This window comes from Rhamphochromis longiceps, linkage group LG15, assembly GCF_057381845.1.
Source record: "Rhamphochromis longiceps isolate RC_006_pf linkage group LG15, R_longiceps_female_GT1.1, whole genome shotgun sequence".
Taxonomy (NCBI): domain Eukaryota; kingdom Metazoa; phylum Chordata; class Actinopteri; order Cichliformes; family Cichlidae; genus Rhamphochromis; species Rhamphochromis longiceps.
This window is the reverse complement of record NC_140571.1, coordinates 31,066,712-31,210,890: the sequence shown is the minus strand read 5'-3', so window position 1 is coordinate 31,210,890 and position 144,179 is coordinate 31,066,712. Positions and strand designations below refer to the sequence as shown.

The following is a 144,179-nucleotide window of genomic DNA, read 5'->3' as shown; positions in this document are numbered from 1 at the left end:
CTTTTACGTTTCACATGTGCCTTTCTTTCAAGTTGACCCCAAAATATGTTATTTTACTGCAGTACAAACTTCCTGAAGTACATTTAAAAAGAACAAAGAAAACAAAATGAATATATATAAAATACAATACTATACCTTTAAAAGTAAATACATTTATTTAATTTGCTATTAAACAGAATGAACAGGCTGTTGTGTTTATTTCTCAGACAGAGAGTTACTTTATTGATTCTATAGTACGATCTCAGACCTCAATACCTGTGTGCCACATTTACTTACTTCCTATAACATGCCAAAACAAATTCAACAACTGCAAAGAGGATACTAAAATTCCTGTATTGATGAACAGACCGAGGCCAAGAGTTTCCTGCTCTGGCTGATCAGGAACAAAAAGAGTGTGGTTTCTACTGACAGTTGTGGACACGATGCTGGTAATGGGAGGTTTCACAGAGAAAACTACTCATGGCCATCGTGCCTGCAATGACTACCATAATTGTCGGGCTATAAGCCGCTACTTTTTGCACAAGCTTTGAACCCTGCGGCTTTTGGTCAGGTGCGGCTAATGTATGTACAAAACAGGATTTTCCCCTGATTTTAGCTTGTGCGGCTAATATTCAGGTGCGCTTTGTAGTCCGGGAAATACGGTAATTAGCTTAATTTTTCCTCTGCAGTGTGTTTGATACTGGTGGACCATTTTATCATTACTATAACAGAGATGCACTGTAACCTTTTTAGCCGCTCATTTTAGTTGTCATATGGTCTAATTATCATTAGTGTTCTTTAAGCTGTGAGCTGTTTCCTAAGACAATAGGCACACACATTAAAAGCACATAGTAATGTGACTGCTTAAAGTGAACGACAAAGTATTGCTAGTGCTTTTGAAATGTTCAGCCGCAGCCACAGGAGACTGTGATCACTATTATTTTGATTTGGCTTCTATTTCTGGGATTGGAGGCACGCCTCTTGTATTCCATTTTTACACACATTCTGTCTTCTTTTATCTTTCTGCTGCTATTTTTACCTCCCCACATTTGAAGTGAGTACAGGCTGATGCAAACAGGAGGTTGAGAGCAATAGTGGCATGTAGCACTGTGTTCTTATTGTGGGCTGGATCATCTGCCTTAGCATTCATTATTTCCGCCTTTTGGAATTAGCCTTTGTAAAAGTGACAGCCCCAACCAAGAGGGCTGATAAATATATATTGCAGCAGTGCATGTGGTTAAAATCCAAAACTGGGAGCAGAAAAGATTCTTTCTGCACAGGGTTATGCATAGTGCTGTGTCACACTTAAACGTTTCAGATTATCAAACAAATTAGACAAATAAAAATGGAATAAATACAAGATTCATATTTTAAAAGATAATTTATTTATTAAGAGAAAAAAACCGACCCACCCAAGAGCTGAAATCAAGTATTTGCTATAACATCTTTGTGGAGGAGTTTTGGCCGACTCTTCTATGCAGAATTGTTTTAATTCAGCCACATTGGAGGATTTTCAAGCTTGAATGACCTGTTTAAGGTCCCTCAGCATCTCAATTGGATTTATAAACCCCCATTTTGCTTTGTTTTTTGTTTGGTTTTCTAATCATATTTTGAGGGTTTATAACTTTTATGGAATTTAGTTTTTTTCTGGAATTTTGGCTGAAATTTTCTCTCCGTTAAAATTGAATTACCATAAAAATTCAAGACTTTATTTCTTTGTAAGGAAAGTTACAAATTCAGTAGTGAATTCCGCAAATAATTATTTTTCTCATTATATGCAGAGTTACCAAAAAAATAAATCAAAGAAAGGAAAAAAATTCCCCTCAGAAAAGCCATTACTGCAGTTTTATTTTGTTTGGCAGAAAACTGTAATGGCTTTTCCGAGGGGATTTTTTTCCCTTTATGTGATGTTTATATATACATATGTGTGTTTTGGTTGAGGTGAAGTACACATAGTTTTAAGAAGTATTCTGGTAAAAGCTGAAGTAGGCTACTGATTCAACTTAGTAGAGCCTCTGAAACTGCATGGTAATTTAACTGTGGGTCATATTAATGTTGATAAAATAATATTGATAAAAGCAAATACAAACTTTATCTTAACTTGATTTCTGATTCTAATAATAATAATAATTTCTACTGTGATCTCCGTTCATCTGCTGAGCTGGGATGCTGCTCTTTTGTGAGAAGATGCTACATAAGCTACGACGACTGATTTCCAAACCCTACAATAGTATAAAGCTAGAAAAGGTGGAACCAAATGAAAAACTGTCAGCGAGCATTCCTCACCACTAAAACTAATCTCTCTTCGTCCTCTCCTATCTGTCTTAGATCTTTCTGCATCTCACATTGGAAAAAATAGCAACTGCACCAGAAACATTTTGTGTTTGCTGGGATTTGCTGAGCTGTTAAAAAAACACAAGTAATCTGTCTCAAAAGCATTATTCCAGATCATTCCAGATCGTGCTATACATGATCCATAAAATATCTGTTTTTTCCACTTTCATCTCTTCGTTTGCAATAGGAATGAAGAGACTACGGGTGAAAACAAGAGTCGTCTGTTATGTTTCATTTTTACCTTAATTTCAAATTCAAAGTTCAAGCTCCAAATCAGCTATATCCTATAGCTATAAATACAAAAGTAAAGCGCAGATATCTGACATTTTTATTTTAGTTTTATTGTGGAAGTATGGTATTTATACTAAATATTTATACTTTATACTTTATATTTCATTACTTCTCAGCAGTAATATTTTTTCATTTTTAATATTGTACAGTTATACTCAACTGTACAATATTAAAAATGAAAAAGTATATTAACATGGGGCTCTATGGGAATTTGGAGCCAGACTTTATTGGTCCCCTGAGAAACTGTTTTTAAAGTTTCCAGATCAAACAGAGATGCTGGGAATAAATAGTGGTTTTGCAGACAGTATACACCCTTGGCAATAGTCCTGCAGGTCTGTGAGTGGAGGTGCAGGTCGTAGCTTGGCTGGTGTCTGCAGCCTACAGTAGCTGTGTTTATCTGAGCATACAACAAGCCGTGCAGTTGGCAAAGTGGGAGGTAGAGCTTGTGAAACCTGCATGTTGAATAATTGATTGGGTACAGAAAGCATGGATGTGGAAGGAAACGTAGGGAAAGGACGAAGGGGAGATGTTTCTGGGGGAAGGAGGGACACTACTGGAAAAGGCCAATAAATACATTTACTTATTTTCCTGCCTACAATGAAGCCCCACTTCACTAGCCTGTTTTATCTGTTCTTTACATTTCGGACCTTTCTTTCCTCTAAGGAGCCCACACATTTAGAAATTAACTGAATGGTTCTCCTAATCTTTTTTTTTTTTTGATAACACTGTCAGTGGACATTAAATGTATTGACTTCAGTTAGAAAGACTGGCCCTACATCTGCCAGAGCCTTTCTGAGGCTGTGGAAATGTGACACAGTTTACAGAGGTGTTGTTACATTCACATAAATTATGAAAGATGTTTTATAAAATTGGCTTTTGGATGATATGAAGTGCAGGTGGATATGTTCGGAGAGTGTGAAGCCATTAATGGCGCTGCTAGAATGGCTTTCTCTCATTTGCTGCCTCAGGTAGAGTGAGGTTTGTGGATAATTATGAGATATTTGTGCAGGCAAATGTTTTACAAGGCTCACTCAGGGACTTCTGTAAATTGGTTTCAACGTGTTTTTGTGAAACAATGGTACATGTGCACATGAGTCTAAAATTCTAAAGCAAGGGGACCTTGATTGCTATACTTAAAGGACTGGGATACACATACAGGGAGTGCAGAATTATTAGGCAAGTTGTATTTTTGAGGAATAATTTTATTATTGAACAACAACCATGTTCTCAATGAACCCAAAAGACTCATTAATATCAAAGCTGAATGTTTTTGGAAGTAGTTTTTAGTTTGTTTTTAGTTTTAGCTATTTTAGGGGGATATCTGTGTGTGCACGTGACTATTACTGTGCATAATTATTAGGCAACTTAACAAAAAACAAATATATACCCATTTCAATTATTTATTTTTACCAGTGAAACCAATATAACATCTCCACATTCACAAATATACATTTCTGACATTCAAAAACAAATCAGCGACCATTATAGCCACCTTTCTTTGCAAGGACACTCAAAAGCCTGCCATCCATGGATTCTGTCAGTGTTTTGATCTGTTCACCATCAACATTGCGTGCAGCAGCAACCACAGCCTCCCAGACACTGTTCAGAGAGGTGTACTGTTTTCCCTCCTTGTAAATCTCACATTTGATGATGGACCACAGGTTCTCAATGGGGTTCAGATCAGGTGAACAAGGTGGCCATGTCATTAGTTTTTCTTCTTTTATACCCTTTCTTGCCAGCCACGCTGTGGAGTACTTGGACGCGTGTGATGGAGCATTGTCCTGTATGAAAATCGTGTTTTTCTTGAAGGATGCTGTTAGGTTTTGTATTGTTGATTGTCATTTATGCTTAGAAATATCTACTTATATATGCTTAGAGTTTTATAATTAGTTGTAGATTGGTAGAGTTTTGATCCTTAATAGTCTGCAAACTTTGTGTGCATTAGAGAGCACTCTGGGAGCACGAGAGAGGTCGTACCTTGTCTTATTGTTTTACAGTAGGATTAACGTAGCTACGTCTGTTCTAGTCTAAGTGCTTTTTGTTTAGATGAACTGCTGGACTTCCTCACCATGTTATCTAGGGTGAACCATCTAGGGTGAGGGGGAGACTACCCTCTTCCTGACCAAGGATGTTTGCTTTTGTGCTTTCATGTTATATGACCCTTTGATCAGCAGTACCCCACACACACACACACACACACACACACACACACACACACACACACACACACACACACACACACACACACACACAGAGTATTCTTTGTTCACATGTATACCTATGTAATATGCTATATGTTAATGACCCTATGCATATTCATGTAACCACAATAAAAGGAGTGCTATGGGGAACCTGGCTGAGAGTCTGATGGAGGTCAAGTGGTGGAACGACACTTGGCTCCAGGCAGGTCTCCCTCATGCATGAGTAACAAGAAGAACTTTGCCTACTTCGTGTCTTGCTTGCTGTGTAATTATATTGCCTTCAACGTTCCAGCGAATAGGTTCAAGCTACAAACCTATCAGATGCAGACTTCTTCCTGTACCACTGCTTGAAGAAGGTGTCTTCCAGAAACTGGCAGTAGGACTGGGAGTTGAGCTTGACTCCATCCTCAACCCGAAAAGGCCCCACAAGCTCATCTTTGATGATACCAGCCCAAACCAGTACTCCACCTCCACCTTGCTGGCGTTTGAGTCGGACTGGAGCTCTCTGCCCTTTACCAATCCAGCCATGGGCTCATCCATCTGGCCCATCAAGACTCACTCTTATTTCATCAGTCCATAAAACCTTAGAAAAATCAGTCTTGAGATATTTCTTGGCCCAGTCTTGACGTTTCAGCTTGTGTGTCTTGTTCAGTGGTGGTCGTCTTTCAGCCTTTCTTACCTTGGCCATGTCTCTGAGTATTGCACACCTTGTGCTTTTGGGCACTCCAGTGATGTTGCAGCTCTGAAATATGGCCAAACTGGTGGCAAGTGGCATCTTGGCAGCTGCACGCTTGACTTTTCTCAGTTCATGGGCAGTTATTTTGCGCCTTGGTTTTTCCACACGCTTCTTGCGACCCTGTTGACTATTTTGAATGAAACGTTTGATTGTTCGATGATCACGCTTCAGAAGCTTTGCAATTTTGAGACTACTGCATCCCTCTGCAAGGTATCTCACTATTTTTGACTTTTCTGAGCCTGTCAAGTCCTTCTTTTGACCCATTTTGCCAAAGGAAAGGACGTTACTTAATAATTATGCACACCTGATATAGGGTGTTGATGTCATTAGACCACACCCCTTCTCATTACAGAGATGCACATCACCTAATATGCTTAATTGGCTTTCGAGCCTATACAGCTTGGAGTAAGACAACATGCATGAAGAGGATGATGTGGACAAAATACTCATTTGCCTAATAATTCTGCACTCCCTGTATACCGTTCACGGTAATACCGGTACAATGTTAGGCAACGATAAGAAAATAAAATATCGCGATAGAATATGGGTAAAAGGCGCATGCGCAGTGCTTTTGTTTTCATACACATGGCTGAAAAAGCATGACGGAAACAGAGAATAAGAAGGGAGAAAGCGGATCGTTGAGTGAAACGGATGAATCAGAATTGGTTTGTAAAAATGGTGCAACTTCAGTGGTGTGGAACTGGTTTGGTGTTTGTCCGTCAAATACACACCTAAGCACTTTTTTTTTTGTAGAACATGCAAGCGGGCAGTCGTTATTGCCGTATTTGTCGGACTAAGGTGCTCGTAAATCTGGGAGTAATCTGGGTCCTAAACTCCGTCAAACGAACACTGCAGCATCACTGAGAGTTAAAAACTGTCTAAATTCTTTCATCTTTAATAAAACGATCAGCATTGCTGCTTTACCAGACGTAACTATGAAGTTTAACATCCAGGCATCCATGAAAACAGAATTTATTACATTTAACAGAGTTAGAAGTTAGCAGGAAGTTAGCAGAAGTTAGCTCGCTAGTTTTGCTAGTTACCTAAGCATGATATAGCATGTTCTGACTGAGAGATTTCTGAAAAAATTCAAACGTACAGCTCTGCTATCATTTCCAACATAAATGAAGACAGGAAACTAAACAGCAGTGACATTTGTAAGGTTACTGAAGTTGGGCTAGCTGGTATATAATGATGTGCTACGTGATCGCTAGCGACACAGCTATGTTAGCATAACATAAACAGTGAAGCTGGAGGATGAACGCTCACTTTTCCACTCGATAAAAGTTAACGTGAAGGTTCCTGATAGTTAGAGACAAATGCAATCGCATGGCAGGATGCTGTAAACGGACCAAACTTCAGTCAGGAAACAATGGTACAGAAGTGGAGGAAGCAAGAAGAAAGGATTTATTTTACCAAGTGGATCAATCATGGCCTTGCCATATTGGTCCATTTGATTGACCTTTATTATAATTATGAATTTATTTTATTTTCAGTTGCTACAAACGGGACAGACATGACTGGGGGATAGGACAGGGAGAAAGAATGAAAGAAAGAGAGGGAGAGAAAGAGAACCAAAGGGGAGAAGAGACGGTGAGAAGGGGGGGAAGAAAGAAAAAAAAACACCTGGGTCACCTGTATGGAGAAAAAAAAACAGAAGAGAAAGCAAACAACAAAGAGCAACATAATAAAAAAAAACGGCACCATCACAATAAACTAGCTAGCAGTAGATATCAATAGATACTAAATAATAAACGATATTGTGCAGCACGCAAGATAGACAGCGCACAATGTGCTTTGAGGCAGCAGCCAAGAAAGCTGTAGTCCGCGTCTGTGAATACCCGTGTGTACACCTGTGTGCATACCTGTGTGGATCAGCATGCTTGCATTCCAAAGGTTTCTCCATGTAACGATCTGCTAGGGAGTGTGGGGAGCCACAGCCCCGTCCTCCAGGGTATGAAGCAGGTATGGAGGAGATCAAACCTCCAGACATCCAGAGGCCCCCAGAACACAAGAGACCAAGGAAGACCAACAGAGGGGCAGCCGCGCCACTGTCCCAGTAAGAGCTGAGGAGAGTCCCAGATGAGGGCTCACTCAGCAGCCGCGGAGCAGAAGCCAGGGGGAGTTGCAGTGACGCGCCCGTGAGCTCCGCCGGCAGCCAGCTGTGCCTGAGTGACCGAGCCCCAGGCCGAGAGGCCGGGGGCACCCCACCTCCGAAGTGGCCCGAGCGAGCCCCAGGCTCCAGGCCCTGATAAGCGGCGGCCAAGGAGTGAGCCGGTGTGTACCCGGACGCCCATCCCCAGACACAAAGAACCACCAACGCACCGACACCTGAGGGAGTCCGCCACTGGCAGGGGAAGTGGTGGTGGGTGGAGATAGGCCTCCAAACCTTGGAGGGCCTGAGATGTCCCCAGAGAGGTGGTGTCTGATACCCAACCTGACATATAGACACGGACATACAGGCACACACAGACACAAACATCCATTCCAACCCTCATGCTCTCATATGCACTTACTCCACACTCAACCAACGTGGAGACAGACATAAAGAGACGCTGTACACACGATCACACTCCCCAAGCGTACTCTACGAACCGGGTCTAGGTACCCTTGCCCCTGGAGGGGGAAACTGCACCCAGACCCAGGTGGTGTTACCCTTTTCCCTGCGGTGGGGAGAGGCAGACCGCCCCGACTCCGCAGCAGCAGGGAGGCCCGACACTCCAGACCGCAGTCAGACAGCCAACTCCTCCTAGTCCCCCCGCTCCAGCAGGCCGCAGAGAACGGGGGTGAGAGAAGACTCCAAACCTCCCTCCACCCGCTCATTGTAGTGTTGATGCATGTGTGTTCTAAGGTGCAATTAAAACCCAGGAGGGCATGGAGCTACCTGCCAGAGAGCAGCAGGTAAGCGCATAGTCCCTCCTGCTAGCCCTCAATGTCTACGTGTATTCAAAATTGAGAGGTGGGCAACGACGCCAGGGGTGAGGTGTACACCCTGATGGTAATTTGGACTCCGTGTAGCGTGCCCACCCCCAAGATCCTATATGTATGTGTAATGAGAGTGTGAGTAATGTGAATGTCTAAGTTGTGGGATAAAATTGAGGCAGAGGCAGCCAGAAGGGGACAGAGGGGGGGGTAGCCTCCTCTGCACCCTGGTGACATACCCCTACTCCAAGGCCCTGCATGTGTGGGTGGTTGTGGTGGAGCGGGAAGAGGGAGGCAGCTGGAGATGGGGAGGGAAGGAAGGGAGGGGCAGGTGACCCCTCCCTGGGGCCAGCTCCCCCGCTGACCCCAGTAGGCACTCCCATACTCCGCGACCCGCCAGGGAAAGGGGGCCCAGGCCCAACTGCAAACTGCTGCAGACAGGCCATGCTGTTGTAACAGATGCAGCATGCAGTATGTCTTCAGAGGTAGAGTTGGGGTCATCATCGGTGATGACTCAGACCTCCTCTAGGTTATTGTTCAATTCATCCATCCATCCATCCATCCATCCATCCATCCATCTTCATCCGCTTTATCCGAGGCCGGGTCGCGGGGGCAGCAGCCTAAGCAAAGAGGCCCAGACCTCCCTCTCCCCAGCCACCTCCTCCAGCTTATCCGGGGGAATACCAAGCCGTTCCCAGGCCAGCCGAGAGATATAATCTCTCCAGCGTGTCCTGGGTCTGCCCCGGGGCCTCCTCCCGGTGGGACATGCCCAGAACACCTCACCCAGGAGGCGCCCAGGGGGCTCCTTTCGATGTGGAGCAGCAGCGGCTCTACTCTGAGCCCCTTCCGGATGGCCGAACTTCTCACCCTATCTCTAAGGGAGAGGCCAGCCACCCTTCGGAGGAAGCTCATTTCTGCTGCTTGTATCTGCGATCTCGTTCTTTCGGTCACTACCCACAGTTCGTGGCCATAGGTGAGGGTAGGGACGTAGATCGACCGGTAAATTGAGAGCTTCGCTTTTACACTCAGCTCCCTCTTCACCACGACGGACCAGTGCAGCGTCCGCATTACTGCAGCTGCAGCCCCAATCCGTCTCCCTTCTCCCATCACTCGCGAACAAGACCCCGAGATACTTGAACTCCTCCACTTGGGGCAGGAACTCATCCCCGACCCGGAGTGGGCACTCCACCCTTTTCTGGCTGAGAACCATGGCCTCAGATTTGGAGGTACTGATCCTCATTCCCGCTGCTTCACACTCGGCTGCGAACCGTTCCAGTGCGAGCTGGAGGCCCTCACCCGATGAAGCCAACAGAACCACATCATCCGCAAAAATCATATATTTTTCTTAATGTATATTTTTATATATTTTATTTATTGTTGACTCTATTTAATTTGTAAAATATGTGTACACACACACACACGTAGAAAAATATTTAGTATACACATCCAGAAATGCATATACTATTATATATTGTACATATATTTATTAGTTTCAGATGTAGCCATTCTTGTATTTTGCTTGTTTACATTATTGTATTTTGCACGACTCTGTTGCTTGTGAAGCTCGCACACAAGAATTTCACTCACATGTGCTGTACCAATGTACCTGCACATGTGATGTGACAATAAAAGTGATTTGATTTGATTTGAAAATCAGAGACGAGATTCTGAGGCCACCAAAGCGAAAGCCCTCCGCCACTTGGCTGCGCCTAGAAATCCTGTCCATAAAAATTATGAACAGAACCGGAGACAAAGGGCAGCCCTGGCGGAGCCCATCACCCACCGGGAACGAGTCCGACTTATTGCCGGCAATGCGAACCAAGCTCTTGCAACGGTTGTATAGGGATCGAATGGCCCGTAGCAATGGGGAAATGACCCGGAAATTGGCGGGTCATTCCCCTCATCCCCAGACTCTGCTTCCTCCTCGGAAGACGTGTCAGTGGGATTAAGGAGGTCCTCGAAGTATTCCTTCCACCGCCTGACAATTTTCTCAGTCGATGTCAGCAGCGCTCCGCCAGCACTACAGTGCAGGTAGAGCACCGCTTTCCCCTCCTGAGACCCCTGACGGTTTGCCAGAATCTCTTCGAGGCAGTCCGAGAGTCTTTTTCCATGGCCTCTCCGAACTCCTCCCACACCCGAGTTTTTGCTTCAGCCACTGCCCGAGCTGCATTCCGCTTGGCCTGTCGATACCTGTCGGCTGCCTCCGGAGTCCCACAGGCTAACCAAGCCCGATAGGACTCCTTCTTCAGCCTGGTGGCTCCCTTCACCTCTGGTGTCCACCATTTGGTTCGGGGATTACCACCACGGCAGGCACCAACCACCTTGCAGCCGCAGCTCAATGCAGCGGTTTCGGTAATGGAGACGCTGAGCATGGTCCATTCGGATTCAATGTCCCCAGTCTCCCTCGGAATGCTGTTGAAGCTCTGCCGGAGGTGTGCGTTGAAGATCTTGCGGACTGGGGCCTCTGCTAGACGTTCCCAGCACACCCTCACTACGCCTTTAGGTGCACCAGGTCTGTCCAGCGTCCTCCCCCGCCACCTGATCCAGCTCACCACCAGGTGGTGATCAGTTGACAGCTCAGCCCCTCTCTTTATCCGAGTGTCCAGAACATATGGTCGCAGGTCTGGTGATACGATTACAAAATCGATCATCGACCTACGGCCTAGAGCGTCCTGGTGCCACGTCCACTTATGGACACTCTTATGTTCGAACAAGGTGTTCGTTTGTTCAATTCAATTCAGTTTTATTTATATAGCACCAATTCACAACAACGGTTGCCTCAAGGTGCTTTATATTGTAAGCTAAAGATCCTACAATAATAGAAACCAATCACACAATCTCCTGTGAGCAAGCACCTGGCAACATCCATCCAGCCATCCATTTTCTTCCATGTATCCAATTTAGGAGCACAAGAAGCCTATCCCAGCTGCTATTGGCAGTCATAAGTACATCCTGGATGGGTCACCAGTCTATCACGGAGAAATAGGCAACCATTCACACTCACATTTGCATCCATGGGTAACCCATATGGAAAAGAAATAGTAAAAACTCATGAAAGTGGCCACTTTCATGAGTGGCCACTTTCATGAGTAAATCATATAAGGCTTACATGATTTACTCATGAAAGTGGCCACTTTCTCATTACTTTCATATATTGTTTTAGTAAGTATCCAAAACATACAAATTTCATTTAGCGTAATTGTCGGGCTATAAGCTTCTACTTTTGAACCCTGCGGCTTTTAGTCAGGTGCGGCTTTTCTATGGATTGTCCATGATTTTTGTCATATCGTAAGACTATTTGTTTTGTTTGTTCCGCTGTTGTACGGCACTACGTTGCCTGGCGGAAGGGCATATGATCAGACACACAGTATCGGGGTTCAAGAGTGGTGTGTTGGTCACATGTCCATTCACCAGGGAACATATTGCCGTACAAGTAGCGCGGAAAACAAACTTCAAAATAGCGCTACGCGTTCAGCGGGAAGGCGTGGATGACGAGCGCCGATAAACTTGTGAAAAGCAAGTTATGCTCAACTGCACCGGTGGAATCTGACAGCATGGAAAAGTGTGAAAACATCCACGATCACCAACGGATTTCGAAGGGCTGGACTGCTGCATGATGGAGAGGAGGACACCGCCACGGCCCTTCAGAGGGTGTTCGACTCTGACACTGACAACGAGGATTTGTTTGGTTTTGAAAGTGACAACTAAGGAAAGAAGCTGAGAGTGGATGATGAAGCCACCCTGAGCCTATTCGTTTCCGACACTGGAGAAGAGGACTTCGGTGGTTTTAGTTTGCAGGAAGAAGAGAAAGATGGTGGTGAATGACTGACTTTTCTTCTTGTTAAAGCCGTGTCACTGCACCTGAGCCTAAAAGGTAGTCCGAATCTATTTTTCTGGTGTGCTGTAGGTTATTGTTATGTACTACATTTGTTACTCATTTATGAAGCACAGTACATGTTTCGTACTTGTAATTACCGCTACTTGTACATATACCTAAAAAGTTATGCAAATATGTACCCATAACTTGTTTTTCAAAATATTAATAAAAGGGGTGTATCTCCAAACAGCCATCTCTTTCCTGACAATTCCCTTTGTGTCAGAGACATGCAGAGCGTGGAAGGACCCGTCTGAATCGGTGAATATATAATTACAAACTTTAATAACACAATTTGTTAAATATATTACGTAGATGTCTTAACAGTAGTAATAACAGTAATATTCCAACTTTTGCAGATGGATAAGAGAGCGCAGACTGTCATTAGCATCACAGTTGATTCCTTTGTCACACATTAGGTGACCATTCAAAAGGCTCTCCAACCATCCACAGCAGGTCAATGATTGCCAAACCCAGGCCCAAGTATCCTCTCTGTGATTTTGACACATGTAAACAGTATTCCAGGAATCACTGACAGAATGTATTTAAGGAACACAGTTATTTTTTACACTTTGTATTTTCCCCAACTTTATAACAAAGTTCAAATGAGGGATTTTTGAGTTTCTCATTTTGGTGCTTGTTGTTCAGCTGCCGCGCTTCATTTGCATATTGTCACCTCTTAATGATGTGAAATAAGAACCAAGATGGCGGCGCGCACAGACGCAGCGGCCCGGAGCTCCTACACTTTTGCACTTTTGGTGGTACTGTGTATTATTTCACACAGTCTGGGGTTACTTCAATACAACAGAGATGATCTACTACAACTAAGCCGTGGAGATCTTCAACTAACATCCGAGTATCTCATCCCCCCGGAGATCGTTAAGCAACCCCCGGGGCTACCCGCAACAGCAAGCCGCAGGAGGAGACATTGCGAGCGGAGGCAGAAGAGAGGCAAGCGGGGAGGCCTGTGGGCACGGCTAAAGACTAGTCCGTTTAAACCACCACTCCCGATCAAACTGGATGAAATACGACTGCAGATCGCCACTCGACGGACTTTTAATAACTGTTCGTGCATGATTTTCACTGAAACCTGGCTGGACAGCGCCATTCCCGATGCGGCTATCGATCTAGCAGGCCGCACCGCCTATCGAGCCGACAGGTCTGCGGACTCGGGTAAGAAGACTGGCGGGGGGCTGTGCATCTATATTAACAACCTTTGGTGCACGAACGTCACGGTAACGGAAAAACTGTGCAGTACAGAGGTAGAACTGTTGGTGTTAAAGTGCCGTCCATTCTATCTCCCTCGGGAATTTTCTGCCGTTTACATCTGCGCTGTTTACATTCCACCAGATGCTAATGCTAAGCTAGCGTTAGCACAATTGAGCAGCAGCATCAATAACAGCCTGGTAGCACACCCGGACAGTGTCTTTATTGCGGCTGGGGATTTTAACCACGCGGACCTGAAATCTGTACTTCACAATTTCCACCGTAATGTGAAGTGTGCTACCAGAGGAGATAGAACGTTGGACCAGGTGTACACCAACATGGCGAATGCGTACAGAGCCCAGGCTTATCCCCACCTGGGTCTGTCAGACCATCTCTCCCTTCTGCTACACCCAATATACACACAAAAGATCAAGAGCACTGGGATTACAACCAAAACCGTGAGAACATGGCCGCAGGATGCTATTCCGATGCTTCAGGACTGTTTCCACTGCACAGACTGGGATGTATTCAAGGTGCAGGACACTGACAATCGTGTCGCATTGGACAGTTACACCTCCACTGTCTTGGACTACATCTGTTTCTGTGTGGACAATGTAACAACTTGGAAACGATTCCGTGTGTTCCCTAATAATCCACCCTGGATGACACACGGAGTTCAACAACTTATTCGAACAAGGAACAACGCTTTCAAATCCGGGGACCAGGAGGCATACAGTGCTGCCAGGGCCAACCTGAGAAGAGGCATCAAGACTGCCAAGCAGCAGCACAGGAGGCGTATCGAGGCCAGGTTTGAGAACAACACAAACCCAAGGCAGGTCTGGGAGGGCATCAGGGCTATCACGGACTACAAAAGAAGAACACCATCACCCTCAGCCGACAGTTCTACTCTGGCTGAGGATCTAAATCTCTTTTATGCCCGTTTTGACAGGGAGAACACCGACCCTGTCCTGTCCCCTCTCCCCTCAACCGACCCTGCTCCGGTCCTGAGCACTCATGAGCTGAGGCGTGTGTTCCGGAGCATTAACACCAGGAAGGCGGCCGGGCCGGATGGAGTGCTGGGCCGGGTGCTAAAAGACTGTGCTGCGGACCTGGCGGACGTCTTCACCTCTATATATAACACCTCGTTGTCCTGTTCACTGGTACCATCCTGTTTCAAAGCAGCAACCATCGTTCCCATCCCAAAACAGTCAAATGTCACATGTCTGAACGATTTCAGACCTGTGGCACTCACCCCCATTCCCGCCAAATACCTGGAGAGACTGGTCATTAAACACATCAGAGCTGCTTTTCCACCATCCCTGGACTCGCACCAGTTTGCATACAGGGAGAACCGGTCAACCGAGGATGCGATCGCCACAGTGCTGCACACATTACTGAAGCACTTGGAACACAGGAACACCTATGCACGGCTCCTCTTTGTAGACTACAGCTCGGCTTTTAATACCATCCGGCCATACAAACTCCGTCCCAAACTCCACCAACTGGGACTTAACTCCTCTCTGTGCAACTGGATTGTGGACTTCCTCACTAACCGTAGACAGAGTGTCAGAGTGGGTAAGAACACCTCTTCCACCCTTGTGGTCAACACCGGTGCCCCTCAGGGGTGTGTTCTGAGCCCTCTGCTATACACTCTCTTCACCCATGACTGTATTTCCTCCTGCGCGTCCAATCTCATTGTTAAGTTTGCAGATGACACTACAGTGCTCGGACTTATATCCAACAATGATGAGACAAACTATAGGACAGAGGTGCAACAACTAGAGTCATGGTGCCACGACAATAACTTGGTCTTAAACACCAAAAAGACCAAGGAGATCATTGTAGATTTCCGGAAGAGGGGTCATAACAACCATCTGCCTCTCTTCATTGGCAGTGAGGCGGTGGAGAGGGTGAGCAGTTTTAAATTCTTGGGGGTAACTGTGACCGAGGACCTGTCCTGGGGCAACCATATCACCTCAGTTGTACGGAAGGCCCAACAGCGCCTCTACTACCTGAGGAGACTGCGGAGCGCACACATTCCCAGATCTCTGATATTGAACTTCTACAACTGTGCCATCAGCAGCGTTCTGACGTATGGATTTCTAGTGTGGTTCCCCAGCTGCACCAAGGCCGATCAGCAAGCACTCCAGCGGGTGGTGAAAGAAGCTGGCAGAATTATTGGAACAAGTCTGCCAGAGATCAGTAATATCTTCCCCACTCGCTGTCTGAGGAGGGTGCACAGTATCCTGCGGGACCAACATCACCCTGCGCGCCACCTTTTCCATCTGCTGCCCTCAGGGAGAAGGTACAGGTCTATACAGGCCAGAACATCCAGACTGGCCAACAGCCTGTATCCACAGGCTGTGAGGCTCCTGAACTCTCTGCCCCCCTCTCACGGACAATAACCATATCCAACTTCTTAATAGCAATGAACTGGTCTGCATTGGTGCATCATATCTTTATTCTCTTCCCCCTCCTGCCCCCCCCCCCCTCTTTCTTAAATAGATAACTATCATATCTGATATCATATCTCACAGTACAATAATATTGAATGGGTTGCATTGTTGTATTTTGTCATGTTTCTCAGGTCTTTGTCTGAATTTCTACGAACATTATTGCTAAGGATTGTCTTATTGCATTGGAGTCACACTGGGTTAAATATGTACACTTGGGTTTTAAGGGGTATTTATTATTTTCTTCTTTTTTTTGGGTTGTATGGAAGCCCCAAACGCAATTTCATTGTTCTTGACAATGACAATAAATAAATAAATACCTAAATACCTAAATACCTTCTACAGACAAGCAGCAACCGTCCATCTCTGCCTGTCTGTGAAACCTTCTTAGTGAATGCCATTAATGGTTTTTGTTCTTTAAAAAAATATTCACAAAGGATTTTTTTTAGATTTTTACATTACTGTTAGTATGCAGTCCAGAGTATGTTAATAAAACTGTTGTTAATACATCTGCAAACTTGTTAACATCATGTTGAATTTATAACAGAGAGTAACTTAAAATATGCTTAAGTAATTTCCACTTGATTTAATGACCGGGGCGATCGTGGCTCAAGAGTTGGGAGTTCGCCTTGTGATCGGAAGGTTGCCGGTTCGAGCCCCGGCTTGGACAGTCTCGGTCATTGTGTCCTTGGGCAAGACACTTCACCCGTTGCCTACTGGTGGTGGTCAGAGGGCCCAGTGGCGCCAGTGTCCGGCAGCCTCGCCTCTGTCAGTGCGCCCCAGGGTGGCTGTGGCTACAATGTAGCTTGCCATCACCAGTGTGTGAATGTGTGTGTGAATGGGTCGATGACTGGATATGTAAAGCGCTTTGGGGTCCTTAGGGACTAGTTTCTAGTGTCTAGTTTATGTCAAGAAACAGTTTTAAACACAAAGCTGCGTTCATGAAAACTCCGACATCAGATATCAGTCTTTTTTAAAAATTCTGGGATAACTGTGAGAGCTTTATGCTTGAAAAAGTTGAAGGTTTTAACAGAAACAACAAAAGCTGAATATCAAGTTGTTTCCTGTCTTATTGTGAAAGTCTTTGTCTTATGTTAGTGTGTACAGCTTAGCTCCCCCGTCTCGTTAGCCCTGATCTCCCCCAGCTGTGTCTCCCTTCTGTTACCCATTCCCTGATTACCACCCTGTGTTGTCCTCAACCCAGTGTTGTGTTGTACCCTCAGATCCTGACTGTGTGTTCCAGTTAGTGTTTTCATGTTTGATTTCTGTTTTGTTGGTGCCAGCAATAAAGCTGTGGTTTTCAGTTATATTTCCGTCTGAGAGTCCTGCACTTGGATCCACATCTCCACCTGCCCGCACACAGAGCCCTGACACATAGGAGTTTAAAGAAATAAATGAAAATATGAAGTTGCAACCTACTACACTTCTGCTATATTTTTTTTGTATTTAACAAAATAAAAATGCAGACATAAGTGTACACATTAGGTTTTTTTTTTCAAGTTTATTTATTTATATAGCACTTTTAAAAACAACAGCTGTTGACCAAGGTACTGTACAATAAAATAGTAAAATCAGAAGACATACCAGATAAAATAAAATATAGATTAAGAGAAAATAGAATCATGGAAAGAACAATAGTAAAAGACTCATATTGATTTAAAGGCCAGAGAATAAAAGTTGGCCTTTAGACAGGTTTTAAAAGTATCCAGTGTTGGGGAGGTCCTGATATGCAGGGGCAGCGTGTTCCATAATTTAGGTGCAGTCACAACAAATGCCCGGTCTCCTCTGTGTTGTAATCTGGACCTTGGGAAAACCAAAAACATTTGGTCCGCAGACCTCAAGGATCTTGGGGGAGAATACCAGGGCCCTATTTCAGGAAGCCGGTTTAGTGCAAACTCTGAGTAAGTATACCCTGAGTCAACGAAAACTCTGGGTTTTCAGTTTCACAAAGCGAGTTTAGATTAATTCTGAGTGAGTTACTATGACGACACACTCCGTGAAGCTAACCTGCCCCCTAGCAGGTTTACTTCAACTAACCCTAACTTTCTCCGCCTCTTTGTCGGAAACCTGACTGTAGGAAGTGTCAGACATGGCGTGCCCCTTCCTTGAAGAGCCAGTAGATGTTGAAGCCCAAATTCTCCGCAGAGCTCTCCGCTGGGAGAGAGTGATTAGAGCGCGTTTGGACATTTTATCATTTCCTGATGATTTTCTGTGTGAACGTTATCGTTTTTCAGCACAATCTATAATTTATTTGAATAACATCCTCAGGCCTAATATTGCTCATGTGACACATCGCGGACATTCTCTCAGTTCTGTACATATTATTTGTATTGCACTTCGGTTTTTTTGCAAACGGGAGCTTTCTGTATAATATTGGTGACGCTGAGCAAGTTTCCAAGGCTACCGTCTGTCGGGCAGTCAGGAATGTTACAGTTGCACTGAAACGTCTCCTGTACTTGTTTGTGGTGTTCCCCGGTCATAGACCCACAAGATTTATCAAAGAGGGATTCCACAAAATTGCAGGTATCAGGATGAACAAAACTTAATTCATGATGTGGTGATACTTGAACTACTACTTAAATTTTACATTTATTCTCACGGTTCCCAGGCGTGATTGGCTGTATAGATGGCACTCACATTCCAATCATTGCTCCTTCAGTAAATGAAGGAGACTATGTGAACAGGAAGTCTTTCCACAGCATTAATGTACAGGTACATATTTCCCTGTAGCATTTCAAACTAACAAATTATTTCATTATAGTAATGGATGCTAATTTGTGTTCTCTGCACTGTGAAGATCAACATTATCACAAATGTGGAAGCCAACTGCTCAGCCTCTGTGAGTGGTGGTGGTGGAGGACCTCCACCTGTTTTTCGGGCCTCTGCTTTTTTTCTAGTGGCTATAACGGGTCGCATTTGAGCATACAGAGTAAGCAAATATGTACTTGTAATGTGCTCAGATAATTTCAATAAGTGCTTACAGAGGGGAAATTAATGTAGCCTCTAACTGCAATTGATTTACATCGGACAAACAGACCAAGCACTATGGCTCATAATACAATTACACCTTACCTGTTTGGACTATATTTTTATATTTCATTTTTACTTGCTGCCAGGAACGTTTGGGGCCTGTTGGGTTGCACCTGCGCTCACATCACATCACAAAATAAAATGTATGAAATAAAAAATAAAATAAAAAATAATAAAATAACGTGTTAAATGGGTGGAAATCCCTAGATCAATGTTTAAATTAACACTCACACATTGACTCTGTCGGCTATGTTTTGCCATGCATGCTCCCTTTCTTTTGCAGCTGAGGCTGTGTTACTTTTTTTCCGCAAAATTTGCATGTTATCGCCCAGCCCCGTGACATCACGCTCCAAAGCCCTATACTGCCATCAGAATTTCGGCCTCAAGCGCTGTAAAATACTTTGACCGCGCCTTCTTTCCCTCCGTCTCCATGGTGACTCACTTAATCTGTGCTCCACTAATCAGGGCTTTATGTATCCTTGTGCGTGCGCTTAACTTGGGGTTAAAGCAACTCCACGTTGATTGAACTAATTGTTATCAGCCTTTCTGAAACCGAATATTCCGAGTTGGACAGTTCGGGGTTACTTAACCCCGTGTATCATTTTTAACTCTGAGTTTTCTAAACCGGCTTCCTGAAATAGGGCCCAGGTTAGGAGATCAGGGCCCTATTTCAGGAAGCCGGTTTAGTGCAAACTCTGAGTAAGTATACCCTGAGTTAACGGAAACTCTGGGTTTTCGGTTTCACAAAGCGAGTTTAGATTAATTCTGAGTGAGTTACTATGACGACACACTCCGTGAAGCTAACCTGCCCCCTAGCAGGTTTACTTCAACTAACCCTGACCTTCTCCGCCTCTTTGTCAGAAACCTGACTGTAGGAAGTGTCAGACATGGCGTGTCCCTTGCTTGAAGAGCCAGTAGATGTTGAAGCCCAAATTCTCCGCAGAGCTCTCCGCCGGGAGAGAGTGATTAGAGCGTGTTTGGACATTTTATCATTTCCTGATGATTTTTTGTGTGAATGTCATCGTTTTTCAGCACAATCTATAATTTATTTGAATAACATCCTCAGGCCTAATATTGCTCATGTGACACATCGCGGACATTCTCTCAGTTCTGTACATATTATTTGTATTGCACTTCGGTTTGTTGCAAACGGGAGCTTTCTGTATAATATTGGTGACGCTGAGCACGTTTCCAAGGCTACCGTCTGTCGGGCAGTCAGGAATGTTACAGTTACACTGAAACGTCTCCTGTACTCGTCTGTGGTGTTCCCTGGTCATAGACCCACAAGATTTATCAAAGAGGGATTCCACAAAATTGCAGGTATCAGGATGAACAAAACTTAATTCATGATGATACTTGAACTACTACTTGAACTACTACTTAAATTTTACATTTATTTTCACGGTTCCCAGGCGTGATTGGCTGTATAGATGGCACTCACATTCCAATCATTTCTCCTTCAGTAAAGGAAGGAGACTATGTGAACAGGAAGTCTTTCCACAGCATTAATGTACAGGTACATAGTTCCCTGTAGCATTTCAAACTAACAAATAATTCCATTATAGTAATGGATGCTAATTTGTGTTCTCTGCACTGTGAAGATCATATGTGATGCTGCCAACATTATCACAAATGTGGAAGCCAAGTGGCCAGGCTCTGTGAGTGGTGGTGGTGGAGGACCTCCACCTGTTTTTCGGGCCTCCGCTTTTTTTCTGTTGGCTATAACGGGTCACATTCGAGCATACAGAGTAAGCAAATATGTACTTGTAATGTGCTCAGATAATTTCAATAAGTGCTTACAGAGGGGAAATTAATGTAGCCTCTAACTGCAATTGATTTACATCGGACAAACAGACCAAGCACTATGGCCCATGATACAATTACACCTTACCTGTTTGGACTATATTTTTATATTTCATTTTTACTTGCTGCCAGGAACGTTTGGGGCCTGTTGGGTTGCACCTGCGCTCACGTCACATCACAAAATAAAATGTATAAAATATAAAATAAAATAAAATAACGTGTTAAATGGGTGGAAATCCCTAGATCAATGTTTAAATTAACACTCACGCATTGACTCTGTCGGCTATGTTTTGCCATGCATGCTCCCTTTCTTTTGCAGCTGAGGCTGTGTTACTTTTTGTCCGCAAAATTTGCATGTTATCGGCATATACTGCCATCAGAATTTCGGCCTCAAGTGCTGTAAAATACATTGACCGCGCCTTCTTTCCCTCCATCTCCATGGTGACTCGCTTAATCTGTGCTCCACTAATCAGGGCTTTATGTATCCTCGTGCGCGCGTTTAACTTGAACTAATTGTTATCAGCCTTTCTGAAACCGAATATTCCGAGTTGGACAGTTCGGGGTTACTCAACCCTGAGTATCGTTTTTCACTCTGAGTTTTCTAAACCGTCTTCCTGAAATAGGGCCCAGCAAGATATATAGGAGCTAGTCCATGTAACACCCGGACAACAAGTCCAGGTGTTTAACACTAAAGTTCCATTTAACACTAAAAACAAGTATTAAAATCTTAAAATCAATTCGAAAGCTGACTGGCAGCCAATGTAATTATGCAAGTATGGAAGACATGATATCCCACTTGCACGTGCCAGTTAGGAGCTGTGCTGCAGCAATTTGGACTAGCTGCAGTCGGCCAATTAATGTAGAAGTAATACCGCAATAAAGGCTATTACAGAACTTGAGGTTAAAAGTTAAAAGGTCATTAAAACCTTTAAAAAAATAAAAAATAAAAAAAAAGCAGTTTCAGTGCTGTGGTGCATTTTTAAACCAGACTGGAATACTTCGCCAATGTCATGTTGATTTAAAAAGGTCTGGAGCTGTAGAAGGACAATTTTCTCCAGAACTTTTGACAAAAAGGCAATTTAGAGATTGTCTGTAATTTGATACGACTGTTGCGTCCAGATTCTGCTTTTTTGGGATGAGTTCCACCACAGCATGTTTAAAATCAGAGGGGACGGACCCAGACTGAAGACTGCTATTAACAATGGAAAGCAAACATATACCAACAGAATCAAAAACTTCTTTCAGTAAGCTAGGTGGAATGATATCCATAGTACAATTTGAAGGCTTCAAGTTACTGACTACTTCATCAAGTAATGAAAGAGACACTGGCTCGAAGTAATCAAAAATGGCTGAAGTTGGAGTATAAACACATGGGTCATAAATGGGAGGGATAATGGGAGACCTAATGTCTACAATTTTGAAGAATTTCATTAGATTCTCGCATGTTATGTTCGCTGCTATATGAGAATCACTAGTGGGAAGATTAAGAAATGAATTTATAATACCAAATAAAATATGAGGTTTATGATAGTTGTTAGACACAACCTTAGAAAAACACTTTGTTTTTGCTGCTCTTACTGCTTTCTGGCAACTTGACAAGGATTCTCGAAGTGCCTCAAACAAAACTTTGAGTCGGTCCTTTTTCCACTTTCATTCCGCTTTTCTACATGCCTGTCTGTATTTTCTGGTATCATTATTCAACCACGTTGGGTTTTTGGTTTTAGGTACCATAGTATTTCCTAACAAGCTGAGTTAAATTGGGAAAGTAGGCTATCAGTGGTCAAGTAAGTGGGCCACTTAGCAGGTAATGCATGATTTAGATTTTTATAGAAGCAGGCGAAGTGATCTGCTGTATTTGAATTGATCATACGAGATCGGAGTTTGGGCATTGCTGATCTACTTGACTGACCTGAAGAGGAAACTCAAATAGTCAGTGTTGGGAAGGTTACTTTTAAAATGTATTCCACTACAGATTACAGAATACATGCCCCAAAATGTATTTTGTAACGTATTCCGTTACATTACTCAATGAGAGTAACGTATTCTGAATACTTTGGATTACTTAATATATTATCATGCTTTTTTACAACTACATGAATGTACTATTGCTGTGTGATTTATTACTTTTACTGAACATTATTCACCATACCAATAGCAACTAGATTTTTAAATCTTAATATAAAATGAGTAACAGTAGGGTGGACAATAGGTAAGGCTGCACTTTTTGCAGCGATCTTATATAGAAAACTATCCGCGGCTTCGAACCGTAAAGGCATAAAACCGTAAAGAGACCTCTGGCTAATACGTCGGGTTCTGTGTCGGCTTCCATCTCCGTTTCTGGTCAGTGACATCTCTTACTTTTCGACTCTTTTTCTCCCTCCCTGGTGCTCACAGACACATAACGGGTATGGCAGTCCATTCTCCCTGCAGCACGGACTACACTGCCCATGAGGCTACATTCTTTAGGGCTATGCCTGTAACACTCTGCCTATTGCCTTCATATTAAATCATTTTTGTGAATAATTTTTAAAAATATTTCTTCACGTCATTATGCGGGCTGCAAGTAGAAGTGACATGGACCGCGAGATTGAGACACAGACATGAGAGCCTCTTAATATGTGTTTTGTTTGGGTTTCCACCTACGTGGAGACCAAAAATATAGAGTTCATAGCCTCATGAAACAGGGAAATACCGCCGTGTAATCCATTCATTTCAACAAAGTAACTGTATTCTGAATACCACCTTTTAAAACGGTAACTGTAATGGAATACAGTTACTCATATTTTGTATTTTAAATACGTAACGACGGTACATGTATTCCCTTACTCCCCAACGCTGCAAATAGTACAGGCATATGGTCCGAAAAATTTATGTTACAAATTTCAAAAGTCAGAGAGTGACAGGCCGCAAGAAGGTACAAGTTTCAGGGTATGACCGCGTTTATGCAATGGGCCTGAACAAGATTAAAAGAGTCTAAGATTTAAAAAATCATCAGTCAGCAGAGCAGCGAAGCAAACATGAATATTAAAATCCCTTGTGATTAAAACACTGTCATACTTTGGTAAAATTCCTGCCAAGAATTCAAAAAATCTTGTATAAAGTTCTTATTATATTTATGAGGTTGATACACCAGTGCACATAGCACCAGTGTTCGCAGGTGCAATTCAAATAGCTGCAGTTCAAGCGTCAGCTGTTAAGTGTCGACAGTTAAAGCAGTTTTTATAAACAGTGGCTAATCCTCTGCCTCGACCGGTCATTCGGGGTGAGTTGAGGTAGTTGCAGTCTGGGGTGACAAGTTCAGAAAATGGACTCAACTCACACAAGTTCAGCCAAGTTTCAGTCACCAAGAGAAAATCCAAGTTACGAGAGATGAAAAAATGAAGGTTTTATTGGCTAGCGACCTAGGGTTAACCAGGGCCAGTTTAGCTAGCACATGATTCCCTGCCAGCTGAGATGATCGACATAGGTTTTGATAATCCACTCCACCCCTGCAAAACGTGGGGACCGATGCCGTAGGCACTGGATATTAAGATGTGGAATCACTGGTATGATCCAACGGGGAGTTGATTCCAGGGAACGCCAGGAAATAAACCGCTTGTTGTCCAGGGCAAGGTTCTTGAGCTGGGAATGTAGCCGTTCATGTCGCCACACAATTTTTGAGCTTGACCAGTATTCCAGACCATTTCCTTCGGTGGGGTGGTGAAGCACTTTAGGAGGCCGGCTGCGAAGCCAGCGGAGGCGACGAAGCACTTTCAGGAGGCCGGCCACAGAGCCAGCGGTGGTGACGAAGCACTTCAGGAGGCAAGCCGTGGAGCCAGCGGTGGCGATTGGGCAAGTCCTGGAAGGTGGCCGCCAACGCCAAACCAGAGGTAGACGAGGTTCAGCAGGCTCAAAAGACCCAGGATCGTGACAGGCGCCATCTTTCTTGAGTCAAAGCACAATGCTGAGTTTTTTTTTTTAATAAATAACTCTCTCACTGAACTAACACAGCCAATCCCTCAACATACTTGTACTCTCTGCTCATGTTGCCTTCATATTAAATTTTTTTTTGCTTTTTAAAGAACTTATTTTAACATTGCACTAAACAAAAGACAAAAAAGGGCCAAATTGCATTATATTTCTTCACGTCAAGTAGGGGTAACGTGGGCCACAAATGGCCCCGGGCCACAAGTTTGAGACCCCTGTTTTAAAGTAAAGAGCCGACAATAATACTGAAAAAATCATGTGTAGCTAACTATCCAAGTCCAATTTATTTGAAGAAACCGCCATCTCTTGGTGACACTCAATTAAGTAAAAGTGTTGTGTTTATAGTGGAAAGTAGCTACGCCCCAAAGAAAGGAGGGTGGTCTCCCAGCCGGCTGACCTCAGTTTTGAGTGGCTGTATCTGTAAGTGGACAAGGATGGATGGATGGATGTTGTCAAATTTTTTTGCAATCAAGGGACAAGTTATATTTGACATTATAAAAATACTGAAAACATGTTTCATTATTTCCAAGAAAGCACTTCCTGCTTTTCTCCAAAGGATTAGGGGCTAGTGTAGGGGTTTTCGGTGCTGATAACTTGAACCTGACAGAATTAAAAATCCATTATCATTATTATTATTATTATTATTATTTCAACTAACATCTAAAAACCACAATTTTTCTCATTGCATGTGGTGAAGTTATTCGTTGTGTAAGGACAAGTTTAGTCTTTACTCTTGATATATTTTAAACTGGCATGTTACAAAATTCATATGTGAGTAACATTAAATACCTGTAACCACTAACAGCAGTCAGGCAAACAGTACCCATGTTTAATTTCCCGGAGAGGCTGTGCTTGTGTCTGATAAAAAAAAAAAGAAAAGAAAAAAAAAACAGAGATGTCACATAAACTACACTCATCGATTACATATAAACATAAAAAAAAAACCATCCACATCACCCTCTATATAACCAAGCTGACACTAAGCAGAGAGCTTTTGGAACTAATGGAGTTCAGTGAGAGGTTTTTCCAAGATGTTTCCCCTGGGAGGAAGACAGCCGACAACAGTCCATCATTAATCACAGAGCAGGCCTGGGAATTTAGAGTAAAAGACAGTGTTTCTTAATAATCTAGTGCATTAACAGAATCGTTTACTTAAATCAATGGTTGCATTTTTGAAAGCCATATGGACTGTAACACACACACATATACATATACACACATATATACACACATATACATATATATACACACACACACATATATATATATATATATATATATATATATATATATATCTGTCATATATAAAAAAAAAACACCCAGCACGCCCCTGCGGGCGGTTTATCCTTCAAGCTCGGGTCCTCTACCAGAGGCCTGGGAGCTTGAGGGTCCTGCGCAGTATCTTAGCTGTTCCCAGGACTGCGCTCTTCTGGACAGAGATCTCCGATGTTGTTCCCGGGATCTGCTGGAGCCACTCGCCTAGCTTGGGAGTCACCGCACCTAGTGCTCCAATTACCACGGGGACCACCGTTACCTTCACCCTCCACATCCTCTCGAGCTCTTCTCTGAGCCCTTGGTATTTCTCCAGCTTCTCGTGTTCCTTCTTCCTGATATTGCTGTCATTCGGAACCGCTACATCGATCACTACGGCCGTCTTCTTCTGTTTGTCTACCACCACTATGTCCGGTTGGTTAGCCACCACCATTTTGTCCGTCTGTATCTGGAAGTCCCACAGGATCTTAGCTCGGTCATTCTCCACCACCCTTGGGGGCATCTCCCATTTTGACCTCGGGACTTCCAGGTTATACTCGGCACAGATGTTCCTGTACACTATGCCGGCCACTTGGTTATGGCGTTCCATGTATGCCTTGCCTGCTAGCATCTTGCACCCTGCTGTTATGTGCTGGATTGTCTCTGGGGCATCTTTACACAGCCTGCACCTGGGGTCTTGCCTGGTGTGATAGACCCCAGCCTCTATGGATCTTGTGCTCAGAGCTTGTTCTTGTGCTGCCATGATTAGTGCCTCTGTGCTGTCTTTCAGTCCAGCTTTGTCCAGCCACTGGTAGGATTTCTGGATATCAGCCACCTCCTCTATCTGCCGGTGGTACATACCGTGCAGGGGCCTGTCCTTCCATGATGGTTCCTCGTCTCCCTCCTCTTTCTTGGGTTTCTGCTGCCTGAGGTATTCACTGAGCACTCGGTCAGTTGGGGCCATCTTCCCAATGTATTCTTGGATGTTCGTTGTCTCATCCTGGACTGTGGTGCTGACACTCACCAGTCCCCGGCCCCCTTCCTTCCGCTTAGCGTACAGCCTCAGGGTGCTGGACTTGGGGTGAAACCCTCCATGCATGGTAAGGAGCTTTCTTGTCTTTATGTCAGTGGCTTCTATCTCCTCCTTTGGCCAGCCTATTACCCCAGCAGGGTACCTGATCACGGGCAGGGCGTACGTGTTGATGGCCCGGATCTTGTTCTTACCATTCAGCTGACTCCTCAGGACTTGCCTGACCCTCTGCAGGTACTTGGTGGTTGCAGCCTTTCTAGCAGCCTCTTCATGGTTCCCATTCACCTGCGGGATCCCCAAGTACTTGTAACTGTCCTCTATGTCTGCAATGTTTCCTTCTGGTAGTTCAATCCCCTCAGTTCTGACTACCTTCCCTCTCTTTGTTACCATCCGACTACACTTCTCCAGTCCGAACGACATTCCAATGTCATTGCTGTATAGCCTGGTAGTGTGGATCAGTGAATCGATGTCTCGTTCACTCTTGGCATACAGCTTGATGTCATCCATGTACAGGAGGTGGCTGACAACTGCTCCGTTCCGTAGTTGGTATCCGTAGCCAGTCTTGTTAATGATCTCACTGAGGGGGTTCAGGCCTATGCAGAACAGCAGTGGGGACAGAGCATCTCCTTGGTAGATCCCGCACTTGATGGTGCTATGGGCTTGGAGTTGGCCTCTAGTGTTGTACGCCACATCCCCATTGAGTTCCTGATGAAGGCTCTTAGGGTCCCATTGATCTTGTACAATTCTAGGCATTCCAGTATCCAGCTGTGGGGCATTGAGTCATAGGCCTTCTTGTAATCAATCCAGGCAGTGCACAGGTTGGTCAGTCTGGTCTTGCAGTCTCGGCTGACTGTTCTGTCTACCAGTAGCTGGTGTTTTGCGCCTCTGGTATTCTTGCCAATCCCTTTCTGTGTCCCGCTCATGTATTGACCCATGTGCCTGTTCATCTTAGCCGATATGATGCCTGACAGGAGCTTCCATGTAGTACTGAGGCAGGTTATTGGTCGGTAGTTGGAGGGGACCGGTCCCTTCTTGGGGTCCTTGGGGATCAGGACCGTCCGACCTTCGGTTAGCCATTCCGGGTGTCTCTCGTTAACTAGCAGCTGGTTCATTTGTGCTGCCAGACGCTCGTGGAGTGCAGTCAGCTTCTTTAGCCAGTAGGCGTGAACCAGTAGGTACATATATATATATATATATATATATATATATATATATATATATACACACACATATAAATATAAACAGTAAAGGTTTGGAATGTTTTCTTCTTTTAGTAAATAAAACACGAATGCTGTTTTCCAGTCAGACTTACATTAAGAAGGTTGCACTGCTTAACAATGTATTTGTTGCAGATGTTCAAACAAATATGGACTTTTCAGGTTTCTCTGGAAAGGTTTAGTGAGCCTCAAACCGACCCGCTGCCAAACAACCAGGAGTTTAGAAATGCAACCAAGCCCTTCAGTGAGCACAAAGACTGTTATGGGTGGGTTTGAAGGACAGCTGAGAGTAATGTGAAGACAAATCCTTCAATCTGTCTTAATGTTTTTTTTAATAAGCCTGTATTATGGATGTTTGTTGACCATTGAATCTGCATGGATAGATGGTGATACTTTGTGATCCTTAAATTAATATTTTGGCTTTAATCAGTAACGAAAAGCATCTATAGGTGGTACCTTTGCCTTTTCATTCTTTTTATCCAGGTTCGCTATCATGCCCTTAGGAAGTGTGTGTTAATTATTACATCTACCTGGTTTTTATGGCTCAGCAGTAAAATCATCCCAGTGCTCAGAGAAACTGCAAAAAAGGCTAGTACTACATCTCAGAGTCTACAAGCCTCAGTTAGCAGATTAAATGTTAAAGTTCATCAGAGTACAATCAGAAAAGTCTGAAAAGAATTGCCTTAAGGAAGCCGCTTCTTTCTAAAAGTTCCTTTGGACAAATGAGACCAAAGTAAGATGTCTGGCTATAATAGACAGTCCCACGTTTGTTAATAAACAAACAAATACAGCATATGAGAACAAATACCTCATAACAACTGCCAAGCACGGTGGTGGAGGAGTGATGACGTGGGCTTTTTTTTTTTTTTTTACAGCCACAGGACCTGAACACCTTGGAGTCATGGAGTCAATCACAAAATCCTCTGTAGACCAATAAATCAAAGGTGAGACCATCTGTTCAACAGCTACAGCTTAGACAAGTCTGGCTCATGCAACAGGACAATGATTCTGAATGAGTGAAAAAGAAAAAAGTCAACATCAAGACCTTAAAAGAGCTGTACAGAGCCCAGAGCAGTACAAACACAGTGGCAAGCCTGGTTCACTTACTTGTTTTTAATATTTTCTTTTTGAAGGTTTGATATTTTAGAGGAGAATTCTATGGAGACAAGCTCATTTTTAGACCCAGCCTTAAATGGCCATTCGAGAAAATGCAGTTTGTAGTACAAACACTTTATATTTCAGCTCTGGAATTTGGCGCCTGTATTGGCCAGTTCTATTTTTAAACCTGCATATTTGTTGTCAGTTGGCTGCCTGTTTAGTGACAAGTGACAGGGAGTGGTTGCTATGGTTACCTGCAGTTTAAAATAGTTTCACCATTGATTCTTAGTGGCTATGTGTAACATGTCCACATATATTATTTCTTAACTAATATCATATGAATAACACATGAAGGCCAAATCTCTAAAAATACACACAAACACACTCACATATAATTCACATGCAATGAAATGCACATATTAATTTAACACATATTTACTGACATGTGCACACTCAAATATGCCGTACATACACAATTACACCACTGACATGTCACATTTTTCATAGGTGGGGAGCAGTGTGTGAGAGGCTTGCTGAGAAATGGCACACATCCCAGCCTGATCACACACTGGTGGGGCTATGTGCACCTATTTTCTGCTCCACTGTGATTTGTAAATTATTAATACAGTACTGTGGGAGGCTGTGCAATTTATTTTGACTGCTGCTGAAATTACATGTTTGACAGTGACAAATCTGAATGTGTTGTGGAGGGATGGATGTGGGTCGCCGGCTTGGTGTTAGTTTAACTGGGGGGTGTTTTGTGTGTGATTACATATAAACACTTTACTCGTGCCATTTTTTTTCTCCTTACCTGTCCATATCTTATTTACCAAGTAATTTAAACGTGTTCACATGTGCATTAACATACATGAGCACATTTATCTCCTGGTTAAGAAGTCAAACAAGGGAAATCGCTCTCAATCTGTGCTTGTCTGAGGCTCACATGCACACTCCACCACCAATTCCACATCCCAACTTTTACACACATGTGCTTAAAGAGAAAGACTTTAATTGTAGCATTTCTTCTCTAATATTTCCCTAGAGCCAGTGTAATTTTTCAGACTCAGGGGAAAGCATACATTGTATTTCAACGTTAATAACTTGCAGCTGATGGATTTTCAATAAATAATTGCCCTTGTTACCTTGATTACTTCTGCATGAATTGCATCCACAGTATGATGTGCAGCCAAAGCAAACACAACAAAATACCTCAAGCAGAGAAAGCTTGATTCTAATGGAGTCAAAGTGCTATTCAATAATCAATTAATCATTAATAAAAACAGAGAGTAGAAGTGGGACTAATGTATCACCTTGCTAATGAAAATCACTTTATTTAGTTCAAATTTGTAGCCGCTTCATTCAGTTTTTCCTTAGACTTAGCATCCAGCAGGTCACTAATGAATTATTAAGAGCTTTGCTGCATTTTAGCCACATGTTAACAAGCATATTTTCAGATATTAGAAGATTTTACCTTTTTAATCGTCTTGTCTTGTATTGTATTCAATTTGTCCATTTCTTCTCATATAAGGTTTTCATTTGGGTATTTCAAAAGCTACGCTTTTACTGTATTTTATTTTAAGTGAGTCATCTAATAAATAAGGCTTGAATTTCGTATTGTTACTCACATATGAATTCGTATTTCCCCATAGTTTTCGTCAACGACCATTTTTGTTTGTTTTTTGGACAAAAACAACCACTGTGGGTTGCCAGCTCTTCTAAAAAAGCTTGCTAGCATTTGCGCCATCTTCTCCTCTGCATAGGGTCAATTCTGTATTTAAATTCTGTTATGGTGGCAGTCAAAATGCTAATGTTGCAGAGTCCAGAAATCAATGGGTGAAGTTAAAGTGGATTTTTCCATCTTTTATATAAAATGTTTTCTTAAAAGCTCGGGCAACACTCTGCAAACTTAAATAACTACATGCAATGTGTGAGATCACACTCACCTACGTGACACCTTTGTTAGATAAGCTTTCAAAAAGTAACAACACCTTCATCCCCAACACCTTACTTTAAAAATGTAATACTTCCATGTATTCAGCTGGGTCTGACGGTTCCTAAGTCAGAAATAAATTCAACAGGAGAACAAGAGACTAATCTTGTTAACAAGGTAATAGAAACCTGCTTCAGGGGAAATCTGGATTGTAGCCGAATATGAATAAATTGTGTGAATGAAGGTGATGGGGAAGGGAAAATTAGAATCATAATGAGCAGTTCTTTGCTGAGAGAACAAAATATATTTATAGAGAAGACACACTTTATTAATAATTCTAAAGATGAATTAATGGCTGGTCAATATGTCATTTTGCAGAGCTTTTGAATTAAACTTGCTTATTGTACCATGCAGTAATTTGAGCCTGTGCTTGTGTTTTATTGTGACAACCAGATCACTCCCAAGCAGTGTGCGGAATGCCGCAAATACAAATTGATAGTTGTATGAAGCCACGAGTTAAGTGATCCTCCACTGGGACACACCTGAGTGTAAGGCAATTTCATGGTTATTGGTTTTTCCTCTGGCTGTGTCTTCCACCTTGATTTGGTCCTTGAACTCTCCCATAGACCAACCTGTGGTAAGCTGGATGTTTCTTGATGCACAGAGCAGCTTTCCCAGAGGCTCCCATACAACACTGCTTCCCAGATGGTGTAGTTCATTAAAAAAATAAAAAAATAAATCAGGGACCAACTTGGGTGAATTTAAAAAGGAGTAACAGAATATATTAAATCCACCACTCCATGTAAAGGAATAAGCTGTATCGCCAAGCTTCCTCCCACACTATTCAGAGATCAAAGAGAAGCAGCGAGAGCTGAGATTCCCTTTGTGGATATTAGTAGTAAAAAAAAAGAGAAGAAAGAAATATGTTCTAATTTAACAGGCTGCAGGGATGAGATAGGCATTGCCATCCTTTGGCAGCTCATCAAAACAAAATCACAATCTGCTGCATTGCCACTTCCTAAGGTCATACCAGTGTACTGTAGATAGCACACAGGCATCAAAATCTATGGAATGACATTTATGTCATAAGTATGCACAAGCAAAAACATAATCTGAGCAACTTAGTTTATTTCACAGGCTTAATTAAATTCCTTGCACGTAAATTTAACAACCCGTGCGCGTAGAAGTCACACTCGAGTGTCAGCTCTCGCAGGTAGCTCTCTGCGAACATTAATGCACAGTTGTTATGAGTTTTTTGTTTGTTTGTTTTCTAAATCCTAGAAGTTACGTAATACCGTATAACAGGTTAAAGGGACAGCAGTGCAGAGGGTTCACAACTTGCCTTAGAACAGACCTTCCCAAAGTGTGGGGCCGGCCCCCTAGGGGGGGCGCAGAACCATTGCAGGGGGGGCGCGGTGTGAAAAAACAAACAAACACAAACACAAACGCAAAGCAGGAGATGAAGCATTGCTGAATATGTTTACAAAACAACTTCATTTTAAGCCAAAGACTAGAAAATATAATGAAGCATGTCTTCCCTTTGGTTTCACCTGCGCAAGTGCCAAGGTAGGTCTCCCCTGCAGAATTGGTTTTCCCTTCCTCGGGAGCAGCGCTGGGCTCTCCAAATCACGGACAAACAGTGTTCCACATTCTTGATTTTCAGTTCACAAACACTTGTTGTAATGACTAACTACTCCTGACATTTTGGAGATGTTAGCTCTTTATACAGTAAAGTTACAGTGGGATACAAATAACATCAGGCTGATCCTGCCATGATTTGTTCCCCCTGTCTAAATCACGGACAAACAGTATCCCACAGTTGTTTATGTTTTTAAACCCATTTTGCACAGAGAGGCATTTTTTGAAAAATGTATTGATAGCAATGTTGAACATTATTACGCAGGGAAAAAACAACTGCATGTAAAATAATTACACCGTGAAGCCTCTGCCTTTCTAAATAGAGGGACAGTAACTGCGTGTTTATATGTAAGCGTGTAAAACCTGAAGATAGAGGAGTCATTCCATGAAAATGGCACAATTTGAGTCCCTCTCACCTCTTATGGTGTATTTCATCTATTGGGTCACCAAACTTTCTATTTAAACAGCTTTACATATATATTGAAATGTACCCTTTAATACAGTTTTTTCATTTGACACCATCTATTTTGTCATGTCCCTCATGGCCTTGATGAAAGTTTACTTTGAAAATACCAAATAAAATTATTTAAAAAGTCAATAAATTTTGGTATCAACCTAAACATCTATTTGTGCTCTTTTGCTGTTAATATTTCTTTTTTTCAAATTTAATTGTTAATTATTCATTAAAATCACAATTATTCCTGTACCTGACTAACCTTTCAACCCCGTTACATGAATGATCCCACCCCCATAAATACAATGGTGTGATCCAGAATTTCATATACATCAGGAAGTGACATCACTGAAGTCTTTTGGACAACAGGACCACAGAGACAGGCAAGTTGCTCCCATCTTTTCCTTTATTTTAGTCATTTATCTTGTGATATTGTGGTCGTCAACCTCAATGACTCAACACCGTAACATGAAAAAAAGATATAAAACTATAACTTATGAAAAAGTTCTTTCTTAGTTCATGAATATATAGTGATTTTGAATTTCATGCATGCCATGTGTTCTCTGTCTGGTATTCACTATATTGAGCAGCGGCCAGTTTGTGCAAAAATCTCAACCCAGTCACACTCAACCCTGTTATGTTTTTGATTGTAACGGTGTTGTGAGATCGTGATGGGGTTGAGATTTTAATACTTTGGTTGTTAAGTTATCCAATTATTTAAATTAATTATTATTATATTCAATCACCCTTCTTATACTGCATGCATGCTGAATGTGATTTATGTTCCATGTTAAAGATGGCACCAACAACAGCAGCAGAAAGGCAAAGGAAGTATCGGGAACGCCTTAAAGCTGATCCTGAAAGAAGGGAGAGATACCTGCAGAGTGAGCGTGAGAGATGGAGGCAACTGTCAAGGTGACAGTCAAGAAATCTTTGGAGGGCACACAAGAGGACTTCATTGAGCTCTTCCTCAGCTTTGTAAAGAAATTTAAAATGCATCACTTTAATATCAAGCAGCAGTATGCCTTCTGCCGTGAGCTGAAGAACAACATGTCAGGGGAGGAGACTTTGATACATGTTGAATTCTCAGAAAACTACAGCTGTAAATACAGTTTTCAAGTTCAGGTGGTCCACTTTGGGGCTTCATATCAGCACTGATACATGTGAGACTTCATCAGAATTGTGAGCATCACAGCAGATGCCTTTGTGTGAAAGTAACTGAGAATAAAACACAGAAAAACATGAAGGAGATTTTCCTGGTCTGGCTTTTTATAGCAGATAACCTTAAAAATATTCTACAATGTTCTGCATATAAAGTTTAAATTTCTTGTCCGAGGTCATTTAAGTGAAAAAAGAAAAGAAAAAGACAGCAGCCAACAGCGCTGTAAACAACGGTAGACTGGTGGGTAATAAGCAAATGAATAATACAGAAAACAGAGATTGGAGACGGGAAACTGTTCTTGAAGTACAGAGAGAGATAGAGAGAGCTAGCTGTGCATGAAGTGTGATTTTAATAGTCGTGGAAGCAAAACAGCAAAATTCATGACGACATTGATCAAATGTGAAGCGCAGTTTGCTGCTTCTTTTGGTGCTGGCTTGGTGAATTTTGGTTGGAGAGACAAAACCTGCAGCTCAGAATCAGCGCAAAAAGACGTAATCACAGCGCGGACCGGACGCATCAGAATCGCTAAGCTCCGACAGCGTGTCCTTCTACGGGCCGTCGGGTGAGAAAGCCGAGAAAGACAAAGTTGATTCTGATGCGTCGGGTCCGTTCTGCGTTTACGTCTTTGTGTGGAATCCGTGTACCTGCTCTCATCTGCTGTTTGGTTGTTGTTGAAATGGTTTTGTGAGCTTTAATCTGAGAATCTGGCATTTCTGGCAAAACACAGTTATATTTAAAAGTCGATTCAGGATTTAATGAATTGATATCGCTTTATTCAAGCTACTCACCTCCCACTTCCACCTGCACTTTCAACTGGACCACGGCCAATCAGAGAGGTCCCGCCCCTTACTATCTCTGATTGGTTTAGTCCACAATAGGGGCATAATGTGTGTCTGTTGTTGACCACAGGGAAGGTTGCAGATTTTTATTTTTATTTTTTTTTGCTACCCGAACATTTGGTCGCACAGGTGCAACCAAATATTTTTTTTAGTCGCACCACTAAAAAGTTTGGTCGCATTTGCGACCAAATTGGTCGCACTCTAGAGCCCTGATACACACACACACACACGCATTATGTTACATTTGAGCAATTCACTTTACAATGTTTGTTAGTTGTTAATGTGCTGTTGTGGTTGTTTTTACTTTAGATTAATAAAACTTAATTCTACTGCAATTTGTATCTGGTGTCCTTCCTATGGTTACAAAGTGAGATATAATGCTAATGGTAAGCCCTATACATTGAATTTAAGAGTAAACAACTGTTTATATGTAAAGCTGTATTTGTCTCTTCAACCCTGTTGTGCTAGTCTCAACCCCGTCACACCTACATTTTCATATATTATTTTGTTAAAATGTTGAAAAAATAATTTAATGTTTGGGGATTTCTGTCTAAAATATTGAGTGCTATCATCTGATCATTGATTTTGATTACAATTCTTAGTTAAACTAAATTTTTGATGAAAAATGACAAGATTGCGTTCACTCATTAGTTACATTTCAGGATTTAAGAGAGTAAAAATGTGTGATTTTATGTCATTTTTCTATTTAAAATTATTGAATTGGTATGGGTGACATCTAATTAATGTAAACATATTGATTTCTTTAGAAATACATTTTAAGATAATATTCAGAGAGCCTCCAAAATGTCCATAACGGGGTTATGGACATTTTTACATTTTTACAGTCACTACATCTTGAAAATATGATCAATAATAAAAGAAAACTAATGCCTGAGATGGGAAAATGCATTTTTCTGATAGTTAAATATATCCTTAATGATGTGGGATATACATATAAATAATACATTTTGGTAAAAAATGTGAAAACATCCAAGTCCAATTTTAACCATTCTCTTGGAATGACTCAGAGACAAAATACTGTTAATCTGACTATCTGCCATTCTGCAATTCATCTCATGTAAACAATAACGTGGCGCACAGCGTGACGTGAAAAAAGGCACATACCTTTGACGTTGCGTGACGAACTCTGTATTCCTCATCCACACGTAAATGCAAAAATGGAATTTTCTGTTTTCGCTGATTCGAAACGCCGTTTACGTGTGGACAAAACAGCTGCGTTTTCAAAAATACCCGTGTAGGTGTGGACGTAGCGTAAAAGAGTTAGTAGTTTATTTTCTTACTATCTGTAATTTATTGCAGATTACTTGTATTTGCTTAATTGTTTACTGAATGTTTGAGGTGTGAAATAAACCACAATGGAGCAAAATATGGGTGTGTGTGGCTGGAGGATGTGTTTGTGTGCGCGCGGGGGGGGGGGGGCAACATTTTTCATGTAAAACAAAGGGGGGCCCAGCAAAAACATTTTGGGAACCACTGCCTTAGAATCATCTTGTTTAAAGGATTTCTTGAGCAGTGAAGTAATCCTGTGACAGTAGTCAGTATTTCCACTGCCGTACAGCAAACCATAACTGTTGATAATTCAAACGGCAAACTTTATTTTTCAAAATATAAACAAATACAGTTTAAAAACAGCATTTCTGTCGCTGCCACAATGTAATGCAGTTTAACTGTCCGTCAAAGTGACCAATCACATCCTCACGTGTGCGCTGGCTTCTTTGTGCACGTGGCTGCCGAGTTCTACAGGAGCGGTTTGCTGAAGTTATGTGCAAGGAATTTAATTGCGCCTGTGAAATGAAATTATTTGGTCAGATATTTTTGCTCGTGCATATGTTATGACATAAATATCATTCCATACAAGTCCTTTCATATATATTTTCTTATTATTTCTCCTATGTATGTGAAAACTGGGAATCAAACTAATAACTAATATGTGTTGATAATTTGATTAATAACGTATTTGTACAATTCTGCAAAAAATATTATAATTTTAAATCATGCCATTGTCAACTGTAATATGAAGATAATAATAGTATCATATGCATTCATATGAAATAACAGTGCAATAGTTCCCACAGCCACTACTGTAGATGGAGAGTAAACACTTGAGGTTAGCCTTTTAGGGTTAACTGCAGTTGTTCCCAACTGCTATCAAAATATTTGATTTATGTGTGCTATAGATCCCGAGCAAACCCAATCTAAACGACTTATTAACGTATTCAAAATTAAAATACTTCAGTTTTTTGTGCATAATGACATCAGTAATGAATATCACAGAGCCAAATTTGTTCTGAGCCTTTCATTATTCTTCCAAGCTTTTTTTTTAAAACAAACTCTCAGTGACGGCATTAAAACATCCCAATTCAAGAAAAAGCAAAGACAAGAATGATGGATCCCTCTGAGATATTTTCTCTCATGACTTATTTTATCACACAGTCTCTATCGTTCCTCATGCCGCAGCTCCCCTGCTATGTCCCTGTCTTGGGCGTACAGCTGACTGTATACTTTATCGCTTGGTGTTTTATGAAGAAAGAAGAGGATAATGCAGTGACAAAAAAAAGTCTGCCTGCCATCTATTTCTGTCCACCAAGTCCATCATCCATTCCAAAATTAGAATGTTTGAAATAGGAAGCAAAGGGCCTATTTAAAATTTAGCTAATTATAGGACAATCCATGAGTAAAAAACAAAACAAATTGTTTGCACAGTTTGCTTTTATTGATCATTTTCTTATGACTAAAGCTTGGATATTTAAATGCAAAATTGTTGAATAATGGTAATAGAGTACTGACTGCAGAATTTTAACTCAATACTAGCATTCAGTTTGTTTACATGTTTGCATGTCATTTTCGCATAAAGCTTATGCACATATAGGTCTGAACAAGTATAAAAGTATATTAGCATCTACAAAATTTAGTCAAGCTAAGTAGTTTGTTCTGATTACAGCTCTAGAGGAAGACTGCTATAAGGCAACTTCAAAGCAAACCTGTATTTATGGGGCAATGTGAGACATTTTTAAAAATCGTAATGCATCCCTATGTAAAAGAAAGCAATGAATCTCACTGGCCACTTCATTAGATACACCTTGTTAGTACTGGGTTCAATTCTGCTGTCAGATTTGCTTTAATTCTGTGTGGCATAGATTCAAGAAGCTACTTATACGGAAGCATTTTGGTTTGTATTGACAAGAAAACTTAATTCAGTTGCTGCATATTTGTCAGAAGCACATGTGTGATGTGAAAAATGGGTTTGCGGATCATTCCAAACATGGACACCAACGTTACTAATGGTGTTGGATTAATACTGGTGTGATAGACTTGATAACTCTTAAACTGATAATGCAGGAAAATGTCTCTGGGTATTCCTTAGTTCATTCCTGAGGTTTAGCTGTCCTGTGGTTTGGTAGATATCAGGATGTTTGCATCAGGAAGACCCTGTAGCTGTAAAAGGTGTAACACATGAATGAAGCAACCTAGCATCAAGAACAAAGAAAGGCAGAAATAAACTACATTATCTGAACATTTAAAACAACCATAGCAGCAGTAAATATAACTTACGCCCTCCGAGTGTGTATCCTTTTGCTTTGAAGTGCAACCCTGGCATTCTTCCTGACTTCACACTACACAAACTATATCATTATGTTATCTGCAAACTCAAATGCAATATGTTTGCATTTGGAAATAAATATTTCCCTCTTTATGGGTGGTCTGTGTCATTTTTCTGTTATGACTGTAGCTGAGTCTTGAGGCACTTTCATTTTTATTAAATGCTTATAAAGGCTTTATAAGGCAAAGTCCCCACTTTAGATGGCTTGCTTAACTAACAAATAGTAACCATAGCTGGACTGGCCATCGGGCATACTGGGCATTTGCCCGGTGGGCCGATGGTAATTTTTTGTTTTAAATGGGCTGACGTTTTGTTGTTGTCTTTTTTTCCGTAACCGTGTAAACAGTGAAAGGTGGCGGATTGGACAGATGCTGGCAGATGTGTAAAAGTAACTCAATTGTTTGGTAGTAGCTATGGTGGAGCTTTCAAAGATTCAGTAAAATTGGCAAGTGGTGGAGGGCAGCAGGTGGATGGGGGAAAGGGGAGGTGGAGAGACCCAAGGCGGCTGCCGGTCCAACTGTCAGGTGAAATGAGCTTCAGCTAAGAAGTTATGACCTGCAGTCTATCTGGGTCAGATATAAACCAAGTTTAGGTGGAGTTTATTTTCGTTGTGTCTGTGAAGGTTCTCAGTCATCCAGGTCATCGTAGTCAAAGGAGCTTGCAAAGAAAAGCGTCTGGACTTCTTTAAGTTACTTGAAGACGTTTCACCTCTCATCCGAGAAGCTTCTTCAGTTCTAAGGTCAAATGGTGGAGAGTCCCAGATATAAACCTAGTGGGAGTATCCCCCCACAGAGGGACAAAAGGACCCCCTGATGATCCTCTAAACCCCCTGAGCCACCTTGGCTCAGGCGATTAGAGGATCATCAGGGGGTCCTTTTGTCCCTCTGTGGGGGGATACTCCCACTAGGTTTATATCTGGGACTCTCCACCATTTGACCTTAGAACTGAAGAAGCTTCTCGGATGAGAGGTGAAACGTCTTCAAGTAACTTAAAGAAGTCCAGACACTTTTCTTTGCAAGCTCCTTTGACTTCGTTGTGCTAACTTTTTACAGTCAGTTACAATAACTCGTGCTGCGTACTAGCTAGCATGACGGAGTTTCTATACAGTTGGGTGGGTGCTATGATGTTACTGGTGAACTTTATGTTATTCATATGGTTAGTTAGTAGAGTTGCCTACCGTCCCGTAAAAAACGGAATCCTCTGGTATTCAGAGTTAATATTACGCATTTCGTATTGAGCTGAAAATAAACGCGATTTGTCCCGTTGTCTGTCATTTATTATTTTTAATATTCAGTAATGGTCATGTCTCACGTCTAGTCTTCTCTGTCTTAATTTCAGGTTTCCACCATATGTTGTAGATAGTTCAGGAAGTTAACTCAACCAAGCAGTCTTTGGGTTTCGGCTAAGTACTGTTTAGAATACCAGAATAGGGAGGATGGTGTAGGTTTAAGTTTATTAGATTGATACATATGTACCAGCAAGACAGTGTACATCACTGTCACAACGACGTTTGTTTTCATTCAAAGGCTTTATGGTTTTTCCTATAATACCTGGTGGGCCGGTTTCTAGTCAAAATGCCCGGGCCGATTTTTTTGTCCCAGTCCAGCCCTGCTAGTAACTGCCTTATTAATCATGAATTTCACTATTAAAATGAATATTAATAAAATCTCTATTAAGACACTCAAAATTTGCTCATATCTTAATCATTATACAGTATATGTAAATGTGCATCTAAATACTCATTTAGACTTTATAAATAATACAATGGTACAGTTATATAACAGTTTATTAAAAAAGAAGAGATATTTATATCTATATTTATGAATTACATACTAAGGAGGAGTAATGCTCCTTACTAGTACCTGACTGATGCTTATTAGTGTGAGATTATTCTAAAGTGTTACCGATTTTAAAACTACTGCTTTGTTCGTAGAAAACTCATGATGCATGGACATCCAGGGCAAATGTGTCTGTGTTTCATAAAGGTTACATCATATCTTCAACAATGAATAAGAAAAAACATGACAGGCCTCTTAACAATACATGTAAACACACTCACTGACTGTGCAGCTCAGCAGCATGTCGGCTTCCACCAGCAAAAATAGTACTGCTGCAGGAGGAGAGACTGATGTAAAAGTGGATACATCTGTGAACAGAGAGCACCTGACTGTTTTTAAATGGGTTTTGTCACAACACACAACAGAACCCCAAAACATGTGACCTGTTTGCTGTCAGACTTAATGATGTAAATGGCAACATTTTAATCAAGAAACACTTTAGCTTTATGTGTGAGTTTTTTGCTCAAAATTAGTTTTTAAAAATGTAAACAATATTGAATAAACTCTAATTTTTCCCAGTTTTAGATAAAAATAATAACTATACAGGGACTTCTTCTTGTGGCGTTATCTTTATTACTTAGGTTTAGTTAATAGTAATTATCACAATAGATGTTTTGCCTCTTCATTTTTGTGTGATGGCAAACCTGAAAGTGAGACAGACAAAGCAATGAAGAGGACTGATGATGACAGCGGGCAGTAGAATCACGATGCATGAAGGTATATTGGATAAAATGGCAATTTACTCATTAACTGAGAAACAACACCTACTGAAAATGCTGACATAAAACTGGTATGGGGAATTGTAAGACTAGGGGCTTACAGCGGAATAACAGCATGCTAATAAAAAGTTAGAATAGTTCAGGAGGTCACAAATGGATAAGCTACTTTTTTCGCATCATTTTGAGATTCGTATTTCATTTTAGAGGTATTGCACAGATGAAAGAAGGCATATGTTTAAAAAGGACTCCATGGTTCCCCACAACTCTTTAGAAACCCTCTTAATGGTCTTGGTGCCTCAAAACTATAAACACTGACTTTGGTTGTTAGCTTTAGGTCCCATCTACAATAAGACAACAACAAAAAGTTGCAAACAAGAAAAGACTAGATAATAAAAACAAATAAACTGAATAAAAAAATTTAATCTAGCTAAGATATTAGTAAGCATTTAGCAGTCATTAGTTTTTGGTGCAAATAATTCTTAGCACAAAAATAATAGTGTTTCACACTAATAGTACCTAGTTGAATTATTAAGTTGATATTATGATTGTAAAACTTAACTGTAAAATGCTAACTGCTAACATTTCTCTGTGATTTAGTCCAGAGTTGGTGTGAAAATTTATATGCTTCTTTTTAGTGAAAGACTCCTCAGCAGGCCGATGACTGGTTAACAATATTTCAGAAATTGTCTGGTTTAGAGACAAAATGTGTTATTCCATATGACAAACTATCGTTGTTACCATCCATCCATCCATTCGCTTATCCTTTTCAGGGTCACGGGGGGCGCTGGAGCCTATCCCAGCTGTCATAGGGCGAGAGGCGGGGTACACCCTGGACAGGTCGCCAGTCTGTCGCAGGGCCAACACACAGAGACAGACAACCATTCGCATTCACATTCACTCACACATTCACACCGAGTGGCAATTTGGATTATCCAATCAACCTATCCCCACAAGCTGCATGTCTTTGGACGGTGGGAGGAAGCCAGAGTACCCGGAGGGAAACCACGCAAACACGGGAAGAACATGCAAACTCCACACAGAAAGACCCCGGCCTGATGGTGGAATTGAACTCAGGACCTTCTTGCTGTGCGGCAACAGTGCTAACCACCGTGCCACCGTGCTGCCCCCGCTGTTACCATTTCCAAGATATTTAATTTTTGGTATTTAGACTCATTTTGATATAAATTTTAAGCTTTTATCTTCTCATCTGTTTACGATAACTTTGTTTGATTACAGTGGTGAAAGTTCTTTGTGGAACCAGCTTCCAGTTTGGATTCGGGAGACAGACACTATCTCTACTTTCAAGACTAGGCTTAAAACTTTCCTTTTTGCTAAAGCATATAGTTAGGGCTGCACCAGGTGACCCTGAATCCTCCCTTAGTTATGCTGCAATAGACGTAGGCTGCCGGGGATTCCCATGATGCATTGAGTTTTTCCTTTCCAGTCACCTTTCTCACTCACTATGTGTTACAGACCTCTCTGCATTGAATCATATCTGTTATTAACCTCTGTCTCTCTTCCACAGCATGTCTTTTATCCTGTCTTCCTTCTCTCACCCCAACCGGTCGCAGCAGATGGCCGCCCATCCCTGAGCCTGGTTCTGCTGGAGGTTTCTTCCTGTTAAAAGGGAGTTTATCCTTCCCACTGTTACCAAAGTGCTTGCTCATAGGGGGTCATATGATTGTTGGGTTTTTCTCTGTATCTATGAAGCGCCTTGAGGCGACTTTTGTTGTGATTTGGCGCTATATAAATAAAATTGAATTGAATACTTTTACAGTACTTTCAATAAGGGAAGGGAAGTAAGTATCAAGTAAGTATCAGTAAGTAAGGGAAGAAAATGAAAAAAAAATAATTGAGGGACATTTTAATCTGCTTAAAGAAATAACATCTAACTTTGTAGCATTTTAAGTTCCCCACTTCTAGGAAGGTCAAATTCTCGTTAAATAAATTGAAATTTTTTCTCATAATTGATACAAGTCCTGTTTATACAAATCCAGTTACATCAAAACTATACGAATAGTTTAGTGAGATTTGCTATCTGAAAATTAGCGCCTAACACCATTTGGGCCAAAACATATTTTTTACATTCTCCTCAGAAGCATTTTGGCTGTAGGCAAGAGACCTGAAACTATGAAATACAAATAGGCCCAAAAGTTTCACACAGCTCCCTGGAACGACAGAATTAGGTGATAACTGTCTGTGTTTTTTTGCAAGCTTTCTTTGCAAGCTCCTTTGATGACCTGGATGACTGAGAACCTTCACAGACATATCTGTGTTTTTTTGCTTCTATTTACAGTGGCTTGCAAAAGTATTCGCCCACCTCGAACTTTTCCACATTTTGTCACATTATAGCCACAAACATGAATCACTTTTATTGGATTTCCACGTGAAAGACCAATGCAAAGTGGTGTACACGTGAGAAGTGGAATGAAAATTATACATGATTCCAAACATTCTTTACAAATAAATAACTGAAAAGTGGGGTGTGCGTAATTATTCAGCCCCCTGAGTCAATACTTTATAGAACCACCTTTTGCTGCAATTACAGCTGGCAGTCTTTTAGGGTATGTCTCTTCAAACGAAAACGCATTAGTGTGGACGTAGTCCATGTTTTTGTGTCATGCAACACAGAAACAGAGGTGTTCCCATGAAAGCCAAGTCATAATCATGATCTCTCAGTGGTCCCATTTCATTTAAGTTTTTATACCTTAAATACATTTACATACTATACTAAAACTGTCTTTATTATTGACTTTTATTGTATGTTATTACCCATGATATTTGCTCGTTTCTGTGCTATAGGCTGAATGATTTCAATTTATCTAATAATCATGCAATGCTTTTTCTAAAATGACATCCATAATAATAAACATCTTCTCTGCTTTTTGAGGAAGATCCAGTCCTCTAACTTACACTAGGGCTATTCGTAGAGTATTAGCACCTTCAGGTCTATAGCATTTCAGATATCTATATATCTATATATCTATTTATTGTGTGTGTGTGTGTGTGTGTGTGTGTGTGTGTGTGTGTGTGTGTGTGTGTGTGTGTGTACACACACACACACACACACACACACACACACACAATATATACATATATACTATATATAGTATAGTAGAAAGTACTGAAAGATATATGCAGGTTTTAAAGCAGCACATGCTCCCATCCCAACACTGAATGCTTGACGCTAAACCTATTCTATCTATTATGTCTATTCAACAGCTTGGCTTTGTAGTACAAGAGTCTGGCTGCTGAATTAGCCTGCCTGCAGTCCAAACCTTTCACCAACTTAAATATGTCTTCCAAAAGTCCAGTAACTGGTCTCCAGTGTTCCCAGACATTTAGCAGCTGTTCTTAAGAGAAATGGGGATTTCCTGTTTGAAAAAAACAAGAGAGTGTGATATGGTACTCTATGCTGTATGGGACTTAAATGAGAGTCTTGGCAGTTGACCCCTAGCTTGCAGTCTGAATTCTCAAAACTGAATTCTCAATAATCACTTAATAACGAATCATTGATTACAAACATTTCACTGATCAGTTTTCTTTGCAAGTTACTCTCTAGACAGTATTAAAGGTCATGAAAATATATCTCAGGTCCTTCCACTAACTTCAGCACTCTGGAGGACAGTAAACTGCTGGTTGCTGCTTCACCCAGGATGTGCGTACTTCATAGGTGCATGATTGCTGCATACAGGTTGGGAGGTGACATTGGGAGGTGTTGGGGAGCTTTGGATGGCCTGGGCCTCCTGGACCTTTCTCTTTCTGGGGGCTGATTATCAAGTAGCTGGCAAAACACACGCACACGTGGGCACACCTAATCACAGCACTGAAATAATGTACAGATGTAGCAGCTGATGACCCGTTGTACTGATTCGGATGCAGGAAATGAATCTTGGACCTTTTATTTTTTTTCTATTTTTTTGCTTTCTTCTCCTTTCTTCTTACTTGTAATTTCAAGCCTTGTTATAAAAATGAATATGATTAAAAGAAATTGATTACCAAAATGACCTATAGAGAGTTAATAGAGCTCCTTTTAGCAAAGCAAATACATTTGGTACAACCGGGTGTAATCAGAGCATGATTCTGTTTGCTGGAGCTGCTGACATGGCCCTGTCCCAACTTTTTTGACACATGTTGTTCCCATCAAATTTAAAATGACTTTCTTTTTTTCAAAAAGGTACATTTCTCACTGTAGAAATTTTGACGTTTTCACAAGTATTCACTTGTGACTAAGTTATGGGTTTTTCGGAATTGGGGTTGTACTAAGAGTATTGAAGACTATTAAATTTGCAGACTGAGATACACTGATAATCTCTCTAGAAAATTTTAGCCTACTTATTGATAAATTAACTGTTGCCTTTTGTGTCTGTTTTTTTACACATACAAGATTTATGTTGCCAGATGGCCATAAAGCGGCATTGAAAAAAAGCAAATTATACTATTTATGTAAATCATTTGTTTCTACATGGTAAACAAATGCTGCTGTAGTAAATGAAAGAAATCTGTCAGCATGACTCTTGAGCTTAAAATGTAAGAATGTGTGTAAAATTACAGACATCTGTAAATGAATTACTGTGGTTCATTGTGAATAGCCCTGAGGAAGGGTTTAATGCAGGGGTGTCAAACTCCAGGCCTCGAGGGCCGGTGTCCTGCAGGTTTTAGATCTCACCCTGGGTCTACACACCTGAATCAAATGATTAGTTCATTACCAGGCCTCTGGAGAACTTCAAGACATGTTGAGGAGGTCATTTAGCCATTGAAATCAGCTGTGTTGGATCAAGGACACATCAAAAACCAGGCACTCGAGGCCTGGAGTTCGACACCTGTGGTTTAATGGGTAGAAAGCTATCAAACTTTTGAAAATACAGTTAAAGTACAAAATTTCCCAAGACATCCACTGGGCCAGATTGGAGTCTTTTCTGGCCCCCAGGTCTTATATTTGACATCTCTAATGGAGAGGAGCGGTGCTTCAAAGGATAGTTGCAGATATTTGTCAGAATCTTCAGATTATATAGTACAAATAAAATGTTAACGTTTCTCCAACGTTGTCTTCCCAGCAGTTTCACCGGATGGCCAGGAAGCGTTCGCAATGTCTTCTCGGGCACTTCTCCGGTGCTGATAATTGGCGTCTGTCTTGTGTTAGTGACGTAAAAGACGGATTTAATGCGACATGACCGTTCAAACAGCAGTCGCTTTCTAAAACATCAGATATGTATCGGATTCAGTACCACATACGAAAGTGACCCAGATCGGATGTGAAAATATCGGATTTGTGCCATTCACACTGTCATACCATGATCGTATATGGGTCGCATAGGGTCAAAAAAATCGCCTGCAGTGTGAACATAGTCTTAGATGCGCACGTGCACAATTGCGCACTGCTGGCAAATCTGCGTTGCGCACAAAAAAAAAAAAACTAACCTGAATTGAAATTAATACTTTAACAATTCTGTGTTGCAGTGTTAGTCAATAAGTGACTGGCTGCTCCTTATGGGATTAGAACGATGCCACCATATCCCATAGCCCAGCCAATAATGTGATTCGTATATACGAAGCCAATCAACGTCGCTGACAGGCTATGACAGCGTCCTTATGTGCCAACACCGGTGTTTTAGCTAGCAAAGCGGCGTGGCTGATGTGGAGTGAAGCCACGTTAATGACAACGTGTACAACCATTGGAGATGTGAGCAGGACAGACAGAACAATTGACGGGAAAAGTGTGGACTTTATAACAGTTTTTAAATTGTGTTGATAGGCCACGTAAAACTGGAGTTGTGATAAAAAGAAATGCGAATACTATCGTTGTTTATATTTACTGCGGGAAGAAACGGTAAAAACGGCGTTTTATAAGAAAAAAAAAGCTCTCTCCGCCTGTGAGCAGAAAACAACCCCGCCCCCTCTTCTCCGCTGCCCCTTTCCTATTCGTCCAAAAAAGTACCATGTCGACCAATCAAAAAATGATATGGCAACTTGGCATCTAGTTGTTAAGAAACGGGGGGAAGTTTTAGGAGTGACGGCGGTGTTTTGAGATGTGAGAGATTTGAGACATTTAGCGCAAATCTTGTGTAGTTAGTGTGTAATGTAGTCAATAGTTTTGTTGTGTGTGTCAGAACAATGAGGCGACTGCTGAATGTTACAGGTGTTACAGGAGTGATACATCTCCTGTTGTCAGGCCTGCAGGTATCAGGCTGTTGTTCTCCTTTATCTCATAGTGAACAGAAATAATTTTTTGGAGTGGCACAAATAATTTGTGTGGCATCAAATTTGATGCAGAACAGCTGATTGTTCTGTAAATAGTTTTAAATGTCTATTTAAAAATGCATTGGCTGCATTTAAAAAAAATAGCTGCAACAAACGTTGTTTGCTAAACTCAGTAACTTTTTTGAAGAAGTAACTATATAATTAATTGCCCAACATTGGTCATTATATACTGTATTTTGCAGACAGAGAGTTACAGGACTCTCTCCCAGACCACAGACTCATACTCATAATACAAGTCAGAGCTTTATAAAAAGAAAAAAGAAAGAAAGTTGTGTTTTCGAAATTTTAGTTCAAGTTATTTTTACTTCCAATTTTTACATTTTCATTGTAAGTGGGCTAAAAGTAGTTAATTAAAGGTAGCCTAACATAAATGTAACTGCTGTAATTTGATTTGATTTTAATAAACCATGTAACTTGGATGGATTCGATGCTGGCATCACCACAGTGCACACGTCTGATGTCGCTCACAGTGGTCCAAGGGATCGCTGAGGGAGTTTGTGTGTTCGCTCAGACACATGAGAAATTAGAGGGAACATTGTTCATTATTCTCCCCCAGTAATTAAGGTTAGGATATGTATTTATGTATATGTATTTTTTTTTATTCCAATCCATTCTTCTTTTGCAGCATTTAAATAACCTTTATCAGATTTGATGATTTTGTTACAGACATTTCAAAAAAGTGTTTTGTTTTTCTTTCACAAATGTGGGGATTAAATTGTATTAAAATGTATAAAACAATGATGTCATGTTTTGAGATGAGGACCCAGGCACAGAGAGACTTGATGAATTTAAGAATCTTATGATTTAATAAAGAAATTTGCAGACTTGCACAGAGATGGTAAAATTATGATGACTGATAACAGAGACGAAGACAACAGACGATGAGGACAGGGAGGAACAGGGGTTTAAATGCACCAAGGAGACAGTTATAGAGAACTCAGGACAATTGGAGACATTTAAGGATGCAGGGACTGACAGAGACAGGGAAGACGTCTCATCGTGACGTTTAAAGTTTATCTTGCCTGGCTGGGCAGCTCTCTGGGTGCTCAGCACCCCCAAAGTAGAGATGGACCGATCCGATATTACGTATCGGTATCGGTCCGATACTGACCTAAATTACTGGATCGGATATCGGAGAAAAATAAAAAATGTAATCCGATCCATTAAATATCACGAAAGCACCTCACAAAACTTGCAACACGCCGTAACTCACCTCAGAACGTTAGCACGTCGGAGCAGTATGCATCATGTGATAGAGCAGCTGTGGCATGCGGGACCTGTCGTGGTCTGGATAGCATTTGGAGCTTCGCTAGCAACCCAGCATTTCATCTCCGACAAAGTTATCCCCGAGAGAAGTAAAGCAAGTGTGTAAGTCCATCTCTGAATGTTTGTAAAGCATTCCTGCGTTAAGCTTAACAAGCGATATGTGGAGCGACTGCCTCTTCTTGCTGCTACTTCAATCATGAAAATGTTTAGTGATCAGCTGATCGGCTTTTCTGTAGCGAGTCCGTCTCTCTTGTTTGTTTTTGGCCCACTTTGCACCAGAAAGAGGAAACCAGCGGCTGAACAACAGCAGCACGTTTAAGCTTGATAAGCTGTTGTTAGAATTTATTTAATATTACTTTCTACACCAGGATCTTTTTCTACGTAGCTGGCGGCTGGTAACTGTACAGGGGCGGATCTAGCAAAGTTTAGCCAGGGGGGCCGATAAGGCATTAACAGGGAAAAGGGGGCACAAAGACATACTTTTCTTTCTTGTTCTCATTTAAAATGTCTAGCTTTTAATAAATAATTATCTGACACCCAAAGTTTTAATTTGATGTAAAAGGAATAGAAGTCAATTACTGTATATAGTGACTATTAAGTCTAATATATATACCCTAGTAAGCTATAGTACTTTTTCCTTTGGGAAGGTACCATCTGTGCAGTCTGCAATTTTGTTGAAGAAAGATGTTGAATCTATTTAATATTTCTTGAAAAATAATTGATTTCTGTGCATTTTTTTTTTCACACTGCATCAAATTAAGGTTGATTACATCGATTAAGCATCAAGAGGTGGAGCGTGAGGGGTGGTTCCCTATTTTCTATTTATTTATTTTTGTTGTTGCTGGGAGTTGGAACCCTATTAGTTAGGTTGCTTAATATTTACGCTAAGTACTCTTTAAAATACCAGAATAGGGAGGATGGTGTAGGTTTAGGTTTATTCGATTGATCAGTATTGCTGAACTATGAAATATTTTTTTTTGCATACAGGTATAACAGAATAGCTTTAGTGTAGTTGTTGTTTTAAACTTGAGTATGAACTTATACAAAATGCAGCAAGATATTTAAAAAACAGTTTTGTTGATTAAAACACACTATATCGGATTCATATCGGTATCAGCAGATATCCAAATTTATGATATCGGTATTGGACATAAAAAAGTGGTATCGTGCCATCTCTACCCCAAAGCTCTAATCCTAGAATCGCCCCTGAGTCAAACTGTTAAATGTTGTCATTGTGTTACTTAAATTTGTAAGTCTTGGTTCAAACTATAGGATCAAAGACATTCTTTTGCTTCTGTTGACCTCCCCAGCCTCCCCAGTAGTGTTTTATTATAGGCACATACTATGTGAGGGTTCTGTTTTCTTGTTTAGTAAGCTTTCTGCTTTTATGACCCTTTTGTGGGCACGAGATCACACAAACGCACTCCCAAACACAAACACTCAGTGCACGCACGCACGCGCACACACACACACACACACACACACACACACACACACACACACTCTCTCTCTCTCACAGGCATACACACACTCATACACACACATGCTTACACGTGCACACACATAAAACACATGGTACCTTATCTTTTATAACCATAGGGGTTTTTTACAATGGGTGGTGCTTGTGTGTACTGTAACTGCTTTCAATAAAAGGCTGCAAGCGGAGACCGGAGTCGAAGTGGTCTGACCGAGGGCAGAAGGGCTGGTCTGAGATCCTTCCCTTGCGCAAGTAAAATCGCTGTTCGTCTTGCTTCCTTGTCATTAACAGAAATAAGTTTCTAAACCAGCGGGGCCTGTGGAAGCGCAGACCCAACAATGGTTAGCACTTCTTTTCGTTTTGCTTGAAGCGATCATCCCTCAGGACTCAAATGCTTCATAATGAGGTCAGAAAAACGGAGAAGAGAGATCTCGTTAACACAATGATATAAGACCCCAATCAAAGCGTAAACTGCAACATGGAACAGAATGATCACTGGGAGCTGAAGTTAAGCCAGGGCTCACTCATGTGTGTGATAGAAGTTGTTGGTTTGTTTGTTTGTTTGCTTGTTTTGTTTGGAGCATTATTGTTTGTGCTGTCACTTTCTTCTCTTTGATGCCTGGGAACACATGAGACCAGCTAAATTATCAATACATTTGAAGCTTAAAATCTTGATTCATGTCAAAATAATATAAAGTCATTCCACTGCATCTTTTCATCTATCCATGAAATTATCTATCTATGAATTCAGTAATTACATTACAGTTACAATTATGTTGTTACTTGCGTAACAAAGGGTCTCACATTGATGCCTCACACCACCACAGACCATAATTTATATCATACATGCGACAGTTTTACACTCCATCTGTATTACTTTTAATTACTTTTAATATGTTATTAATATAAAATATCTTATTAATTATAATTACAATGACTTGGTTAGGTTTCAGTATTAAAAAATGACTGTTATTTATTTTATTTTTTTTGCCTGTCCCGTTTGGCTCTTTTGCCATCAGAATTGTTGTCTAAAGGCAAAGAAAGATGCCCAACGGATTTACTTTACCAAATTGACCATCCCAGCCTTGCCATAATGGTCCATTTGATTCACCTTTTATTGTTTATTTTATTTTCATTTACTGAATACGGGACAGACTTGACTGGGGGAAAGAAGGGGAGAAAGAAAGAGGGAAAGAGAAACAGCTGAGAAGAGGGACGGGGGAGAAGGGCAAAAAACAAAAACCAACAGAATGAGCAGAAAAAAAAAAGAAATAAAAAATGCATATATCAATCACCTGGATCACCTGCTGAGAAAGAAAAAAGAAAACAAGCAGAAGAGAACAAGAGTAATAGAATAAACAACATCACAATGATATATGGGAATATGACAGTAAATACTAAATATTAAACATTATTGTGCAGCACATAAGATCAACAGAACACAGTGTGCTTTGAGGTAGAAGCCAAAAAGGGTGTAGTTTGTGGGTGTGATCGCCCGTGTGTACACCTGTGAGCATGGACGCGCTTGTTTTTTTTTTTTAAAGGTTCCTTCATGTAATGATCTGCTAGAGGGTGTGGGGGGGCCACAGCCCCGTCCTCCAGGGCATGAAGCAGGTATGGAGGAGATCAAAACTCCAGACATCCAGAGGCCCCCAGAACACAACAGACCAAGGAAGACCAACAGAGGGGCAGCCGCGCCACTGTCCCAGGAAGAGCTGAGGAGAGTCCCAGATGAGGGCTCACTCAGCAGCCGCGGAGCAGAAGCCAGGGGCAGTTGCAGTGACGCGCCCGTGCGCTCCGCCGGCAGCCAGCCGTGCCTGAGTGACCGAGCCCCAGGCCAAGAGGCCGGGGGCACCCCACCTCCGAAGTGGCCCGAGCGAGCCCCAGGCTCCAGGCCCCGATAAGCGGCCGCCAAGGAGTGAGCCGGTGTGTACCCGGACGCCCATCCCTGGACACAAAGAACCACCAACGCACCGATGTCTGAGGGAGTCCGCCACTGGCAGGGAAGTGGTGGTAGGGGGAGATAGGCCTCCAAACCTTGGAGGGCCTAAGATGTCCCCAGAGAGGTGGCGCCTGACACCCAACCTGACATATAGACACAGAAATACAGGCACACACATATACCATCCATCCATTCCCACCCTCATGCTCTCATATGCACTTACTCCACACTCAACCAACGTGGAGACAGACATAAAGAGACGCTGTACACAAAATCACACTCCCCAAGCGTACTCTACAAACCGGGTCTAGGTACCCTAATGACTGTTATTTCTAGAAAAACATCAGGTTTTAAACAGTTTTAAAACACAACTGGTTCAAGTTTACTTTCAGGATGACATATCCCAAGTGAAGAGTCACTACACTACCAGTCAAAAGTTTGGACACACCTTCTCATTTAATGTTTTTTCTTTATTTTTATGACTGTTTACATTGTAGATTCTCACTGAAGGCATCAAAACTATATGGTAAATGGACTGATTCTTATATAGCACTTTTCTACTCTCACGGAGTACTCAAAGCGCTCTATACAACATGCCTCATTCACCCAATCACACCCATTCTCATAAGCACTTTATCTACACTTAGTGCTTTCTAATGACATTCATACACATTCATACTCTGATGGATGCATCGGAGAGCAAGTTGGGGTTAGTATCTTGCCCAAGGATCCTTGACATGCAGATTGGAGGAGCCGGGGATCAAACCTGAAATGGTTTTCCAACAGTCTTGAAGGAGTTCCCAGAGATGAGCAAATGTTGGCCATTTTGTCTTCACTCTGCTCTCCATCTCATCCTAAACCATCTCGAAAGGGTTTTTAGTCAGGTGACTGTGGAGGCCAATCCATCTGGCACAGCACTCTATCACCCTCCTTCTTGGTCAGGATGCTGGGTAGCCATGCTAGTTCAGTGTGCCTTCAATTTTGAAAGAATCCCCAACAGTGTCACCAGCAAAGCACCCCCACACCATCAACACCTCCTCCATGCTTTACAGTGGGAATCATGCATGTAGATTTGTGTGTGTAACCCACATCAGATTTGTGGGTTGTGCTGCTGCATAAGGTTGGAGGTGTAATATTCCCTCCCCGCCGCTAGGAGGCGAGTATGCCTTGAGATGACTTTCTGTTAGTCAACATTTCCTGTTGTGGAAGCCATTACTCACGAGGCAACCGCCAAATTAGCTGAAAGATCCTGGTAAGAAAAGCTGAAATAAAAGTTAAATTCGCAATTTATCTTCACATACTAGCTGTTAACAGATGGCTATTTATTAGGATCTAAGATCTGTGAAATACGGCCGTGGGAAGCTGCGTCAGCCGGACGAGCTATTTCACCACGAGCTCCGGTAAGGGATGCTACATGAATGTTAGCACCATAAAGACATGTAGTTGACTGCTGTTAATATATTTTCTGCTTTAAAAAACAAAACCAGTCGGAGTTGTGATATTTATGTTTAAAGTACTGTAACATCACTGATGTGCAGATGTTTAATTTTAAGTGCTAAAGTATACATTAAAATGTGCCCAGCTAACCGCTAGTATTAAGCTACTGCTTAGCAATTTCTCTGTGTTCTAACATTACTGTGATTCATCTGAGTTTGTTAGCTTTCCAAAACGTTGGAGAAGCAGTAATATTGTCATGTAGTGCTTAAATGCACCCTTTCAGTTTTGTTGACTTAGAAGTTAATTCATTTAATAAAGATGCAAAAAGTTCATAAAATGTGATTATAAAATGTGAGGGATCTCATTACCCTGTTGATGTATTAATGTTTAAAGAAGTTGATGTATTTTTCTGAGAAATAATTCAGGTTGAAATATCTGAAAAAAGAAGAACAGTTAAAAGCAAGCTGTTAAAAGGATAAATATGGGAGAGTGAATCTTATAAGTTTATTTATTCCCAAAAGGGTAAATATAAGGTATATTTTCTGTTGCACTAAGACCTTGTGTGATGTAACTCAAGTTATTTCATGATGGTTGAGACATTGTATAACTAAAATAATTTGTTATACTTGAGCAATACTTGACTGACCAACTGCCCCCAACATGTCCGGCTGGATAACCACTGTTCATCTACAATCACGATGAACACCGGTGTACCACAAGGCTGTGTGATGAGCCCTTTCCTCTACTCCCTTTTCACCCACGACTGCAGACCTGATGATGGTTCCAACACCATCATTAAGTTTGCAGATGACACCACGGTGATTGGCCTCATCAGTGACAATGATGAGGCCGCCTACAGGGAGGAGGTGGATCGTCTGGCTGATTGGTGCGACAGAAACAACCTACTGCTTAACACCGAGAAGACCAATGTGGCGAGCCAATCCCAAGAGAGTGACTGTAGACGGACTAGAGTACGGTGTGGCCAGCCGTGGGATCCATCTTCAGCGAACCTCAGGACTATTACTACATTCCTTGACACAGATAAGACTAACACTTTAAAAATCTACCCGGGTAGTGTTAGAACCAATGGACAGAAACACACACACACACACACACACACAAGGAACTCTAATTTCTCTTTCCAAAGAGAAGTGGACTGAGCAACAGGAGCGGAAGCTCTTTAATTGAAACTCTTTGGAGAATTTCCTTTAAGAGGATGTTGTTTTGATTTTATTTTTGAGCCCTTTAATGTGCGTTTGTGCACTGTAGGAAGCCGGCTTTAGACAGGCAGGGTTTGTAAACTTTACAACTTTCAATACAGTTTCTATTCAAATCACATAAAATCAAATCAATATCATCGTGTGGTTCCTTCTCTGCTGATCCTTTCAAGGCTTTATAGTCTTACCTAGAACTTTCTGATACTGGTCCAAAGTTGTCGAGACAATAATTTAATTCATATCTCATGTTATTTAATTGTAATACCTGTTACATGTGGGTGAAACGAAAGATCTCAAATTTGGACTCATCAGACCACAGCACAGATTTCCACTGTTCTAATTTCTATTCCTTGTGTTTTTTGGCCCAAATAAATCTCTTCTGCTTGTCGCAGTCCTGTGTTGTTAACTTGTGATTTCCGAGGCTGGTGACTCGGAAGAGGGCAGTCATCATGTGAGCCAGTTTCATTGTCGCGCTTGATGGTTTTGTGACCGCACTTGGGGACACATTCAAAGTTTTAGCAACTTTAGGCTTTTTAAGGAACTACTAGAACAACCTAAATTACAATAGTCAAGCCTAGAAGTAATAAATGCCTGAACTAGTTTTTCAGTGTCACTCTGAGACAGGATGTTTCCAATTTTAGAGACATTGCCTAAATGCAAGAATGCAGTCTGACATATTTTCTTAATGTGTGCACTAAAGGATATATCCTGGTCAAAAACGACCAACATCACAGTGTTACTGCAGGCTAAGCTAATGCCATCAAAAGTAAGCTGCAGTCAGACTGCCAGTAAGCTTCTCTGTTTTACTGCTTTCTTCATACAGATGCTACCTTCTACAGCCAAGCCTGTGGAATCACATCTCAACTACTGGTGCTGTACTGTCGTCAACAAGAAGCAGAAAATGCAACCAATATCAATTACTTAATTTATTGCAAGACTAAAATTTGGCAAAATAAAATTTGACATCTTTTGAGAAGTGCAGTGAAACAAAAGCTAGCTGCTGCTGACTTCATCAGACTGTAACCATAAAGAGATCATTTAGCAAATTAACCAACTGCTTTAGCGTTGCCACCTTTTAACAAATGGATAAAAGCTGAAGTTTTACTGGGCACCTTCCTTGTGTGTGAAAATGCGAAATGATTAAATTGGGAAGTTGAACACTGCTGAAACACATGGTATGTGTATACTCAGCAAAGCTTCCCATCATAAATCAAAGTTAAAGGCATGCATATAATGCATCTGGGTAAGGATAAAAATATGAAAATATGGAACATTGTTGAGCAATATGGAGAATTAGTTTGTTCAATCTGCTTCAAATAAACTATAAAAATATGTCTAATTTGTGCCTCTATAATCACAGTAAGAGAGAATTAGTTTTTCCTTTCATTTACCTCCTGAGGCACATCTTCACATCTACAGACTGGATTTCAGTGAAACTGATCTGTTCTTAGTCTATAAAGATGAGCAGTTATGGCAAAAAATAATATATGCAAGGGTAAATAAATAAAAACTCTTCTGTTAAAAACATCAGAAAGACAAAGAATTATATATGATACTGGATCAGAATTACAATAGTAGGTACACTGGAGATTTTTTTTTCCTGGCCACAAGGAGGATACTGTCCTATTTCTTCTCCAGTATAACTCACCCATTAAGAAGACATTAAGAAGTCTCAGAAATGGTTTCATACACTCTTAAGTTTAGTTTAACTGGGTTTAGGTAGGTTATAGTTAGGAAAAAAATAAATAATCGAGATAAATAAAATAATTGAGATGCTTCCACATAGACCTTCAGGTAACTGAATGGTTGGTGACTGTACAAATCACACAGCTGTAGCCTTCACAGCCACTACAAGTCAGCTCAGCTGAGCACCACCATCCAAACATCAAATCAAGGAACACATTTGTGGAAGAATGTTGTTCAAGCAGAAGAAATGAACTGCAAGGGAGCTCTGAGCTTTTTCTGGAGGCTCTATTTACCATTAGGTTTACACCACCTGCTTGCTTGTGTCCATGTGCTACAGTAGGGTCTATGCTAGGGGTCTATGCTTTTTAAAAAGCAGTTAGATAATGAAGCTAGTCCATCTGGTTGGGGGAAAGGAGACAAGCAGATGAGAAGAGAGAAAGAGACAGACAGCAGCTGAAGCCAGCTGAAGCACCTCAATTTGACAATTTTTTCTTTTTTGTCCAAACTGCTTCTCACCCTCTCCCATCTCTCCCAAAATAAAATATTCATGGAAGCCCTGGATTTTATCTCCTTATCATCTCGCCAGCTTCCTGCTTCAGCTGGTACTGCTGCAATCGCCACTTCAAAACAACATTGGAGACAGGCAGTATAACTGCTACCTGTAGGTTCACATTCATTCATTCATTCTAGGGTAGGCCTCCTTCCCCTTTTACTTTCTTTCACCCCCAACTTAAGAAAAGCCAAATAATGAAATAATAAACATGTTGGGGTGTGTGGAGGGTTTCTTGCTGGGAGCCAATATCACAGAAATTGGAAGGCGGGACGGATGAGATAAGGGTGGAGAATAAGGATACTGCACATGGTGCTGTGGGAAGAGCACCGTTATGTGACTGTTATATCTCCTAAAATCACAGCAGCTCGTGTTTTTTTTCCTCCCAGCAGAGAAAATATGGAAAAATATTCAATCACTAGACGGAGAGAACACTCCTGCTCCATTTTCAGAGCTCTTTTAAAGAAATACAGAGATTTTTCTATCAGTCATGTGTCATGATCCTGGGTCTGTTGACCCAGCGTTTTGAGTTTTAGTTTATGTAAGCCCATCAGGTTTCCTAAGTTCATTTGTTATCATGCCTAGGTGTTTCTAGTTCTTATTATTTTCCCCTTGTGTTTCCAACTATGTTAAATCTCCCCTGCTCTTCATGCGTTTCATGTCTGTGTCTTACGTTGTCAAGTTCGGGTTGTCATGTCTATGTCTCTTTATGTTTCCTGTTTTATTGTGAAGAGGTCTGGTGTTTCTGTGTTCATCGTGTTCAGTTTTACTCTCCCACGGTGACGTCATTATGTTCATGTGTGCCAGCTGTTTCCCCATGTGTTCCCACTTCCCTCATCATCCTGTGTGTATTTAGTCCGTGTGCTTTCAGTCATTTGTTGTCAGGTCGTCTGCTCATCCATGTCTCATCTCCAGGTACCCATGTCAGTTCACTATGGTTAAGGTTTTTCATGTTTTGTTATTAGTTCACCCAGTTTAGGTTATTGTTTAGTTTTCACCGATGCCCTATTATTTTGTACCCTCGTTGCTAGTCTCAATAAACGGCTTGTTTTGTTAATCCACACCACGTTTTGGTCTGCGTTTGAGTCCTCCTCTGCAACACATACGGTCTGCCCCAGCCAGACCGTGACATCATGCTGGGGAAGCTGAAGTTGCTTCTTCTGAGCATCAGCAGCTTTTGAGCTCAGAGAGGAAGAGCAATCACACCACCTAGTGGATCCTCTGCACACTACCTGGTCAGTATGTCAACTGTTCACTAAGGCTCAGATGTGAAGGAACAAATCAGGGCTGCCACAACATCCAGTCCAGCCCACTGGATGGCTTCACCAAATATGAAAATTGCATTTCATGTATAGTACTGCTGGCAAACCAGCAGTACTATACATGAAGATTTTCTGGATCTTAGGTTGTCAGGTTTGAAATTAGTTTTATTTCCAAAAACAAGACAGGTGAAGACAGATCCACTCTGATCGATTCATTTTAATGACAGTAGATTAACCAGTTGTAAGTAAGTAAAGTTTATTTAATAAGCACTTTTCATTGGCAGGCAGTCACAAAGCACTGTACACAAAAGGAAGAGATTATCTTCAAATATCGAGCTCTTAGTCAGCAGTTTTGTAAATTAAAGAGGTGGCCCTTTAATTTGACTCGATTAAAGGGCCACCTCTAACCTTTTAAAGGGCTGTATAATAACCATCATTAATAAACAGTAATTAGACAGTTAAAGTTAATTATTAAGGAATCATTGTCCTGTTGACAAATATGAAATGATAATTTTTAGTAAGCAGTAAAGGTTATTTGAAAGTGCAATTAATTTTATGACATTTTGTAAATGCTTAGTTTAACAAACCTGGGGTTCATGGACCAAATTAGTCCCTTTGCAGTTTTTCTCACTTTAGTTTTTTCATTCAGGTTTTGAGAAGGGAGTGAAAAGTTTTGAGGAATGTGGATAAGCAGCTAACTTTTTAAACTACATTGGAAGAAAAGCTATGGAGTCTTCAGTAAGACATCACAAATGCATCAAATCTGTTTATCATATATCCAGAATGGCCACACAACAATTCTCTCCTTATTGAAATGCATTCAGACAGCATTTTATTCTGTGCAATTTGATCCTTTTAGAATCACCAGTTAACCTAATATGCATGTCTTTGAAGTGTGGGAGGATCCAGAGAACATGGCACATTGAGAGTAAACGCCACACGGCATTACCGTTCTTGGAAGCTCAGTGGACAATGACTTTCTCTGACAAGCACTGATAGCAGAGCTCATTTGTCCAAAAAGAGCTGTAAAAAAAACAACAACCTCACATGTTATTTAAATGTTTGTTGTCTCAACAAGGTCATGTTGTTCTCCTGGGTGGCCACAAGAGGGCCTTTCTTTGTCCAGTAAGTTGACTGTTGTAAGACCTTTGAATTTTAAACATTTGTGCTCATAATCATTACTCTGCGCCTCTTACAATGCAACTAGCACTCTGACATGACTTGTTTTATATATTATTTGTATTTCTGCCTCAGAGTTGTGCTGAAAACTAGTTCATGCATTTATTACTTCTAGGCTGTACTGTAATTCATTATTACCAGGATGTCCTAAAAACTCCTAAAAACTGAAAAGCTTTCAGTTAATCCAAAATGCTGCAACAAGAATACTGACAGGGACTAGAAAGAGAGAGCATATTACTATATTGGCTTTTCTTCATTGGCTCCCTGTTAAATCCAGAATTCAAAATCCTGCTCCTCACATACAAGGTCTTAAATAATCAGGGCCCATCTTATCTTAATGACCTTATAGTACCATATCATCCCATTAGAACACTTTGCTCTCACTGCAGCTTACTTGTTGTTTCTAGAGTATTTAAAAGTATAATGGGCAGCAAAGCCTTTAGTTTTCAGGCTCCTCTTCTATGGAACCAGCTTCCAGTTTGGATTTGAGAGGCAGACACTATCTCTACTATTAAGATTAGGCTTAAAACTTATAGTTGGGGCTGTATCATGTGACCCTGAATCGTCCCTTAGATATGCTGCTATAGGTGTAGGCTGCTGGGGGATTCCCATAATGCCCTGAGTATTTCTTCTTTGCCACCTTTCTCACTCACTATATGTTAATAGACCTCTCTGTATTGAATCATACTTGGTATTAATCTCCGCTTCTCTTCCACAGCATGTCTTTTATCCTGTCTACCTTGTTATACCCTGACCGGTTACGGCAGATGGCCGCCCCTCCCTGAGCCTGGTTCTGCCGGAGGTTTCTTACTGTTGAAAGGGAGTTTTTCCTTCCCACTGTCACCAAAGTGCTTGCATATAATTGTTGTTGTTTTTTTCTCTGTGTGTACAACAATTTGTTGGACCTTTTTTACCCCTCATCCGTAATAGGCTGATAGGGTGTTGTCCTGGACGCTCACGTTTGTGAAATTGATAACTTGAGAACAACACGATGTAGTGATAGGTGCATCTACAAAATCTCAGATGAGTTCAAAACCCATCACAATTCTGAACATCTTGTGAATATGTTAACGCAAGAAAAAGGCAATGTGGGATTGTAACATTCTTATCACAGACAAATCTACTAAAAATCTCAGACAACTTTGACTCTGACCCTGATCTCAAGGTCAAAGGTCAGGTTTTCTGAAATTTTGTGAACACAATGAATCAGGAAAGACCGAGGATTTTCCAAATGATGCCATAGGTGCATCTACTGGGAGGCTGAGGGGTAGCACCCCATTATTTTCTTTAGTTTACACACTAAATAACTTTTGCTCAAACACAGACATTCTGCACACTATTGCCACACAACAACTGTATTGCAGGTAGCATTATGTTTTCAGAGGTTATGGTAGAATTATAATGAGAGTGCACAGAAAACAGGTTACTTTTTCTCAAGATATAGATATTAAAGAATCAAGCCAGAGGCCGAGCTGGAAAAAATGGACATGTTTGTTTGCTCAGAGAACAAGGGGTGCGGAGGGCTTTGATTTGGATATGGTTAAATTACTTCATGAGAATACAGAATTAGTCAGAAATTCCAAAATCAATGAGTTTACCTCTGAGGATTTTCCCAGTTAACCACTGAGGTCTCAGAGAAATGTATAATGTGTCCTTTGCCATCTGAGGCATAAATGGTAAAATTGCCCCTTAATTCAACATATCACATATACTAAATCACTAATCACCAAATCAGAGAAAATGACTAGAGTATTCAAGTTTGTGAAAGTCACTTCCATCCGAAAAGATGATGGCGGCATGATTTAGGTTTGCAAAGTTGCATCTGAACAAACCACACCACTTGAAAAATTTCCTTTGGACCAAAGCGGAGATGTTTGGCCTTAATGCACAGTACCACACTTGGAGAAAACCAAACACAGAATGTTAGCACAAATACCTCTTACTGTCAAGCACGGTGATAACGGAGTGATGGAATCTGTTTTGCAGCCAGAGGACCAGAGCATCTTGCAGTCACAGAGTTTATCATGAACTACACCAGGTCAAAGTCACTTCTATGGCCATCTACTGACAGTTAAAACTTGGCACAAATCTACCAATTATTATGATGATGATTTAGATTTGTAACGCACCTTTCAAGAAACCCAATAATTTTTTTACAAAAGAGTATATAAAAACAAAAGGTTACAGATTCAAATAGGAGAGAGGTGTAGAGGGTGGGGTCTGCCACAGTGAAAGCTCTGTCCTCAAAAGGTATAGATGTTGGTCCAAGGGACAGGTACCAAACCCATAGCTGAGGACCATAGTGTCAGAGCCTGTGTGGATGCAGCAGGTCAGACAGCTATTGAGGAGCCAGAGCATTGAGGGATTTATAAGTAACAAGTAGGATCTTGTAAGTAATGTGTGGCTTGACCAGGAGCCAGTGGAGATTTATGAGTTTTTCACAGGACTGTATGTTTCTTAAAGTCACATTGTGCTCAGTATGCTCAAGTTGTAGGAAACTATCCCTCCTTAAGCTCAGAGCAGTATATTTTGCATCACCAAGACACATACTGCAGATGTCATTTAGATTTGGTTTATGTCAAATTCAGTCATGCAGTAACACGAGTATTAGCAGGAGACTTATGCTGACCATAAGACTCTCAATCCCAAGTGGTACAGTATGAACTTCTTTGCCCTGATTGGTTTCCTTGGTTTTTAGACAAGCACACATTCCTTCGTTTAGCTAGCTCTAATTCCTTTGACCTAATTTTGATTTTGTACACAGCATTTCTCACTGGTGTCATCAGGTCAATGGCAGAAGCTTTTAGAGTTAAGTCTGCCAAGTAGTCCATTTCAGGAAGATTTATGTTCACAAATCACCAGTGAGTTATAGAGGGTTATTGATCAGACATGGTCCACTCAATAACAATAACAGAGAGCTCACCATGGGCTTCTTGGCTGCATTTCTGATCAGCGCTCTCCTTGTTCGGCCTGTGAGTTTAGGTGGACAGCCTTGTCTTGGTAGGTTTACAGTTGTACCATACTCCTTCCATTTCTGAATGAGCACTTGAACAGTGCTCCGTGGGATGTTCAAGGCTTGGGAAATCTTTTTGTAGCCTAAGCCTGCTTTTGTAGCCTAAGCCTGTCCTGTGAGTTCTTTGGACTTCATGGTGTTGTTGCTCCCAATATTTTCTTAGACAACCTCTGAGGCTGTCACAGAGCAGCTGTATTTGTACTGACATTAGATTACACACAGGTGCACTCTATTTAGTCATTAGCACTCATCAGGCAATATCTATGGGCAACTGACTGCACTCAGACCAAAGGGGGCTAAATAATTATGCACATCCCACTTTTCAGTTATTTGTAAAATATATTTGGAATCATGTATGATTTTCATTCCACTACTAACGTGTACACCACTTTGTATTGGTCTTTCACGTGGAATTCCAATAAAATTGATTCATGTTTGTGGCTGTAATGTGACACAATGTGGAAAAATTCAAGGGGGCTGAATACTTTTGCAAGCCACTGTACATAGTCCTCTATGTTCAGATGTAATTGGACAATTGACTAAAAAGGAGTTTCATAGCCAAATGTTCCCTCAATATTTCATGAGATCTGGATATCGTTTAAAGAGCTGAACTTGGATTTGATAGCTGCTCATAGATATTGGAAAACTGAAATCATCTACTCTGTTCATCTGAAACTTCTCGCATCTTCAGAATGCAAAGCAGGTCATTTGTTAAATGTAACAATTCAACACACATTAGTCAACGCTCAAAGCAGAGAGAATGTATTTGACTGAGGGAGCAGTGCTGAAAGATATACACAGTGAGGGGAAAAAAACATTTTCATCACAATACACTGTTCCACCTTTATTTGCACCATCTTTCAAGAAATCACATAACACAAGAGAGTTGCAAGTTACTGCATGATTGCAATATATAACAGGTAATCAAAACAAGGTACTCAGTGTGCAATACACTTGAAACACACAATTGTTACTCACTGGAATGGCACAGAACTATCGACACACATTTGTTATACAGTCTCATCACTACATGTGAGTCTTGATTAGGGATGGGTATCGTTTAGGTTTTATCCGATACCAATACCAAACTGGTACTTTTGAACCGGTGCTGGTGCTTAAACGGTGCTCGAACCGGTGCTTGAACCGGTGCTTAAAGAATGGAGAACACAAAATTGGTCCAAAAACCTCTCATGTTCAGCTGTTTCTTGTAAAAAGATAACAATGTTAGCCTTTTCTGCAGCTATAGGGGATTTATGGCATCACTCTTGGCTGGAAGCAGTGCTTAAACAATGGGAAAAAACACCAACTTTGTCCAAAAACATGCCATGCCATCATCATCCAGGGCAGGCTAGGGGCCAGGACTCTAATCTTCAGGTTTTTGGGGGATGTTGCTAACTCCGGGTCGATAACAGGCAACCGACCCGCAGTAGATGTGCTCGGTGCTCGGTCTCGCAGCAAGTCATCAAATACGGCGCAGGTGTTACCTCCTTTGCACAGTATCAGCTTAAAGCACTTGTTGCAGGCTGCTGAGTTTGCATCTTTTGCTGTGAAGTACAGCCAGACTTTTGACCGCTTCGCTTTGGGCATTTTTAATCTGTAGCTCTGCTCTAAAAGAACGTACGAACCGGGGCCCGCCTACTACGCTCACAAAGGTAAAATGATTGGCTAGAATCCAAAGTGTGTGACATCTCAGGAAAAAAAAAACACCGAAATAAAGCACCGAAATGTGCACTGCTTTTCGGTCTGGTTACTACCGTTTATGTCAGAACCGGTGCCATAATGGCACCGGATACCGGTACCCATCCCTAGTCTTGATGCATGCTCAATCATCCAGGTACGGAAATTTCCAAAAGTTGATTCTGTTCATCTGGACATCGTTTACAGTGGGAGAAACGTTTCGTCACTCATCCAAGTGACTTCTTCAGTCTCAGCTGACTGCAGGTTTTCCCAACCTTATAAACAGTACATTTGCACAATGACTGAAACATTTCTTCCACTGATGTTCAGATCAATGGAATCAACTTTTTGGGCACTATATGTGAGCCTTTCGACAAGACATAGAAATGTATATAAAAGCAACATTTTATATCACGTTTGATTTTCTTTGGAGGACAGTGTCATGTGCATACAGTGTTTGTATTAGACTAACAGACCTAGAGACCAGTTGGAAACTGCACAAGAGAAAAATAAGTATTTGCCAACCAGTTGCAAGAGGTTGCTCACTGTCGCTGTGAAATCTACATCTGAACCCCAGGTTGCCATATGGTTGCCAAATGATCTATACTGTAGGTCTGTGTGACTGACACCTTAAAGAGCTTTTGAAATGAATCATTAGAATCACAATTTGAGACAGAAAAATAAAAGAAATAAAAATAATTTAAGTTGGGCTTTTAAATTTAAGTTAGACTAAAAATGAATATAGTAAACCTACAAATTCTACTGACATTGGCATAAGATAAAGGTAATCTTTCCCACTGTAGAGTTTTGAAGGTAGTCAAACCACACAAACAAAATAACCACATGTGCCTTATGTATGGTGTCTCATTACTGCCAAAAATATCTCAATTTCTAAATATTTTGCTCTGGTATTATCATTATTAGTAGTAGTAGTAATACTGATAACCGTTTTTCATCTTTATCAATTGATTTAATGTTGTTTTGACTTTTTAATGTAGTTTTAGTTCTGTTACTTGCTCAAAACCACATTACATCTATATTTTACTGTGTGCCAATAAACTGCATTACAAACATTCAAACGTTTCAAATTCCCTGTTCTTTCTGCAATACAATTTACACATTTTGACCTCATTCTGAAAAGTCTAGCAAAACACTAAAACAACTAACAGCCAATACCTGAGATTTATCTCTAAGCCAAACAAGACACCAATACAGTCATCATTATCCGACAGGCCAGGCATTCAGGATTTCAAATAATTCATTTGCAAACTTCGTAATGGATGCGAAAGATTTTACACATGAACTGAGGGGCAACCAGATGACAACCTGTGTTCGAATTTTTCTCTGTGCATAATCATCAGCTGGATCATTCCTGACTCTTAAAGAAAACTCACCCATGCAGACACAACTGAAATCACAACATCTTTTCAAAAACAAAAAGAGGAATGAAGAAATAGAACAGTTCTCTCAAAAGTATTTAAATAAATTTAAGCCAATGTAATATGTACACTATAAGTCAAATAATTCATAAATACGTCAACAAGCATTTATAGATGCAGGTAGGGAGCTAAAAACATACCAAGGAAACTGAGAACAAAGGAGAACCAAAGGTAATCTAATACAACAGCCTGCAATATACACCACGTTTTGAATACCTCTGTGAAGATTTTATCAAGAATATATATTGTAAAGTGCAGCTGGTTATGCACAATATAAAAATACATTAAAATACAAAAATACAATGCAGTACCCTACATCCAATCGTATAAAAGAACGCCTTGATTGGATTTGACCGGATTGGGTTGCTCAAACTGTAAAATTGTTGCCGACTGGCTTAATTATACTAGTTTTCTCTGTGTTCTGAACTTAAAAATGGTCTAGTTATAAAGACTTGATTAAAAAGAAAATAAGTAATAAAATAGGTACATTCTGTGAGTGGTAAACCTCATTTATTGGCTTTCAGCTTTCTAGCTCTACATGTGCCATATTTAGATGACTTGTAGAGAAGCTAACTGTGATTGACACTGGCGTGTTTTTGTTGAGCACAACATTGGACTGAACATTGTGAAACAAAAGGGTCAAATACAGGGGGTGCAGAATTATTAGGCAAATGAGTATTTTGTCCACATCATCCTCTTCATGCATGTTGTCTTACTCCAAGCTGTATAGGCTCGAAAGCCAATTAAGCATATTAGGTGATGTGCATCTCTGTAATGAGAAGGGGTGTGGTCTAATGACATCAACACCCTATATCAGGTGTGCATAATTATTAGGCAACTTCCTTTCCTTTGGCAAAATGGGTCAAAAGAAGGACTTGACAGGCTCAGAAAAGTCAAAAATAGTGAGATATCTTGCAGAGGGATGCAGCAGTCTCAAAATTGCAAAGCTTCTGAAGCGTGATCATCGAACAATCAAGCGTTTCATTCAAAATAGTCAACAGGGTCGCAAGAAGTGTGTGGAAAAACCAAGGCGCAAAATAACTGCCCATGAACTGAGAAAAGTCAAGCGTGCAGCTGCCAAGATGCCACTTGCCACCAGTTTGGCCATATTTCAGAGCTGCAACATCACTGGAGTGCCCAAAAGCACAAGGTGTGCAATACTCAGAGACATGGCCAAGGTAAGAAAGGCTGAAAGACGACCACCACTGAACAAGACACACAAGCTGAAACGTCAAGACTGGGCCAAGAAATATCTCAAGACTGATTTTTCTAAGGTTTTATGGACTGATGAAATGAGAGTGAGTCTTGATGGGCCAGATGGATGGGCCCGTGGCTGGATTGGTAAAGGGCAGAGAGCTCCAGTCCGACTCAGACGCCAGCAAGGTGGAGGTGGAGTACTGGTTTGGGCTGGTATCATCAAAGATGAGCTTGTGGGGCCTTTTCGGGTTGAGGATGGAGTCAAGCTCAACTCCCAGTCCTACTGCCAGTTTCTGGAAGACACCTTCTTCAAGCAGTGGTACAGGAAGAAGTCTGCATCCTTCAAGAAAAACATGATTTTCATGCAGGACAATGCTCCATCACACGCGTCCAAGTACTCCACAGCGTGCCTGGCAAGAAAGGGTATAAAAGAAGAAAAACTAATGACATGGCCACCTTGTTCACCTGATCTGAACCCCATTGAGAACCTGTGGTCCATCATCAAATGTGAGATTTACAAGGAGGGAAAACAGTAAACCTCTCTGAACAGTGGGCTGTGGTTGCTGCTGCACGCAATGTTGATGGTGAACAGATCAAAACACTGACAGAATCCATGGATGGCAGGCTTTTGAGTGTCCTTGCAAAGAAAGGTGGCTATATTGGTCGCTGATTTGTTCTTGTTTTGTTTTTGAATGTCAGAAATGTATATTTGTGAATGTGGAGATGTTATATTGGTTTCACTGGTAAAAATAAATAATTGAAATGGGTATATATTTGTTTTTTGTTAAGTTGCCTAATAATTATGCACAGTAATAGTCACCTGCACACACAGATATCCCCCTAAAATAGCTAAAAGTAAAAACAAACTAAAAACTACTTCCAAAAACATTCAGCTTTGATATTTATGAGTTTTTTGGGTTCGTTGAGAACATGGTTGTTGTTCAATAATAAAATTATTCCTCAAAAATATAACTTGCCTAATAATTCTGCACTTCCTGTATGTCACTTGAACAACAGTAAACATGTACACACACATAAAAAACCCAGTGCTTTCAGAAGTGTCTTATACAGTCAAAGTCATCTCTGCCTGTTAAAAAACAAACCGGCTCAGTTTTACAGATTTTATAAAACTGCATTTAAACATTTATAAATCCATGTTAAAATTGATTTTTTTCCTTTGCTGAAGTGACACAATTTGACCAAAGGTTAAGTGAACTTGTGATCGTTTTTTTTTTAGCTCCTAAACGTGACCAGCATATTGGTTATGGGTGAAACTAACCACCTTTAAAGGTCCTTTTTGTAACCATCATCTGCAAATTCTGACAAAAATGTTTACCACCAACGGACGTGTGCGGCTGTTCTTTTAACTTTACATGTTTCTTTTTAATTCTTCTCCCAGTTCATTGAGGGGCTTTGACTTTTCCTAGCCCATTCTAAATAATATGTCTTAACAACTTGCTTTGACTCACCTCACAAACTGCAAAATCTTGTGGTAAAATTGGCTTTTACACTGAAATATGGCCCAGCTCTAGTTCAACTTCAGATGATTGACTATTGTGTTGATAGAATACACAGATGTTTCGAACATTAAGTCAGAGCAGCTTATTTCTTCAAATTCTATTGAGTAAAAATAAATTTCTTTAAAATCTCTTTAGCAAATTTTAAAACCTTATTAAAATACATACATTTAGAATCAGTAGCTTTAAAGATAAAGCTGTTCTATAAAGGAAAACTCCACATTACATCTTGCAATGTAAGGTAAATAACATTTATGTGGCTAAAGAGGAAACACAGAAAATGAATCCAAGAATGTAAGTTTCTCAAAGCAAGAAACCAGCGTTAAAAACACTATGTGCATTTAATTCTAGACTGGAAGAGAAAGTGGCTGCTGAGTCTCTGCATGGTGTCCCATGCCACCCGCATCCCTTTATTTTTGATGTAAGACATTTTTGCTTTAATAAACATTTTTATTTATTTATTTTTACCACAATCCAACTTTTGGTGATCTGTTAAATTAAAGCCCTAAAAACTAAAAGGTACCTATAAGTCAAAGCGAGGTTCCAGAATCCAGCAACTGATCTATAACTTTTTTTTTTTTTTTGCTATTTTGCTCAGGAATCTGCTACATTAACCACGATAAGAGACATACATAATTAGCTCTTAAAGTCATACATTAAAGGTAAAAACAACAAAATAGTAAATGCCATTTTGTAACATGTCAATGTAAATAAGCCAAGACAAGTCCTTTTCAAAACTGCTAGTAGAGCAGAGCGATATGGCCAAAAATATTTATCACGATATAGATTTGAAAATTTGCGATAACGATATAACTGACAATATAATTGATGCGAGACAAAATACAACTCCACAACGTTACTAGCGCAAAAAAAAGCCCATCCATTTATTTTCACTTAAACAAGCAGCTGTTTTTTATGTGCATTAAACCTATATAAAAATTTAACAGTGCAAATGCAAATTCTTTGCTGAAAGTTTAACCAAAAAACATTTCCAGTAGAAATGGGCTGACATATCCTGAGCATAACCATGTATAATATCCACTGAAGTTAAAAACAGGTGCTTTGCAACATTAAACTGCAGTGTGCCAAATAAAAAAGTCAAATACATATTTTTCGGACCATAAAGTGCACAGGATTATAAGACACATTAAGCGGAACAAAGCAGTCAGATAAATCAAACTTAATTCAACTCATTCTTCTTGCTTCCTCCACTTCTGTACCATTGATTCCTGACTGAAGTTTGGTCCGTTTACAGCATCCTGCCATGCGATTGCATTTGTCTCTAACTATCAGGAACCTTCACGTTAACTTTTATCGAGTGGAAAAGTGAGCGTTCATCCTCCAGCTTCACTGTTTATGTTATGCTAACATAGCTGTGTCGCTAGCGATCACGTAGCACATCATTATATACCAGCTAGCCCAACTTCAGTAACCTTACAAATGTCACTGCTGTTTAGTTTCCTGTCTTCATTTATGTTGGAAATGATAGCAGAGCTGTACGTTTGAATTTTTTCAGAAATCTCTCAGTCAGAACATGCTATATCATGCTTAGGTAACTAGCAAAACTAGCAAGCTAACTTCTGCTAACTTCCTGCTAACTTCTAACTCCGTTAAATGTAATAAATTCTGTTTTCATGGATGCCTGGATGTTAAACTTCATAGTTACGTCTGGTAAAGCAGCAATGCTGATCGTTTTATTAAAGATGAAAGAATTTAGACAGTTTTTAACTCTCAGTGATGCTGCAGTGTTCGTTTGACGGAGTTTAGGACCCAGATTACTCCCAGATTTACGAGCACCTTAGTCCGACAAATACGGCAATAACGACTGCCCGCTTGCATGTTCTACAAAAAAAAAAGTGCTTAGGTGTGTATTTGACGGACAAACACCAAACCAGTTCCACACCACTGAAGTTGCACCATTTTTACAAACCAATTCTGATTCATCCGTTTCACTCAACGATCCGCTTTCTCCCTTCTTATTCTCCGTTTCCGCCATGCTTTTTCAGCCATGTGTATGAAAACAAAAGCACTGCGCATGCGCCTTTTACCCATATTCTATCGCGATATTTTATTTTCTTATCGTTGCCTAACATTGTACCGGTATTACCGTGAACGGTATACAGGGAGTGCAGAATTATTAGGCAAATGAGTATTTTGTCCACATCATCCTCTTCATGCATGTTGTCTTACTCCAAGCTGTATAGGCTCGAAAGCCAATTAAGCATATTAGGTGATGTGCATCTCTGTAATGAGAAGGGGTGTGGTCTAATGACATCAACACCCTATATCAGGTGTGCATAATTATTAAGTAACGTCCTTTCCTTTGGCAAAATGGGTCAAAAGAAGGACTTGACAGGCTCAGAAAAGTCAAAAATAGTGAGATATCTTGCAGAGGGATGCAGCAGTCTCAAAATTGCAAAGCTTCTGAAGCGTGATCATCGAACAATCAAGCGTTTCATTCAAAATAGTCAACAGGGTCGCAAGAAGCGTGTGGAAAAACCAAGGCGCAAAATAACTGCCCATGAACTGAGAAAAGTCAAGCGTGCAGCTGCCAAGATGCCACTTGCCACCAGTTTGGCCATATTTCAGAGCTGCAACATCACTGGAGTGCCCAAAAGCACAAGGTGTGCAATACTCAGAGACATGGCCAAGGTAAGAAAGGCTGAAAGACGACCACCACTGAACAAGACACACAAGCTGAAACGTCAAGACTGGGCCAAGAAATATCTCAAGACTGATTTTTCTAAGGTTTTATGGACTGATGAAATGAGAGTGAGTCTTGATGGGCCAGATGGATGGGCCCGTGGCTGGATTGGTAAAGGGCAGAGAGCTCCAGTCCGACTCAGACGCCAGCAAGGTGGAGGTGGAGTACTGGTTTGGGCTGGTATCATCAAAGATGAGCTTGTGAGGCCTTTTCGGGTTGAGGATGGAGTCAAGCTCAACTCCCAGTCCTACTGCCAGTTTCTGGAAGACACCTTCTTCAAGCAGTGGTACAGGAAGAAGTCTGCATCCTTCAAGAAAAACATGATTTTCATACAGGACAATGCTCCATCACACGCGTCCAAGTACTCCACAGCGTGCCTGGCAAGAAAGGGTATAAAAGAAGAAAAACTAATGACATGGCCTCCTTTTTCACCTGATCTGAACCCCATTAAGAACCTGTGGTCCATCATCAAATTTACAAGGAGGGAAAACAGTACACCTCTCTGAACAGTGTCTGGGAGGCTGTGGTTGCTGCTGCACGCAATGTTGATGGTGAACAGATCAAAACACTGACAGAATCCATGGATGGCAGGCTTTTGAGTGTCCTTGCAAAGAAAGGTGGCTATATTGGTCGCTGATTTGTTTTTGTTTTGTTTTTGAATGTCAGAAATGTATATTTGTGAATGTGGAGATGTTATATTGGTTTCACTGGTAAAAATAAATAATTGAAATGGGTATATATTTGTTTTTTGTTGAGTTGCCTAATAATTATGCACAGTAATAGTCACCTGCACACACAGATATCCCCCTAAAATAGCTAAAAGTAAAAACAAACTAAAAACTACTTCCAAAAACATTCAGCTTTGATATTAATGAGTTTTTTGGGTTCATTGAAAACATGGTTGTTGTTCAATAATAAAATTATTCCTCAAAAATACAACTTGCCTAATAATTCTGCACTCCCTGTAATATGGCCCAGCCCTAACTGCTATAGTACTTTTTTAACGCAAAAAATGTAAAGGTCATTAGCCATAACTATAATCTTCATTCTAAAAAATTAACAAATGTTAAAATATGTCAAAATATGAAGATACAGACTTCAAGTATGCCTGACATGCAAGACTTTAGCAACAATCTGCGAATTAGTAATCTATTTATCATAATTATTAGATTTATTTAATCAGAAATGATACCTCAGCCCATCTCAAAAGATAATTAACACTTCATTATGAGGACTTTCATCAGGTGTAAGACTCATATTATCAATCGATCAACCACTTTGTCTCCATCTTTGTTTGCCAGCACAGTGAAATTTGATTTACTCTAATGATGCAAGCAGATCTGATTCCACCCACTCGATCTATTTCATTTCCAGGTGACTCTGCCGTTGAATGTTCAGAGCATCAAAGAGATCCTGTGTTTGCCAGTGGAGAATCGACCATTTCAGTCTCATTCCTTCACCCATAACAAAGTAGCTATTGTGGAGTTAAGCTGTGTAAGCTATTAATGCTAAAACAAGTAAAGCACATTTCTAACCATTGGTTATATTCCATCCTGAAACATACATGTGACCTTTAAACATAAATTCCATAAACATTTTCATAAATGAGAGACCTCAAGTATGTGCAGAAACATAAAATAATAAACCAAATACACCCAAGTTGAGAAGATTGCTGATAGCAACATGCTTCTAGTCATAATTTTTGAAAAACGCATAGACAGTTTTTCACCCTCTATTAGGTATTTGGCTATGCTAAGGGAAGGAATACACAAGCATGACTAAGGTCATCACTGATAATGACTTAGAACTCACAGAGTTAGATATAAATGACTTCCCAATGCTTGGATGCAATTCCATTAGCATATAAGTAGCAATGGCAAGCAAGCAATTGCTAGCTAGCCAATTAACTGCCAGCAATAGCACTGTCTCACACGATGCTTAAATTAGACGTCTTCTCAGTCAACTGAGAGATGTCACTCTCGTTTATCTATAAGTATGAAGCTACAATTGAGAAACAAAATTAGCTTAACACAAATGTACAAAAAATGCAGTCAAGGAGAAAAGGCTAGATGAAAAGTCTAAAAGTTGAAAATCTAGTCTACAGAGAAATCAAAAGCTGACTAATTGAAATCTCAAACTACATCTTTAACAAATGTTACAATTGGTTTTAGTACACAACTGCCCAAGAAACAATAATTTATCACCTTTGACTTATGAACTGGTACCTGGATTAAACAAGTAGTAGTAGTGTTACTTGTTGATCTGCTAAGATAAAGCCCATTGCCTCTGAGCTATAATTTCATACTTATTACACATGTACAAGATTTTTTTTAAAATCTGATTCTCAGCATTACTCTTTAATGAATCCTGTTATTTCTTGCATTAGCAAAAAAGACACCCAACAATGAACACAATAAAAATGGTCCCTGATTTAACTATTATTATTTCTGTGCCCATTACCACAATATTGAAAAATAGAACTAAAAAAACTTTAGGTGTTGTCACTTTAAATGATTGGTTTCTGCAAAAATTCACTACAATTAGATAAATTGGCTTTGTTTTAAAAGTAACAATGTTAGTTTAACTACTTTTATGAATCAAAGTGACATAACCGGTTCTGTGTAGTAAAAAGCTGAAGAAAACATAGAAAGTAAGGTGATCCAGTACCTTTTGCTTTTGATATATATTTACAGTATAGAAGCCACACGTGTAAGAGTACGAAGGACAACAGTAAAGATACTTTGAGCTTGAGGCCACACTGGCACATGACTTACATGTGCTAAGGTTGTTGCAGTGTTAAATTGCAGTTGAGCATTTGAAATATGCTTAAATTAAACCTTTGAAATATTTGTAATAGTTTTACCTTTTTTTTCTCCACCAAAAAAGGTATATCTTAAGTTTTGGGTTGACAGTGGCGAAGAGCTGGTAGCAAAAATGCTGGTAAGTCAGTAAGATGTGCATTGTTTGCTAATAACATTGACAAACAATGTGTCTGTAATAATGGGGGGGGAAGCTGAAAGAGTGGGTTTATCACATGCACACTGCCAATGTAAAACAACACCATTCAAGTGACCACATGGGAAGAACACCACATAGGAAAGATGTTTTCCAAGTAAGAAGTTGGGAGCTGAGGGTTACATGGATATCCGGTGTGGGTGCAAAACCAAGCTGTGATACTTGGGAACAAATGTATGCAGTCCATAATGTGACAGAAAATGTCGAGAGTGATTGGTAGAGCACATAGGACAGGGAACAAGTCCAACTGTCCAAAATACAAGCGGTAAAAAGAAGTCATGTAGCTTCACATTTGTCTCACACTTCAATGTGGACTTCTTTGGCTGGTGGTGTTTCTTTTAATGAGCCAGAGATGGCATAGAACCTGCAGAGATGTGAACATATGATAGAATAGTCAGACCAAAAAAGCTCACCAATATACAAGCAAAAAATAAAAATTGGGAAGCAAACCTTTAAGTATAAAACTTTTAAACTATCTAAGGTCATTGTTTACCAGTAGAGTTGGCTTCGGTTTGGTTAATGTCCACTTTTCTGTCAATTTGAAACACCCAAATGCAAAAGGTTTCAACAATAAAAACTATAATCAAAAGATTTGGGATATTATCTGAAAGTTTAACTAGCTTCTTTTAGCTGCCCCCAAGTACATAAGGGGGGCAGCTAAACAGGTAGTTCCACATATATGATCTGATTTTTTACACCAGATGCCCTTCCTGACGCAATCCCTAAAGGCTTGCGTCTCTACTTTATGAAATGTACCTATTTAGCATGTGGCTAAAATAAAACTCATTCCTAACCTTATAGAGGTTGCTCCAAAACCTAAGGCCCCAATCACACAAACCTAGAGGTCAGTGGGCAACCAGACCACCTAGAAACCACAGGTCACAAGAGAAAAATGAGTATTCCCTGACCAACTGTAAGTTGTTGCTAAAGGTTGCTTTTCTGTGTAGTGCTGTGAAATAGATTGCTATGACCTAGTCACTCAGGCCTAGAAACCAGTCACTGGCCCTCTAATAAACACTGATTACTAGGGAAAAATCTAATGTTCCAGATGTGGCCAGCTGGCAGGTGACTGGGGGCGGTTCCATACTGTCACTACGTGAAACTGGTCAAAAACAGAATACATTGCAAAAATCTCCCTGTGATTGTTTTGATCACTAGTAGTAGGTTGCTGAGGTTGCCCATAGTTGCTTGTACCCTTACCGCTGTAACCAACAAATTTCATAAGGTCCAACATTGACTTTCATGGTAAATGGTCTTCATGGTCTTTTGTTTCCAGTTTTCATCACATATTTCCAAGTTTCTTGCTGCTGCTTGCTGATTAGTTACTAAGTTTTACAGACAGGCTGGCATGGCATGGCAGACAGGCTGGTATGTGCCATGCAAACTATCATTGACAGCAATCCGCTAGTCACCAAAGCAATTGCAAGGAGATTTCAGGTGCACCATACTCTTTGATTTGGGATCTGGGATTTCTCCCAGTCAATGAATACACATTCTCTCCCAGTGACCGGAGGTTGCCAGAGGGTTGCTGACTAATCTCAAGGCCTCAGCATTAATCCTATATTTTGTGCTAAACACTTTTCTGGAAATAGTTTTGAGCACAGATTATTTTCTTTGAATCCTGATTGCCAAGGCTTTGTTCGACTCCAAAAGAGGTTTTTGAAAGGGTGAAATCCTATAACCATGATCTGTTCTGGGCTAAAGATTGTTTTCTAGCAGAAAGCATCAAGGAAAAATTTTCCCACTGCTAAAACATTTCAGAAAATGTCTTTATGTATGTATAAAGGCTAGTTTTACCTTGACTTTCTAAAATGCCTTTGTTTCTTCATAACCTTAAAACAGGAGGCTGAGATTTTCAGGTCCACAAGCTGGTAGATAATGGGATTGTACATTGCGGAGGATTTGGCCAGCAACGTAGGAACAACAGACACAGGGATGGGCACTGAGTCTGGCTCACCAAATGCTGACACCACTGACACCACTGCATAAGGGATCCAGGCTATCAAGAAGCCTGTGCAGATCACCATTGCCACCTGGACACAAAATTATATTCTGATCATAAATTTGGACTGAGTAGCACTCAAAAATCTTTGCTCTTTGTTCCACTTCCATGATCACTAATGTTGGACCTACCTTTGTGAGTTTCATCTCAAGGGTGTGGCTGTTTTTGATGCGTGCATCATAATGTGAAATTTCTTTAGCAGATGACTTGACCTTGAAGATGATCATAACATAAGAGAAGACAATCATCCCTGCAGGGAGTATAAGACAGAAGAACAAAATGGCCATGACGAAGCTCTGGCCAGACACTGAGGCTTGAGCCAACCACCAGTCCAGGGTACAAGAGGTCCCAAAGGGCTCCGGAGCATAATTTCCCCAGCCCACCAGGGGCATTGTGGCCCAGAAGGCTGCATACACCCATACAAAGGCCAGGCACAGGAACGCGTGGTGGCGTTTTAGCCATGCACCTAGGATTGGAGAAAGAAACCCCAAGACTAATGTTGGTTAAATGGTACATTTTGACTGCCAGACTAATTTTCTATGCCACAAGTGAAAAGGATTCAGAGCATTAGATGTAGTAAGAGACTTACAAAAATTCCTAGAAAAATACTGAGTATTAAAAAAAATAATCATCTGTAGTCAATGACTCTTCACATCAAAAGGTATGTTGTTGACATCAGTAAACAAAAAAAAAGTATTAAACTACTGTAGTGGAATATTTTAATTCTGGGATCTTACACATTTGTATTATTGTGTTTGACTATGAATGACTGAAAAGGAATTTAATTTAAAAGAATTACAATACAGTGTTATAACGGCTTAGCTGTGGTTATAGGCTAATAACAAATACTATACTCTGGAGGCTAAAAGCCCCATCCCTTCACAAAACAGTGCAGTGGAGTGCTGCACTGTTTTGTTTCACAAAACACTGCAGGGATCAGATGATGGGGAGCCCCCCTTAATCTGATGTTTATGATGGGGGGTTCCCACACCATTATAGTAATGTACACTATAATGGTGTGGGAACTGAATGGAAATTAAAAAGTAACGGGAGCACTTACAGTAGATCATGAACCTAGATATTTGTGCAATACAGGCTTACAGATGTTTTGTTAGAGCATCATTTATGGCCTATAACTCATGTGAAGGTAAATCTAAACCTTGTCAAGAAATGGCCAGTGATTCAGGAATAACTCCTTTTATTAAATTGTGATCATTTAAATACGTAGTTATAGTCACAGGTTTGGATCTAGACTGCAGACCTATTCATATCTTTTTTACATGAAAATCAACAAATTCAGTGGTCCCTTGTTTATCACAGGAGTTACGTTCTAAAAAATAACCCGCGACAAGTGAAATCCGCGAAGTAGAGCCATTTTTTTACAATTATTATAGATGTTTTAAGGCTGTAAAATTCCTCACTACACACTTTATACACTTTTCTCAGACAGGCATGGAAATGTTCACACTTTTCACCCCAGGTGCCTTTGACGGTGAAAAACGTTTCGTTGACGTTGTGTTTGTTGGACATAAAACTTACAAACATACAGTACAGCACTTCAGAAACACACTGCTAGCGATCAAATATTTATGTAAATTTGACAAGCTGAACACATTCTGTACTGTACAGGAGACACAGCACGAGATTGATTGACAATGGTCTACAGCCAATCAGTACCCAGAACACCATGCGCTGTAAAACAAACAAACAAAAACAACATGCATAATTGCACAAAAAAAATCTGCGAAACAACGAGGCCGCGAAAGGTGAACCGTGTTATAGCGAGGGACCACTGTACATATTCCAGGTTTGCAACATCTGTACATGTTAAATGAAATTAGCATTGTAACTGTGACTGAAAGCATTTATTACAGTTATTTGCAGGGGGTCCATCATAAACACATTCAACAATAAACCTAATCAGAAACTTATATTACCTCAACCATCTAAAAATTTACATTTTAAGAGGCTAAAGCTCAGAGCTAGTCACAAGCCAGCAGCCTCAGTATGAGAAAAAGATCAATTCTAAAAAAAAATTACAGAGATAAAACGGAGAAAAAAGGATGGATGTCTTGTTATGTGGTGAATTTATAAGCATACTGGTGAATTTATAAGCATACTGGAAAATTAAGTAAGTACCTGGTGGTTGCATCTGCTTTTGTTTGGTTAGGTAAAATCTGTCGAATAAGATTCAAGCAACAGCCACTCATTTTCTGTTCATTTTTTTTTTTTGTACGTCTTTTTGTATGTTTACAGGGGTGGCTGTAGCTCAGGCGGCAGAGCAGGTCACCCACTGCTCGGAAGTTTGGTGGTTCGATTCCTGGCTTACCCCTAGTCTGCATGCCAAATATCCTTGGGCAAGATACTAACCCCATGTTGCTCTCCCAGTCAGGGTATTTTTAATTCTGAGATACTGGCAAAATACTTTGGTTCCCTTTAAAGTATGTAAGTGTATATGAACATCTGATGTTTATGAAAATTTGCTGAGTTGTTAGTTACGCACCATATCGGAGATGGCAAATCTTGAGATACCGGTCCAGGCTGACCACAGTCATTGTGATGAGGCTCCCACATCCAAAGAAGAAGCCTGCCCAGCCATAGAATCGACATCCCTCCCAGCCAAACAGCCAGCGGTGGGATAAACTAGACACAATGAAAAAGGGCTTTCCTGTCACTGTGAGGAAAAAAAATAGGAGACAGAGTAGAAGGAGAAGTGAAAGGGAAAGGGAAATGGAACAGAAAAAGAGAGTGTGTGGGCAGAGAAAAAGGATGAAGACAAAGATCATAAAAGAAGGTAGTGTTGGAGTGGGATGGGACAAAGAGAAATATTTGGTTGAAAATGGTAAACAGACAACATGTAGCATATTGAAACATACATTCTATTTTTTCAGGGAGAAAACCTTGTGGAACATATCACAACAGAGCTAAATAGCTGCAGATCAGAAACATGACTGGATGTAGGAGAGCAAAAGATAGAAGAAACTGCTTGAAGCAATGTTGAATGCAAGTAGTATTGGTGCCCCTCAAGGATGTGTCCTCTCACCACTACTGTTCTCCCTCTACACTAACGACTGCACCTCCAAGAACTCGGCTGTCAAACTCCTAAAGTTTGCAGATGACACCACTGTCATTGGCCTCATTCAAGATGGTGATGAGTCTGCATACCGGCAAGAAGTTGAGCGGCTGGTACTCTGGTGCAGTCAGCACAATCTGGAGCTGAACACTCTTAAGACTGTAGAGATGACAGTGGACTTCAGGAGACATCCCTCAACTCTGCTCCCCCTGACCATATCAGACAGCCCTGTGTCAACTGTGAAGACCTTCAAGTTCCTGGGTACAACCATCTCCCAGGACCTGAAGTGGGAGACCAACATCAACTCCATCCTCAAAAAGACCCAGCAGAGGATGTACTTCCTGAGACAACTGGGGAAGTACAGTCTTCCACAGGAGCTGCTGATCCAGTTCTACACTGCGGTCATTGAGTCTGTCCTGTGCTCCTCCATCACAGTCTGGTATGGAGCAGCCACTAAACAGGACAGGAGCAGACTGCAGCGGACTGTAAGGGCAGCAGAAAGGATCAGCGGCACCCCCCTGCCCTCCATCCAGGATCTGTACCTCTCAAGAACCAGGAAACGGGCAGGGAAAATCATCACAGACCCCTCACACCCTGCACACAGACTTTTTGATCTGCTGCCCTCTGGCAGACGGTACAGAAGCCTGCAGGACCACCCGACACAGGAACAGTTTCTTTCCCCTCGCCATCTCCCTTCTTAACAGTTGACCTGTCACACTGCTCCCACTGCCAGACTGCAACTGCAGCTTATGTACATTTTGTAGTATTCATTCCACCTCATTCATTTCTGTATTTTATGTATATAAGTTAGATTTGTTATTTATAGTTGGTTTACACAGCTTTGTGTATGTATGTGTAATGTGTATATATAGACACGTGTGTGTGTGTGTGTGTGTGTGTGTGTGTGTGTGTGTGTGTGTGTGTGTGTGTGTGTGTGTGTGTGTGTGTGATTTACATTGCTGTGCTTGAGAGCCACCATCTACCGGAACCAAATTCCCTGTATGTGTCTGCACATATACTTGGCCAATAAACACGATTCTGATTCTGATTCTGAAGTAATGCATTTAACATTGCTGTGTTTGTTGGTGTTGAACTGTAGCTAAAGGTTGGCAAACCCTTTATGTTCGACACTCTATTCCTTCTGCAATGCTTAAATGCTCAAAAGTTAAATGACTCAATTCCTAAACCTAAAATTCAATATGTTATTCTTTATTTACATAATTTAATAATTGTAACTGTCTTTGTAATCTTTTTTTAACAGAGCCTTACCATTAAGATACAGTCACGGTCAGTGTTAGGGAGTAACGGCATAAATGTACCGGCGTTACGTATTTAAAATACAAAACATGAGTAACTGTATTCCGTTACCATTTAAAAAGGTGGTATTCAGAATACAGTACTTTGTTGAAATAAATGGATTACATGGCAGTTTTTCCTGTTTCATATGTTAGGCGTGGAATTTTTGGTAATTCCACACTGGTGGAAACCCAAAGAAAGCATGCATTAAGAGGCTGTGTCTCAATCTTGCGGTCCATGTCACCTCTACTTTCAGCCCGCATAATGATGTGACAAAATATTTTTTAAAATTATTGTTCAAATAATTATTAAATTTTTTTAATTTAATAGGCAGGGTGTGACAGGCATAGCCCTGTGCATAGCCCAGTTGTAAGTAAGCTATTAAGTCTCGACTGCACTGTGTTCGAGTTCTCCCCGAAACAATAAGTTCTGTTGGAGCGGCCTTTCAATGCCTCTCTCTGTCTCTCACTAGCAAAGTTAACCCAGACAACAAAGTAATGCTAGTTTATGAGCTTGGTTATGAGCACGACACGGAACCCGACATATTAGCCAGACTTCCCTTTACTACGGTTCAGAGCCATTTATAAAAGCGCGGAATAGTTTTCTATACGAGATCGCTATAAAAAGTGCAGCCTTACTCAATCTCCACCCTACTGTTACTCATTTTATATTAAGATTTGAGAGTGTGAGAGTGAATGAATAGTGGAATTGTAAAGTGCTTTGAGTGTCTAGAAAAGCACTATATAAATGCAATCCATTATTATTATTATGTATTTTATAAAAAGCTTGATAATATATTATGTATTCAGAATACGTTACTGTCATTGAGTAACGTAATACATTTTGCGGCATGTATTCTGTAATCTGTAGTGGAATACATTTTGAAAGTAACCTTCCTAACACTGGTCATGGTAAAAAAAAAAGAAAGTACACCGTCTGTTAGTTCTAAGCTTTTATGTATCAGGGCATAATAAAAAATATCTAGTCCTTACCGGGTCTTACAATTAAGTCAATACAACCAGAAATGAGCAACAGCACATGACACCATGGAATTATTTATTTGACAAAAACTAAGCCAGAAGCAGTGTGTGAAAAACTAAGTACACCCCATGGTTAATTGGGCAGTGCAACTTTAGCATCAATGACTTGAAGTAATAGATTCCTGTATGACTTTTAGCTAACTCTTTTTTACAACGTTGCTACATTGAGGCTTCTATTTAAGGTCCAAGTTGGATTGAGATATGGACTTTGACTGGGCCACTGCACCACGCTGATTCATTTGTTTTTCAGTAATTCTGTTGCAGATTGCTGCTCTGGTTGGGATCACTGTCCTGTTGCATGGTCCAATTTGGCCAAAGCACTAGCTGTTGTATAGATAGTCTCACATTTGACTTAAGAATATTTTGGTAAAAAGAGGTCAAATGCAACTTTACAAATCTAACTTTACAAATCTAACTTTACAAATCTAAGTCATGCAGCCATGCTGTCCTTGTTAGAGAGAACAGCATGGCTGCATGAAAACAAGCCATATTTGTTCAGTATTATTCTAATAGCATGTTAAATGTTAAGCACTAACTGAGGCTGACAGACATGGATCTTGTTTTTGTTTTGTGTGTGTGTTTTAATTGTGTCAACAGTCTGCCCTTGTGGTGAATTTCCTGGGATTTCCACTTCTGGAAACACTGGCAATCATCTGTGAATAATCTTTTCAGCTCTATAAAGATGGACTTCAAATAGTTTGGAGCTGGCCTTATAATCCTTCAGAGATTGATGGCTTTTTCTATTGGCTTCTTTAGGAACACCGCTCGTGTCGTTCTTCGTGTCTTCCACATCTAAAAACCCTAGACCAGTAGTTCCCAAACTACCGTACGCGTACCCTCGGGGGTACGCAAGTGGCTGTAGGGGGTACGCGTGGGTTGGGGTTGGAGTGGGGATCAAAAGTTTTAAAAGCCGAAATTTGCGCTAATGCAGTTTTTTTTGCCTGTCAAATACATGACTATATACCACCCTCTGGTGTTCAGCAAAAAAATAGCTCTGACAAAATACATGGGCGTGATTTGCCCAAATGACTGACACCTAACAGTTGAAGTTGCCTCCAAGCATTCAGTGCAGCGCGAAAATGGACAAGTGGTTAACAAGAAAAAAAGGCCCTACCACAGAGACACCGGCCACAACAACCAATAAGCTCATATCTGAAGATGCATTTTCCAGTGACCGCACAGGTGATTGTTCAACAACAATGTGTTCGTCAGATTTGGATGCTAGCAGTGCTAGCAGGGATGTATCTGTGGTTACTAGCCAAGTGGCTAGCATAGCTGGAGCCAGCCATGTGGAAAGTGATGAAGTGTCTGATGCGGAGCGTCAAAGTGGGAGAAAGCATGACAGCACGGACTGTAACACAACCTCATCAAAGAAGCGCAAATATGATGACAATTATATTTCGCTGGGGTTTACGTGTATAAATATTGGTGGATTTCCCCGGCCACAGTGTGTTATTTGTGCAAAAGTATTGTCTCAGAACTCAATGAAACCTTCACTTTTGCGCAGACATTTAGAGACAAATCATCCCCATTTGAAAAATAAACCAAGGGAATATTTTGAGCGACAGCTAAAATCACTTTCAACAAGTAAAACCTGCATTCAGGTGCCAGATCTTATGAATAAAAACAGACTACAAGCATCTTACATGGTCAGTTACAGAGTGGCTAAAAACAACAAACCCCACACTATTGTGGAGGACCTCATTCTCCCTGCTGCTTTAGATATGGTAGGGACAATGTTGGGGGAAAAGGCAAAAAAGACGATACAGTCCATTCCATCATCAAACAATACTGTCTTACGGCGCATCAATGCAATGTCAGAAAATGTTTTACAGCAGCTACTTCTGCGCATACGCCACAGTGAATGTTATGCAATACAGCTAGATGAGTCCACGGATGTGGCTGGCCTGGCGCATCTTCTCGTATATGTGCGCTACATTCATGAAGGAACCATCAAGGAGGACATGCTGTTCTGTAAACCGCTGGAACAAAGGACAACTGCCGCAGATATTTTTCAAAAGCTGGACACATTCATGAACACACATGGACTCGTGTGGGACAGATGTGTTGGCATCTGTACTGATGGCGCACGGGCCATGACTGGGAGACACGGAGGTGTGGTTTCGCGTGTGCAAGCAGTCGCGCCAGATGCCTCCTGGGTACACTGCAGCATCCACCGAGAGGCTCTTGCTGCAAAGGGAATACCTGTCCGTTTGAAACATGTTTTGGACACGAGTGTAAAAATGGTTAACTTTGTGAAAGCCAGGCCGCTGAACTCCCGCTTATTTGCTGCGTTGTGCAATGAGATGGGCAGCGAGCATGAGACATTATTACTCCACACAGAGGTTCGCTGGCTATCTAGAGGGAAAGTGCTGACCCGTTTCTTTGAGTTGAGGGATGAACTTAAAGTTTTCTTCAGTAACCATCCCTTTGAGCTGTCTGAACATTTGCATGATGAAGAGTACCTTACCTGCCTGGCTTATCTGTGTGATATATTTTCTCGTCTGAACGAGCTCAATCTCGGATTACAAGGCGTTTCTGCAACTATATTCAATGTTCAAGATAAAGTTGAGGCCATGATAAAGAAGTTAAACCTTTGGAAGAACTGCTTGGATACAAACAACACTGAAGTCTTTCCTGTGCTGCATGATTTTCTGTGCTCTAATGATCTCACACTATCTAAAAGTGTAAAGCGCGAATGTAACGTGCACCTTGAGGAGCTGGCGGTGCAGTTACGCCGATACTTCCCAGAGACGGACGGCTCAAATGATTGGATACGTCACCCGTTCACCGCCGTGCCTACTTCGTTATCACCGTCTGACCAGGAGAGCCTAATTGAAATCGCCACAGATGGATCTCTAAAAGTTGAACACGCTCAAAAGAACCTGGCGGATTTCTGGATAGGGCTGCGCACTGAACAGCCCGCGCTGGCTAAGCGCGCTGTCAAGACTCTGATGCCTTTCGCCACCACATACTTATGCGAAAAGGGATTTTCTGCTTTAACAAACATGAAAACAAAATACAGAGCAAGACTTTGTGTGGAAAACGATTTAAGACTCAGCCTTTCCCAAATTGAGCCAAACATTGAAGAGCTGTGTGCCTCTGCTCAAGCACATCCATCACATTAAATAAAGTTCTGTTTAATGAAAGTTCATGACCTTTATGCTCTCGACAAAAAAGTGAATTCTAATAAATCCTTTGATACACTGCTAGTATTAAGTAGTAAAGTTTGTTATTAAAACTCTGTCATTACTAAAAAATATTGATAAATTCATTTGGTGGTGAGAAATAATCGACTGTGCAGTATTTATCTTTATGCATGCGATATTGCAATGTATTTATAGACACTAATTAAGAGTCGTTCGTAGTAGGGGGTATGCGGCTGAGGGTGACATGTCTCAAGGGGTACGTGGCTGGAAAAAGTTTGGGAAGCACTGCCCTAGACCAACAAACTGCCAAACTGTCTGCTTTGCTTTTACAGAGGTGCTCACAGTCACTGATGTAATGATCTAATCAAGTGCATTTGATTAGCAGCATCTGGCTTCTACTTACTCTCTTAATTCTTATGGAAGCAGTAAGGGGGGACTTTCACTCACTGTTTCTGTATTTTGGTTCAATTTCTGTCAAATAAATAACGACGTGCTGTTGTTGTGTCAGCACATTGACACAACAGGATGTGTTGCTATGGCCCAGTACATATCATGTATTGTTGTTCATCTGAGGTTGTATTTACCTAATTTTGAGACCTGCTAAAAGTTGATGATTTTCTCATTATGTCCTAATGCATAAAGCCTCATACTTTCTTTATGCTGTGACTGTGAGTTTTTCTCTTTACGGCTAGCACAAACCTAAGCAATATTTGCATTAATATTGCTTAGATACAGTCATTATAAAGTTCCCAGAAGGATAATTGAATTTTTCCACATATGCTAACCTCACATCCTAATATGGGTTTTAATTATAATACAGCAATCTAACATACTACTAAAAAAAGAAAGCCATTATATTTTTTTCATCATATACCCAGCAAGGGAAAATAATTTTGATTGCAGCCTTAACAACAGTTATGAGTGCTGCATGTTTAAGCAACAGGAGATAAAAGTTAAACGTGACTTTTCCCTCCATGTCCTGTATCACACATGAGACAGTTCTTGTAACAACTCACTTTAGTTTCTCATTACTGAACAGCAATAAGGAAAATATGATAATACTGACTTTAGCATTAGGAGTAATTCTTGTAATGAATCTTCCGTAAAATGCAGACAGTTTATGTGAAGGTTATGGTGGACAGATAATTGTCTTGGGATTTGAGATCAAAATATCCTTCACACACCACAAGGGCTACAGAGCTCAACACAAAGATCCACTGTATCGCTCACACCACACTGACTTCCTGACTGTTGTGTCAGATTTGGGCCCTCTTCCTAGATAGCTGGATGGGCAAAAAGCCACAGCGTTCCAAGAATCTCTAGTCGGGATTCCAGACATGATAACCCAAATATTCTCTTGGAATCACTGAAAACCAGCAGGGGTTATACACACACTTCCACACCCCTGTTCACTTGCTTCTAGCCTTAACAAGACTTACATATATTTCTCAGTCATGACATGATTTCTACCCCCATAAACAAATAACATTTTTGTTTGCTCTTTGGTTTGTGTAATGTTGACCATTGCTGTCCTAGGTCACAAGGAAAGGATTAATATGTAAATTGTTATTCTATTCAGAGATATAGCAGCAAGGCTGTGGCATGGTAAGACAGCATAAGGACAATAACAAAAGTTATCTCTCAAAGCTTTACATTCTAAAATTCTGCTGAAATGAAACAATCGGTTGATTAAGGGCCAGATTTATTAAGACCTCAGTCAAATAAGCCTAGAAGCTGGTTAACAACCTCCAGTCAACCTCTAGTATCTAATGGGGGATTTTCATTCTGGTGGTGTGAGTGGTGGTGAGTGGTATTTGGAGGCTGCTGGCTGTCATTAGGTGAAAATCTGTGATTGGTTAAGTCTTTAGCAGACTGCCACATTCAGTTTGCATGGAAGACACTGACTCCCCCGTAGCAAGTCAGTGTCTTCACTCACCATTTACTCTCCAAGCTGTATGAAACTTGGAAAAAATGTGATGCAAACTGGAAATCGCAAACTTTACAGAGCTCTCCCATACTCAGCCATCCGGGATAACCAATTCAAGATTCATGTTTTGTATGCAATCCATAGGATTCTTGTCCTCCCTCCAGCACTCCACATTAAGGTCAGCTCATTTAAAAGTTGCTCTCTTACATCAGAGCAGAGTGAAGACCAAAATTATTTCAGGCCAGGCTCTCAACAGTCAGGGTGAAGACAGGGATAAAACTCTGACGTTGCACTTGGACTTCGGAGCAGACATCCCAAAACCCCTGTGCACTGGTTCTGATCACACTCCTCGTGGCAACTACCAGATAACATGATTTTTCCTTTATTAAATTAATGGGAGGTCTAAGTGTTGCTCATGAATATACTGAATATCTTTTAATTGTAATTCATTACGGCAACCAGTTTTTGATGCTACTATCCATCCTAGATTACAAGCACGTCTAAATGACCTCATAATCTTTATTTCTTGCACTGCAAAAAAAATAATTTCAATAATGGAGATTATTCATAATGTTAATGTATGTGTCCTCTAATCTAGAGAAACTGGTCCTGGACTCTTCTTCCGTTATGAATATGACTAAATGTAAAGCTTTCTGTTTTATATTTATACTGACCATTGTGTTATCTTTCAAATGCCAAAAGCATAACTGTACTAGCTTTTGTTTATGGTGTATTGTTTTTACAATGATCAGGGAGACCACAGCATGTCCTTGTAAGGCCCAGTGAAAAAGGCTTAGTGAGAAAGCCAGTAAACCAAAGAGGAATAGTCAAGATTACAACACAGAGGATGGAGCATTATGGAAGGTATAAATATGTAACGATGTTTAAATGAATGTATATGATGGTGATGGAGGTGATGTAATAAAATTATATCACCTCCATCACCACAAATGGTGTCTGATAATGAATTATTTTCACTCATTTTCCAAATTTTAATAATTATGCATGTATTGATCCATAGTTGTGTAAGCTGACAGGAAAGTAATTAAAAGCCAACAGTCAAATCAAAAACAAAAAACACTGAGGGCACTGAGGTCTTCTGCTGATAGTATATTTAAATAGTATATATACTGACAGAAAGTTCCTTTTAAGATGAATTAAAAATGCACAAAGGAGCGGGGAATATATTGGGAGGTAATGGTTAATTAGTTTAGAACAAAAGGGCTTCTGCATTTTGGTTGTACATATACTGTATATACTAAAGTATATACTTAGCCACAGTGACTTTGCACAATAGTTATGAGTAGGGCTGTGCAATATGACCAAAATCTCATATCCCGATATAAGACATTTATCGTCCCGACAATGATATATGTCACAAAAATTTTACATTTTCTGTAACTTCTGTGAATCTCGGGCAACTCGGTTTGTGTGAAGTGTTTTCAGCTGGGCATCATGTACCTGGAGTCAAGTGTTTTGACTGATGCACAAAGCTATACATTTTTAGACAGTTGAAACGCCCGCCATTTTCTTTGTGAGTATGTATTACATGGCGTGCTGCGGGAAAAAGCCTGTTCTAATGTTTGAGTCTAAGGTTTATTTTTTTAGCACCTGACGGCTCTTTTTTGCTTCTGATCTGTAAACACTCTGCACACTCTTTCACGTGATTCAGTTTATTTTGAAAAATCTCAACAGGATCTTCAGCTTTATTGTGAAAGGTTTATGTGGAAAATAAACAAGCGGACAACGGAGCCATGCGATGGTTTTACCGTCGTTGTTGCTAATGATAGGGGATAAAAGCAGTCACTTGTCCGTCCGTAGTGTATATATTAAATATAAGAGAAAGAGAGAACTTTTAGAAATTAATACTACAGTGACCATAAAAATGATGAAAAATTCTTGTCGTTTATTTTGCGAAACCGCGAAACAAACGATAGCGTAATATGAAACAATAGACGTTTGCAGATCGTCATCCGATATATATGGTTATATCGAACAGCCCTAGTTGTGAGGTTTTAAGCTGAGTAGTTGCACTGTCATGATGTTTGGAAACTGGATGTGATCAGTGAGGGACCTTCCTGCTTATACAGTACTGTAGAGCAGGGCGATATGACCAAAAATATTTATCACGATATACATTTGAAAATTTGCGATAACGATATAACTGACGATATAATTGACACTAGACAAAATACTTTACAACTCCACAACTTTATTAGTGCAAAAAAAAATCAATGTATTTTCACTTAAACAAGCAGCTGTTTTTTATGTGCATTAAAGTTATATAAAAATTTAACAGTGCAAATGCAAATTCCTTGCTGACAGTTTAACCAAAAGGCATTTCTAGTGGAAATTGGCCGACATATCCTCAGCATAACCACGTAACATATCCACAAAACTTAAAAAGAGGTTATACACACACAATACGGTAATATTATGTTGAAGCACAGTACGTATCACTCCGCGAGGCTTCTGCCTACGATAGCCGTAATGCTCCGACAATCCATCAAGCGGTGCGGGTTTGTAGCTTAGCAAAGTCGTACTAAAACATTTGACAGATTTTCGAGCACCGTGTACCACATAAAATCGTTTCAAGGTCAGTAAACACAACCAGAATTCATACAAAAGGCACACGGGATTATAAGGGGCACTGTCAATTTTCAGAAAAATCAAAGGATTGATTTTAAGTGCGCTGTATTTTCCAAAAAACACGGTAATAACGACGGCTCGCTAGCATGCTCTACCAAAAATAGTGTTTTGTTGTGTATCTGACGGACGAAAGCCAAATCAGTTGAATACCACTGAAGTTGCAGCATTCTTACAAACCAATTCTGGTTCATCTGTTTCATTCAACGATCCGCTTTCGCCCTTCTCATTCTCCGTCGTTCCATGCTTTTTCCGCCATGTGCGTATGAAAACAAAGGCACTGCGCATGCGCATTTTACCCATATTCTATCGCGATATTTCCTTTTCTTATCGTTGCCCAACATTATACCGGTATTACCGTGAACGGTATGATAGGCCCAGCCCTACAGTACTGATTTGTTAATGAAATAGTAGGCCCACCCTAAGGCACACCTTTCATATCATTTTTTTTTTTACCATAATTTAGAAAATCAATATTATATTGAATTTAAAGGCCATTTTTCATAGACTTTTATAGAATTGTGTGTGTTCTTGCAACCAGAAGAGTCTCCCCCTAATGGCCATTAGACAGAATAGGTTTAAGACACTTAAGCATTGTTTTCACTAGCAGACTCAGAAGCTTTGTCAGTTTCTTATTTACATTCTTAGGTAGGGTGACCAACCATCCACTTTTCACGTTCTGTCCGGGGCGTCCGGGGGGGATTTTCGAGATTAATGAAAATGTCCAGATTTTCCTACAGAGGACCCATATGTGTGACGTCATCTCCGAGCAGCTGCTTTGTGAGTGGCTGTTCTGTGCTCACAGACGGGACAGACAGTGTGCAGCAGCGCCTAGTGATGTTTAAAAGATGTCAAAGCACAACTGCAGCTTTTCAGATGAACTGCAAAAAACATTTCCCTTGTACCATCCCGGTACTGGTAATTTCTCTTATAGAGATGAGGCCTTATTTCTGTACCATTATTTAATTCCAGAAGTTTTTAAGTTATTTTTTTTGCCCTTGTTGACTTGTAACAGCCTATATCACATTTTTTTATTTCACCATTCATTAACTGCACAGAGACGGCATAGCTTAAATATGTTAAAATTTTCTTTAGGCAAACAGTATTATTAAAGTTCTTCATGACTGGGCCAAGTGTCCTCTTTTTTGGAAATCAAAATATGGTCACCCTATCTTAGGTAACAGTACAAAAATCACTTGATAACTATCAGGAAAAAATAAATACTGATGAACAAATTAGATTAAATTTATGCTTAACACTGAAATTTGCACAGTGTAAATTTAAACATTATAATGTCTCATGAGCTTACAGCTGAGATAGAGGTGGGTTGCAAAGTGGCTTGCAGCTGTGCAGGAATTGTAGGCAAGCTAAAGTAGCTGATTTAAGATGCACTATATGTAGCAGTCAACAAAATGTGTAGCAGGCGATTAATTAAGCTATCAGCTGATGATGATGACCTGCTGTGACTACATCCAAGCCTGACTTTCTGGCCTGACTAAACTAACACTATCGATCTTGAGTCTAAAACTCTATCTCTACACTTACACATATTAATAACCATTTTTTCAGTGATTCAAGTAAAATTGCCTCGATAGGGGAGTGTTTTACAAACAAAAATGTAGATCTTGTCTAGTGAAAATGTATTCTGTGCCTTTTCTGAGACAATTTTCATCAATTACATTAAAAAGACACCCTCAGACCAACAAACATCGTGAACTCACTACTGAATAAAAGGGGCTTTTTATAAAAGGCACCTCACTGCAATCAACTGAATGATTCCACATGCAAAACGAAATAAAGTGAAGATGTGAAAGCATCTGAAGCAGCTCCTGAAATAAGAAAAGATATAGTTGCAGTTGTAGACCAAAAAACCAACAATTAACACATCTATCCATGTTATCTTAGCGATGATCTCAACTGTTCCATCTAAATATTAAATGTTGTTAATTTTCACTGATGCATCGTGGTACCAATATTTAGCATTCTTTCCCAGATCCAATACATATGTAGTAACATTACAGTGAGTTTATCAGAGCTGATTCAATGATAACAGCTGCTGGTGGCAGAAATAAAGCTGAACAAGTTATTTTTTTGGCCCCAGGTTTCCTTCTAATCACTTTTAAACTATGCAATTCTCACTCACCCAACCATCCTGCTATTAAAGTTTCCATTTTGCCATATTTCTTTGTTACAAAAATACTTAAGAATGTGGCTTGAGACTAAAATCATAATTTAAAATATTGACATGTACGTGACAAATAAAAGGATCTTGAATCTTGACATCTGACTCAAAATTGAAAGAATCACGAGAAGCACAGAAAAAGAGGACTGACATGAAGCAAAAGGTCCAGGAGTCACACCGTGGAAGAGCCGCTCAGGGCGTATGCACTCGTGTCGTATGAGGCAACCTTCACTGTTTGGGTCACGTCAAGGATGCCTGTCTTTTCTAAACTGTAAAACCATTGTTCAGTTAGGGTTAACTAAGTTGAATTAATGTCCAAACTCAGTTACACATATTTTGTCTTGTCATACTGCCCTAACACTTCCCTTGCATCTAAAAGATTGCTTATTTTCAGGTCTTTCTGGAATCAATCTGAAGTCACCCTCAAAATTAAATCTATAAATAATGCTTCATTTAGCATTTCACTGGTGCAAGAGACTCTCAAAGCAAACCGAAGCCCCTTTCTATTTACTGCATCAATGAATAGATGGTTTTGAATATACATATTGGAATTAGAATCAAAATCAGTTGAGAAGTTCCCAAAGACCCCCATTTTGTTCCCATTCATGTGTAACGGTTTAGGTACTTATTGGTTATCAACCACTGTGACTGAAATTTTAAAAAAAGCTCAATTGACAGTGGCAAAAATAAGACTTCATATTATAGATTGACTTTTTAATGGATATTCTTAACGGCAGAAGCATAAACAGTTTAAACCAGTTTAAAATAAAACTCAAAAAAAGAAATAAGGGGGTAAATAAAGTTGTTACGTGTGGCTGCGTGCAGACAGGAATAGGACCCAAGGTGCAGACTCCGGAGACAGTCGTGAACTCAAAACAGCTTTAATGTAAAACTCAAAATATAACATAACTTGGGGGGGGGGGGAAATCAAACTAAACTTAAACCAGAGGACTGACAGAACACACAGCTAAATAAACGGTAGATCGCGACACAGACACAGAGAAACACAGGGCTTAAATACACAGAGGGAGCAATCAGGGAATGGGTAACAGGAGGGAAACACAGCTGGGGCAAATCAGGCCTAACGAGACAAGGGGAAGCGAAACCAGATACATTAACATCAGACATGGACTTTCAAAGTAAAACAGGAAACACATAACACAGACTGAACCAAAGACACAGACTCACATGCAGGCACTACAACAGAGGGAACAGAGACGTGGGACCAGGGCAGACACAGACACTGACTGGACACGGGGATATAGCGGACAGGGGAGACAGCAACTAAGGATTACACAGAGACAAACCATAAGACATAACTCTAACAAAGAAACCAAAGCACAGAAATGATAAATAATATATAAACTCAAAACCCTGGGTCAACGACCCAGGCATCCTAACAAAAGTAGATACTTCTGCCTACTCCTTTTCAAACAACTGAATGGAATGATATTATGGAATGTTGGTGAATGTATATGTTTGAAATAAAAATGAATTGAACTGAACATCCACCTGTACTGTTTTGGACACCACCTATCAACTCGCTGTTAGATTGTTAGATTAGCCAATATAACTGCAATTAAGTATGTTCGAAAGTAGGGTTAGCGTGCACCTACAGCAATGAACAAATTTAAGTAGTGACCATACGGTGACAGGTCTTAACAGCTAAACTTTATAATGTCATAAAATCTGCCTGGTTCTTTTTTGTGGACCTATAGTTCAACTAATAAGCTAGTTAAGGCTGTTTTCATAAGTCTCTTCTCCACTCTTGAGCATGCCCTCCACTATACACACTTTCACACACACACACACACACACGATTAAACAACAACTTGAGATTAACTTCAGTCGCTGCAAAAAGAAAAAAACTGATCACCATAAACACACACTTACATCTTAGCTATCTACAAAGATGCAGTGAAACTATATACTATATAATATATGCATAATATTATCTCAATTAGCAAGATATCATAATAATCGATGCCTGAGGTGAGGGACACAACCCTGATCTGCAAAGCACATACTGTAAATTATCCTTGTAGTAGTTGCAGCAGTAAAAATAGTGGCCTTTAAATTGACCATAGTTTAATGTGGTGTATGATATTCCTTTCAAAAATTAATACCTACAAAAAATATACATATTTTTAAATTGATGTTTTAACCACCGTGGCATCAGCCATTGATTTCTGAACTTTTCAGAGTTAGTACTTTGAAAACTGTGTTAGCTTTTTGGATATAGATATTTGAACTAGACTGTGATGCTATTGGCTAATGCCAGCTAGCTTACTTCATAAAAGCTGCAGTACATAGACACACTTCTAAGTACTAAACTTATAGACTGAACTGAAAAACCTCCATAGCTCAGTGGTTAGAACACTGGTTTTCTAAACCAGGGGTTGTGAGATCAGTCCTCACTGGGGCTAAGTTGGGTGATAGAGGATGTCACCTACCAACTAGAAGGCCGGTGGTTTTTATTTGATCCCTGTCTGCTATAGTCTGCATGCCAAATATCCAAGATACTAGCGATGCATCCATTGGCGTGTGAATGTTAGAACAGAGTGCTTTGGCGAATGTGGCAAGATGTGTAAAGCGCCTTGAGTGCTCAGATAAAGTAGGGAAGCGCTATATAAGAACTACTCCATTTACCATTTACAAAGCAGCTTATTTGTCAGGTATCTCCACTGAAATCTTCTAAAGGCAACAACAGCACAAACACAGTTGAGAGGTCCAGTTAGTGGAGTTGAGGCCTTGCAGACAGCTATCAATTACATTTCTATAATGGAATAAAGCTTCATATTGCCCTCTTAGTCAAAGAGAAGCTAGCCTCAACCAGTCAGTAAAATAACAGGTGAATTTGACTTCATTCTTTTAGTCCCCAGTGTTGTGGCTTTTGGCAAACACACTTTCAGGAATAATCAAATTTAATTAAATGTACACCTAATAAAGATGTAATATTAAGTCTTCCAAAACACTGCGAATCACTGCAGCATGATTCAGAATTCTTGGCTGATATGGTTCATAAGTGTAGCAAGACATTCTGACCTTTAAGCGAGTACTCAACTGACCCAATTTTGAATAAAAGTCTTAAGTTTTTCTCAATAGAGCGATGTCATCATTCATATCACAAGGCAGCAGAGGACAGCAGGATGGTTTGAAAAACACTTACTGTGAGGCAGGACAACTGCACAAGTAGCTAGAGGGGAAACACATGGGTTGATAAGCTGGCTCTGTTCACTTTCGGTGTGCACATGGTCTTTTTTGGTTTAACTACAGACTGTCTGCACAGCGTGGGGCACACAGGTCAGCATCCCACGCTAATATGTGCAAACAGAATCCATGCACAGCAGGCAGATGATGATCAAAATTCATCATATAAAAAGCACACTGAAGGTGTATGCCATTTCATCAATGTCAGTACTTTACAGGCATTCTACAATCACAACTGGATGGTAATGGGCTGGTACTTATATAGTGCTTTTCTACTCTAAATAAGCACTCAATAAGCTTTTGACTACAAGAATCATTCATCCAGTTTCACGCACATTCATACAAGAGCTTCTTTCTAAGCACCTTTGATGCACTTGTGCAATATTCACACACACACACACACACACACACAAACACGCGCGCGCGGAGCATGTCAGGGTTCAGTATATTGTCCAAGGATAATTTGGCATGCAAGCTGGAGTAGCTGGGCGAATCAGTCTACCAACCTCGATGCAAATTTTGTAGCACTTACGCCAATCCTGCTAACACCCAAAAAGCAAGACCCAAGCTGCAGATGGATGGTTTGTGCTAGAAAGAGGGTATAGAAAGAAACATCTTACTACTGTAAAGCATCTAGTGTCCCCTTGCATTTTGGGGAATGCTACCCAATGCACCACTCAAAGATATAACTTTTTTGTTTTGTTCTTTTATTTATTCGTTGCAGTTTATACAGTCTACGTCTAGTTGTTGAAGAAATCATGTGTGAAGATAAAAATCAAACATGCACTTATCTCAAGTTTTCATTCAAAATGACAAATTTTTAAGTGTTTGAATTAAAGAGAATAGCTTGAAATCTCAATGTATGGATCCCTCTAACTCCAAACAAGCAAAACAATATATAAACATACAGCTATAAGTAAAGTTTGCAAGAAGGCAATTGTTTTAGTGTTCTAAAGGCTGGGGTTTCCCATAACATTTTACATTTTTACTGTACAAAACTACAGGGTGGGCCATTTATATGGATACACCGTAATAACATGGGAATGGTTGGTGATATTAAAGACCTATTTGTGGCACATTAGTATATGTGAGGGGGCAAACTCCTCAAGATGGGTGGTGACCATGGTGGCCATTTAGAAGTCGGCCATCTTGGATACAATGTGACACATCAAACTTATTGGTAATGACACAAGAAAAACAATGATGTGTTTGGTTTCAACGTAACTTTATTCTTTCATGAGTTATTTACAAGTTTCTGACCACTTATAAAATGTGTTCAATGTGCTGCCCATTGTGTTGGATTGTCAATGCAACCCTCTTCTCCCACTCTTCACACACTGATAGCAACATCGCAGGAGAAATGCCAGCACAGGCATCCAGTATCCGTAGTTTCAGGTGCTGCACATCTCGTATCTTCACACCATAGACAATTGCCTTCAGATGACCCCAAAGATAAAAGTCTAAGGGGGTCAGATCGGGAGACCTTGGGGGCCATTCAACTGGCCCACGACGACCAATTCACTTTCCAGGAAACTGTTCATCTAGGAATGCTCGGACCTGGCACCCATAATGTGGTGGTGCACCATCTTGCTGGAGAAACTCAGGGAACGTGCCAGCTTCAGTGCATAAAGAGGGAAACGCATCATCATGTAGCAATTTCAAATATCCAGTGGCCTTGAGGTTTCCATTGATGAAGAATGGACCCACTATCGTTGTACCCCATATACCACACCAAACCATCACTTTTGTTGTTCCAACAGTCTTGGAGGGATCCATCCAATGTGGGTTAGTGTCAGACCAATAGCGGCGGTTTTGTTTGTTTAACTTCACCATTCACATAAAAGTTTGCCTCATCGCTGAACAAGATCTTCTTTCATTTCATTTTCATTTATTTATTTATTTCACACTTGGTACAACAGATCAAACAAACCAACCACACTTTCTATCAATAAAGCACTACAACCATGTGTGAAAAGGAGCAGGAAGAAGAAAATATTCTTATTAAACCCTGCCCCCTATCTACAATCCAACTTATATTACAAGTGGGCACCAAAAATCAGGGAACAAACTAATATTAACATTTCTCTCCGGTCCTAACCCAAACCAAACAACAAATTTACAATCAGAATATACCACTCCACATAGTAACAAGGAGAAAAATAAAATTAAAATAAATAAAACAAAAAATTATAAAGGATCCTTTTTCAATGAACTCCAATTTCATTCGCATTCTTCATATTGAGTTATCGTTTTAAGCATGTAACACTTTTTAAAACAATGTAAACTTATACAATTCTTTAAATTATAATGAAGAGAGTTCCACAGTCGTATACCCCTAACCGTTGTACTCATTAATCTTTGTGTTGTCCTAGCTAACTGATGCTTAAAATAAAATTTCCTTCTACTATCTTCTCCCCCTGAACACATTAAAAATACTCTTTGTAACTTAAAGGGCAAAATATTATTTTTAGCCTTAAACATAATTAATAGTGTCCGTAATTTCACTAAATCTCCTAATTTTAATAATTTTGATTTTATAAATAATTTATTTGTATGTTCTCTATATGTAACGTTATGAATCATTCGTATCACTTTCTTCTGTAATAAGTTTAGAGGTTTTATAGTATTCTCATATGTATTCCCCCAAACTTCAACACAGTAACTAAAGTATGAGAAAAACAATGAAAAATATAAAATGCGCATTGTTTTATAATCTAATAAATCTCTTACATTTCCCAAAATATAAATGCTTTTAACCATCTTCTTTCTAATATACTCAATATGAGATTTCCACGTCAAATTTTCATCTACTATTACACCCAAAAAACGAAATTCAGTAACTCTTTCAATCACTTCTCCATCAATGGACATAATGACTTCATCCTCCTTTACACGATTGCCAAATATCATGAATTTAGTTTTTGTCAGTTTCAAAGATTATTTATTTACATCTAACCATTTTTTTAATCTTAACATCTCAGAAGTCATAATTTCAACCAAATCTTCCAAATTCTCTCCAGAGCAATAAAAATTTGTGTCATCTGCAAATAAAATATAATTTAAACTTTTTGATATATCACAGATATCATTAATATATAAATTAAAAAGTTTAGGTCCCAAAATAGAACCTTGAGGAACGCCACATACAATCTTCAATCTTTCAGAAGTATTGCCGAGATAATGTACATATTGCAACCTATTTTCTAAATAACTCCTTAACCAATTCAATGCCACTCCTCTCACACCATAGTTATACAATTTAGAAATCAAAATAGAATGTTGTAACGTATCAAAAGCTTTTTTTAAATCAACAAATACCCCCACTGTATATTTATTATTATGGGTTGCAGATGAAATATCGTCAATGAAAGTCAACAATGCTAATGCCATTGATCTATTTTTACGAAATCCAAATTGATTTTCATTTATTAGTTGATATTTTTCAATAAAACTATCAAGTCTTTGCGCAAAGAGTTTTTCAAGCACTTTTGAAAACTGTGACAAAAGAGACACTGGCCTATAATTGTTAAAACTATGCTTATCTCCTGATTTATATAAGGGTATCACTTTTGCCACTTTCATTCGATCAGGAAATACTCCTGATTGTAGCGAAAGATTAAAAATATAGCAAAGAGGAATACTTATACAATCTAAAGTCTTTTTAATTATAACCATGTCTATACCATCACAGTCAGTAGATTTTTTATTTTTAAAATTTTCTACAATTGCTACTATTTCTTTTATGGTAATATCGGCCAAGAATGTGGAATTAACCATTCTATTATCTCCTTTCCAGGCTTCCTCATATTCTGGATCGTCATTTTTCCTAATTAAATTTGCTAAAGTAGGTCCAACATTTACAAAAAAGGAATTGAATTCGTTTACTACTTCAGTCTTGTCTTCGACAACTTGATTATTCTTAATAAAATAATTAGGCCGATCTAAGGGTGTGTTCTTGTTACCCAATACCTCCCTAAAAATATTCCAAATGCCCTTAATTATATTCTTGTTTTCCTGAAAAAGTTTATTATAGTAGTCTTTCTTGGCTTTCCTCAATATTAATACCAACTTATTTTTATAAACTTTGTATTTCATTTCCGCATTCTTAGTTCTCTGTTATATAATCCCTATATAAATTATTTTTCTTTTTACACGCATTTGCAAGACCCTTAGTTATCCAAGGGTTCATATTCTTATTCTTTTTCTTATACTTAAATGATCCCAATGGACAATGTTTATCATACAAGGCCAAATATGTATTTAAAAATGCTCCGTATGCAACGTCGACCTCATTAACATAAACCTCCTTCCAGTCCACTTCCATGAGATCTTGTCTAAACTTGTTAATTGCCTCGTTATTTCTTACCCTTCTATGACTCATGAAACCAACTTCTTCCTTTCTTTTCATATTTAAATCAAAAGTAAAAAAGACTGGTAGATGATCGCTTATATCATTCATGATGAGGCCACTCATAATATTACTCTCCAAACTATTAATTAAAATATGATCAATTAGTGTTTCTGATTTATCCGTTATTCTACTCGGCTTTATGATTAAAGGATAAAATCCTTTACCAAATAATAATTCAAAAAAATCTGACGAAGCCTTATCATTTGCCTCTTTACAAAGATCAATGTTGTAATCACCACATAAACATACAGTCTTATTTCCCTTAGCCTTACTCAATAAGTCTTCTACTGCTTCTGTAAATAACTCAATCTGTGACCCCGGTTTCCTATATATGCACGTTACAATTATATTACTTCTTCTTTCTATATCCAATTCCACTGTCACAGACTCCATTAAATCGTCTATAGCCACAGACACACATTCAACTTTTTTACATTTCAAATCGCAATTAACAAAAAGTGCCACCCCTCCTGCCTTCTTCTTAGTTCTATTTACAAAGTATAAATCGTACCCTTCAATACAGAAATTACAACCCCTATTCTCATCTAACCATGTTTCAGACAGAGCAATTATTTGAAACCTTCGTGAACTGACAGCCCTGTTCCAATTTTTGTTTTGCTTATTCTGCAAATTCTGTGCACCGATCTGGGTCATCCTCGTTGAGATGCTGCAGTAGCTGGAGTTTGTAAGGGTGCCATTTGTGAGTAGCTAATATCCGCCGAAGGGATGTTCGGCTAATGCCACTCTCCAGTGACATGTGCCGAGTGCTACGCTGTGGGCTTTTGCTGAATGAAGCTAGGACAGCCACTGATGTTTCTTCATTAGTGACAGTTTTCTTGTGTCCACATTTTGGCAAATTCAACACTGAACTGTAGCATGGGAGATGGGTGGTCTCGCAGGGTGTCTTGCATTGAAATCTGCTGCAATGACCCCGTTACTGCGTTCACCAGATATCAACACAATTTCGATCTGCTCCTCACATGTTAAACTCTTCGACATGTCAATGGCTGTGAACAAAGAGAAACTTGTAAATAACTCATGAAAGAATAAAGTTACATTGAAAGCAAGCGCACCATTGTTTTTCTTGTGACATTACCAATAAGTTTGATGTGTCACATGGCACTCTTCCTATTGGAAAAAAAAAGTTGTATCCAAGATGGCCGACTTCTAAATGGCCACCATGGTCACCACCCATCTTGAGGAGTTTGCCCCCTCACATATACTAATGTGCCACAAACAGGACTTTAATATCACCAACCATTCCCATGTTATTACGGTGTATCCATATAAATGGCGCACCCTGTACTGCTAGTATTATTATTATTATTATTATTATTATTATTATTATCATTATTATTTGTTTAGGGTTGTTTGCTAGACGACTGAAATTACTCTATGGACACTAGACAAAACAAACAAACAAACATGTAAATATGTTTTAATTTTAGTTTTATGTTCAAATTAATTACGTTTTGGTCCAAAATCTTTTTTTCATTAAAAATGAAAATGATTCAAAAGAAAGAAAAGAAATGAAAGAATGAATATAGAATAAATTGTTTTTGAAAGTAGAAGTTATTCTCTGTCTTCTGACAGAGAATAACTGTCTTCATATTCCAAAATAGGCAGTATCGAAACTTTAGAGAATATCATTAAAAATGCTGCCAGTGACTGGCATCTGGCAGGGAAAGCGATAAGATGAGTTTAACGATGCACCCCCCCCCCCCCCCACTCCGCTCCCAATTGTTTTCAAATTCTGACAAGTATTCCTCAAGACACATGACCTTTCCATCACCTTCTACCAGCCCAACAAGTGTTAATCTGCAACATAATGTGACGGTCCCCAATGTTTAGAAGACCCCTAATAAAATTCTAAATGTCAGACATATTCGTCTGGCATCTCACATCAGTTTTCATTGGAAAACAAGTCACTCATCTGGAAAGAAAAAACACTAGTTCCTAAATGTTCTGAAGGGATTTAAACTAAACCTGATCTGAAACTATTTCAGTCTGGACAACAACATATGGGATGCAGTGCAACAAAAAGGCCTAAAATCTTAAAATGAAATGTAAAGCCAGGAAACAGACAGACAGCCCAATCTCACCAGGAGAGGAAAGAGCTATTGGGATGGAAATTATTTAATTTATCCTGTGTCTGTGAATAAATGAATCAATGAAAATGCTAAGGGTGAGCTAATACAGCTTTAGTGAAGGTGGCCTGAGTGAGGTGGGGAAAGGAGCTGACTGATGCTGGGCAATTTATATTCAGATCGGGTTAGGGAAGCAGTAAGAAACACGATAAAAATTCCACCTTACTTCTTGCTTAAGGGGTTGTTGGACATTAGATACACGTCCACACCTAATATTTAATATCATTACTCTGGCCAGCCCAAATTACAAGGAATGTTGTAGAGAGGAGGAGCATGAGAAATACATTGACATTAAGGACCAGTTACATTTTGTAACACACTAGGATCACCTTCCTTTCCACTGAAGATAGCTGATTGACTTTCTAATGGTTTTCAAGGTTGCTTGTTGTTTGTTAGTTCTCATCAGTTAGTTATACCAGTTCTCAACATTTCCTAACATTTTCACAGTAATATGCTGTCATTTTTTCCCTCGAATAGTTAAGGCTGAAATCTATTGTGCGTATCTGATACTTCAATATTGCTTTATATTTTTTTAACCATGGAACAAGACTTTCCATCACCCTTTTATCTGGCAACTCAGGGGTGTAAACACTGTCCTGCTCACACTTTATAGTGGTTTTGTGGTGCTGCTGGCTTCAACTGAGGATATAGTCGGGTTGTGGAAGGAAGGATCAAGCATTTCAATCCCAGTGACTGGAAAGTTCTTCATCACAGTACTCGAGAAGAAATTCCAGAACAGAGTCTGCTAGTCAAATGTCAGATTTAGGAGGAATAATGTGGTTTTCATTCCACTCGTTGGTCCGCCTCCTTTTTCTCTCCAGGATATCTGAGTATGTGTGGGACTTTGCCCAACCAGTCTATTTGTATTTAGTATTATGTATTTTGCCAACTTAAAGAAGTGGGGGGGAATCGCACTGCAGACAAAAAATTTCATAATGTTTATGGACAGGATATTTTGGTGGCAAGTGGCTGAAGGCTTAAGTGGTCTCAGGATCTCATCTCTGCTTTTTGCAGATGATGTGGTTCCATTGACTTCATCAGGGAGATGGGGTTTTTATATCTTCTCTTTTTAATTAATTAAACCTTTAACTGTAGGGTAAAAATAACTCTAATAAAGAAATTAACACCACAAATATAATTTGGCAGCATGAAAACAAACTCAACCACAGGGAAAAGCTATATGTTTACAAACTCATCCACTGATTAGGACCAGAATACACCAACTATAGCCCTAGCAGACAGTGAAATGGATGTGCGACATCAGGTCAGGAGTCATGAAGTGTTGTTTTTTTCCTGCCCTCTTGTCAGGAAATTGAAGCAGCATAAAGGGATGTCCTGTTCTTCACTGAGCTGGCTGAGCAGGGGCAGCGCTTGAGAGAGGAAATCAAAGCTTTCATGTAGGAGGACACATGTTTCACAACTCACTGAATCAAAGTGGGTCAAAATCTTTTTTTAGTTGACACTATACAGAGGTGTGACATGTTCATTTAGAACATGCGGGGTTCAAACAAACAAGTCAATGTGGCATTTAAGAGTGTAAAAGCGTTCATCATAAAACTGAGATTAGGAACAATGCTGCTCACTACGAAAAGCCTCAGCATACAAGGTTCCTGCAAAACAAGGAACTGCATTCAGTACATCCATCACCCTCTTCATCACATTTAAAAGGGTTAACAGCGGAGCACTTTTGACTACAGTCTCATTATGTGTGAAATGGACATTGAAAAAGTCATGTTAGACTCTACTGGACTAATCTGTATATGAAAAAATACTAAATGTTGTATTTTATCATATCTATTGGTGTCTTTCCTTACTCTTTTGGCAGCTGAATGTGGTGTCTGTAATCATTTTAGATATAAGATTCTTATTCTATCATGTTTATGCTTTGATTTATTCAGCTCTTCTCTTTTAGTCTTTTTTTAAACAAATAGAATTACAGCATGTAACAAGTGGGGAGTAGGACTTGAATCTCATTTCTGCCTTCAGGTCTCTTGCAGAGCCTTTCGCCTGATGATGGTAGCCATGAATGAACTGCAGTGCAACACAGACCTGACAGTCAACTTAGTTAGGCACGAGGTAACCCATATGGAAAAGATATATATAAATTTTATAAAGTCTGTATCTGTCTTGTGTGAAACTTGTATGAAAAGCATATAAGAGTGAAAACAGATATAAGATCCCTTGAAAAATTATGTAATGAAACTTGTATGTTTTGGATACTTACTAAAGCAATGTATGAAAGTAATGAGAAAGTGGCCATTTTCATGAGTAATCACATATAAGTTTTTACTATTTCTTTTCCATATGGAAAGCCTGAAATGATAGGACACGTTTCAAAGCTATCAAAACTCTTTAAGTACGAAACATGTCTGTTTGGAAACACATGTCAAAATGTAATAAGTCACATGACACACTACTGCTTATCTCCAGACTGATCTGGCTCACTCAGTGTAACTACAATATAACTTACAGTAGACACTAAAAACATGTAGGACAAAACTTAACTGGAATACTGCATATTGTTAAAAAATATAGTTTTCTTTTCATTTTAAGTGCATTAACACAGGTTAAAGCAACTTTCTAGAGCAATTGCAATTTAAAGTGTAAAATATCTGCCACCTTAAAGACACAGGAACACAGCAGCTCCTAATCAATCAACCACTGTACGATCTGTGTAGATGAGAGAGCAGTGACTTATATGCTTCACCAAGTTTAGATGCTGCTTTTAACGCTTGTATTAAATACAAGTTACCTTTTTGCTTTGGACTCAAATTATAAGTAGCAAATGATATTGCATAATTAATACTGAAGATTTTAAATTCCTAAACAGTGTCAAGCACAATCACAGTTTTTGTAGTACTGTTACTTGAAAGCAATATAATAATTGTATTTATTACTCAATGAAATTACATGCATTGTATAATGACAATAAGTACAAATTAAGGAGTAAAGACACATGAGTTGACTTGATGCAAACAGTTTATAATCAAGTAATGAACAGTAGTTCTCCTAGTTGAAAAATAATATGTGATACTAATAGCTACCACACAGTCTATATCTCCTGTAGACAAATATAGCTGCGTTGAGAGATGTAGTACCTGATATGCCAAAATCAAAGATGGCTAGGTTAACAGTCATGAGCTCAGGAGGCTTTAACTTGGTCTTCCGTTTCATGGTCATATAAATGACATATCCATTCCCTGTTGCAGACATGATTCCTGAAAAAGAGAAAGAAAGACTGCGATCATACCAATTATCCATTAGTTCAGATTCTTTCCCATCATTCTTCATGGTAGATCAAAATCAAGAGAGTATTTTTTAGTACTTTCCATCAGTTTTGACCAGATGCTCAATACCACTATTTAAACTGCAGGCCCAAATCTTGACAGAGCCTCTGTGTTTCACAAACGGCTAACTAATCTAGCTTGTTAGTTACCCCACAAGTTAGTTTGTGAGTATGATTTTCAACAGGAACACTGAGACTCAAACAATGAGTTTGTTGTTCCTAGTTTTAGAGCCCAAAATTAGACCTAAAACAGAGTGTTGATGTTCATTATTTCAACATGTTCAGAGCAGCAGGACAGGCTAAGTTCTCTCCTGAGAAATGTTATTCCCTCTTGCTTAAATTTTGGATTTTCTTTAATATGAAACTGAAAAAGTCCAAAGAGGTGGCTCACTGTTTGGATTTAAATATTGAAGAATTATGGACTCATTTAGACTTAAATGCATCTACTAAACATATCTACATTGACATGTGCTTTAAAATTGGATCCGGCACCACCAGCACTCTTTATGGTTAATATCAAATATTTTATATAATGTTACATAATTTCAGTTCCATTTTATTCATGGGTTTGGATGCCAAGCGTAAAGACATATGTTTGTCTATTAATAGAAGGCATAATAACCCATTTTTTATTCCTCACAAACTATGTCACAATGTAACATTCAATTCCCCCTGAAATAACAGCATTACAACTGATCTCAGACGATGGTGAAATACTACAGCAGTAAACTCAGCCATAAGCACACTGTCCTTGAGTTAATCTGAAGGCCACATGAAGCTTAGAGTTATAGAACTAACAGCTGAATTTTCAATTTTTAGCAGCAAAGAAATTTTTAGGCGCCATCCTATTATGGTACTGAGCTGGAATTCACTGAGCTCCTGAGAGCCACCGATTCTTTCTCAAATGTTTGTAGAAGCTGTTTGCATGCATAGGTTATTTGCATGCAGGTTTATTTCAAAATAAAACAGCGTCTCAAAGGCATTGGGGTATTTCCCAGTGGTCTGAGGGTCATTTTAATCTGCTGTGTGTCAAATTGACCAGTGCATGATACAGCTACAGGAAATGAGTTGGGAATTCAGAACACATTACTCTCTCACACTCTCTGTCTTTGACAGAGACACTCGGTACTTTCTTCCCTATCCATGTCTTGTACAACATTTTCCCAATGATATGGATGATATCACAAGATGAAACAGGAACATGTAGATAAGGTTAAATAAGATAAGCCAAATGCAGCTTTATTCACTCTCTGGAATGCCTATGTATTGATGGAGACATAGCGAGATCTCTCCTGAGAGGGAATGCAGTTCAGTATGTTACATAGAATCTGATAGCAAGAAGATTTATGGGTTTGTTTGTGTGAAAGTGTGTGTGTGTGTGTGTGTGTGTGTGTGTGTGTGTGTGTGTGTGTGTGTGTGTGTGTGTGTGTGTGTGTGTGTGTGTGTGTGTGTGTGTTTTGTTTATGAAAATCTAATTAAAAAAAAAAAAAGTAAAACAAAAAAAAGACAAAGAAAACTGTCATTTTCTTAATATTAACCAGGCCTGAATACAATGTGATAATGCAAATCTACTCCTCCACTTAAAAGCTCCACCATTTTAATCAAATGAAAAAGATTCACAAACAGACATTAACTCACTATTTTCATTAATTTTATAATTAATGAAAATAGTGAATCAGAAGAAGTGTCAAAGACATGCAGAAACCACAGTTTAGTAACACTCCATCTCCCCACTGAAATGGCAGAGATTGTGTGGGATAAAGCGGCCACCCCGTCAGCTGCTTCCTATTCAGCATGTTTGTTTTGCACACACATTCTGTTCACTGCTGAATAAACCAGATTCATTTATGAGGGTTTATTTATAAGGGCACTTGAAGGAAAAATAATTTAACTAATAGCACAATGAGTCCACATTTCCATGTACTCATTTGATGCACAGCACCAGGAAAAAATATAATAGCAAAGACACAGTGCCAAGAAGGGGCTGTAAGAGGATTCCCACAAGAATAAAAGGAACAATGGAAAACCACAACAAACAGAACATGAATCCCCCACGCTGCCTTTTGCTCTGTACATCTGTTTCTGTCATCATACATTAAGCCGCTCTATTCTCCGGTATCTCAGTCACATTGTAAGATAGATGAAAATCAAATTAGGCCACCTGTCTTACTGAATTTACAAGCATATACAGTAACTCATCAGTGCCAGGTAAAAAAGATTATCTACTTCTCGTGTTTAAAAAATTTATCTCCAAGATGAAGTAGTGGCCGTGTCTGTTACACAAACTAGATTAAAGTCTACAAAAACAAATGAGTATCTACTATTATAAGCTGCAGAATACAAAGACAAGGCAGACAGCATCTGTGAGAAGAAATATGTGTATGAAAAGAGGACCTTCGTATTCAAAGTTGCAATAATAATCATGTGGTTAAGGTTATCTAATTATCATTGGTTAAACGGGGACCCTACTTGTTAAGTCAAATATTTTGTTGACTCCAGATTATCTTTCTAGTTCTCACTTCCTCCTTTCTTCCATTCATAATTACTATTGATAGTATACTATTGTCTTTTGTCATGTCATCCCTCGTGGTTGTGTTTCCTTGTTCACTGTTCCCACAATCTACTGATATTCTGAGTCCCTGCCCTGTGTATAATCTGGTTTTCCTGTATTATTGTGAATGATGGCACTTAAACTGATATTTTGAGTCATACCGGTTTCCCAAGTGGTGCATTTGGGTCCACGACCTGCCTGTCACACAGCCAACACTTGACATCCCACATTAAAGGCAAATTTAAAACCAATGGAAAATTATATTTCCTGAATATGGTACATGGACGACATATCAAACTCACAGCTTCTATAACCCTATAAATTCCTGTAAGGAGGGATTTTCTCCTTATTTTGTGTTTTAGCACTGAACTATGAAATATCAAAGGTTTTAAAACCATCCATCCATCCATTCGCTTCTGCTTCTCCTTTTCAGGGTCGCGGGGGGCGCTGGAGCCTATCCCAGCTGTCATAGGGCGAGAGGCAGGGTACACCCTGGACAGGTCGCCAGTCTGTCGCAGGGCGGTTTTAAAACCAGTTTTTGGGTAATTTGTAGTACTGCTGTAGTACTACCTCCACTGTAAGAGGAACCTCTGAGTGACTTAATTGTACAGTGACTGATCTAGATCAGTGTGGATGTTGGTGTCTAAGCAAGTTAATGGAGCAACAGTGACATTCAGACTTGATTATGTTATTGAAGAAATACAGCAACATTTTCACTGCGCTATTTCAAACTGCTATTGAGGCATTGACACAGAGCAAAGAATTAATAGAAAAAGAATAAACAGAAATAGGGTTGCAAGAAAGTACAAGTTCACTCTGACTGTGAGTGCAAAGAGCTGCTCCAGTGTCCATCAAGTGTTCTACACGCAACCCGATCTTCCTCCTCCCATTCTGATTACCGTTTTTACATTATTCTCCAGGGCCTTCACAGTAATGTGAAAAACCTATTTACATTAAAAAGAAATCTACTTAACAAGAAGTTAGGGTTCAGAGCTAAGGGTTGGGGTCATCACTGATGATGACTTAGACCTCAGAGGGTAAACAACATTTCTTGCTACTCTGTCATTATAAAAAACAGTAACACACAACAATCACACAGCTCCAATAACAATTTCCTCCTTCTTGTTGCAGCCAGTTTGCTAATTGTATTTCTACTGGCAATGGCAGTGCACATGCACATGCAGTTCGAGAAAGCCTTTAAAGGTGCTGAAGTTACATACCTGGAAGAATCTGTCAGAGAGTCTCCAGACCTCTTTGGTCCTCAAGTCACTTGGAGTACATAAATGCCAACATAAACTTTAATTCTGTTATTAGTTGCCATCCTTGTGCTTAATGCTCCTTCTATTCACGAGGAGTTATGTTTGTGTGAGTTGTTATCATTTAATGACAGAGGCTGTCAAGAGAAATTAGCTAGCAATTAAAAAAAATTAACAGCCACAGACAGCCACAAACTCGGGTAATGTATGTTAATGTCATTAACGTATAATTACAAACACTGCAGAACTCAAAGTGAACACTATCAGCATGGGCCTGACATATAAAGAACAAGAAATGTTTACATTTCCAAAAATGTATCTAAACATGCGTTACTCATTTGGTTTCACTTTGCAGCTGTTTTTTTTTTTTTTTTACTTTTTCCTTAATGAAATCATATCATGACAAGCTGACAGCAGTACCTGAACCCTGACAGTTCAACAGAGTCCAACTTAAGAAAATACCTCTAAATAGATAAAGATGGGGGAAAACCATCAAGCTGGCAACACATAAGCTGAAAAGTGTAAAAACAACAAAATACAGAAAAAAACTGCACATTCCTGAAATCAAAGAGCACAGCAACCTGAAATTAATTACAGAAACATCAGAGTCTGGCTGTGTTTCAGCCACAGGCTCAACAGGAACATTTTTAGAAACTACAAGTGGTTACTTTTCAGTTAAGGTTTCACACATATATTTTGGTCTTACAGTTCTGAATTTACTGTTGGATTCAGGCAGACAGATTTACCTCTAGTAAATGGTTTGGGGAAATCAAATCTCCTACTTCATGGAAATGAGCCAAAGGGAGAGCAAACAGACATTAACTTATTACACTCTGTTTTTATCTTCACTTTGTCCGATAACAGGCTATATTTGCCATGCGTTTTAGATTTGGGTTGTGGTTTGTGTTAGCAACTGTGTTCTGTGCTGGCACTGATGTCATTATTTGTTTCCACTATGTATTAGGGCATTCTGTGCTTGGTTGTTTTCCATCTTTCCATGTCCTTTAAAATCCTACACGTGTGTTGTAAATTTGGTGAAGATGTTTTTATCATGTGCATGTGTTTTGCAGATTAAGAGTACAGTGAAATCTACAGACACTGGTGTGATTGAAAATATGTGAGCCTGAAGGTCTCATGTGACTTCCAGCTGATGTTATCAGAACACATTTTGCTTTTGTGGGGAGTTCCAGGCACTGGCTGTGCAAACTGCTTCTGTGCACATTACCCTTTTGCTATTTTCAGCTTGTAAACAATGAAAATCTCACAAGAACAAGAGTAAGCAGTTAATTTTCCCAAGGGGCCACATGAGAAACTGGGACTGTTGTGGAGGGCCACGGCATAAGATGAAGTGAATTGCGAGCTTCCTCGTGCAGCCCTCCACAACATCCCCAGTCCTAGTTTCTAATATGGCCTCTTTGGAAAATTAGTTTCCCATCCTTGTTATAGGGCAGCATGTGTGTAAGTCTGTCATTGTTTGAAGAAATCATCAGTTTGAGCTGCTGTCACTGCTGCAAAGCAAGGACAACTCTTTTCTGTGTATTAAAACTTCTTTGACTATAAGTGGGTCTTTGAAGCATTGAAACATGTTATCCGAATTATGAGATTTGTCTCTGTTAATGACAAACACAAGGTTTCTTCCTCATTAACCCTTGTAGCTTAGAACAGGACAGGGAAGATGTGGGTGGCTGAAAGATTTAAATTCACACTCAAGTAATTACATTGCTAATAGGAAACCACAGATGGACTAATTGTGCATCTCTAAATACACAGTGGGGGATGAGAAAGAAAACAGACAGTGAGAAGTTTATTTCACTTATATTCTGTAGTCCCATGTTTTCTCTTTAACATCTCAAGTTAGAGCTGGACTTAAAGGCACATGCTAAATAGGCATTTTTCCATCAAAACTAGAAGATGTTAAATTTCTAATTAAGTCTCATACACTTTAGTCTGACAATTTTGTGTGTAACCCTCTGGGGACTAATTACAACCTTACTGTTACTCTCACTTGCTGCTTGGCTAGACTGTTTAGGCAAAAACGTCTAGGGCATACTTTTGTTCTTCACTTGCTATTTGTTCCATTTTATTCCAGTTCTTTCATTTAATACCTGCAATTAAAACTTTTTTTCATATAATAAAAATGTAACGTTAAAGAAAGAATTATGTGTAGTACAAGAATTTAATTACAGCTATTAGTGCTTTTGATATGCCCATTAATACTTAATAGACTGTGCATCTTCATTATGCGGCTCAAATATTATGCGGCTCAAATGTCTCTAATGTCTGCATTTTCCAAAGTAGGGATTAAGCTAAAAGAGCAACAACAGTTGCCAATATTCTATTTCTTTAACATTTTTTTGACACTTTCCCCCGGGTGACAATATGCACTCACAGCATGTAGACGATGACAGGAATTTTACTGAGGAGACTGTGGTTTGTTCTGTAGTTGTCAGGCCGAGTTTCACTTACGAATTTCCCTTGCTGTTTGGCTAGATTTAGGCAAAGACTTCTAGAAGCAAGCCTCGTGACCTCATAACAAATCTGGGTGGTTACTTTGAATCCCCCCAATCTACATCAATCAGGAGAGAGCTACAAATTCAAATCTAATGATCAGTGCAATGTAGAATTGCCAGTGAAATCTGATAAGAAAAACAAACAAACAAACACTTGAAGTGTAATCATACCGCCCATAATATGGTTCAAAAACATCCCCCAAACATGTACTTCTAATATGTCTAATATAAAGTGCCTGCCCATCCCACTAGACACTGAACAAAAATGTATGGTACAGTACAACAAGAAAAAGTAGAAACAAGAACAAGTCTGCAGTACTTTTTATATTCACTACACTAATGAGTAGTACATGACAGATTAAGAAAAGGACTTTTCTAATGTACAAATAATCCCTTTCACAAAACCTACCACATGTTACATGTTGAAGTGAGATGAGTCAATCTCAAAGCAAAAATAAAATATGAGTTGTTATTACTAATATTTGGAATATGTAGCAAGAAAATAAAAATAATAATGCAAAGCAAGACTGTTTCAAAACTTCCAGGTACCAGATCACAATATCACATATAACAGCTGCTTGCTTCATCGACAGGGTGCCACAGAAAACACTTTCTTGTGTTATTTCACATGTTGCATCATTGTTTCAAGTTTCAAGTTTCATTGTCATGTACAGATAAACAGTGTAGCCACATTTACCCATAATGAAATTCTTTGGCTCGTGCTCCTCAGCTTTACATAAGCATATAGAAAGTGTGCAGTTATATTAAGAAGAAAATAACAGAAAATAGCAGTAATAATAATAACAATGATAAAAGAGAAACAGAGAGAAGAAAAATTAAATATTTAGAGAATTTAAGACAAGTTGGTATTTACAGTTTGTGCAAGAGTATTTACAGGTTTTGCATAACTTGTGCAATGAGCATTTAATTGGCATTTGTTTAAGTGATAGTGTGTAGTCCTGTAATTGTAGTGAGTGTGTAATCGTGTGTATAGAATGTCAGCAGTTCAAAAGCCTGACGGCTTGTGGGTAAAAAATGTCTCTGTGTCTGCTAGTGCGGGTCTGAATACTCCTGAACCGCCTGCCGAACAGTAGGAGTGTGAAAAGTCTGTGGCTGGAATCAGAGAGGATCCACTGCGTCTTCCTCATGCAGCACCGTCTATAGAGATCCTGCATGGCTGGCAGATCTCACCACCCTCTCTAGAGCTTTGCGGTCCAGAGCATTACAGCTGCCATACCAGGTGGTGATGCAGCCAGTAAGAATACTCTCAATGGTGCATCGATAGAAGTTTGTTAGTATTCTGTCCAGCCACTGGCAGGATTTCTGGATGTCAGCCACTTCCTCTATCTCCCAGTGGTACATACCGTGCAGGGGCCTATCCTTCCATGATAGTTCCTCCTCTTGCTCTTCTTTCTTGGGTTTCTGCTGCCTGAGGTATTCACTGAGCACGACGTACGATGGAGCTATTTTCCTGATGTACTCATCAATGTTCGTTTCTCATCCTGTGTCTCATCCTGGACCATGGTTCTGACACTCACTAGTCCATGCCCCCTTCCTTCCGCTTAGCATACAGCATCTGGGTGCTTGACTTGGGGTGAAACCCTCCATGTGGTATCAGGAGCTTCCCGGTCTTGATGTCAGTGGCTTCTTTCACCTCCTTTGGCCAGCTTATTATCCCAGCAGTGTAACTGATCAGGGCAGGGCATAGGTTTGATAGCCTGGATCTGGTTCTTACCGTTCAAGCTGGACTCCTCGGGACTGAATAGAATAAACCCTCATTATCCCACGGATGAGAAATTTCGGTGTACTTAGTGGTTGCAGCTTTTCTAGCAGCCTCTTCGTTGTTCCCATTTGCCTGCAGGATCCCCAGGTACTTGTAGCCGCCCTTCGATCCCCTCAGTTGTGACTAACTTCCCTCTCTGTTACCAACCCACTACACTTCTCCAATCCAAACATCCAAATGACATTCCAAGTGTAGTGTATATAGAGTGGTGCTGTGGATCAGTGAATCGATGTGTCATTCACTCTTGACATACAGCTTAATGTTATCTATGTATTGGAGGTGGCTGACAACTGCTCCATTCTGTAGTCGGTATCTGTAGTAAGTCTTGTCAATAATTATGCAAAACATCAGTGGGGACCGCGCATCTCCTTGGTAGATCCCACACTTGATGGTGACTTGTGCTATGGGCTATTTCTTTCTGTGCCCCACTCATGTATTGAGCCATGTGCCTGTTCATCTTAGCTGCTCTAAGCTTCCATGCGGTACTGAGCCAGGTTATTGGCTGGTAGGTTCGTTTGTGCTGCCAGACGCTCATGGGATGCAGTGAGCGTCTTCAACCAGTAGCCGTGTCGGGGCCTGGTGCTGCCCAATCCTTCATGCAGGAGACCCTTTCATGGATGCCTGCCGTATACATTTTTCACAGAGAGCAGACCCTGTCTGTCAGTGATATTCAGGTTTACAGACAACCCATTTTAACACACACTAATAAGCTGACTACATTTTTTTTTTGTCAGACATGTGACTTAATGACATGTCATTAAATGAGTCAGTGTGTGTGATATGTAAGATTGTGTAAAATGTGTATCAGCAACTAAACTAGTCTTCTGCTGACATTTTAATTTGGTGGCCTGTTAATTAGATCATATCCAATTTACTCCCATTGCAAAATTTGACATTACAACAACATTCATTTCACTCAAAATGTGAATTTTAGTGAAATGGTTTTCACTACAAACAATAGTGTTGTAGTGTTCTTGTTATTTTCAACTAAACTCATTTTGTGTGACCAGCAAGCCCCCCTGCAACGCAAAGTTCTCCAAAACAGTGCTTCGAACAGCTAGGATACTGCACAGAACTCTCAAACTCTCAGGCCTCTAATAGAAGCTGAGCAAGTTTGTTTTTTTTAAAAAGCAGTAAAAAGGTAATAACATAATAGCTACACATGGGTCATTTAACAAATGCAAAGTACTAAGCATCAGGGCCACACGTTAGTCCTAAAGTCTTCCTACCTTACACTATCCTTGTAACTGGGAACGTCTGACTTATGTTATGTATTGTAGTTTCTAGAAAACTAATTGAAACATACCAATTCTTATTTAGGGAATACTGCAGCAAAAATTATAGCAGAGATTTGAAAAAGTCCTCCCTAGGGACCCCAAAGCGCTTTACACATCCAGTCATCCACCCATTCACACACACATTCACACACTGGTGGAAGCGAGCTACAGTTGTAGCCACAGCTGCCCTGGGGCAGACTGACAGAAGCGAGGCTGGCATATCGCGCCATCGGCCCGTCTGGCCAACACCAGTAGGCGGTAGGTGAAGTGTCTTGCCCAAGGACACAACGACCGAGACTGTCCGAGCCGGGGCTCGAACCGGCAACCTTCCGATTACAAGGCGAACTCCCAACTCTTGACCCACGATCGCCCCGTAAAATGTTACGTTTTTTTTTTTCATACTGTCTACACCAGTCCATAAGGATGGAAATAGGAAAGAAAAGAGAAGATAATTCAAAAGTTAGGATTCCATGGTAATGGATCACATGTTGAAGGTAATCAAAGGGCAGCAGCTTTCTCAGAAAATTCATTTGCTTGCGTCATTTACCTCAAAGTCTGAAATGTATTCTTTTAGTTTGCTGCTTACAATGAACCCTATTTAGCACAAATGGCCTCCATTACAAACCTGAATTTGTACTTCTGCGAAAACATGGTTACATAATTAAAAAAAACGAAGGGACAAACAGTATGTCAGTTCACAACTTTTACCGTGACCAAGTGTGATCTTAACAATGACTTTTTGTACTTCTGCCTGCTTGAAGCGTCTCCAGAAGGTCTTTGATTTTCTCAGAAAAAAGTCAGGAATCTGATATTCTGTTGGGCTTAAGAAATTGCAGTCACTCATCTTCACATTAAGAAAACATTCTTTGGGAAAAAAAGACCAGGAGACCAGCCTTTAACATTACACGGAAATGATACAATTTACAGTCTGCATACTTTCCAATTGCTGTGCTACTCGTTTCTCATACGGTATGTGTACCTGGAGAAAATACACAGTGCAGATTTACTAGCTGGGACGACTCATCGTTATACTGCAATCAAGCACATATAAGAGTGCCAATGGTCCACTCACATGACACAAATTTATAGACACAGAGGCAACCATTTCATTACAATAATGACTCATGCAATCTAACAAACTCAAAAAGGAGCATCCGTAGGTTTAAGTAGAGACACTCAAAGGCTTTTGTACTCCCTGTATGTGTATAAATGTGACTGAAATGAGGAAACCTGAAGTGAAAAGCCAAACTGTAAGAGCAGTGTTTAGATCTTAGAGACATCCTAATGCACCAATCACGTGCTCCTTCTGATAATGCCGTACCCCCAGTAAATGTAATTCAGTTTTAATTATAAATAGATATCTGCCCCGAGTTTATTCCTGCTGAATAATGGTTTCCATCAGTAATTGAAATCTCCATGAAGTATGATGCATCACCCTAACCCTACCCTCATGCTACAGTTTTTTTATGTCTCAGGTAGAACAATAATTTTGACCAATTTCATAAAACCAAAAACTTCTGATTTTTAGGTAGAGGGTTTGAGTTAGGGTTAGGATTTAGGTCATCACGATCATGCCTCAGACCTCAGAGTTTTTATTTATTGTTTTCATTGTGTAATCTCAGTTACAACACTATGTTCAGCAGAGCATAATATTTTTCATCATATACGTCACACTGACACCATGTCCAAGTGTTATGGAATTTCCCATTTTCCCTACGGGACCATTGTACACCTCCATCTGAGTCAGTTAAAGTAAACCCTAACCTTTTGGACCACATTTTGTTGTACAGGACAAGAAAATCAAACTGTATGTTGCATCTTTTTACGTTTGTTAAAGTTAGTTAAAGCAAACTTGAGTCTGTTTTCTCGTCCAATAGAAGTAGGACATAGAGCAGAATGGTAGAAAATCAGACATTTATGCAAACATGATGATTCTTCTTAACAAAAGACTCACCTATGATACAGACGTAAAGGGCTGCAACAACGTCCGCCTCCCTGGAGAGTCTTGAGGCGAAAGGGTCACCACGGAGGAGATAATGTGGGAGGTATGAGGGATGTGGCCACGTTGCGTTCTCCATCACTGCCATCAGCAGAGAATGTCCTGTGAAATACAGGAAAAGGCTAAAACAATGGAGCTGTTTCCTTAAGTTGAAAATTGTTCACAAGCAAACATGTAGACATCAGGTAAGGACACATAATCTACATTTCCGTACTGCATTATGCAAACCTGAATGCTCCATATGCGCCTAAGTCAGCTGCACATGTCACAAGTGTCAACATTTCTGTTCGACATTAATGTAGCAGTCAAGGAAAACTCACTGCACATTTTTCCTGACTGCCAGAGAAAGAACAAAATTAAAACTCTCCCACAAAGAAGAAGAAAACATCAACTTCCATTAAATCAGTTCTAGTGCCTACCAAAAGAAATCAAATTTTAAAAAAAATAGGGGAAAAATCGATAACAGTTGTAGTGTGCTCGCATGGGTTACAAACAGGGCAAGAACCTTGATAAAGCATTGTGACAACATGCTGAAAATTCAGAGTTTTTGGTTTTTGAGTGCTCTGGTGTTTGCTGTGGTTGCCAACATGAAAGTTGTCCACAGTCCACTCCCTGATTAATTTGGATAATTCAAAGTAATAAAAATAGCGGACTTCCGGCTGGCAGCGAGCAGAATGGCGGCGTAATTTCTGAGCTCCTCAGGGTCGAGCGAATTCTCCCTTAATTTCAAGTTTTCTGACTACTTCTATGTTTAAAACAATGCCGGGGGGGGAGGCAAAGAAAAAGAACAAGAAGATACATGAACCAACTGAACAGTATTTTCCAGAAGAACGAGAGGACACGCACGCTGATATGGCAAACTCCGATGAAGAAAATGGCGAGGGGACCAATCTCAATTCTTTGCAAGAGGTCATATAAAATATTAGCCAACAAATCTTTGACCTCCGGACGGAGATGAAAGCTGACTTCAACGCATTCAAAGAAGTCTTCAGGCGTGAGTTGAAAGACAACCTGAAGAAATTCAAAGAAGATATGAACTAACAGCTAACGGCTGATAAGCTAGCAGTCCAAGAATACGACGAGAAGCTTGAGGAAGCTGAAACACGAGTGGCGGGGCTTGAAAGCTGGTCAGCGGTGGCCTACAACGCGCTGAGACAATCGCTAATGGGGCAGAGGAAACTAACCGAAAGGCTAGAAAACCTTTAGTCTAGATCGAGAAGAAATAACCTGCGAATCTACAGAGTCCCCAAAGGAGAAGAGGGCAGCTCGGTAATAAGCTTTGTTGAAAATGTGATCAGAAGAAAGAGGCTAATGGCTGATGGCACTGACCCACAAATACAACAGGCTCACCGATCCCTTGGTCCTAAGCCAGGTGCTGATGCTGCTCCCCGTTCCATTGTCGTCTGTTTTCTTCAGTTCAAAGCAAAGGAAACTGTCCTCAGAAACGCATGGCAGAAGAAGATCCTTGTCAAAGACAAACCCATTGGTTTCGACCATGACTTTACTGCTACGGTAGTACAACAGCGCCGTGCACATAGAGAAGTGAAAAGCACACTTAAACAAAAGGGCAATCTCCATTTACAAAACTCTGGAACCACTGGGACACAGGCCCTCAGGTGTACCACAGTCCGGCGGAGGCGGTACGAGAGATGCAGCGGAGAGGATTTACGGTGGAGGAGCCACACGAAAGAGGAGGATTTGACCCTATGTCTCTACTGGAGCAAGCGTCACCATGGCAACCCGCGACCCGGAGAAGCAACAACGGAGCCATTCAGAGAGTGCGCGACAAACTACAAGGAAACAGAGAAGGGTTTGACTTTATAGAAACTATTTCAGTGTAGGGGCAGATAACGTAATCACTCCAAATATGTATCTGGCTCTCTTGAATAATTAATATGTTCTTCATAGTTCAAGTTGTGTATAATTGCTATACCTTGAGGTAGCCAACAACTTAAGATAGGATGAGTGTGACTCAGATCGGGGTTCTCACGGATTCTAAGAGAGGGCCCTCACTTCCAGTGAGGCTCTCCCTCTCATCATTGTGTGGGGGTGTGTCATTTACCTCATATTGGGAGTCATATTGCAATGTTGTTCGAGTTTTGAATTCTACAGTTCTCTTTAATTGTTCATCTATTTGTTCTACCATGTTTTGGTTTAGGTTTTGTTTGTTTTTGAGGTCAGTGGTGGAGGATCATTTTATTTCCACAACAGTATACTATGTCACAGTGTCTGGAATTGATGTTGCTTAACGGCCTGGGAAATCCAATCAAAAGAGCCAGAGTATTAGCAAAAATTAAACAAGAATGCAAAAGGAAGAATGTCATAGAGTGTTAGACTGTAGAATTGGGGTAGCGGATGTCTCAGATCATAACACGATTTTTCTGACAATTCAGTTGGACTCACTTCCAAGGAAAACTGTTTGGCGCCTTAATGTAGGGCTTCTGTCACGGCCAGCGTGTGGAGAGTGTGTGTGGTGGACCCAGGCGCGAACACAGGCGAAGAGACGGGAGTGAACTTAAACTGAAAGTGAGCCTTTATTTGGGCTGATGCAAAAGGGAGTAGACAAAACATAACAGGGACAGAGACTGCAACTAACAAAAAACCTAAACTGGAAAAACACTAACCTGACTGAAAGGAATAACTATGAACAGAGTGCTGTGCAGATGCATGGAAACTGTGAACCAAATGGCGTGACGAAAACAGACACGAACATGACCTGCACGGAACCTCATCGTGTGGCTGCATGAAAAACAATATAAACCAAATCTGAATGAATCTATTACAAATGAACATATTAAACAAGAAATAGATACATTCATTAAAGAAAATGACAACGGAGAAGTGAACCCTCTAATTCTTTGGGATTCAATGAAAGCCATTCTGCGGGGAAGCTTGATAGCAAAAGCTTCTTTTGTTAAAAAAAATAATAATAAAAAATTGAAAAATATAATCAGCTGACAAAAAATTTAAATTAATTAGGCTTTCCCGTCATATGCTTATGGCTGGCACAACCTTCATGGAAGCCCATTCTATTTATCCCGAAGTAAGACATGATATCAGCAATCCAAAAATGAAATATAGCAGTTACAGAGAAGAACTCCCTTAATGTTGTTAACCAATGGCAATGGGAAGCAGCCAAGTAAGCCAAAATTACTATAGCAGTTGGGAAACCAATAAACCAAATGGCAAAAAGACATGCAAAATAGCTCACTTAATTCCAAAAGTTACATTAGATTATACACTTGCACTTTTGGAGGTAGAATAGGTTGTGTAGGCACTACTTGAAAACTTGAATTTGTAAAATTTAATACCTTACTGTCAAATATTCATTACAGCTATAATGTAAAAATGAAAAATGTTATGCTGTCTTAGCAAATAACAACATCGACCTTGGTACAACAGATGGTTAAAAAAAAACTCTTTCTTAAATCAGCCAATAATGTTCAGTATGTGTGGGTTGCCAATAAGCCTCTGAGATTAAGTGGGATGTCATGAACCATCAGGTTCGATCAGGAAAGTGGACCCAAAAATGCAGACAAACACGGGCGAGGAATGCTTACAATGAATTTTAATCGTAAAAGCGACCTAACGCGACAAGGGGGGGGGGCCCAATCAGGCTAGTTGTAGGGACGGGGAGGAGGTCAGTAAGCCGCGGAAATATTCTGTAACAGAGGAGGAGGTAGTTATAATCTGAAGGGAAAACTGGAGCATAGATAACTAGGAACTGGAGAATTGTTCGCCTTACTGTGCCAGTCCGGGTTGGAATCACTGAGGGGAGGGGAGAGGTCCGTGGAAAGCGTCTGGAGGGTCCCAAGCAGAAGCGTGGGGGTTGGCTGGGAGGCGGGGACTGTCCCCGTAAGGTGAAAACCAGGATAGGAACTCCGCTGTACGAAGGGAAGACAGAAATTACTCCGAGAGCTAAGTCACACAAGGAAAACCACAAAGGGAAACGTCATTTACTAGGCTCAGTTGAAGCACCGAAGTCCCCGCCCCAAAGGGATGGTACATCAGCCACAGAAGGAGACACCCTCCAGGTACCCCCACGGACCATGACATGGGAATGCTGAGGTTCATGTCTCATGAACATCTACTTAGGCTACGTTCACACTGCAGGTGTTAATGCTCAATTCCGATTTTTTGATCAAATCCGATTTTCTTGTCTGCTTGTTCACACTACAAATAAAATGCGATATGCAAACGCTCTCTAGTGTGAACGCTTAAAGCGGCCCGCATTCGCAAAAGAAGATGTCACACACAACGCGCTCTGTTTAGACCCAGAGCAAACAATATTGTTTGACTGATGGACCTTAATATAAAGACTTCGACTTTACGTTTCCCAATTTTTGCTTTAAGTTATTTTGTTATTTACATAATAATGTAGATAACCTAATAATTATCCTTATTGCTGTTTTAGAGGAGCGGTGCTTCAAAGGATAGTTGCAGATTTCTGCCAGAATCTGCAGATTATACAGTATAAATACAATGTTCACGTTTCTCCAACGTTGTCTTCCCAACAGTTTCACTGACATCTACGCTGGATGGCCAAGAAGCGTTCGCGATGTCTTCTCGGGCGCTTCTCCGGAGCTGATAATTGGTGTCTGTCTTGTGTCAGTGACGTAAAAGACGGATTTAATGCGACATGACCGTTCAAACAGCAGTCGCTTTCTAAAACATCAGATATGTATCAGATTCAGTACCACATACGAAAGTGACCCAGATCGGATTTGAAAATATTGGATTTGTGCCATTCACACTGTCATACCATGATCGGATATGAATCGCATAGGGTCAAAAAAATCGGATTTGATGCAGTGTGAACGTAGCCAAAGATATGAGCATGTTTGTCAGTCAAAAGTCTTAACGGCCATTCAAGTACAATGACAATACCATGAGAGATGTAATAAAAGGAAGCATTTTAGACAATGCCACTGATGGAAAAGTCTTGACTGGAGGTCATAGTTTTTGTTGCCTTAAAAAAAAAAAATATACAAACCTGAAAGTCATGTTGTTATAAGCACAAAGCTTCATAGATACGCATATTAGGGCTATAATACAGTTCAAGTTTTGTTATATAGCCCAAAATTAATTTGAACTGATCTGAATCAAGACCCAATTTTATTTCATTCAAACAACACTATTATAAAATGCATTTGCCTTAAAACACAGTGTTTAAAAAAAAAACACTGTGAACAAATACTACTATGCTAAAATTGCAAGCTTCTTTTAATCTCTTGGTTATGTTTTTACTCAGTCCAGTTTCATTATCTATACAGCCTGACTTTGGCTGTTTCTGACCGTCTCCAGGTGACCAAGCTCTGACTCAAACTGTTATGTGCAGTATTAATTCAAAAGCTGAAGCTAAAAGTGTTACGCTTTTTAGTGTAACCTGTTGCTGTATGAAGCATGACTGAAATTAATTAAGTGCGTTTTGGGGGCCTCTATGAGCTTTAGATACTGTTCAATCATCTATAGGAGGACAGTCATCAGAAAAATGCATAAGTGTATCGATTTGTAAGCTAAATGAAATGAAAAATGTTAAGTTTTATGTGTTACATACAAGTACTGTACAGTGCTTAACAATTTTTTTACAGCACCTACCATAAGAACATAGAGGAAAAAATAGAAATATAATAATAGAAATATAAAACTTGTTTAAAACAAAAAATGTATTGTTATTTATTAGGCAAATAACATAATTAATTAATGTTTTTATACCTAAATTTCAGCAGATACATGGGTCTTCTCTGTGAATCAGAAACGACTCAAGCATAACATTCAACCTCTAAATGTTTCTGTTCTGGAATGCAAGTAAATAATGGTTCATCTTCATCAAAAAATAATAATGTGCTCTGCTATTTTCTTCTATTTTTATGACAACAATTACATTTAAGCAGTTAAATATTATTTTGCTTAAAGAGCTTAAATATACTAATAAATTAACCCATTACAGACATATAAAAATGATTTTGGTATAATGCTGTTAATTCAGGGCACCTGTGGCATAAACCACAGTGGGTAACCCTAACCCTAATGCTTTTATAGCAGAGTGAAGCTGACCCCCCACCCACTTGAAACGTAAAGGCAAATAGGCGGAGCGGTTAGTGCTACGTTTGTGCAGATTTGTGCAGGTAAAATTAGCGTTTGTGCTGCTACGGTTTCCGAGATATTAAACTTTATTTTATAGGTCATTCAAAGGTCACCATCCCCCCAGACTGCTCCAAAACAGGCCAAAATGGTCTACTTTTTTAGTGCTACGTTTGTGCTGGTTTGTGCAGGTAAAATCAGCGTTTGTGCTGCTACGGTTTCCGAGATATTAAACTTTATTTTATAGGTCATTCAAAGGTCACCATCCCCCCAGACTGCTCCAAAACAGGCCAAAATGGTCTACTTTTTTAGTGCTACGTTTGTGCTGATTTGTGCAGGTAAAATTAGCGTTTGTGCTGCTACAGTATCTGAGATATTAAAAGTTATATTTTTTGCTGATGACATCACCATCCCCCCAGACTGCTCCAAAACAAACCAAAATGGTCTACTTTTTTAGTGCTACGTTTGTGCTGATTTGTGCAGGTAAAATTAGCGTTTGTGCTGCTACGGTTTCCGAGATATTAAACTTTATTTTATAGGTCATTCAAAGGTCACCATCCCCCCAGACTGCTCCAAAACGGGCCAAAATGGTCTACTTTTTTAGTGCTACGTTTGTGCTGGTTTGTGCAGGTAAAATTAGCGTTTGTGCTGCTTCTGTTTTAAAGATATTAATGAAAATGTAAAGGTCAACCAGCCCCCCCACATTACCCAAATCCAACAAAAGTGGTATCAAACGTTTGTGCTACGTTTGTGCTGGTTTGTGCTGCAAAGATTTTCGTTTGTGCTGCTATCATTTTAAAGATATTAATAACAATTTCTAGAGGTCATCAGAGGTCAACCAGCTCCCCCACATTAATTAAATCAAACAAAATGGGTGTCAATCAACTGTGCTACGTTTGTGCTGGTTTGTGCTGCTAAAATTTTCGTTTGTGCTGCTTCTGTTTTAAAGATATTAATGAAAATGTAAAGGTCAAAAGGTCAACCAGCCCCCCCACATTACCCAAATCCAACAAAAGTGGTATCAAACGTTTGTGCTACGTTTGTGCTGGTTTGTGCTGCAGAAATTTTTGTTTGTGCCGTTATTATTTTAAAGATATTAACAAAAATTTCTAGAGGTCAACCAGCCCCCCCATATTAATGGAATCAAACAAAATGGATGTCAAACGTTTGTGCTGGTTTGTGCTGCAAAAATGTTTGTTTGTGCTGCTAACATTTTAAAATGTTTAATAAAATAACGTCTTGATGCGTGCTTAATCATCCAGGTAAGTAAATCCCAAAAGGTTGATTCTGTTCATCTGGACATTTTCAGTTGGAGAAACGTTTCGTCACTCATCCAAGTGACTTCTTCAGTCTCAGCTGACTGCAGGTTTCCCCAACCTTATAAACAGTACATTTGCATAGTGAAGGAAACTAGCGCCACTGAATGAACAATGTGCCGGGGGGTTAATTCCATGATTGTTAGTATGCAAATTCTTATGACCATTGATCAATGACAACTAATCAAAGCCTATTGATCAATGGCAGTGAGTACCATTCACAGAAAGTGGGGAATGGCTACAATCACAGCATTGTAGGATGGCGAAAGATGTACCCTTGGGCCCCCCTTCTCGATCCAGAGATGGTCAGCATCCTGACAGCCCGATGGACGAAGCTGTCTCTCAGTCTGCTGGTTCTGCCCCGGAGGCTCTTCAGTATCCTTCCTGATGGCAGCAAACTGAAGACGCTGTTGAAGGGATGAGTGGAGTCACCTGTAATGGAGACGACCTTCCAGATGAGGCAGGTGCAGTAGATCTCCTGGGGAGGGAGGCAAGAGAGGTCCCCACAATGCTCTCGGCTGCTCTCACTACCCGTTGTCATTTTTTCCTGCAGAACCCAATGCAGGAGTCATACCACACAGTGATGCAGCTGGTGAGGATACTCTCAACTGTGCCTCTGTAAAAGGTGCTCATAATGGGGGTTGAATCTCTTGTGCTTCTCAGTTTGCAGAGGAAGTAGAGTCACTGTTGGTCTTCTCCACATTCAGGGACAGGTTGTTGTTGCTGTACCACTCTGGCAGATGGTTAACTTCACCCCTGTAGTAGATCTCGTCGTGGGTCAGCAGAGTGAAGAGAAGGGAGCTCAACACACATCCTTGGGGAGCCCCCGTATTCCGTGTTCTTGGGCTAGAGGTGTTGCTGTTGACCCGTACTGTCTGCTGTCTTCCTGTCAAGAAATCTAGCAGCCCGTTATACAGCAAGGTGCTGATCCCCAGCAGATCCAGTTTGTGAATGAGTTGCTGGGGAATGATGGTGTTGAATGCTGAACTGAAGTCTATGAACAGCACTCTGACATATGAGTCTCTAGTGTTCAGATGTGTGAGGGCTGAGTGAGGGGCAGTTGAAATTCCATCATCGGTTGAGCGTTTTGACCGGTATGCGAACTGAAATGGATCCAGGTTGGGGGAAAGCAATAATTTGATTTGATGCATGACTAACCGTTCAAAGCACTTAACTTAATAATGATGGAGGTGAGTTTGACAGGACGGTAGTCCTTAAAGCAGGAGATAGATGACTTCTTGGGTTCAGTAATGATGGTGGAGAGATCTCCACACACTGTCTGGGGATTGTGTCACCACGGTCTGTAGAGTGGGTTTGTAGTCTGTGATGGTTTGTATTCCTTGCCACTGCCTCCAAGTATCTCTGCTGTCGCTGAAGCTTTGCTGTAGCTGATGCCACGTGACAGGTTTGCCCTTGCTGTTCTTAGACTCACCTAATTCCCGGCTCTGAAGGCTTGCATTTTTCAACTTTAGGAGCATTTAAACCTGACCTGTGAGCCATGGTTTCTGATTGGCCCAGACAGTGATAGTCCTGGTCTCTGTGACATCATCGATGCATTTTGGGATGTAGGCAGTGACAGTTTCTGTATATTCCTGAAAGTCTGTGGTGTTGTCGTGTGTGGCGGCCTGTGGTGGAAAAGCAGTGCCTCTGAGGACCCTTCTGGCCACACCTGTACCTGCTTACGAACTGGTTTGGTGACTTTGACCAGGGGCCTGTGGGAACCCATGGCACACCTAGATTTCTGCCTGTACTGACCCTTATGCAAAATAGGTGGAATTAAGACAGTTCCAAAAGCAAACACAACTGATCAGTGCTGAGAGTGGTCCTGTTGCTGAGGTTGGGATGATCCTGTAATCTCTTATGAACGACCTCCAACGCTTCTATGACTGGGATGCAAGTGAAGACAGATGTAACATCTCTCTCTCACTGTACATGTACTGTTTATAAAATTAGGGAAACATAACCTGCACAAACAAAATAATTTGCAGGACAAATGTTTGACATCAATTTTGTTCGATTTGAAGAAGGTAGGGGGGGCAACTTCACTCACGGGTGTTTATAAGGTTGGGGAAACCTGCAGTCAGCTGAGACTGAAGAAGTCACTTGGATGAGTGACGAAACGTTTCTCCAACTGAAAATGTCCAGATGAACAGAATCAACCTTTTGGGATTTACTTACCTGGATGATTAAGCACGCATCAAGACGTTATTTTATTAAACATTTTAAAATGTTAGCAGCACAAACAAACATTTTTGCAGCACAAACCAGCACAAACGTTTGACATCCATTTTGTTTGATTCCATTAATATGGGGGGGCTGGTTGACCTCTAGAAATTTTTGTTAATATCTTTAAAATAATAACGGCACAAACAAAAATTTCTGCAGCACAAACCAGCACAAACGTAGCACAAACGTTTGATACCACTTTTGTTGGATTTGGGTAATGTGGGGGGCCTGGTTGACCTTTTGACCTTTACATTTTCATTAATATCTTTAAAACAGAAGCAGCACAAACGAAAATTTTAGCAGCACAAACCAGCACAAACGTAGCACAGTTGATTGACACCCATTTTGTTTGATTTAATTAATGTGGGGGGGCTGGTTGACCTCTGATGACCTCTAGAAATTGTTATTAATATCTTTAAAATGATAGCAGCACAAACGAAAATCTTTGCAGCACAAACCAGCACAAACGTAGCACAAACGTTTGATACCACTTTTGTTGGATTTGGGTAATGTGGGGGGGCTGGTTGACCTTTACATTTTCATTAATATCTTTAAAACAGAAGCAGCACAAACGCTAATTTTACCTGCACAAACCAGCACAAACGTAGCACTAAAAAAGTAGACCATTTTGGCCCGTTTTGGAGCAGTCTGGGGGGATGGTGACCTTTGAATGACCTATAAAATAAAGTTTAATATCTCGGAAACCGTAGCAGCACAAACGCTAATTTTACCTGCACAAATCAGCACAAACGTAGCACTAAAAAAGTAGACCATTTTGGTTTGTTTTGGAGCAGTCTGGGGGGATGGTGACCTTTGAATGACCTATAAAATAAAGTTTAATATCTCGGAAACCGTAGCAGCACGAACGCTAATTTTACCTGCACAAATCTGCACAAACGTAGCACTAACCGCTCCGCCTATTTGCCTTTACGTTTCAAGTGGGTGGGGGGTCAGCTTCACTCTGCTGTGTTAGCTTCTCCTACAGCTCCGGACCGCTAAAAATGCGCGTGCTTTTTGTGAGCTCGTTCCCGGCTCGTAACCAGCGCGTTCTGCCGTCAAGGGCGATCATTGGTTAAATGTGATCATGTGGCTGATGCAAGCCAGATCCTTTTATTTAGCAAAACTGTGATTAATAGTTAAATATTATTGCTGAGGGGCACAGACAGGACTCCGCACGCACGCACACACACATAAAAAAAAAAAAAAATTTTATAAGTTGCCTCAACAAAAGGGCACTTTGGGCACCCATCAGGAAAGGGGCGGGTGCTCAAGCCCCCCCGCACGTGCCTGCTATAAAGGGTCTTTTAGTGTGATGCGAGTATTTGTCTTTTATGGTGCATCTGCTTTGTTTTTTCCAGTCTCAAATGTTGGGATATGGCTTCTATGTTAAGAATGTTTTATATAATAATGCTGAAAAAAATCCTAGGGTTATTTTTTTCTGACAAAAATCAAACTGGCAAAACACAAGCAGAGCAGTCAGAACTGTTCTTTGTTTCACTGTTTCACATTATAACCAAAGAAAAGTAAGCATAAGTATACACATTAGTCACTTAAGCCTAAGTATAGATACTAATGTTAAAACATTTTCTGGTAAATGCTGAAGTAAAAGATAAAAGTAGGTCTTTGGAGGACATTTATACCAGGTAATTTTTTTTGTCAAGCTAAATGAACCTCATATTATGCCATAATAATGCTTAAATATCTGTTACAAAAACCAGAAAAACCAAAGGGAATCTAAAAAGTAGGTCTACTTTCTATACAGCTTCATTACCTTACATTTATACCCTAATATTGATCATGAACATCACACCTGCTCTGCTCCAGTCAAACACAGGGCTTCATTGCAAATTTCACCAAATTTCTTTCAGTGAACATGTGAACAACAAAATATTCTTATACTTCAACTTGTACTGCAAGATGTTAAAATGAACAAGGACCTTACATCTAAGCATTAAATTTACAGTTGGTCAGTCCTTTTGTTACTTTACATTATGTCTTTTTTCCATCTCTTAGTGAAGAAGTTTTCTCTCCAAGGGAAACTACACAATAACAGCTTATGTGTTCTTTGAGCTGTTAGAACGTTAGCATTTTTCTGTCACTTAGAAAATAATACTTTCTTAAAACCCACATCCTTTGTTTGGTGCATGCTAGCTGCTGAAATACGGAAATACTGCTGAAATAGCTTTCCAGATAATTAAGCCCAAATTTAATAAGGTTTAACTCATTTTTAATTTTCCACTGCCAGTTTGGGTATTTGATCTTCTACCTGAACTGGGAACAAAGATTAATCGACCCTCCATATATCTATAGGAGTATAATGACAAAACATGATGTGGTAGATTAGATTTGTTAGATGCATTAGATTAGAAGAAATTAGCAAATCTAAAAAAACAAAAGCCTTGAAATAGACTGAATTGCAGCAAAGAGAGCAGACATTTGGGAGCATATCAACTACTATTCACAGTGGGGCATATAAGTTTAAAAAAAAAAAAAAGCTTCACACAGTGCAGGTACCTGATGGCATGATTAAGACTACTGTTTTTCCTTAAGGCTTCTGCACAATCTATTTAGTCAGTGTCTCCTTACTAAAATCTCAAGTATTTCCTAATACAGCTCATAGTATAAATCCCTCTCCCTGGAGCAGAGTTGAATTATTATTATTAAATTATTCCTGACCTAAAATGACCCCCGCTGGGTCAAAACATCTGCACATGATGTATTTTTAGGATGTTTTTTTAGACACAAGTCACAACTGTTAAACAACTTAATGTTAACGTCATTAGCTATCTACAAACCCAATTTGGAAAACGTTGAGACGCTGTGTAACATGTAAAAACAAAACCGAATGCCATGATTTGCAAATCTCATAAAGCCATTTTTCATTCAAAATAGAACATAGAAAACATATCAAATGTTTAAACTGAGAAAAAGTTTGACTTTTGGGAGAGAAACATTGTGTCATTCTTGTGTGATATAGGGTTCGAGCTGCTACACCCATGCTTTACAGATGGGCGTAGATACTCACTGTTGTACCTCTCTCCTGACATCTTCCATACATAATGACGACTTGAACGAAAAATTCCAAATTTGGATTCATAACCCCATAAAAGCTGTTACCATTGATTTCAAGTCCAGTTGGTGAGTAATTTGGTCTCAGATTACCTCAGATTGGCTTCTTGGCAGCAAACCTCCCATTGAGACCATTTCTAAAACTACAGCCTCAACTGAAGGGCAAGATACATCTCCCAAGTCCCATGTCATTTGTTAGGATTTTTCAATTTTTCCATTTTGCACTGCACACCATGCTGACATATGCCATGTTTTTGGCTAACAGCTCTTTGGGAATCACCTTGCTGGTACAAAAATAATAATTTTTTATGCCTGTCAAACGGTGTTACTTTGAGGGCATTTTTTTGTAGATTTAACTAAAGAAATGCTCTCAAGACTAGTAACAACGTGTCTAAAAATACAATTTAAAATAAAAATCTCTACTACGTTTTGTTTTGTGTAGACACAAAACTAGTTGATCCCTTGAGTTTGATAGCTTTTACACCTGAATAATTCATAGGTCAGTGTTAAGTGGCTTAACAAACAAGCAAAAAAAATAAAAATAAAAAAATAGTCCTCTAAAATGTTTAAAACAAAATCCTAAGCCTCCAACAAGTCATCATTTTCTCACCAAACTGTTTCTCCCAAGGGCTAAGATGGTTTGCAAATAATTTCTGCTACAAGAAACAGTCTCAGCTTTAAGGTCAAATTCTTAGAAAATCTTATAACTCCAAGAATTTCTAAGAATTTCAGCTCTAGGAGCAATTCTTCATACAAGGAATCTTTGTGAATGCCCAACTGATCATAATGGCGTCATAATTTTCATCGGCGACAGTAACTTCAGTAGCACTTCATGTGTGACATCAAATCTTCTCTGAAATTCTTTGAAAGACTCCTTTTCTCAGAAAACTGATATTTAGGGTCATTTCCGGTGAAAAAAAGTACCAAAGAACTCATGCCTCACACTTAATTTTAGACCCGTACACTTTAGATGAGTTCAGGAGGCTAGCAACAACAATTTAAGTTTCCATACATACGTTTGAAAAGGTAAACAACTACTTGTAACTAACTACAATATATTTACACAAGTACTTATGTATTTAAACACAGCTGCGAACTACATTTACTGTAACTGAGTACTAGGGGTTTGTGCAACTTACACTACCCAGTTATTACATTTAACTGACATTTGTTTGCAAAATCTTTGCCTAAAATAAAATCAACTGCAGAGCACACAAACAGGCTTCTTATGAGATAAAAAATAGTTCATCACGTGTCCATTGCATGCTCCCTCTTTTCAAGTACTTTCTAAAACAAAGTTCAATTCTTCTTCCTTCTGGTGCAGCACTGTCTACAGATAAGTCTTTCTAAAGCAAAAAATGTAAAAATGTAAAAATAATTACATTTTCCTTGCCCTTAGTTCTTCTATTTCAAAAAGCATTTCAGTGTAACTTGTAATATAGACATTTAGATAGATAGATAATTTATTTTCTGACAAATTAGATAAATTAATTTCCCAAATATTCTCAGTCTCGTGTTTCCTCTCGTGATCACTGGGAATGGACTGGACTTAATACCAATTAGAACATGACTGATGTATGAGATTTAAAACCAATCCCAACACTGATACTTGGTGATATCAAAAATCCAATATGTCAGGCAATTTTTTTTTCTTTTAGACACACGAACCATAAACAGATTTGCCCAACATTTGTTACATGTAGTTATTTATGAGTCTTTACTAACACAATTCAATTTAAAAATAATCTTGTTTGATTATCAGAACAGTTCATAGATTACTTGCTTACACTCTGCACGATTCGAATCAGATTAGCTAGCTGTTCTGTTTTTGGTCATTCCGAATAAGTGTTGTCAACTGGAAAGTTGCACACTGCTCTCTAGTGGAAAAGCTCAAAACTCAGAACACTACTGTTTTAAATTTTCATATTTCGGCTGTTATACAGTCCAATACTGACCTATTAGCAAATAGCTGATATCAACTCTAATTACAATATTAACTTATAACAGAATTGTTATTATAAATAAACAACATTATTATGAATTTTGTGAGCAAGTTGCAATGAATTTGGTGATCATTTCGTCGCAAAACGTGACATAATAATACTTTAACATTTTGCAATCTACAAAGGTTTGTACTTTGACAAACAACTTGTGAGAACTGTGACTAATGTTCGTGTGTGGGGAAAACAGTGTATAAAGTGTGTGGCGAGGGGCTAGTTATTCTGAGAACCCCTGCTGCAATAAATGAGGGACCACTGTATATACTTTCTCTATGATTATTGTATTCAACCTGTTAACATTTAATATTTTCTTGATAGAACCAACTTATTCTGCAGCAGAGCCATCCCCAATTGCTTCTCCTGGCTCCCTGAGCTCCTGCTGCTGCACCCACAGGTACAGTGGGGCAAAAAAGTATTTAGTCAGCCACCGATTGTGCAAGTTCCCCCACCTAAAATGATGACAGAGGTCAGTAATTTGCACCAGAGGTACACTTCAACTGTGAGAGACAGAATGTGAAAAAAAAAAATCCATGAATCCACATGGTAGGATTTGTAAAGAATTTATTCGTAAATCAGGGTGGAAAATAAGTATTTGGTCAATAACAAAAATACAACTCAATACTTTGTAACATAACCTTTGTTGGCAATAACAGAGGTCAAACGTTTACTATAGGTCTTTACCAGGTTTGCACACACAGTAGCTGGTATTTTGGCCCATTCCTCCATGCAGATCTTCTCGAGAGCAGTGATGTTTTGGGGCTGTCGCCGAGCAACACGGACTTTCAACTCCCGCCACAGATTTTCTATGGGGTTGAGGTCTGGAGACTGGCTAGGCCACTCCAGGACTTTCAAATGCTTCTTACGGAGCCACTCCTTTGTTGCCCGGGCGGTGTGTTTTGGATCATTGTCATGTTGGAAGACCCAGCCTCGTTTCATCTTCAAAGTTCTCACTGATGGAAGGAGGTTTTGGCTCAAAATCTCACGATACATGGCCCCATTCATTCTGTCCTTAACACGGATCAGTCGTCCTGTCCCCTTGGCAGAAAAACAGCCCCATAGCATGATGTTTCCACCCCCATGCTTCACAGTAGGTATGGTGTTCTTGGGATGCAACTCAGTATTCTTCTTCCTCCAAACACGACGAGTTGAGTTTATACCAAAAAGTTCTACTTTGGTTTCATCTGACCACATGACATTCTCCCAATCCTCTGCTGTATCATCCATGTGCTCTCTGGCAAACTTCAGACGGGCCTGGACATGCACTGGCTTCAGCAGCGGAACACGTCTGGCACTGCGGGATTTGATTCCCTGCCGTTGTAGTGTGTTACTGATGGTGACCTTTGTTACTTTGGTCCCAGCTCTCTGCAGGTCATTCACCTGGTTCTGGGATCTTTGCTCACCGTTCTCATGATCATTTTGACCCCACGGGATGAGATCTTGCGTGGAGCCCCAGATCGAGGGAGATTATCAGTGGTCTTGTATGTCTTCCATTTTCTGATGATTGCTCCCACAGTTGATTTTTTCACACCAAGCTGTTTGCCTATTGTAGATTCACTCTTCCCAGTCTGGTGCAGGTCTACAATACTTTTCCTGGTGTCCTTCGAAAGCTCTTTGGTCTTGGCCATGGCGGAGTTTGGAGTCTGACTGTTTGCGGCTGTGGACAGGTGTCTTTTATACAGATGATGAGTTCAAACAGGTGCCATTCATACAGGTAACGAGTGGGGGACAGAAAAGCTTCTTACAGAAGACGTTACAGGTCTGTGAGAGCCAGAGATTTTCCTTGTTTGAGGTGACCAAATACTTATTTTCCACCCTAATTTACGAATAAATTCTTTACAAATCCTACCATGTGAATTCATGGATTTTTTTTTCACATTCTGTCTCTCACAGTTGAAGTGTACCTCTGGTGCAAATTACTGACCTCTGTCATCATTTTAAGTGGGGGAACTTGCACAATCGGTGGCTGACTAAATACTTTTTTGCCCCACTGTATGTACAGCAAGCACTGATAACGTTTTACTCGATGGCACAACTTCCTCCCACATTCCTCCGACATTTCCAGTTCACGCGCGTCAAAATTGCATATTTTGACGCGCGATTGATTTGTGTTGGACACGCGTTAAGGTGCGAATGTGCACGCGTCAAATTAGGGGCGTCTGGCACGTTTTTGTTCGCGTCAATCGCGTTCGGTGTGCACACACCATTACTGTGAGAAAATACAAACTTTTCCTAATTAAACCATATGGGGAATGCCACAAAAGTATTCATAACAACAAATTAGGGCTGCTCGATTATGGCAAAAATGATAATCACGATTATTTTCACTGAAATTGAGATCTCGATTATTTGACGATATTTATTTAACCCTTTAAGACCTACTATAGAACCAAGTCCGCCAGAGCTTATATTATTTTTTTACATGTTGTAGTGCCATTTATGGGAGCATTTCAAGTTGCTATACAACTGTTATAGCCCATATTTTAATAATATGTATGCATTAAGTCCATAGTAACTACATTAATTGCAAAAAAGTGCAATAAACTACAAAAAAAAATTTAAAATCGTTTTTGTTTGTTTTTTTACATATATTACTTGGAGAAATTTAAGAGGTTTATCCCTCAAAACTTTAAATACAAAAAAGTTGCAAAAAATAGTTTACAACAGGAAATTTATTTTGAGTGTGTTCATAGTTTTATTTTGGAGATACACCAATTTTTATATACTGCAGGAAAAACAAAAAACAATCCTATGATGCAAATTTGCAAAGAAAACAGCATGTGCATCAAAATAAACTATTTCCAGCAGTGCAATTCGAGTTCTAAGCATCCCAGCAACTATTCAGAAAAGTCAAACATGACCAGTATAGGCTTTTAAGGCCTACAAGTAAAAAACTACATTTCCGCGAAAATGACGTCACTTCCGGTTTCGGCCAGGAAATGGCGGACATGTGATAGTTCGCGCTGACGTCTGTTTCACGGTGGGAAGTGTTAAGAACAGCTGATCGGCGAAGCGTGTTTCTGGAATATTATGCTTTTGTTCCTGCAAGCGCTTTTTATGCAATTTTTGCAAAGCTTTTTGTGGAAGGAAACCGTGACCGAGGACAAGCTGATGGCATCAGATGTAAGTACAACTCCTCCGGTTTCATATGCAAAACAAATTATTGCGCTAGCTTACGCGGTTCCGGTTCTACAGGGATTTAAAAATAGTTACACAAAACGGAGCGTGCTGCTCTGACCGGCTTTAAAGGGTTAACAATGACTTTAAAAAATAATATAAAATAGTGTGCAACACCACTGAAGTTTTTTTTTTTTACCTCTCTTTTCAACCAACGGCAGTCACTCTCCTCTCCAAATAACTCCTGCTTAGCTTTCCGAGCTTCCCTCGGGTCCTCTTAATCAGCGGTCTCCAACCTTTTTTGCGCCACGACCGGTTTATGCCCGACAATATTTTCACGGACCGGCCTTTAAGGTGTCGCGGATAAACGAGGGAGGGGCTAATAATCGGCTCAGTCATTTTTAATGATCGTTGAAAGCCCAGATCGTAATCGTGATTAAAATTCGATTAATTGAGCAGCCCTACAACAAATCTAACCAGACTCTTAAATTGACCTCACCCACATGAACATTGACACTTTAAAGAAGCTAAAAAAAAAAAGGAAAGTAGCTAAAGGTAAAGCTATCCAAAATCAGCAAACAAGCTACAAGCCAACAGCCTTGGTATAAGCAAATGTTCAAAGCAGTTATGAGAACAATTATGGAGACATAGAGACAAATCCTCTTATCTGGTGAAGTTATAAACATACTGAAAAATGATGTTACTGATACTTGTTTTGTTATAGAAATCTCCTGCACCTGCTTAAGTTTAGCGAGGTAAAATATGTCATATGGGGGTAAAGTAGGACTGGGCGATATATCGAGTTTTTTAAAAATATCGATATATTTTCATACGAGATATAAGATGTGACAATATCGTTTATATCGATATAGTATATGTTACGTTATAATTATACTTGTGGAGCCGCAAGTTTGCCTCTCTTTCATCCACTTTTGTCACTATGCAACGTTACTGGGCCTCGCCTCTCCTTCACTGAACACAACTCCCCCTCCCCCATTGCTTCACCTGCAGGCAACGACAAGATGGACACAGCAAATCTCCATTAACGACTTACCGCGGACCGCCCCGTGCGTGCGGCTGTTCATCGTCGACAGCTAACCGCGCTAACGACATGCATGGCCTAAAATCCTTTCATTTTCTCAAAAATCGACAGTGTGCCTTATGTATGAATTCTGGTTGTGCTTACTGACCGCGAACCGATTTTATGTGGTACACAGCGCTCAGCAATCTGTCAATAAATGCTTTAGTTCGACTTTGGTAAGCTACGAAGTCGCACTGCTTAATGCATTGTTGAAGCATTATGGCTACCATAGTCAGGAGCCTCGCGGAGTAATACGTACTGTGCTTCAACGTAATATTACCGTATTGTGTGTATAAGGACCATAAATGGCACCTGTTAAGAGACACGGTTATGAAGCAGATTTCAAACTCCAGCCTGTCAGTCACGCAGTAGAACTTGGGAATAGAGCAGCTGTGAAATCTGTCTTTGTTATTATGCTCAGCGTCTTTTAGTTTACATTTTGACTGCACAATTGTGAGCTTTTTTTTTTTTTATGCACAAAGACAACATTGTTTTCTTTTATTTATGGAGCATTATTATTTAATAAATGCTGATAATTTATTTTTGAGTAATTTCTTCATGTACATCTACGCTGTATGTTTTTTTTTGGGTTTTTTTGTTTTTTGTGTCCCGTTTGGATCTTTAGCCATCAGAATTGTTGTCTTAAGGCCAAGAAAGATGCCAAGCGGATTTATTTTACCAAGTGGATCATCATGGCCTTGCCATATTGGTCCATTTGATTGACCTTTATTATAATTATGAATTTATTTTATTATTCAGTTGCTACAAACGGGACAGACATGACTGGGGGATAGGACAGGGAGAGAGAATGAAAGAAAGAGAAGGAGAGAAAGAAAACCAAAGGGGAGAAGAGACGGTGAGAAGGGGGAGAAGAAAGAAAGAAAAACAAACAAAAAAAACAAAAAAAACACCTGGGTCACCTGTATGGAGAAAAAAAACAGAAGAGAAAGCAAACAACAAAGAGCAACATAATAAAAAAAGGGCACCATCACAAACTAGCTAGCAGTAGATATCAGTAGATACTAAATAATAAACGATATTGTGCAGCACGCAAGATAGACAGCGTACAATGTGCTTTGAGGCAGCAGCCAAGAAAGCTGTAGTCCGCGTCTGTGAATACCCGTGTGTACACCTGTGTGCATACCTGTGTGGATCAGCATGCTTGCATTCCAAAGGTTTCTCCATGTAACGATCTGCTAGGGAGTGTGGGGAGCCACAGCCCCGTCCTCCAGGGTATGAAGCAGGTATGGAGGAGATCAAAACTCCAGACATCCAGAGGTCCCCAGAACACAAGAGACCAAGGAAGACCAACAGAGGGGCAGCCGCGCCACTGTCCCAGTAAGAGCTGAGGAGAGTCCCAGATGAGGGCTCACTCAGCAGCCGCGGAGCAGAAGCCAGGGGGAGTTGCAGTGACGCGCCCGTGAGCTCCGCCGGCAGCCAGCTGTGCCCGACTGACCGAGCCCCAGGCCGAGAGGCCGGGGGCACCCCACCTCCGAAGTGGCCCGAGCGAGCCCCAGGCTCCAGGCCCCGATAAGCGGCCGCCAAGGAGTGAGCCGGTGTGTACCCGGACGCCCACCCCCAGACACAAAGAACCACCAACGCACCGACACCTGAGGGAGTCCGCCACCGGCAGGGGAAGTGGTGGGTGGAGATAGGCCTCCAAACCTTGGAGGGCCTGAGATGTCCCCAGAGAGGTGACGTCTGATACCCAACCTGACATATAGACACAGACATACAGGCACACACAGACACAAACATCCATCCCCACCCTTATGCTCTCATATGCACTTACTCCACACTCAACCAACATGGAGACAGACATAAAGAGACGCTGTACACACGATCACACTCCCCAAGCGTACTCTACGAACCGGGTCTAGGTACCCTTGCCCCTGGAGGGGGGAACTGCACCCAGACCCAGGTGGTGTTACCCTTTTCCCTGCGGTGGGGAGAGGCAGACCGCCCCGAGCTGTATGTTAATAAAAGTGCCTGTGTGACATCTGGGACACAGCTTTGACTAAGAACTCTTTTTGTTCTTAACTTATGGCTTAAAAACAAAATGTCGAGATATATATCGTATATAAGCCATCCAGCTAAAAAATATCGACATATGAATTTCGGGTCATATCGCCCAAGCAACTAATTTTCAGTAAATTTTCTATATTTCTTTCAAGTAACATACTGGTTTTTGTTTTGTATTGTAGTTTAATCATTTATGTTATTATGAAAACAAGTTTATTTGTGCTTCTATAGGTTGTCAGTTATAATTGTTAGATAGAAAATTAGCAAAAATACGTATCAGTGGGTCACACTTTCAGAGAAATTAAATCAGTGTATCTCTAGTTCTGTGCAATATGCCACACATGATGTCTTAAAAGCGAAATTTTGCTGTGTAAAAATGCTGTACATATCAGGGAAAGGAAAAAAAACATTAAAGTGTGACACCCAAAAATGAAAAAAAAAAAAATGTAAGAATGAGAGGACGGGAGAGGAAGATAAGACATTATTATCAAAGGAAATAATGGCTCTTTGTGACACAGATCAGCTGATCACAGCCTGCGCACAAAGAAAAATCTACTGGAACTAAAAACATACATTTTTACATCTGTCATTTGTAAGAGATTCCTTTTCCCATGCTCCACTGCACATCTCCTACACCTGCCAAATCCCACCTTAAACCCTAGGCTATATTCTTTGCAAGCTCCTTTGACTACGATGACCTGGATGACTGAGAACCTTCACAGACACCTAGGCTATACCACACTTCTGCTCATTTTAATACAATCACTTAATATTTTATTATTCTAAAAAAATTAAGTTATGGGGGAAAGAACTTAATTTTGCAATGTAATGATCCCAGCTGTAACACACAGCTATAGTGAATGGATTTTCATCTGCTCAGTGACTGTGATGCACCACTTCCACCAAATCCCAGATGAGAATATTACTAGAGTTGCATGACCATCTGTTTATGTTTAACAAGGAGACAGACCTCTCTGGGGTCTACAGTAGCTGACCAACAGCTTTGTTCAAAGATGACTTCATATAGGGAAAAAAATATATCACATATGCAGGACACCTTAAACTAGTTTTTTAATTAAGCAGCAAGGCAGAACAAAGTCGGGGCTGTATCAAGACACGAGGACTAAACCCCAATTCAACCAGACCCTGAACTGATCCGGAATTAAAACAGGACTACAACAGTTCAAAATCAGGACTACTTGGGATTTAACCAAGACAGAATCAGAACTAGAACTAGATGATAGTAGCACTGAAAATCATCGTAGACCTGCACTTTTTAATTCTACCAAAGTACACTATTTAGATTGAGAAAAGTTTATATAATTATTTAGCCTTGTTGTGCAAACAAGCCTGCATAACTTAATAAATGTAGAATTTGAAAAATTGCAAACCTAAAAAGAAACACTAGGTACGAGATACATGAGGACCTATGATACGGTGATACTTTTGGTAAACAACCATTTGACTAACATGTGTGTCTCACCTGCTCTTGTTCCATCTCTGTTCTGTCCTCATTCTCCATCTCCCCTCTCTCTCCCTCTCTGTTCCTCTTTGTGCTTACAATAATCAAATATACAGTTGAAACCAGATATTTACACACTCTTCAGATCAAATTTTAATTTTAACATCAAATTGGACTAAATGTTTATTTTTTTAGATTGATAAATATAAAAAACATATTTGTTAACTTTAAGAGTAAAGAGAGAAACTATCTGTATTTCTTAATTGTAAATGGCACCAAATTGTATTCAAAACTGAGCCACACTTATGGAGCTCCACAGTTCTGTTTCTGGTGTTTGGTTGACATCTCTTGATTTTCCCATTTCAAAGAAACAGGCTCTGTGTTTTGCCTTATATGCATCCACAGGTGTGCCACCAATTTACTCACATGGACTCTACTAACTTATCAGAAGCTTCTTCAGCTCAGAATGGAATCGTCTGGAGTTTTCTTATTAATTAACAAACTTAGTGTACATGTACTGCTAAATTTGATGAAAGTGATAAAAATAGACAGCTCTGTCTCTCTTTATTCTGACATTTAACTAATTCAAAAGATATTTCAATATTTATTTATCCAAAACAAAACAAGTTTACTCTAAATTAATGTTGTACAGTAAAAAAATGTTCTTGTGTTTTCCATAAAGTGTAGGTAAGTATCTGGTTTAAACTGTGAATATACTGCTGTGTAATGAAGTTCCTCATGTTTTGCATAGAAATATACTGAACAACATTCAAAGCATAATATATAAAATACTACCAGAGTTTTTTCTTTGAAAGACGCTCCTTATGTCCATTCTTGTATATCAGTACATTACTGAAACTGATTTATTTAGCCGTGGAGGGTAACAACTGAAAATATGAAATAAACACACATGTAAGCTGAGACTCTCTAAAGAAACAGCATTGTTGTTGTTCGGCTTTTCATTTCGCCATTTGTTGATTCACTTGAAGAGCGAGTAACATAATATGGGTCAAGTGATCAGTTTGATATCAATCTTTCGTGATACACCGTCATATTTACATTATTTGTACAGTACGAATGCTTTGCTTTGGTACCTGGTCAAACTTCAGTTCTCCTCTGTCTGCCTAGCTCCGTTTCTCCAACAGCGGACTCGCAGGCAGCAGCTGCCCCGCCCCGCTTAGTGCCTGAGCTCGGATCATACCAATATTAGGGGGGATTTACGCACAGTCGTAAATGTGCTTCGAATATTGTGTGTAGTTTTTTTCTTTATACAGTTGTCAGCCAGGCATCTAACTATGAAAAAATTACACTCCAAAAGACCCCGGGCTTAAGCCCAGTAAGCCCCCCTCCCCGCTCCGCCACTGTATGTAGTGGTCATGCCAAGTGACAAGAAAAACCTGTGTCTTTAAGGGGGTGGAACCTGTGGTCCCAGACTCAATGATGAGCAAATAAAGAGAAAGAAACAAAAGCAATTAACAAAAGAGCTGTTGTTCATTTAAAAAATAAATGTAACAAAATTATTCAGAAAGGTGTCTAGTGGTGTCTTGTTTTAAAAGGTAAAAACTAAGGCAAGAAAAAAAATAGTAAAATAGACCCAGCTGATTGCAGATATGTACTTACCTACTTATTTGTGGAGGCCTAAAATAAAAAAATAAAAAAAGAGAAATAAATAAAACTTTTTTTTAAATGAATGAGAAAAAGAATTGCTGTAATTACAGGAATATTCATTTAAAATGATTTGTAAAATGCTTTTTTTAAGTTCTAAAACATTTTTAACTGAGACTTTAAAGCTTTATGCATTTGTTATTAATATTAGATTTTTTTTTTTTATTTATTTATTTCATCCTGGGAATTCCCTGTGACTAAAACGAATGATAGAAAAATAAAAATTAGTAAAGTAAAAAAAATCCTTTTCAGAAAACATGCTTTACATGAAGCACGTGCGTTTAACAGAAAAACGGTGTTAAAGGGTTGGCTTTTTACTCACTCTTTGATCATCAGTCATCAGTCATTCCGAAGTCAGTGTATTTCCCACGGTCCCACGTTTCAATTTCAGTGTTAGAAAAGAAACCGCTCGGCTGCTGGGGCTGTAAACAGAAAAATTCCCGTGAAGCTGCTTCCACTTTCCTGAGCTGCAAAGGCGCTCTGAAGCTCCACTGCCGAGCAGCAGCTTTAAGTCAGGGAAGCAGCCCAGCTTTAACAAGCGCGTTCAGCCAACTCAAGTTCCGTTCACGACTTTCAAAATAAAACACAAGAGGTTTTTTTCACCACCTTTTTTTCTTTCTTTTTTTTTAATATGGACTAGCCCATCTCCTGCCTGACTCCAGTGTATGTGAAAAAAAAAAAACGTCAGCCCTGACTCTATATAATTTCATAGACCAGGGTTATGCCTAATATCCCCAGGCACAAAGGAATGACTGTGCAGGTAGAAAGGGCTGTAAACTCCTCAGGGTGGGATAGGAGCTAAAAACACATGAGTTAGACAGTAAATGAAGTGATGATCTAAAGCCTAGTGAAGTACTAAAGCCTACTATTGAAAAATGAATATTTTGAACTGGGAATCGGGGAGCGCTATTGTCTTGAATTCACTTTTATTTATGTACCACTGAACTCATAAATGTCAGATTTTTGCAAATCATACTGATTTTATTTTCTTGGGGGTAAATGGATCACCTATTTCTGGGACCACAAAGGAGAGCAAGTATCAGTGGTAGGATGATGTGGCAGCTGTCAGACATGCAATGACTCTTCTAGGACACTTAGGGGAAGAGAGTTGCTTGAACCAAGAAACAGAATGACTAGACTAATGGAACTTCTTACTATCAACCAAATGTCTACTTTTTTCCATCTGTATTTTCTGCTACTACTTTATTAGTCAAAAGGAGGAGGAGAAGTAGCAAAATGCCTTTGCAGAAAAGAACAAATATCAAAAGATGACAGTCATGGGATCTGAGCATGTTGTGTTCATCATTTAATCATTATTAAATTTTCAGCAGTAGACTCTAAACCAGTGGTAGGCAACCTTTTTGATGATGAGTGCCATCTAAAATTTCCTCAGAAGTCAATGTGCCATATAATTGCATTAGCAATAAATATAATAACCCTCTATATCAACAGTTACACACTATATAGAACAACTTTATAGAATTATATTTGTTCGCAGATGTTGGCAGCTATCAGCGAACAGTTATCAGCTATTTTGAAACAAAAAAAGACACTTTTTTTCCATAACAAGAACTCCATAACAGCAAATGAACTGTACAACAGAAAATGCATGTCTTGTTGGTATATGTATAATTTCTATACATTTTACATCAGATAAAAACTTTGGCTGTAAGATTCAGATAATTATCTATTAAAAGCTAGACATTTTAAATGAGAATAAGAAAGAAAAGTCAAAGGAGCTTGCAAAGAAAAGCGTCTGGACTTCTTTAAGTTGCTTGAAGACGTTTCACCTCTCATCCGAGAAGCTTCTTCAGTTCTAAGGTCAAATGGTGGAGAGTCCCAGATATAAACCTATTGGGAGTGACCCCCCACAGAGGGACAAAAGGACCCCCTGATGATCCTTTAATCGCCTGAGCCAAGGTGTGAAACTGGGCGTGGGTCCCAATCAGCCAGAGTTTCGGGTGTGTTCATTGTGAAACCTGGCCCCACCTTATCATGCGAATTCCTGAGGTCAGCTGGCCCAGGATGTGAGTGGGCGTTAAGGCGTCTTTCATTGTTCATTGTGATGTTAAGTTAGACTCTTTTTCTCCAATTGAAATTTCTGAGTTAACTTCAATAATTACTTCCTCCAAAACCATCAACGTGTCTTTTAGACCCCATTCCTACAAAACTGCTCAAAGAAGTCCTGCCATTAATTAATTCTTCGATCTTAAATATGATCAACCTATCTCTAATAATCGGCTATGTACCACAGGCCTTCAAGCTGGCTGTAGTTAAACCTTTACTCAAAAAGCCATCTCTAGACCCAGCAGTCTTAGCTAATTATAGGCCAATCTCCAACCTTCCTTTCATATCAAAAATCCTTGAAAGAGTAGTTGTCAAACAGCTAACTGATCATCTGCAGAGGAATGGTTTATTTGAAGAGTTTCAGTCAGGTTGCAGAGTTCATCACAGCACAGAAACAGCTTTAGTGAAGGTTACAAATGATCTTCTTATGGCCTCTGACAGTGGACTCATCTCTGTGCTTGTCCTGCTAGACCTCAGTGCAGTGTTTGATACTGTCGACCATAATATCCTATTAGAGCGATTAGAACATGCTGTAGGTATTACAGGTACTGCACTGCAGTGGTTTGTATCATATCTATCTAATAGACTCCAATTTGTGCATGTAAATGGAGAGTCCTCTTCACACACTAAGGTCAATTATGGTGTTCCACAGGGTTCAGTGCTAGGACCAATTCTGCTTACATTATACATGCTTCCCTTAGGCAGCATCATTAGAAGACATAGCATACATTTTCACTGCTATGCAGATGACACCCAGCTCTATCTGTCCATGAAGCCAGATAACACACACCAATTAGTTAAACTGCAGGGATGTCTTAAAGACATAAAGACCTGGATGGCCGCTAACTTTCTGCTTCTTAATTCAGATAAAACTGAGGTTATTGTACTCGGCCCTGAAAAGCTTAGAAATATGGTATCTAACCAGATTCTTACTCTGGATGGCATTACCTTGGCCTCCAGTAACGCTGTGAGGAACCTTGGAGTCATTTTTGACCAGGATATGTCCTTCAACGCACATATTAAACAAATATGTAAGACTGCGTTCTTCCATTTGCGCAACATCTCTAAAATTAGAAATATCCTGTCTCAGAGTGACGCTGAAAAACTAGTTCATGCATTTATTACTTCCAGGCTGGACTACTGTAATTCATTATTATCAGGATGTCCAAAAAACTCACTGAAAAGCCTTCAGCTAATCCAAAATGCTGCAGCAAGAGTACTGACAGGGACTAGACAGAGAGAGCATATTTCTCCTGTTTTGGCTTCCCTTCATTGTCTTCCTGTTAAATCCAGAATTGAATTCAAAATCATGCTCCTCACATACAAGGTCTTAAATAATCAGGTCCCATCTTATCTTAATGACCTTGTAGTACCATATCACCCTATTAGAGCACTTCGCTCTCGCTCTGCAGGCCTACTTGTTGTTCCTAGAGTATTTAAAAGTAGTATGGGAGGGAGAGCCTTCAGTTTTCAGGCCCCTCTTCTGTGGAACCAGCTTCCAGTTTGGAGACAGACACTAGGCTTAAAACTTTCCTTTTTGCTAAAGCATATAGTTAGGGCTGGACCAGGTGACCCTGAATCCTCCCTTAGTTATGCTGCAATAGACATAGGCTGCCGGGGGATTCCCATGATGCATTGAGTTTTTCCTTTCCAGTCACCTTTCTCACTCACTATGTATTAACAGACCTCTGTGCATTGAATCATATCTGTTATTAACCTCTGTCTCTCTTCCACAGCATGTCTTTCATCCTGTCTTCCTTCTCTCACCCCAACCGGTCGCAGCAGATGGCCGCCCCTCCCTGAGCCTGCTTCTGCCGGAGGTTTCTTCTTGTTAAAAGGGAGTTTTTCCTTCCCACTGTCGCCAAAGTGCTTGCTCATAGGGGGTCATATGATTGT

At 40.0% G+C, this 144,179-nt stretch overlaps 1 protein-coding gene across 1 annotated transcript; it reads right to left on the bottom strand.

Annotated features, from left to right (window-relative positions):
* Positions 1-73,422: 73,422 nt before the first annotated feature.
* On the bottom strand, positions 73,423-140,707 carry opn5 (opsin 5). Its single transcript, XM_085382950.1, has 8 exons — positions 140,539-140,707; positions 119,923-120,061; positions 116,133-116,279; positions 104,614-104,733; positions 78,938-79,108; positions 76,566-76,900; positions 76,230-76,465; positions 73,423-74,796 (listed from the first exon to the last, which is right to left on the bottom strand). The coding sequence occupies exons 1-8, from the start codon at positions 140,554-140,556 to the stop codon at positions 74,730-74,732; spliced, it is 1,233 nt and encodes a 410-aa protein (XP_085239076.1). The 5' UTR covers positions 140,557-140,707; the 3' UTR covers positions 73,423-74,729.
* Positions 140,708-144,179: the final 3,472 nt, after the last annotated feature.

Bases quoted from the DNA above. Each gene is read 5' to 3' on its own strand.
- opn5 (XM_085382950.1), bottom strand. The intron at 79,109-104,613 runs GTACTACATCTC...TTTTCCTCACAG, and splicing joins CTTTGATTTTGGCATATCAG to TGACAGGAAAGCCCTTTTTC. The intron at 76,901-78,937 runs GTGCGTAACTAA...CTCCAATCCTAG, and splicing joins GATTTGCCATCTCCGATATG to GTGCATGGCTAAAACGCCAC.